A 119,851-nucleotide genomic window follows, 5' to 3' on the forward strand; every position below is an offset into this window, starting at 1 on the left:
CACAATAAGTAATTGTGTTTTCGGTTGAACAAATCGTAGCTTTATTTTAGCACGTGAACATTTTGACGTTTTTCGCATTGTGATTAATGACACTGGCAGTCATAGAAACAGACGTATATTTTGCAAATCACCAATGTTTTGATTTAAATTTTGTTCTACTTGTTTAAATTGGAGAAATTACTTTCCTAATCAACCTACCAGTTGTCGGTAAAGCCATATTTATTTTATTCCAAACGACGCCCAACATTTGTTCTACGTATAGGAATGAAGTTAACGCAATTAGTTTATTGTAGGCTTGGCGACAGGAAACGTAAATCCCAAGGAGTAAGACTGGTATAGGTCACCACCACGCTTACCAAGTAAGAAACAAATCAACGACTAGTCGTAACCACGCAATACTATATTACTAAAGCTTTTTTTTACATTATATAAACACAAACTTACCAGTTAAATAGCGACACATCAATTTGACATGAGTAGCTTACCCCGTATTCGGATAACTGGTACTGCAATATAGCGTTAACCAATATCTGTGCTTTTTCCTTTTCTAAAATTAAAAATATCTATATCGTCGTAACAACGAAATATACCTTTCAAGAAAAACAACACGTCAACATGATATTTAATATAAAAAAGAATCAGGTTTCATACGAACAATGTGAGAACGCGTCCGATCTCCTATTAAAGCTATCGCTTTGTTTCAAGCACTTCTTATTTAGGATTGTATTGGCAGGATTACGCTGTTCAGGTTTTTCTGTTGGCGGTTTCAACGAATGTTTAAACATAACGTTTTAGCACTTCTCAAAACTTTAACAAACTAACTGCCAGGTGATTATGGCTTCGACACGTGTTACTGGCGCTAAAACGTAAGTAAACCATCGAAGCTATGATCTTTTTTAGTAGAGGTTAGCAATTTACAAGGTGGAAAATTATTGGTTTATTTAGTCATTTGTAAACCAAAAAAAGCGTACTGTTCTGTTTACTTCCGGCGCCGCCTGAATCTGTGGTTTCAACATAAGCCTGATTCAACTGTAAAATTGTTTTTCCAGCAATTTTTTTTTTTTAAAGCACCAACGTTTCGACGACCTATTCGGGCAATCTTTTTCAGAGCAATATAATTTGCATACCTTGTGATGAATGTTCAGCTATATATAATGGTGAAACAGGGCGCTTATTCAATACGAGAAGAAAAGAACACAAGTGGTATGTCCGTCTAAGACATGTTTCAAAATCAGCGTTACCCAGTCATGCGACCAGTCAAAGTCATAACATCGACTTGGAATGTTCGTGTATTGTGACTTGAGAGGTAGACCACCATCGCCGGGTCTTTCTAGAGTCTTCTAGAATCATGGGCGTTACATTAGCATGCCAACACAATGAACACAAGCTAGACACTTTTCTTGCACCTCTGTTGCACTTTCTGTGCCGTAGCGAGCTTTAGATAGCTGCAGCCTCGTTTTTGTGATTTTTCTCGTCTTTTGGTGTTGAACGAGGCCCAGTGTGTTTTTCCTTTATTGTTTATCTAGTTACTCTAGTACAGTGTTTCTTAAAGTGGTGAATGGTTCACCCCAGGGTGAATAAAAAGTTTGCAGGGGTGAACCAACCAAAAGGGGTAAATAATGGTGAACGAAAGTTCAGGAGCACTAGTAAACAACTTTTTAAGTAAATCGACTACTGAACTGTTGTTTTCTGATGTTTTTTTGCTTATTGTAATAGTTAAGTTGGTTTATACTGAGTGTATAAAGTTAGGCCTACCATATGTCCTCTTTTAGGAGGATTTGTCTCCTTTTCTTAAGAAAACTGAATGTCCTCCGAGGACGCTCAAAAATGTCTAAATTTCCTCTTATTTCCCATTTCGAGTTAGTTGCTTCTACTTTTAACAAGACTTTTAGGCGAGAGGTTGTATTTATTTCCAAAAAAATACTTGCCATGAAAGAATGCTGAATTGCTGGTTTAAAAAGGGTTTCTAGGGGGGGCTCCAAGCAATTCGTAGGTGGGGGGGAAGCGAGCTCTAAGTTAATATTTAAATTTTTTGCAATGATTTTAATGGTATCGTTTTCGTTTTGGTTGTACACCACTCCTACAGTGCTGTACAAACTCTGGTTTTGCAAACTTTAACATTAAAACTGCCAAAAAAATTTGCGAATATTCTGTTATCTAATTTTGTTTACTTTGTTGAGCACAAAGTCTCTTTTAGTGCCATTTCATATTTTCATATCATCGAAGGTACAACGGCCCTATTTAATTACAATTAGATAAACGAAAAAAGTCATCCACCGTTTGAACTATTTTTTATACACATTTTATATAATTGGATAACAGGCTAGCAACAGGGGAACGAAATGTTTTGCGAAAAGCCTCCTGATTTTACAGTTTAGCGTCAATTCAACCAATTAAATCCTTTTTTTTTTCGCGCTTCGCGCGACCGACAATAAACTTTACTATTTTCATGTTGTCTTAGTGATATTTAATTAAAATTCCGAATTGCTTTTCGTAGGGGTGCCAGTCATAGGAAAATTACAAAGGGTGCCGCTGTTGAAAAAAGGTGTGGATATGGCACGTATTTCTTAAACGTAACAATTCATACTATCGTTTTACTTGCAGGCAAAAAAATGTCCCCTTTTTGGGTATTAAAAATATGGTAGCCCTAGTATAAGTACAACAATTTGGTGACTTTGTTTGGTGCTTTTGTTGCTTTATATTTCTGGGCTCGTGAAATTGTAGATTTGCAATGGTAAAACTTAGCTTGAGTTGATCTTAACAAAAATCGAAACCACCTAAGTCATTTTGTGCTGTTATATATAAACGAGATAGTTTTATGATATCATTAGAGAAGGGTGAATGGAATCTGGAGATAGATGCTAGGGGTGAACGAAACCAAAAAAGTTTAAGAAGCACTGCTCTAGTATATATATATATATATATGTATATTCGCCCATAGTTACAATTATATTTCCCTAGAGAAGATTGGTGGAATAGGTGGTGGAAACGCTGTACTTAAATAAAACAATTTACAATTGAAACAATGCATTGCAGCAGGAGTTGGCTATATTCACAAGACTGATCGCGTCTCTTTCTCTAACGTGGTTGCAACCATCAAAACGTTAATCAAAATAGCACACCCCTTTCCACTAATTACAGAATAAGGTTGACTCACTGACCAACTGGTGTACAAATAAATCGACCACGAACTATATAATTTGGGTTTTTGGTAAAAATTATTTATCGAACTTATTATTTACAATTTTATTTAGTTTTTAAAAAGAACTTTCTTTACAGAATTATCTAATTTTAGTTACGAGCTGGCTATTTCACACGTAATTTATGCTATATTTTCACACGTAATTTTATGCTTTAGTTGGCAGGGCAAAATAAGATTGAACAACAGACACAATAGTTGGAAAAGGCAAAATTTTTTCTGAGAAGACAAAGAAATTTTTGGAAGACTTTGTTACTAACGGAGTAGCCTAGATTACAAAAAAAACGTTGATATTTTTTTTGTGTGCAGATCTACAAAATGGGGAAAATATGAAGCAGTTTCTATGAATCACAGTAAGACTGACCATTGGACCAAAATGAAACATCAAGCCACAAACTTTACGTTAAAGATGCCTGAAGCTATAGCCGTAACAAAGCGTGAGTGTCAGAACGTACTTTTAAAACTATAATTTTCTATTGAAATCCTTTCTATTGAACACAAGTATTTTGTCAATTGTAATTTATCATTGAGCTGATTTAAACAATTAGCATTTTTTATTTAATTGTACATGTAATTAAAACAGATTTATTAATCGCTTGGTCGCACCAGTGTGTGAATAGTATTCAGCGAGATACGGTTAACAGACAACAAACTCCTGGCAAATACTGTAACACTTTCTTGCGATTTTTTTGTTCTTTGACAAACTCTTTCAAAATCAACGTGTGAAAGTTACGTTCGATTTTGCTTTAGCCTATATTGAGCATACTAGCAACTTTGAAATATTTTTGCGATCGGTTATGAATATTAATATCGTTTTTTCCTGGATTAAACAATCAGAGAGTCGAACTGATTGCGAACTTAATGAACAGTTTTGGGCCAATTTTTCCCGAACCGTAACCGCACCTGAACCGTTTTTTTTTGCAAGATTTCAAGGATCCGAACCGGAATTGAACCGAATAACTTGAAAGATTCTGATCTTTAACCAAACCAAAAAAATGATCATTATTTATTAAAAAAACGTTCATTTTAATTTTTCAGATATTTCAATATTGAGCTGCTTGTTTTTAATACGTCACGAAACTAAGATTAAATACGAGTTACAGTTCAATAATTATATTCTCCAAATTTATTGACACCCATATTTTTAGAATTAACGCAACTCATATTGTATTTTGAACGGAATTTATAAACCATTTTTGAAAACAAATTTTTTAAACCGGGGCTGAACCGGAACTTTTTAATTACTCCAAACCGAAACTAAACTGGATTCCGAACAAATCCTTGAACCTGAACCGAACCTAAAACAAAAAGCTAAACAGTTCGACATCCTGAATTAAACCCATACTCCCAAATTAATTAATACCAAGTGAGGCATCGTTGGAAGGTTGAGATTGATGTCTATGTAATGTTTTTGGTGTGATCCTGGAATGAAAATTATTTGTGCCCATTTTGGTAGAATGTTTTTGGGATGAAAAATCGTTTGACAAACTGCACATTTCAAAATCAGCGTGTAAAAGTTGCGTTCGATTCTGATTTATATTGAGAATAGCAGAGACTTTAAAATATTATCGTGATCGGTTATGAATATTAATATGTATTTTTGCCGAATTAAACCCATAGTCCCAATCAATTTCAAAATTGTATAGGCAAATCATGGACGCCTGGTATAACGTATACGTATGATTTGCGATGTTAAGTTTTATGAATTTTTTGGTCATAATATTTTGTGACAGCCAAATTGAAGCAGCTGATATTAACCCAAAGTCTTGTTTTTAGTTAAGGGGTTCCCCGTCGATAGATATCGTCAATACAATTTTTCAAAGATTAAGAAAAAGTTTAATTTTGTGGGAAAATCGTCTTCAAAATCCCGCCAAAATTGTTAAAGCCTTTTCAGTGACTCTCTAGATAGAGATTGACGTAACTCGCAATTTTATGACATTTGTGTTAGTTTGAAGTCCTAATTCAGGCCAAAAGGTGTAGTTTCATCGATGTCCGTGGTATGTAAATTAGTTTTCATACATTGTTGTATTTTTTGTGATGCAAAAAGTCATCACTTCTTCTATTTTAAACAAAACAGTTAAGTTTACTTCAAGACAAAGTTTCAAACTTGTCTGTGACTGTCTCACGTTTTTATTTTGCGACTTATGAATTATTTGAAACCAAACAGGCCTTTAATGCGAAATTATACCTATGTTATTGGTTCAGTTCAGTTTTGTACAATAGCTGCATGCGATAGGGAACCAAAAAATGGACGCTTGCTTTTATTATAATTATAACTGACCAAAGTAGAAATGATAATGACACTGACAAAACATTGTGTCGGAAACGTCGCAATTTATGGGTACATCCAAAATAAGTGCTTTCAAGTTTTTTACACAGGACATCCTTTGCGATAAGCGAAAGCAAAACTGAAAGCACATTGACAATTGTGCAACTTCTTTCTGTTATTACAATGTGTATGTCCGTTTTTACAAAACCCAGAAGCTATACCTATATGCAGGGGCGTATCCAGATAATCAAAAAGGGGGGTTCCTGAATTTCCAACTTGAGGAATTCCACTATTTTGCTTCTGACGGTAATAAATAATGACGTCATAAGATAGTGGCTGGTATTACGTCATAAAATAGTGATTGTAATGACGTCATAAAAAACGTATCAGAAACAGTCAATTAGCGCAAAAGCGCACCTTTAGACCAGTGGCCAGCAAGCTTTTTTGTAGCGGCCCAAAGTACTCCTTTTAGAGCTATTGAAGGCCCACTGCGTAAAACCACTACGAAAACAGTGGTGGATTCAGGATATTTGTTTTAAGTTGGATTAGCGCGACTTCACAAAAGAGGCAATTAGCGCGACTTCACAAAGTTACGCTATAAAACAATTGTCTTTAGAAACACTTGTTGTTCTCGAACGAACTCGTGCGCTAATATGAATCTAAAATCCAGTTTATATGCGTGCATAAAACATGGGCTTATTGGTTTTAAATTGGCAAAACTTTGACTAAAGGAAATGTGACGCATACGGCACACAAATGGATTCAAATATTGCTCGAAATAACGGCATTTATAGTATAATTTAACAGAAATTAGGCTGTGTTATGAGTCACACGACGCAAGAAATCATAAAATATCGGTATCGCTTTTGGGCGAGTATATAGAAATTTTAGAATTACATAAAAATAACATCGTCGTTCAAGTAGTTCAAAAAACGTGTTGTTCTCGAACCAACCAGTGTAATATTATGCAACTAAAGCAAGTTTATCGCGCGAAACGTAAAAAAATGCGTCTATTAGGTTTTAGTTAGCGAATCGTTTACCTTTGACGTGTGCTTAATGCATAAAAGATTAACACTATATCATCTACATAGCTGAATGGCGGCACCAGCAATCAAGTAAAAAGTTTGAACAAAACACATTAAAGGAATAGGCTACATTACGTTAATCTTTTTTTAAAATTTGGATAAATGTTACTAACGATACAATAGCCATATTAAAAAGTTGAATAGAAAATTACATTTACTAGATATATTTCAGTAGAAATTGCATTTTGCAGGGAGTCTAAGTTTACATACTGTAGGTTAGACTTTTGACACTAAGAAAAAGTTAAATATATTACACGTCGCCTTGATGCCGAAAACACTATCATGACATTATGTAAAACATAGTATAAAACAAAGAGTTTTGCGTTTACATATAGTTAAAGTTGGCAAAAAATATTGTTTGACAAACTCAGGGACACATATGGCACGCGACCTGAACCACGCTGATACAATATAAAAATTCTTAGCCAAGTCAAACCAACTTTTAAAATACAGTGCAATGAATGTACTTGTACGGCTATCACGCGGCCCATAACTGCGTGATAAAACTAAGCTATTTAAAAGTAACTCGTGGCCCACTAAAAATGGCTCTGCGGCCCACAGTCTGCTGACCACTGCTTTAGACGCAAAGCAAAAACGTGCGTCGTTAGCACTCCTGCCAGGCGCCAGCTGCGAAACCGCGTAGTGTGCAAAACTGTGATTGATTTTGGTAGAATCATAGAATCTGGTGGTAGAACCGGTGGTAGAACGACTACCACCGGGGCAGTTTCCTAAGTTCCATGTAAATTGTAAGGGACTAGCGCTAAAATACAAGCACGGCTTTCGCCATCTGCAATACTAAACGAAGATCGTTTTTCCCGGGTGTTGTTATGTCACGATTAGCGCAACATCTGCGCCGAGCTTTGTGCCAAGTCAGCTAAAATACAAGCTGCAGTTAAGGGAAAATAAGTTGAGTCAATTGCACACTAAACGCGCCTAACTCGACGTTTTTAGCGACAAAAAAAGGTTTGACCTTGTCAATTGTCGAATATTTCACATTTGCTGTTAACCTTTTCTATTAACTTTATTTATTTTGTAACTATAGTATGAAGTTCATGAATGCAAAAATCTAGTGTCATATTGATCCTATTATTATAAGCACTAATTAATAATAAATTTTTGAAAACAAGATTAAACTTTTTGTTAAATCTAATTAAAATAATTGCAAAAATCGTTTTAATTAATCCTTTGGTCTTTCTCGCAAACAATGTTGAAAATACAGCGATCTTTTTTTCGCGATTTGGATCTTCAGTAATTAAATTTGGTACATTATTAACTCTGGATATAAAACTTCATCTTTCTACGGGTCCAGCAGATTTTTCCGTTTTCAAACATACTAAAGCTTGTGTATAAATAAACTCTTCATATTGTCATGAGCCACTCTGTTATGCATTGCGAAATAAAGCTTTTTGCATTGCAACCCCACACTGATATTAGCCTATCGTAAGACCTGCAACAGGAGGCTGATGCCTGTCTGGCCTATAACATAAAATCCTGCATACAATTAGACCAGTTTCAGGAGTCAAATTTTCGCTTGAAGTTTAAACAATGTTTGTACCAATGTATAGCCGCCAACACATGTGTTTTCTTGAACATCACGGTCGAAAAGGTTGTTTTTTAAACGGCCGCAGGCTGTGCACCGTGTAGGTCTACATGTGCAGCTGAACAAGCGCAAGTGGTATAGTGATACCAAAGCCTGGTATTTAAGTAAAAAAAATATACAAGTGTTTCTTGTCACAGTTTTAAAGACATAGTGAATGTTTTTATTTAATCTGAAAATATTTCCTTCCATACATAGTTATCCTTTTTAAATGTTTTTACAAGAACTTCCACCTGAAGCCAATCAATACAAGTTAAACTCCGACGGTACCATTATCCCCCTTAAAGGTGAAATCTTCGACGAGTCTGTAAAACAAGGATTTGGAAATAATAAACCTGGAAGGTATGTAGGATCCAATAATATCAACAAAAAAATTGAGTGTAATTATTAACATGTCTTGAATTTCAAAAAAAAATAAAGTGTGTTTTTAGTGTGGCCTAGTAGCAAATCCTGGTTTCAAAAATAAGTTTAAATTAAAGAAACAAACCTTTAAGTTCTAGTTGGGCTTCGAAACGTTTCAGAATGTTTTGTGTCGATATTTTGTACAAAAGATTAATTATAATCATATAAACTGGACAAAAAAACGTTGTGGTATCGTTGCATGTAAAAGTTATGACCTAGCTATCTGCAACCTAGCTATCTGCAACCAAGATCTTTTTTTGTTTTCGCTTTCTTTTAGTCCACGAAGTCATTTTTAAGTCCGCTGCAAATCATCTAGCGACATAACAAATCCAATCCTTGCTGCTTTCCAGCCATTCATTTCAATAAGGTTTAGGCATAACATCTGTCTTACCTTTGGCGTCATGAGGATTGTGGAAATTCACCCAAATGTTAAATTCTATAAAAGTTGTTGCCAGACGCAAAACAAATGTCCCTATTTTTAGAGCATTGCGCTCGGATTCGTTTGATAGTTTGTGTGACAACCCTGCGCACGGATTTTCCAGGGTGAAGCGCGCTATAGACACCCAAGTGTGAATTTTTTCTCAATTTTTTTCACCCTTAAACGGTCAATTTAATTTTTAAACGGTCACCGGCCAGCCAATGTAATTCATCAGGCCCGCCGCCTCTTTGACAAACTAGACACGAGTTTGACTATTAGAAATAAGAAACTGCGGAAAATGAACGTATTCAAAATTATTGAACGTACATTTTTTAACATTTTTTTATTTTTTATTTTCGGCAATGTAGTAAAAACTTGAAAGAAATGCCAAATAACCCCCCCCCCCCAAAAATCGCGATAGCTTTCCTCGCCAGGTGCGCCCGTAATTATAAAGGTTAACAAGCACTATACTATAGGTTAACTATTAAGGTTATCGCGTTTTCTCAAAGTAGTTTTGTTACACTTTCCATTAGTATAGCATGGATGACGACATGTGGTATCAAATTTTAAACCACCCAATCGCCTTTTTTCGCCCTTTGCGCCAGCACTTTACTGCCCCCCTATGCAGTTAAACACTTTTGTGCAAAAAATTTTCCGAGGCCCAGCTGATTCACAGTTGTTCTAACATTTTAATAACACAATTCTTAGTTAACATTTTGTGCGGCTTACAGAGACCTTTTTGAGTTTGTTTTTTTGACCCGCGACTAGAAAAAGGTTGCCGACCCCTGGCTTAATGGTTGTCTTACAGTATATGTAATCACGCAAAATTTAGGCGGAGTTTGCAAAATGTCGCATTTTTTGCATTTTACACCGTTATAACAAAACAGTAAGTTTAAAAAGTTTTACCCTTGCAAAAGTCGAAGAAGTTTAAAGCCGTTACGCGAGGTATAGGATGTTACTCTTATTGTTTGCGGCAAACGGCATAGGGACGACCAGCGCCTTTGCCGCGAAAAGGAAAAAAACACATCACATGTTATAAAATTTCTATTTACCGAACATGTAGCCCTTAGATGTGCAACTTTAGGGCAAAAGTAAAAATGTCATGTTTTCAAAATATATTTTCATATCATTGATCCCCCTGATGGGGATAACATCAGTAGTCCTTTATTAGTTATAATTAAACTGGTAAATAATCTTTATAGTTTGTACATAGGTCAAGTAAAATCATTTGGGAACTTTTGTCTGTTCGTATAGCTCGAATAATACTCTATCGGGCACTTTTTGTCCATACGTAGCTTAAATAAAAATCGTTTGGGCCTTTTTTGGTCGAATGTAATTAGAATAAAAGTAATTTGGAGTTTTGGTCCGTTCAGAGCAACGAATAAAAGTGATTTGTGCCCTTTTTGTCTGTACGTAGCCCAAATAGAACTTTTTTGAAACTTAGGTGAAGTAAACATGGTGAACTAATGTTTAATAATTCTTGCAAAGTGGTGATCGTGTGGTACCAGGGGATGACTGGAGATTAAATTAAAAAAATTAAAATTACATATTTTTGCTTGTGCCTTCTCTGAAAAAAGTGCACAGTGCTAGAAATTGTACTTAGCAGAAAATTGTTTTGTACATTGATTTTATAGCGGAAAAATGTAAATCTGCATCTGGACTTCCGTTTTGATTCTCCATATAAATGCGCTACAGCATCAGCGCTTTTATTAGAATGTAGGTCAGTGGTGCACTGTATTGCATGGAATATGGGTTCACGATTTGCGACTTTAAAGCTACTTATTTTGTTTAGTTTTGCGCAGTTTTCTACTTTTGGTAATCGCATCTTGTAATTGTGTGCACAAAGCCATTTTCAAGTACCTAATTTTGAGTAATTAACAAAACCGGATTTGTTTAATTTGGTTTCACACTTATCTGAGAAGGGTAAAGACAGGGCACATTTACCAATAAAAAGGTTAAAAACACTGATCTATATCAAATATTTATTTTTGCTAGAACTCGCAAGAACTTTATGTGTTATTTTGCAGTTATCAAAGGACACGTCAAAAGCAGTTGGTCTCTATTCCTCAGATGAAAAAGTACAGAAATCCATTTAACGACAGAGCACGTGAAGGATTTAATTACTGGCCCCTATCACGACCAAAGCCTACGTTGTGTAAGTAAAAGGAAATAAGCATTTAAATGTTTAATTTACGTCATATAATTTACCATTATTGGGAGTTACAATTCGGTATCTGCAATAGAGCTAAATCAATCTAGTCGTCTAACCGCTTTTAATCAAGCAAAACGTAAGGTACAGAAAAAAAATTACTAAGAAAATATTGTTGTTGCCTTCCACGCAATCCAATAAATTATTCCAACCTTTTAAATTTAAATGTCATCTAAGACTATATTTAAGGTTTCTTCGGTGACTTTTTAAACTACATTTGTTAGTCTTTCCTTTGACATATTGTACAGTACAATAAGCGCATAATTCGCAAAAACTTAAACACTCGTAGAATACTTCTGAACACAATAAAGTCAATAACGAACAGTTGTCAATATATTTTTGCTTTAGATATTTGAGTAAAACAATGATAAATAGTGCACATGTCATTAGGAACCAGCGTGCATGACTTAAGTTCAATCTCTGTTTTCAAATTAGTTGACTTGACATAATGATTTTTAAGATATTTTTTAAATGGCTTGTTTATTTCACTGGAAAACATCTGCTTTAATCCGATTTCATAATCAAATAAACGCTATATACCGTGCAACGTATTGCCCGTGGGTAAGAGTCTGCCCCACGACACATATTATTGTGGTCTTAACCGTCTTCATCAAGTAGTCCATTTAACCATTATATCGTATATTTTTTTCTAAGCAGATTTTTACTGCAATTAAATTTATACTACCCCAATTGTTGCGTCATTAGGCCTACTTGTATTTAGCTCTTTGTTATAATTGGAGTTATGATTTGGTACGTTAAAATTAATAGCTGACCGCAGGGTAAAAAAATAAAACGTTATGATGAGTGTTTTTTCTGCTTGTGCTGATGACATTGTTAAAAAACGTATTGTGCAGGTGCTCGAAAGGTTTTTCATACGTTAGAATCGCCTTGCCTAGGTATTCATCATTTACTGTTTTGTTGGCAAGCTTTTATTTGGTCTATAGTTTAGAATAATGTTTTTTAAAATACGTTTTGCCACACTGAAACCAAATAGACCATTTTTTGCGCGAATAACTTACACCGGTTCGTTAGAGAACAGTACTTTTCTTGAATTACTAGAACTATATGCTGCCATAGTGCGGCAATATATTTTTTTACAATAGTATTTTTTATTGCAGCGTTTTGCAATTGCGTCAATTGCAGTGACGTGCGGTGAGGTTCCTAGATTGTGAGGCACTAATTTTGGGGGGGACAGTTTGAACTTTTTCGTTTAGCTTTTGCCATGGTATGAACTGCGTATCAAACACAAATAAATATGTTAGCAACCCGTTTCGAGCAGCAAAACTGACTGAGTTTTAGCGCAATACTCTATAAACATTCAGAGAGCAAAAACAAAATGACTAAAGACTAATAAAAGTATAAAACTACATTAAAAAGTATAACAAACTACATCGTTTATGACGTAACAATGCATGACAATTAAAGGTGTGGCATGCCTGTGATCGACTGTTGCTGCTCATAAATGAACAAATTACTATTAAGAGTAAAACATTTATATATTTGTGGGGGGGGGGGCATGGTCCCTGGCTACGCTTATGACAGCCAAACATCCACTCCTTTTTTACCAACTCTTTGAAAGTTGTGTGTTATTTTTTTTGTCCAGTTGTCTGATGCGAACCTTCTAAATTTGGAACAGGTCTGCCTTTATTTATGAGTTTAGCTTTAGATTGAAAGTTTATTTAAAAAAAAAATCTTAGATTAGGTCAGGGATGTCCAACCTGCGGCCCGCCTGATATTTACGTGCGGCCCACCACTTATTGTCACTTTCAGTTGGCTTTATTAGAAACAATTGTTTCGACTATCGTCAAAACGTGTAGAACGCGCGGTATTTGATGTAGACCTAATCTTATGTATTTTCTGAGACTATAATCAAGTCTAATGTCGCATTTCAACATCCATCGAACACTTTGTGCACACACCATTGCTAAGCAAGATGTGTGTTTTTTTAAATGTGTATGTATCAGCCCAAATATGGAAAAACTCAAACTTTCGCGCTTCGCCATAATAAAAATAATAAGTAAGGTCGAGATTACTTGCATATTGGCGCATAAGTTTACTCTCGATGAGCGGGTGTTTATAAGTTAAGTTGTTTTATGACGTCACGATATGACGTAACTTATGATGTCACCCCTTTAATTTGAGAGATTTGGCGGCCCATCGAAATGTTTAAAGTGGTAATGCGGCCCATTCTGCTAAAAGGTTGGACATCCCTGGCTTAGGTACTAAACTTTCCTCCATTTTATTAAATTTTTTATAAAAAAACAATCCTTTGCACTGCAAAATATCAATGTACACCTACTATGAGGGCATTCAAGCTGGACGAAGAAAGGTTTCATAGCTGGCACGTCACTGCCTCTCTTCGCGTATTTCAACGATTTTGACCGTGTGAACTGTAAACGCTTGATGAGTAACGCAACAGACACAAAATAAATAAACCGCGCTTTAGGTATACATACGTAAAAAAATGTTCATTGACGTTCCCATCAGGTGCAACCCGCCTGGGCGGTCCCAAGACACATCGTTAAGCATTGGGCAAAGTAACAGGCGTTCTCGGCTTTGTGTTTATATACTTGGTATTTTGTTTAGTTCTATAGATTGTAGAGTGATTTTTTGGGGGGTATTTTGTTCTGATTTATAGATTGTAAGTGATTGTCAATATGTGAGCCAATTGCTTCTTAACAAATAATGTGGACTAGGTCAACGCTTTTGTTTGAATTTTGGCCCTTTAAAAAGATAAAAGTACTTACTTTACAATACGATCAGAATAATTGGCGTGGCGCAGCAATTCAATAAAACACAGACCAGTAAAAGACAAGCGACTTCTGCGCGGTTATCAATTGGGAGATAAAGTGGCATTAACAAAAATTCAACACGTAAAACAAGTTAAACAAATACACACCAAATATGAGTTTTCTAAGCCGGGAACACGTGGTTGTTTATATACAATTGGCCGCTGGTTAGAAACACTTTCAAATTTAATTTAAAAAATAAAAAATTAGCAGACACGTCCGAGCCCGCGCGTCTCAATAAATAACCTGAGAGCCAAAAAAAGAGAGATGGTAGTGCGAGCTTCCGAACTTGGATTTTTCAAAATGAAATTTTTCTCTAGTTAAAGGAATTTTGGCTGGCCTAACACTATATTTTTGCAGCGAACTTTATAGATTTTAGATGTTGTTTTACCTAGTTCAAGGGAACGTTTTAGCCTAAATACGCCGTATAATATTTTCTATGTGTCTAACGCTGTATGTACTTTCAACTCTTTATGAACTGTATTGCTGCCAAATGATCCACTTAATGCAATGCTATTTGCGCAAATCTATACCCTCTTTGCAATATCGCCATTGTATCGTGAGTTAAACCTACCCAACTTGTCAAAACGAGATAAACGAAATGCGATTCTTACGAACTTTTTTTACGTAACTACGGTGTTCACAATTCAGATGTGGATTATCTTTCATCTGCCCAGTGCGTCAATTTTTTTCTGAAGTAGAGGTTTTGCCGAACGAAATCAATAAACGCAAGTTTTGTCGCCCCTGTGCGATGAACTTAAGTTTTATAGTTGCATATTTGCAAATTGTATCGTTCAATAACAGCCTGTTTTTATAGACTACTTAACTATAACGGCAGGTTATGATGTAACTTGTGACATAGTAAAGTTAAACCACAAGTATGTAATTTCGACACGCTCACTGTTTGGAAATTGTTTTGGTTCTACTTTTTTTTAATTAAAGTTCATGGCGAAGAAAATAGTTATGAAACAATGTTTTTAATTATTTTTTTTTTAGCAATAGCTTATATAATGTTTTTTAATTATTCGAAAAGCTCATAATGTTTATTTGAATTAATTTTTTTCAGTTGAACCGCATGGCTTGGTGTTTTTATGGTTAATTAAAACTAATGTTATATATTCGGGAACCCCACGGCTGTTTACACTTTTTCAATGTTGTTTAATTTTCACCACCCTTTGTTCACTGTGGTTTAAAAATTATTATTTTTTTGAAATCGTCAAAGAACGCGAAGTTTATGGTTATGGATTTCAAACCAAAATGTTTTTGTTTTTTTTAGACCGGCAACATGTTTCTAGGGGTTATGATCAACGCAGTTTCACAACTGTGCATTTCTGATCTACGAAAACAACTAAAAAGTCGTACCACTTTAAGGGCGGATACAAGAGGCACAAAGTCACGCCTTTTTCCCAAAACTTTTTTTGTCCATATCAATGACATAAATTCAAACACGCTTTGTGCGAATCTAAATTATGTTTATTGTGTGTCCTTTCCATAAAGTCGTTACGTCCAAGGGCTCAGCGCTAAGTGCTTCTGATTGCATCCTCTAAAAGTCTACTGAAATGACATTCCTGGCAACTTAAACGATATAAAGCGATTTGGAATTTCCATCTTACAAAAATTTGAAAATAACGGGCATTTTTAAATTTCACTTCTTTCCACTTTACTAGTAATAATAATAAAAAAAAATTATGGCGCTTTTCATAAGTAATATTCTCCACATTGTCACCATAGGCATGTGTAGCGTTCCCACCCAGTCACCCACATACAGGGGCGTATCCAGAAATCCAAAAAGGGGGTCCCGAATTTTCAACTTAGGGAATTCCCCGTTTTTTTTGTCTGACGTTAATGACGTCACAAAATGGTAACAGATATGACGTCATAAAATAGCGATTGTAATGACGTCATAAGTAATATCAGAAACAGCAAATTAACGTCCAGCAAAAGCAAACTTTTAGACGCAAAGCGAACACGTGCGTCTTCCTGCCAGGCGCCAGCTGCGAAACCGCTTATTGTGCAATCGTTAACTTCAGGAGAAAAACGAAAACAAGACTGTGAAATATATGTGATTGATTTTGGTAGATCCATGTACGGGACTACGCTAAATTACAACCAAGTCTTTCGCCACATGCAATACTAAACAAAGATCGTTTTTCCCCGATGTTATTTGATTAGTGCAACATCAAAAACGCCACTTCATTAGTTAATCTAGTTGAGTGTTTTTAACCTTATGAACTGAGTGCACACGTGGCTAGCGAAGCGAGCGTGATTTTTTTGGGGGGAATAACGGCATTTCTTTTAAATTTCTTGCAAGTTTTTACTACATTGCCGAAATTAAAAATAAAAAAAATGTTAAAAAATATATATCCAATAGTTTTATTACGTTTTCCGTTTGTCCGCGACGCACTTGGTAGCTTTCCACGGCGCAACGGTAAAGAAGCGCTGATCTAGATCAAACGACAGCAACAAAACGTGAAAAAACGGACGTAGAATAACATTCGCGCAAAGCGCGAACATTTTTCGCACTTACGTAGTTAAAATACTCAAAAAGTATTTAAAATGGACTCGATAGTTTGTTGAAGAGGCAGCGGGCCTGATGAAATTACAGAGACCGCTTGATTGATTGTTATTAATTCTCGAACACACACTTGCTGATCAGCCAACCCGAACGAATCACAAAAGGCGAAAGAGAAAAACTATCTTGCGTTTACGGTCGACCAAACAAGATACGAAAAAGGCGTTTTGCGTTTGATTTTGGTTTCGCATTAGCAAGACGCGTGACCCAATTACACTAAAAAAAACACGCAGCTTCGAACGGTGAGTTAAACCCTGACAAAAACGAACAAAAAACGATAATGTCACTTACGAAAATACGGGGGTCCGAACCCCCAACAAAACTATTTAATAAGCTACCAATGAACGACATGACCACATCAAGCCATAAAATATGTTTTACCAACAGAGCAATAGCCAAGATTTTAACTCGGCTTAAAACCATCCAAAATAGACGGATCGGGTTTTCTTTAATATAGTTTATTGTCTCTTGTTTCAGATGGAAAGTACGGATTGGGCAGCTACAAATCAGTTCTTGGCATTGGCGACGCTGTTCGAACATAATTGCTTGACCAGCTTTTGCTCAAACAAACAATAATTAATCCTTGTACACATGCAAAGTCTTTTGAATTATCGACATAATAAAAGATAAAGTTTATGAGATGTGTGTAAGATGTGTGTATGTGTGTGGCAAGATGTTCGCCCAGTCGGTGATGATTATAATATGAAATTCGAGCAGCATTGACGTTGCGCCGCTTTAGCTCAGTGGTAGAAAAAACCTCACTGGTGGAAAACTGTTGTAATGCTCACTTTCAATTTACAATATATTTGTTGTTGCATTACAATGGAAATGTTACGTCACACTCAATGCAATTTTCAACATGGTACAATGTTACTAAGATTGTGTTAAGCATGTATCCCAGGCCCCAGCGTTAGTTAATTTAATATAGGTATATTTAGAAGTTTTTGTGTTAGGCAGAGTTGAAGTAAAAGATAGTCCAAGTTTAACGTATCCGCGCAAAACTTTTTTTCAAGCGCAATTACCTGCCGGGAAATAAAAAAATAAAAGTAAGTATATTTCCTTTGTAAAGTAAAATTTTAAAGTTTCCAACTAAAACTATTATGTTAGGAACTTATTGATGCCTGTTTACGCGTAAAATTTAGGTAGAGTTCGCAAATTTACGAAGAATTGAATTTTTATTTTTAAGCCGTTTGTTAGCGATAGTGATTGAGGCCAAAGCCTAATGACTTCTTACAATGTGTTTACCCACGCAATACTTAGCAGAGTTCGCGAAATATTGCGTTTATTGCAGCAGTTAACGCTAAGCATTTGTGTTTTCAATGAGGATGTTTCTCACGTTTGACGCAGTTTAGCACCGGGATTACGTATTTGCTTAAACATGACGCTATCAGGCAAGTCTAAGCAATTGCTGCTGCAACCTAAAGTTTTACGATTGGGAGTTATTCTCAATTGACAAATGTCACGGGTTTTCGTTACTTAAAAGATGTATATGCGCTATAGTTAACGACTTCACATCACATGATTTTAAATTTCTATTTAATGACACTCAGTTCAAACGTTTAGGCATAAGCAAATTTGTTATGACATTTAAAAAAATATGTTTGCATTATTTATGTCTTTTACGAAGATTTTACGAATAACCGGTAAATATTATATTTAACCTGGGCAACGCCGGGCATTTCGTCTAGCTATTAATACATTTGTAGTGATTATATTTGGTAATATTCGCTTTGATGGCTTGCAATAATTTTAGAACAGTTGCCAGTGTATACTGTTTTTTTCAACAGCAACATCCAATTTTGTTCTAATTTTAGATAGGAACAGCATGTATTTTTTTGCGGTGGATTTGATAATAGAGTTAGCTTGACCGCTTTCTCTAGAAAAATCCATCATAAAGAGATAAAAATAATTTATTTTAAGCATCTAAGTTAGGCAAAACATAGTTTGAGGGTCATGTCTGAATCAGCGGGGTAGCAAAACGTTATGCTTGCGCCTACGCGTTTTCTAACTTTCATAGTGAACAAGTTTCGTTAAAAAATGCTACGAAAGCCTGCTGAGTCCATTTTGAGCTTTTGAGAAAAAAAGTTTGGGAAAAAATTTTCGAGAAAAAAAGTTTGGGAATCACTGGTTTAAGTTGTTTGTGACGTCAGAATACCTACTTAAAGGGATAAGATTTTACACTTTACATACAAGTGTATTCAAAAAGTTAAAAAGGATTTTCAATAAAACATCTTAATAGAATTCCTTGACAGCGGATAAATCAAACATATAGAACTTTAGAAAATAATGAATTAAAAAAATATATATATATGATTAATAAAAACAAAACGTGTAAATCTAAAAAAAATGATAATTTTATGAATTAAAATTTTATATAAAAAATTAATTTAATTTGCTGCACAAACGAAGCTGGGGGGGGAAATAAAAAGATCTGCAAACAAGTTAAGAAATATTTACGTTCTTTCCCATCACTTTTAAGGGGAACACACAATAAAACCTAAAAAGCAACAATACCTAAAGCAGAAAAATCTATAAACCCGTAGTATTAATACCAATGGCATAATAAAACCAAATACGCAGATTACTGCCCACTACAGAATAAGATCAAAATCGTCTGAAAAAGACTTAAATCTGTCAAAATACGTCCCAAACTCGTCGTAATATTGCCTAAATGGTCAAAATAACGCCTGAAACTGTAGGGAGAGGTATGGGTCGATTGGGCGCAAAACGAGGTTAGTGTGAACCAATCTAATACGTATGCTAGCTGTAACCTGTAAGGCAAGGAAATGTAATTTTAAATATAGGCTACATTGTATTAGGCCAGATGTGGGACCAGTGACTCGAAAGCTTTTTTCCTCTTTTCATGTAAAATAGATATTTGAAGATTTGAGGCAAAAAAGTAAAATTATGACATCGAATAGAAAGTGTATTTTGTTCTAAAATCGAGAACAGGGTTTCTTAATCGTGGCCCTCGGCCCCCTTGGGGGCCACAGAGAGGTCATTGGGGGGCCACGGGTATAACTTCCTAACTAGGTCGTTTGCAAAACCCAAATACACAAGTGTCTTTATTTATAAAATTTGCTTGTTAACTTAAATTTGTGATTTTAATTATGACCTTTCTTGTAACGTATTGTAACTTATTTTCCTGACACGTTCTTTGATTTAATCACAAGTAGGGATGTTCAAAGTAGAATATTGTATCCTTTTATTACGTTTTATCGCGAAGTTTTACGCCTAATTGTACGTTTGAGAGTGGCAAGATTGTATAAAGGCCTGTCGCTATGGTGAAGCAATTACTGTGCTGTTTTATATATGTAGCCATGTGGTGCGTCGTCAGCGTTTTTTTGGGCAGCCAATTACTTGACGATAACCTTCGTCTAATCTTTAAGTTTCCGTCAAATGCTATTGGGCAAGCAACTAACTTGTAATGCCAAGTGCAGAGATTTCCCAATTTCCCTAAAGAGTTTGCAAAAGAACATTCCATCATGAAACGCGCAAGGCATGCTACGAATTACTTAAGGTCAAATTTTAGGCCAATATTCAGCTAGGTTATGCACAGCGCATTTGGCAAATAATAGTAAAACGCATTAATAAAATATAAATCTAGGAATCATCTCGGGGAATGTAGTGACAGAACAGATTCGAATACCAAAAATACCGCAGCGGAGTCCAAAAACAAGCTTTGGAATGACTAACTAAGTTAGTTTAATTTAAAATGACTGATGCGTTAAATATTATTAGAAGTAGGTGCAAAAATTCATCTTTTATCTTCTTACATTTTGAGTTAAATGCTGTGGTATGTTGGAGGGTAGATTAAACTTCACGTTACGACATTTAAATCCTATTTTACGACGCAAATAAAACCGGCAGATGCAAAAACGTCAAGCCGTCGAATCAGAAAGGTTGTCGCAATCAGGGCCGCGCCTCACATGCACTACCAAAACATGCGAGTACAACTCTTTACTCCTACCAATGGACCACCGAGGCACTCTCGCGCTCGCCGCCTGCCTCTTGACTAACTCGCTCTTGCTACAAAGATGTTTTATAGTATGCTTCAAATGGGCATAATCGACGTTCTTCTAGTCCAGGGGTCAGCAAACGTCGGGCCGCAGCCTAAATGTTGGCCTTTTAGCCCTTTTTAGTGGGTTGCGAGCTATTGTTGGTAGTTGGTTTTATCTTGTAGTTGTGGGCCGCGTGAAAGCTGTAGATTTGTTATACTGTATAATGTTGGTTTGACAGTAAAACTTTTTATATTGGCTCATTGATGCATGACAGGGCTTCCAGGTCATGGCCTCCCTAAATCGGAATGCAATTTTTCGCAAATACGGCATCGGTTGCATCAGCAAAGCTATTTTTTAAGGAACTGTGTCGAATCATTGGTCAGGGGCGGAATGCGTAAATCTAAGAATGTTTGTCGTTTTTAAAAGAAGCCTTTCGCAGTCATACAGGCATAACTATGTTATTGTGTTGTGGCAAGTCACGTATAAGTTTTCAACTAGTTTTACGCAACACACATTCAGGGGTTGGATGTTACGTTTACCATTTGGCGTAGCTTTTTAGGTTAGCGTTAACGCAAGACGACAGACGTGAAGCGTATGACGTAAGATGCGACTATAGTTGCCACTGGGCAGACACCTTAGTAGAATTTTTGTCTTATTTTGAACATTGTTCTGCCGATGATGTTATTCCACTTCGAACTTATGGCTGTAGTCAATATTGAGCACACAAAAACGACCTGCACATTTATTAGAATAACGACATTTATTAAGATAAGTTTGACAAAACAGTAAATTGTTCTGCCAAATAGCGTGAATGGCTGCACACAAAACAATATAAATTTGAGTAAAACACAAAAATTAATACAGCTTGTATTACCCCTTCATTATGAAGTTGCTTGTACTAACAGATCGAGCAAGCTTGGCGTATGGTTGTTTCTCGACTCGTTGCCTTCTGAGCCTGCATAGCTCAGTTGGTAGAGCGACGGTCCCGGCTTGACCGGAGGTCGTGAGTTCGAACCTCACTGCAGGCTAGTTGTTTTTCTGGTCTGCTCTGCTTGCATCATTGATCGACAGATTTGGTGAGTCTGCAATGGCTTTTCGGTGAGCTTGTATATCTTGTTTATTTATATGTGCCGAAAATTTATTTTCGGGGCATATATTTTTTTGCCATTAAATGTTTTAGACCGATTTTGTCCGATCTTCGTAGAAAAAGTATAGATCGTAGAATTATCAAATTTTGAGACAAGTGGTATGTAGGTGTGCATAAGAGGTTAATGATTCTGCACCCCTAGGGGCCTTCGATTGGCGACCTAATCGCTTTAGTCTCTGTAGCTATCGACTACCATCTAGCGGTGGTAAAACTTTAAAACAGAATTCAGTCATATTCGCTTGCTTTGTTCAGCTTGCGAAGCGACTAGACGCCTGCTGCGCTTTATTGGCCCGCGGTGCGACTTCCATTGTGCACGTAGATCGTCTTAGAAATTCATTGGCAAAAGTACCATCTTACGAGAATGATTAAATTGCTTTGTTAGCTAGCCAAAATGTAATAATAAAACTGTACGCATTATCTACGTAAATTCTATTTATCAAATATATGTTTCGATCATTCCCCAAATACCTCGCCGTATTTAAACCCCTTTCGCATCTAAGCCATAAGTTAAGTGGGGAAATTTTTTACCCAAATCTGGTACAGCTTGCAGAAACAGGTTAAGGAAACTGTAGATGTAGAACAGGGGTCGGCAACCTTTTTGTAGTCGCGGACCAAAACCAAACTCAGAAAGGTCTCTGCGGGCCGCACAAAATGTTAACTAAGAATTATGTTATTAAAATGTTAAAACTCCCGTGAATCAGGTGGACCTCGGCTCTTTTTTGCGCCTAAAAACGTGTTTAATTACATTTAAGGAGGCAGTAATAAAGTATTGGCACAAAGCGCGAATAAAATGCGTTTGTTTGGTTTAAAATCCGAGTCCACACATCATCATCCATACAACTACTGAAAAGTGTAATAAAACTACTTTAAGGAAACGCAATAACAATAGTTAATCTAGTTGAGTGTTTGTCAACCTTTCAAAGTCCGGGCACAGCTGGCGAGCAAAGCGAGCGCGATTTTATTTTGGTATAACGCCATGTTTTGATTAGCCTACATTGCCGACAATAAAAAATAAAAAAAAATACTAAAAAATATATGTCCAATATTTGTGAATACGTTTTCCGTTTGTCCGCGACGCACTTGGCAGTCTTCCACGGCACAACACTAAAGAAGCGCTAATCTTGATTTCAAAAGACAGCGTCAAAACGTAAACAAACCGAATGGAGAAGGATCATTCGCGCGAAGCGCGAAACTTTTTCGCACTTACGTAGTTAAAATAGTTAAAAAGTATTTGAAATGGAATCGTGCCTAGTTTGTCAAAGAGGCGGCGGGCCGGATGAATTTCATCGGATCCGGCCCGCGAGCCGTAGATTGTCGACCCCTGATGTAGAACATGCAACGAATGTATTAAACCACTAACAATAGTGAAATAAATAATATTTGAAAGTTCAACTGGAACGGCCCACTAACACAAATTTTTATTTAAAAAAATCAAATAAAAAAAATATACCCCCGACAAAAAACTCGGGTTTTCCTAAAAATATGGTAGATGATATCATCCAGAAGGAGTACCTGGAAAGAACGTTTCGGTCCACCGAAAAAAGAAGAAAGAAAAGCAAAGGATACAACAGTTTGGCCCTCCCAGTTTCCCAAAATACTAAGGCTGTCGGTTAAAGAAAGGAAATTAATACCTCCAACAACTATAATGTATAAAAACCCACAAACACTCGGGAGTAATTTTCACAAATTATCGCCGTTTGGCTTTTAACAGCCAAAATATTGAGGATGAAAAGTCGGGTCCATGTGGAAAACGTGCTTTGTGTGGCAATTATGGAAAATATAAAATTTCAATGGTTAACACTTCCAAAAAGCTGTACACCCCACAAGGATTTATCAGACTCAAACGCAATCTAACGTGCGCTAACTACGGTATTTATGTCGCGACATGTGAATTATGTAAAAACCAGTATGTCGGCCAAACAAAAAATAAATTTTCGACCAGATGGACTGCACATAGAAACCACTGGAAAAAGTTTGACATTTCAGGTAATAACGACCAAGCTGCCCTCCTGCGACATTACGCCAAACATCACAGCAATGTACTGGAAAAAAAACCTCCAATACACGAATGTTACAATGTAACATTTGTTGCACAACCCGAAATGGCACAGCTGGACTTTCACGAAGATATTTGGTTAAATAAAATAGGAGTTACTATAAATATTCAGCATATTATAACACCTACTATTAAATAATCCTTAACCTCCCGTTTTTATCTCTTTTCATTGACCTACTTTTTGCGCGACCTCATAATTTCTTTGCGATTTCTTGGCGGTGTTTTGCTTCAGGCATTGCGATTCCCTTTTATTATAGCTGTTTTTCCTTTTTCTTTTGCAATTTTAACTTCACTATTGGTTTACACCTGGACTGTACTGTATTGTAATTCTGTTATTGGTATTTTAAACTTGCTAATAGTTTATATTCATATATAACTTCGGTGTTTTCGTTGTGTTTACAGTTATTAGCAGAACTGATGATGCGTTCTTGCGTAACTATATAGTATTCTGCTTTTGTTGAATAAAGTTGTTTTAGATCTCTTTTACAACCTTTGTGGTTTTGTTTGGATCAATTTTTGTATTGCTATTATATATACATAGGCGTAGCCAGGGGGGCCTGAGGGGCCATGGTCCCCCAAAAAAATTATAAATATTTTACTCTTAATACTTTGTTTTTTAGCATTTGTGAGCAGTACCACAACAGTTGATCACAGGCATGCCACATTGCCACACCTTCAAATGTCATGCACTGTTACGTTACAAACGATGTAGTTAATATTACATTTGCTATAAATTCATGTGGTTTTACTACTTAAAAGCCATTTTTTGCTGTTTGAATGGTTTTCTTGGAAATGGAGTATTGCGTTAACACTCAGTCAGTTGCTGCTAGAAACGGTTTGCTAACATTGTTATTGTGTTCGTTACGGCGGTTAATACAATGACAAAAGCTAAACAAAAAGTTCAATTTTTTGGCCCCCAAAAAATTTTTCGGCTGGCTACGCCACTGTATATATATAATATTTTTTGAGGTATTAATAAATAAACAGATTTTTACTTAACCACAACAAATTAAAAAAGCTTTATTGTACCTTTCCAAATGCAAACCGCTTGCAAACACTTCTACAACATCCATATTATTCAACACAAAACCAGATAACAAGTAGTCACCCAACGGCAAGTGAGGCAACAAAAAGAAAATATTATCTCTTAAATCCTGACAAGTTATCCACAACTTGGTTCTCGCAGAAACTTAACTAGCATCGAAAGCTTGACGTTTTGACGCATTTAACGAATAAGTAAAAATAAAAATCAACTTGTCAATAAACCATTGTTTAAGTTGTTTGTGACATCACAATTTCTCCTTAAACGGATAACATTTGACATTTGACATACTGGAAGTATCAAACACTAGACGAAATACCCGGCGTTGCCCGGGTTAAATAGAATATTTACCGGTTATTCGTAAGATCTTCGTAAAAGACATAAATAATGCAAACATATTTTTTTAAAGTCATAACAAATTTGCTTATGCCTGAACGTTTGAACTGAGTGTCACTAAATAGAAATTTCAAATCATGTGATGTGTTTCAAAGCATTTCATATCGCGTGGTTAAAGTCGGTTATCCTAATGCTCTGATTGTACAATATATTCAATAAGTATTGCAATATGAAGCGGGTCTGTGCGCCACTTTGAATTAAAAATGCAATCTAAAGCTGGGTATCTTCTGCTGAAAGTACAATTTCCCACGCCTTTCTCTGTGTTGTACTCCAGTTGACCTCTACATTGTTTGTAAAGTGTTTCTTTTTGACCGTAATGGAATCTAAACAAAAAAAAGTAGCTTTGCCACCAGTGAGGTTTGAACTCACGACCCTTGGTTCACGAGACCATACACATCGAAATACCCGGCATTTTGTCAATTGAGAAATACCATTTGTCAATCATCACAATTTCTCCTTATCTTGCCACACAAACACACACACATCTCACAAACTTTCTCTTTTATTATGTAGACAAGATATACAAGCTCACCGCTATTTGGCAGAACAATTTACTGTTTTGTCAAACTTATCTTAATAAATGTCGTTATTATGTGCGAGTCGTTTTTGTGTGCTCAATATTGACTACAGCCATGAGTCCGAAGTGGAATAATATCATCGGCAGAACAATGTTCAAAATAAGACAAAAAATCTACTAAGGTGTCTGCCCAGTGGCAACTAGTCGCATCTTACGTCATACGCTTCACGTCTATATTCTTGCGTTAACGCTAACCTAAAAAGCTACGCCAAATGGTAAACGTAACATCCAACCCCTGAATGTGTGTTGCGTAAAACTAGTTGAAAACTTATACGTGACTTGCCACAACTCAATAACATAGTTATGCCTGTATGACTGCAAAAGGCCTCTTTTAAAAACGACAAACATTCTTAGATTTACGCATTCCGCCCCTAACCAATGATTCGACACAGTTCCTTACAAAAATAGCTTTACTAATGCAACCGATGTCGTTTTTGCGAAAAATTGCATTCCGATTTCGGGAGGCCATGACCTGGAAGACCTGTCATGCATCAATGAGCCAATATAAAAAGTTTTACAGTCAAACCAGCATTATATAGTATAACAAATCTACAGCTTTCACGCGGCCCACAACTACAAGATAAAACCAAATACCAACAATAGCTCACAACCCACTAAAAAAGGCTAAAGGGCCAACACTTAGGCTGCGGCCCGACGTTTGCTGACCCCTGGACTAGAAAAGTTTGCTGACCCCTGGACTAGAAGAACGTCGATTATGCCCATTTGAAGCATACTATGAAACATCTTTGTAGCAACAGCGAGTTAGTCAAGAGGCAGGCGGCGAGCGCGAGAGTGCCTCGGTGGTCCATTGGTAAGAGTAAAGAATTGTACTCGCATGTGAGGCGCGGCCCTGATTGCGGCAACCTTCTGATTCGACGGATGGTATTACAGCGTTCATTAGGCGTTGGCGCTTAAGATCCACAAGCAGAGCGTGTGCCTTTAGAAAATTGCAGCCAAGCAATGGTCGAGCAACGTCGGCCAAAACGAATTTCCCGAAAGCAAAAAACAGCGATATCGAACGGGGCAAAACGCTAATCTCAGCGCCCTTATCGTTGAGCGATCCCACACAAAAAAGCCGTAGCAGCTAAACAAGGTCGGCCTGCCCGTTTTCCTGGGAGAATGAACAATTGGGAAATGCCGATGAGCCTTCTCTTTAAACCGTCGATGATTAAAACAAATTGTGCCTGGTATGTCTTGCTCGGGATGTTTGACTTTGCAGTTTAGAAATTGTAAGTTGCAAGGTGTCCCTCGAGCTGCAGAAATAAGGCATCGGCCTGCTGCGCCCTATTACAATTAAAATATATTTCATATAAAAAATAATTTAATTTGCTGCACAAACGAAGCTCCTGACGACGATAAGTGGGGCAATAAAGAGAACAAACATAGAACCTGTAAACCACAAATGTTTTAACTTATGTTTTTAACGCTTCGCGCGTATATTCTTCATTTTATAGCAGGGGTGGGCAATTAATTATTTTTGACCGCGGGCCGCACAAGAAACTTAACATGTAGTGGCAGAATAAGTCAACAATAGGATCTCAAATACACGCAATATAACGTCATATACTCTGACGGTATAAATAAATAAGCTAACGAACTTGAATTACGTTTATAGAGTTGTTTGAAAATGTAAAGTTAAAGTCAAATTTAAAGAAGCATCAAGACGCGAAAAATTGCGACTACATTTGTTTCAAAATGTAAACTTTAGTTTAAATTTAAAGGGGGGTGTGACGCATCGTGTGTGTACATTATTATGTACATTGCTTGATATATTAGCGATTATCAAGTTGTGGGGGGCATAGACCCAAAAGTTTTGATTAAAATACGTAAAAATTTCGCACAAAAAACTTTTTGAGGCTTAAGTTACCCAAGTGTTACTTGCGGTACAACGGCCATATTGCAAAGACGATATAAATCAGGGGAAACACACAAAATGTTTTCTCATAGAAAACATTTTTTCCATTCACATTCAGAACATAATCACACTGTCCTCGTTTCTCCACAACTGTGAATGGGCCATTCCACTGGAGAAGCAACTTGTTCAGCAGCAGTAGAGCTATCGCCTACTTCCATTCGTCGTGGTTTGGCCTTTTTGTTATAATACCTCTTGTATCTCTCTCTTGAGCTCTTCTTTGGCCAGTGACAGAGTCGTCCCAATGTTTTTTCTTAGATTAATAACATACTGGTAGCTTGACCTCCCTTTCGTATCCGTGTCTGGTTAGTCCACATTTCCTTTAGTACCGCGAACCGTCCTCCCGTAAATAGTTAAATTGGTCAAAATCCCGTGGATTCTTGAGGAACTTCGCGATATGCAAACAACAAAGCACCTATAAATCTGTTCCATTGTTTTGGCTGGTCACAACACAGCCTTTTGAGCATTTTCTTTAGAGTCCCGTTAAATTTTTCTACAACCCATTACGCATAGGCTGATAGGGACCTGTCGTCAGATGCTTAATCATTAGAAGACGGTTCACTTCTTGCATACACTCCAAAACAAATTGAGTCCCTAAGTCGCTCAACACTTCGTCAGGAATTCTCAATCGACTATACATGTCGACCAGTGCCTCTGCCACGGTTTCAGCCGTTTATATTTCTCAGCGTTTTCGCCTCCGAGTATCACGTCGCGTAATCCACCAACGTAAGTATGTATCTCTGTCCTATTCACTGGGAGGATGCATAGGGCCAATGAGATCCACAGCAACTCGCCGGATGCAGAGAGACCCTTATCACATTGCCTTTTTCCGCCGTCCTCTGATAAATGTAGCACGATCGACAAAATCGCTTTACGTCTTCACGCATGCCAGACGAAAAGAAGTTCCTTCAAATACTATCGAGTGATTTTTTAATACCCATATGCCCGGTCATAATGGAATCATGGGCAACCTTAATAACGCTTTCTTTTAGATCAAGGGTCTCAAACTCAAAATGCTCTGAGGGCCAAATGGGCACGTGTAAAATACCCAAGGGCCGCAATTCACGATGAAATGTCACAATAAAACGATAACACAAATATAAACACAATAAAAGATAAACACAAGTAGGTTGATGAATTAGGCTAGTTGTTTTTTGTTCTGGCTACTTAACTGGCAGCGTTTTTCATGAACAAGGAACTCGATATTGGGCTTCAACTTGTCAGCAGAAACCAATCGCAGAGTTGCTTGCAGGTGCTCATCAGTGATACGTGACCTTAGCACAGTCTTGTTGATCTTCATCGATGAAAAAAATTGCTCACATACGTATGTGCTTCCAAACATTGCAATAATTCTTGCTGCAGCAGAGACTAACTTCGGAAACCTTTCTCGTGAAAGAAATCTATAAAATTCGTAAATTTCTACCTCTGCATACTTTTGCTTCAGGATAGTATCACATTGAAGTTCCACCAACTCCATTTGCAACTCCTCGGCTACATTGTCAATTTCTATAGCAAATGGCGTTGAAAAAAGTCGAAACTGCGGCTCTAATACTTCAAATTCTGCAAAGCGCACGTCAAATTGCTGAATTAAATTAGACAACAAATCTGTATATTCTCTCATGCATTCAGCCTCAACTTTTCCTAAAGACTTCAGAGTTGAGAAATGAGCCAAATTCTCCTCACCCAACTGCTTCAACCATAAACGTAGTTTGACTTTGAACGATTTCACATGGTCATACATCTGTGTAATAATTTGTTTTTTACCTTGAAGCTTCAAGTTTAATTCATTCAAATGATGTGTAATATCTGTTAGGAAAGCAAGATTGCATTGAAAAGTAGCATCAGCCAACAAAGGAACTGCCATGTTTTTCATTTTCATAAATGAAGCGATTTCATTTCTGAGTGCAAAGAAACGCTTCAAAACATTTCCACGACTCAGCCACCTGACCTCAGTATAATAAAGTAGTTCACCGTACTCAGAGTCCATATCTGCAAGAAATGATTTAAACTGCCTGTGGTTCAACCCCCGAGATCGTATAAAGTTGACTGTTTTAACAACAACATCCATGACCTCCTTCATTTGTAGGCTTTTACTACAAAGGGCTTCTTGGTGTAAAATGCAGTGTACACTAGCGAAGCTGATTCTTTCGGTTTCAAGACTGTTTAGTTTGTTTTTCACAAATCCAACTACACCCACATTGCTAGAACGCATTGCCGGTGCACCGTCTGTGGCCAAACATACAAGCCTATCCCATGGCAAGCCATGTTTCTCGAAGCACTTTTCCAAGGCTTGAAATATATCTCGTCCAGTTGTAGTACCCTTCAATGGTATTAATTCCAGAAACTCTTCCGTCAGATTTAGAATGCAGTCTACACCCCTGATAAACACAGCACATTGTGCGGTGTCTGACACATCTGTGCTCTCATCAAGGGCAATCGAAAATGCTTCGAAGTCCTTTGCGGTCGCAACTAATTGTTTCTCCACATTTGCAGCTAAATCTGTGACCCTACTTGCAACTGTATTTGGGGATAAGCTTATACCTTCAAACAGTTTTTTTTTACCTGGACATAAAATGTCACTTGCTTTCACAAGGCATTCTTTTATGAACAAACCCTCCGTAAAGGGCCGTGATGACTTTGCTATCATTTCACTGATAACAAAACTCGCTTTTACAGAATCTTCTTTGGACTGATTAATATTTGCAAAGAAACTTCTTTGTTTGCAAAATGCTGACTTCAGATGTTTAACTTTTTCTTCTCTTACTTTTCCCTCGTAAGCATCATATTTATCGCGGTGCATTGTATCGAAGTGCCGGCGCATATTATACTCCTTCATAACAGCTATCTTTTGCTGGCAAATAAGGCAATGACAAATATCTCTGACCGCGGTGACAAAATATAACTCCTCCCACTTATCTTGAAAAACTCTTCTTTCGTCTGTGATTTTTCTCTTTTTCGAAGCAGAAGACATGTCTAATTTGGCTTTTGAAACTATAGCAATTTATTCTGACAAGGCTAGCCTACACCTCGACAATCAAATTGAACGATGACCAATTCCACTAACACCTGACTGGTGCAATTTACAATGGTATTGTGACAACTGTTCAGATGTGAATAGGCAATGTGACGTAATAGTAGATATTTTACCGCATAAATGGTAGCGTTTAAAGGAGATGTGATAGTGAAGTTTAATGAGTTGTTTCAGGTTTTTAGAGCAATTTTAGAGTGAATTCTAACTTCTCAAATTTAAAAAAAAAGATATGTGACACTTAAATATTGTGAAGAACTTGGAAATCCAAAATTTCAACGCGGGCCGCACAAAATGTTCTAGCGGGCCGCATGCGGCCCGCGGGCCGCGTGTTTGAGACCCTTGTTTTAGATTATACTTGGCACAACAAGTTGTTTCATCCATTCTCCTCTGCTGTGTTTCGGGTATTGAAATATTCTTATAGCAGTCCGTCTTCTTCTATAAATTCGGTTGCTTCTTCCCTCTTAACCACTACGTCCGCTGCCTCCTTTAGTTTAACAATTGACATGTCTTCTCTCTGAGCTCTTTCGAATTCGGCCTCGTCCGTCACAGGCCATTCATTGTCAGTATTATACCTTTGACAATTTTCACGCTGACACACGTCCTGGGCCAACTCACGGTTGTGTGCAGTCTGGAACTGCTTAGCAACCCTGGGTATAACTACAGAGACTCCAAGGACTTCGGTGGCTGTTCCTTTCGGTAAGTCGATAACTCTTTAGGACACGACTTTAGAAATTGCTATTTGACGAATAGCTCACTCACATCGACCCAGTTCAAAGTTGCGCCCGATAGCTTTACCTACTTCTGCAGGTAATTCTGAGACGCACCGCAAACTGGGAAGGACCTTTTCGGGTTTTGAACTGGGAAACTTACTACGGTTACTTCTTCGTTTAAATCGTAAAAGTTCAGTAAGGCTTGCTTGACCACAGCGTTTCCTTTGCTTTTCTTTCATGAACTTCGCGAAATCGGCTCCAGTCAAACACAGTTGCTTGCCAACTTCAGCAATATTTTCCATCTCGTTTTCTTGCTTCACCACCATATAAAACTAGGTCAACAGCCAACACAGTTCAATGGAATAGATCACGGACGAGCCTTCAATTGTAACAAACTTTTAGGTCAGATATCCTAAAGTTGCTTTTCTGTGATGACAAACCTAAAACTGGTACAGCAAAAACTGCAGATATTTTCCATAGCCTAGTTTATGTAGAATCCTACGCCACGATTTGCCACAAATTCACGTCAAAACAACAGGTTGCTACAGATCAGCTGGTCGGCCATAACATATCAAAATAGGAATATCACGTCACAATGGTCAATGACAAATGGCAGAGTAACGCAATGTTTGGGATTGTAAAGTAGTTTTACAGGTATTACGCAATTTATGACAATTACTATGCGGTTATTGATAACTTCAGATAAACTTATGTATTATATGTATAATACTAGATAGTGATCGGAATGTACCTGATATTTATCTGACTGTTTCTTGTGTTTGATTCCTATATTTAACGCTATCAAAAATAAACATAGCGCCCTCTATCGGCATTTATGAGAAGGTACATGTGCTACATTTGACCCGGTCCTAAATGTATTTTGCATCAAAACCTCAACTTAAGACTTACCATTCCCCTGTTACAGTAGGATATAAAGTTTATTTTCACCCAGTTTCATTAATGTACTCAAAATGATATTTAAACGTGACACCGTGACCCCATAAAGAGTGGTCTTAAATGGGTTTTGCACCATTTCCCACACTTACGATCGGCCATTTATTGACCACTGATATGTGGCGCAACATATAGATAGGTTTGATCGATGTACTCGACATGATATTTAAACCGAAATTTAGCTTATTTATTTATACCGTCAGAGTATGACGTTATATTGCGTGTATTTGAGATCCTATTGTTGACTTAGTCTGCCACTACATGTTAAGTTTCTTGTGCGGCCCGCGGTCAAAAATAATTAATTGCCCACCCCTACTACAAAATGAAGAATATACGCGCGAGGCGCGTAAGTTAAAACATTTATGATTTACAGGTTCTATGTTTGTTCTCTTTATTGCCCCACTTATCGTCTTCAAGAGCTTCGTTTGTGCAGCAAATTAAATTATTTTTTATATGAAATATATTTTAATGTATAAAATTGTCATTTTTGTTTTGGATTTACACGTTTTGTTTTTATAAAACCTATATCTATTCTAAACATTTGTATTTTAGGAATTCATAGTTTTCTAAAGTTCGATATCTCTGTTTTATTTTTGCGCTGCCAAGGAAATCTATTAGCATGTTCTATTAAACTTCCCTTTTAACTTTTTTATTAGGCTACACTTCCAGTATGTGAAATGTAAAATCTTTATTCGTTTAGGTAGGTATTCTGACGTCACAAACAACAATAGTTTATTGACAAGTTGATTTTTTTGACATTTACCCAAAGTCTCTATAAAAATCACAAGTTGCGCAGCAACATAAAATTTGTCTCAAAATGTAGCAATTTTGAAACCTGAATTTATGGACGACATATCTCTAAAGGCTAATCGCACAGTGTCTTCTGTTTCTAGTCAACCTTTGCATTATATTTTTCTGTCTAACAAGACTTATATAGATATAGTTATTGGCATAAGTTTGCTTCAAAGACTAAACAGAGTGGAACTTGCACAGCACAACACTGCTGTGCAAAGAGTGTGTCCAAAGCAAGCATCAAGTAGCCTAATGGAACAAATAGACCTTATCACTAGAAAACAATTTATCAACTGAGGTCTGATTTATCAACTGAGGTCAATGTTAAGGCAATGTTCCCTACACCAAGCTGAAGTTTCTATTTTTGTGGGTTTACCTTGCCAGCTATGTTTGTTGTAAACAACGTCTATTGCAACTGACTTTAACCCACACCACTTCTGTAGTCATTTGGTTTCCCCTTTTCAGTATGTTCGTGTTGCATTTTGTTTTTGTTATTTGTGAAATAAATGGAATTTATAATAAAATAAAATAATAAAAAATTTTCTTTTTAAGCACTTTTTTCTTTCCAAGCACATAATTACAATTCTTAACAGTCTTCGGTAAGTGATTTTATATTGGCAAATTTCAATCTTCAACTAAAATAAACAAATTATTGTAAATAACTACAAAATCACAATAATTGCAAACATTTGTTATAATTTTACAAAAACACATAATTTTATTGAAAATGGCTCATTTTCAAGAATGTAAATCAACACCAAAAATCAAACTAAAATAAATGAAGTTTATTCTTCAAGTTTACAGTTAGCTTAGAAACAATGTTAAACAATTTTTTGGTTAAGTTATAATTTCCTTTAAAAAATCCATTTGATGTAGTGAAGATATCTTGCAAATCTTAAGGTTGGTTCACACTAGACGCGTTAACGTCTATCGTCGTCCAGTTCACACATAACGCGTTGCCAGCGTTAACGGCACATTTCCTCACTTCCAACCGAAAGCGTCAAAGTTGAAATATTTCAACTTTTTCGCAACCGAAAGCGTTTTTTAAAAACGCGTTACGTAAACGCTAGACGCGTCTAGTGTGAACCAGACTTAATAGCAGGGAGTCCGGTAACAGCAGGGTTTGAAATATTTTTCTTATTCTGTTAAAAACAGGGGTATTCAGATATTTTGTTATCGATTCATAGGAAAACTACAAAAATAATTGGCCATTTTAATTTTCCGACGATTGCATTAATTTCATGATCTAACTCAAAAGTTACTTTTTTAACCAGGTAAATAACCAAAAAAGTACCTATTGGTTATTTTACTAGCACACTGGAGTACGCATACACCAGTGCTTTTCAACCCGTGGGATGGTACGCACTTGTGCGGATGAAAAAAATTGTAATGCGGATGACTAACGTCGTGCGGATAAAAATGGTGCATGTTATTATTTTTTATTATGTGTAATACAGCAATCAAATAAGCTGGTGCGCCCACTTAAGCGTTACAGGTACAGTAAATATAGTCTCGTATAGTGGTTAATTGCAGCTTAAGCTATCTATTTTTTTATCGGTCGAGGCTTAGACCACGGTATTAATACACAAACCCTTTTATTGTTATTTCACAAATAAAACTAAAGGTTGCAAATTTACTGGGCCTGTTTGGTGCGGATGGAAATATTCCGAAATAAAAAAGTGCGGATGGAAATTTTAAAGGTTGAAAAGCACTGGCATACACTATTTTGTAATTATACATTGATTTACCTACTTAGTGATCCGGTAAACTGCCTCTTACCTAATTAAAATACCGAAACCTATAATTTGTTGACACTTTAATTTAGTTTTAATTGTTGAAACGTATATTAGTTTATTCAACAGGAGGGCTTCTGATTGACGTTTTAGTTCTGACTTCAAGCTCAAGTTGCGTATCGAACTCGCGTGGCAGCCACTTTCTGGTGATTAGAATTGTATTAGATGATGAATAGTTGCTACTTTTTCGTTCGAACGCACATTTTTAAACTTAAGAAAAAAATGACAAATAATAAAATGATGCTAAATTTAATACAGTACAAAAACGTCGCTTAAAATGTTAACTGTGAGCTATACATCTTATTGCAACAAACGTGTTGTTGCCTTGTTGCAAAAGATGTAATTTATTCTGCTGCCACTAAAAACGAAGTATATTTTTATCAACAAGGCCGAAAAACAAGTTATTGTGCCTAATAGTACAAAGCATACTAACACGTCATTAAATCCTTTTGAATTTGGCAATATTTTGATAAAATGTTGCAATAAAAAATGTTCGGCTGCTGTTTACTGTGTTGATAAACACGTAACATCATTCGGTGTTTACTGTGTTGATAAACACGTAACAGCTGCCTCCTCCATAAGCGTAATGCAATTTTTGCACACTTTCTATTGGCTGTAAAAATTGCTCACGCGTGCCGCTAGTGGCGCCGTCTAGGTTTTATAGAGATCACTGCCGGTGGCTGACGAGTCCCCTCGCGGATGCATTTCCCGAGTAAACAGGAAATGTTTATGTTGTTGTTTACTAGCGTTCGCAATAAGGACCAGACGACGTAGCGATGGCTTTGGAATTAGCCTGTTTTTTTCAATCGCTATGGTTGTTTATTTTATTAAATGCTTTGTTATTTAGGCCATTTAAATCTTTTTTTCGGTCGGTTGTCATTGAGAACTTATTCCAACAGGTTTAAGTCTTATTTCGTCGTAGACAGACATTACTGCGTTCGTTTTGTTCTTGTTTTTCCTAATACCACTTTGATTTTGTAGATAATATTGTTTCATTATAGGTCTTATTGTGTGTTCCCCTTCTATCTTTATAATCCTATTAAAGTATCCAGAAATTGTAAATATATATACCCACCCGTGAGATCGGTGATTCTTAACTTTTGTCAGCATGCGGCACACTAGAACAATAGAAAAAAAACATTTATTATTATAACACCATAATATTCGAGCTTGGTTTTCACCCTTAATTCACGGCAAGGTAGTTCGTTAACACTCGCAGTATAACGTAAAAAGTAACATCAAACCGTAGCCTAATATAACTTGTGAGCCTCTCAGGACACAAAGCGGTTTAGCGAAAACAGGTTAGTACCGCTTACCTCCCATTACTGGAATAAATTAATTTAACCTGTAAAATAAATATTACGTAGCACTGTATTTTGGGTAAAGTAAAAGAGTTAAGGTGCCTCACATACCAACAGAGCCTTGCACTGGCGCCCCTCTTCCGATTGGTAGCTTTAACATGTTTACGCGCTGTTTGCTTGTGACGTTCAGACGAAGTTGTACAACCTATTCCAAATGTTCTAGTGAAGCCGCGATGGTTAAATTGCCAGGCCTACTTGTTTATCACTTTCGGCCAGGGACGGATACAACATTATACTTAAGGAGGGGTAGCCGACCAACTGCTTTAGTTGGTCGTATTTAATTCAATAGCGAGCCCCACCCCCCTGCTTTCGTTTGATTTTCAGTATACATTGAAATCTTTCCGGCCATTCACGCCAGTCTTCACCAGTTGTATTGCGTTGATCCTTTCCAACAGGTGTACTAAAATATCTAACTTATAGCAGTTACCTTAGCGTTAATCAATTTTAGGTTTTTTTAAGTAACACATGATTAAATAATAATAGGTTTGTATAGCAAGAAGTAGCAACATACTGTAACTTATTTGCCGATTAGTGTTTAGCGTGTCACAAACTGTAACACATGACAAAATCGAAATAACTTGAACGTTGCCTAAAACTTCTGAGGAGGCAAAGGCAGAATTTGTTTTACTTTATCACTAGCACCAACATGTTTTCTTTCTTTAGGCGAAAAACTTTAAATACGACGTTTTGTTTGAAAGAATTGAGAGGACAGCGTTCTATACATCATTTATTTGAAATGAGGTTAGCTTTGTTTACACACATTTTTTATGTTTTGATTTTTTTTACTTAACTAATACCCCTGTCTCATGTGTTGCCAATTAAATGTTTTTTGCTACTAATATTGGAAACTCCATGAAGTTTCATAAAGTCTATACACGTTTAGGCGATATTACCCCATTTGGACGAAAGAGAAACAATGGGGGAGAAATCCTTGGAAAGGGCGATAGCGCATACTTTAAATCTAAATTTAAGAGACATCATTATTTGTGGCTCGCGGAAGATTTACGTGATTGCCGACCTTTCTCGTTTCGTATACCATTGAATAGACAATAGACAAAGATATAAAAAAGAGATTAGGTTAGCAAATGGTTTCAAACTATTGCTAACATTTTATTTTATTTTTTCGAGTGTAGCACTCATATAGCAAGGATATGATCAAGGGCAAATAGGGTCATTGGTGGGGCTCTATAATGTGGCCTTTGTCAAGAATTATTCTACTGCGTTGCCCAGCTTGACGTCACAATACACCTGACCAGTGTCCACTGACGTGTGACCAACACTTAAACCGAGCGTTATCGGCGTTTCGCGATGGATTTTACTATATACGGCTTTTATACTTGAATGGCTTGAATCACCGTGTTATGTTATCGTGTGTACTGGGATTTGTGGATATACTCAATGAGCAAATAGCAACTGAGTTTAATGACTCTATCCAGAGTTCAAAAAGTTAAGGACAGGTATTTTAGGCGACCTGTTCCTTGGAGGCAGGTGTAACCAGAAACGTGTAAGATACTTAGGTCGCCGTCAGCTCTCGCCCTACGGGCCAGCGCCTTACTTACCCGTAGCAACATACCCTAAACGCTATACCCACAAATCCTACACACCCTAAACGCTATACCAATTTAATCTTCGCAAATGCAAAAAAAATCGCACTTCGAGCAAATCTTTTTTAATGTGTTTTAAACTATATTTGGAGGAATTTAGTCCAAAGACGCCGTGCGCAGCATGGCATTCTAATAAATTACCCCAGAGGTTCTCAATTTGTGCGTTTTATTTTTCCAAGGGCGTTGCACAACAATTGTGTATCGACAATCAATGTCGGCCATTGAACTCATTATTGGGAAATTGCATCATTTGACTAGTTTTTTCAAAATAATGATTTTTTATTTGCATGGTTTATATTTATCGTGATAAATGCGAGGAAATCCTAGTGAGTTATTTGCAGCGAGGTCTAGGCTATTAACAGCGTGATGCCTCATAAGCGTAGACGTCAATAAGGATTATTTTGTGTCCCGAAAAAAAATATTTTTTTTGGCCACTTGTTGTTTTTGTCCGCATTATGTGGCCCGAAAAAAAACATTTATGTTGTTTTTTTTTTGTCAAAATGCACAACACTTTGGGATATTTTAATGATATATTTACAATACAAGAATATGACATAAAAATCTGAAAATTTCACAAATGTTAGAAAACCATTGAAAGCTGATTTTTGTGTTTGGAGGTGTCTAATAAAAAAAATTGTTAAATATTTTTCATTTATAAACACAAATTATAGGTTTGTTTCAACTCAAAATAATTAACCCATGGGAAAAAATAATAAAAAAATGTTCAAATTAAAGTGATTTTATTGATAGAATAAAAATTGCAAATAGAGAGGTCACTGCCTCCGAATTTCGCATTTAAATTTTCGGCGGTAAAAAATTGTTTTGTATGAGCAATAAGTTATTTTACTAAGAGAAGCCTACTTCTAAAAAGCATGTTGCACGCGCCCAGTTTAACTAAAACGAGCCACTTCGCACAATGAACGTTGCACGCGCGGGACATTACAGTGCAGCAGGATGTCAGCCGCTTCGTCGCTTCGGGAGCTAAATAAAGCAAGCGAAATGAACGAATTCTGTATTGAAGTTTTTCTGCCGCTAGATATGAGTGATAGTTGTCATCGTTTAAGTAAAACGATGACGTCACACTATTGGTTTTGTCCCCTAATTAGAGGCGAATAGGGGTGCAAACAAAATTGTTAAATTTTAATTATAAAGATAAAATATAGGTTTGCTTTTTAACTCAAAACCTATGGGGGCAAAAACATAGAAATTTGTGTGTTTTTATTGATGGAATAAAAATCCTCTTATAAATCCTTTGCAACATGCACAACAGGACATTAATAAAAATGATTGCAATGCACAACTGGACAGTAATAAATTTCATAAGCAACAGTTATCCTATGGTCACCACCCGCAGTTATTTAATATAATTTAACACTCATAAAACAATCAGTTAACATTCGTTATATCCTTAAGTTAAACCTTCAGACACTATTAACATTATAATGAACTTATTTGACAAATACCAGTGGCAACCTTTCTTGTAAAAGTGCTCCATGCCCAACGAATAACACGAAACTTCGGGCCACACCCGCTTTTGCCTGCTAAAGCACCGAAACGAAAAACAACATTGGGGGTATATGGACACTGACAAATAAGACCCGTTGAAAGTGAATAGAATAAATACAGAATTAACCTCCTGGTAAAATATAGCGAAACAGTGCTATACCCCTCTGGTATAATATAGTAGAATCGCGCTATAACCCCTGGCAAGATATACAAAACCGCACATCCTGTCTAGCTACATTTGCTTTTTGTAAATAATCCGAGTGTTTTTGTTTAAAAGTTTAACGCTCTGCCTACACAACACACTCCTGTGCAAGACCACATGTCACACCTATGATATCAGAAGTTCTTGCGCCATTTTGTACATGCAGTTACATTTTGTGAATTTTCTACACACAAATATGTTAATAAAAAATATTAAAATTCACATCGCTTGGTGCGTCGTAAAATCAGCGAAGGGCGTTGCGAGAAAAAAGATTTAAGAAAAGGTGATAACTCGGGCGATTATGGCTTGACTTATAAAAAATTCAAACTTTTGTCAAAATTTACACGGTAGGTCAAAATTTGTCAAAATTCTTAAGTTAAATCCATAAAAATCGTTTAAATAGTTTAAAAAGCTTAGTCAGAGTTTTTAAATTGTTGTTTAGTTTTTAAATTTTTTTTTAAATTGCATTTGGCAATATTTTAGCTGTGTTATGTTATTAAAGCAATATACAGTATGAGCTAACCGGCAGAATTAACCACACAGGTCTAGCTTATCGCATTAGCTTCAGCTCCAACTTCGTTTTGTTTCAGATAGTTTAAAGAAATATATTGAACAGCATATTCCTCTTTTTTTCGCTTGAGATTTTTATTATCCGATTTCCTATTTTGATAATATGGTCTTTGCTAATTTTCTGCATTTATTGTTACAATTTGTATTTCTATAACCAGCGTCCTGTTTATCTTTGGCCCTTGAATGGTTGTTTGTTTGTATTGATATGCCAAAAAATCAACTAAGCATTTTTAAGAGTGTTGCATAAACCCCCGAAAATAACTGCTTTTTACAGCAAAAACGATGGTTGACAACGCCAAGACACTAATAGGATACTTTTTACAACAATATGTTGTTTAAATCAATGTTTTTCAGATGAACCATTTTATATTTTACTTCCCCCCCCCCCCCCCCCAAACTAAATCCTTAATCCCCAGGATTTGAATAACCTGTCCAATGTTGGCATTAACTCTGCATAGAGTTTTGCTCTTTTTAGCAACCTTATTTGGCAAAAAACAACTACAGTAACTTAAAAATTGAGAGAAGTGTCATGAAAGAACCACAGCTGACCGCAGCAGACAACGCTATGGTTTTATTGCGACGTGGCCTCGGCGCTTTTTCGGTGGCATGTGCGGTTGCTCTCGCCTTTTCGGGAAAAAGCAAGATGTGTAGACAATAGACATGGTAGCGTCTTTCAGCGATATTCTTCATACCGGGTAAAACTAGGAAACCGGCCCACTGTAGAGGCTAACCTTATTACTTTTTCGTGCTTTCAAAAGGTCTGTTTTTCGCGTTATTTTGCAGGAGTTACTTTATTCGGCCAGCTGATGTTATTTTTACCTGAATTATGACGTCACACAATGGTATAATTTTGTGACGTCATATCTGAAAAAACTGTGACGTCATATCTGAAAAAAATTCATGGCCCTCCCCAAAGTGAAATCCTAGATCCGCGCCTGACTGAGATTACAACAATTTTTACCAGTTATTTTGTATAATTAACTTGTAATTAATTTACGTCGGCGGTAGAACGCTATTCGTCCTTTACCAGTTAGAACTAAACTGGTAAATACTCCACTTAAACTATAGGCAACGCAGGGTATTCCGTCTAGTCTTAACTAATAATAACCAAAAACAGCTCCTCTGGTAATTGTTAGTGTTAATCAAGGTTTCGGAAACCTACTTAAATCGCCTTCTTCAGGGTGAATGACACCGAACGCTCGGATGTTAGACCTAATTAACTGCTTTTTTTTATTTGTAACGAAATTGGTTTATGACAATAGATTGAGTTTAAACGAGTCGATAGAAACGTTGGGTGGTTGCAAACCCAGAACTACTTTGGTTAATTGGCGCTTTCACGAAAAATTTTACGTTGGAAAGCTGTCCGGTATCATAGATCAGGGTTTCCCAAACTTTTTTGTACCACGGACCACTATTTGTGAATCTGTGTTTTCGCGGACCGCAATACAATTAAAGTTAAGTTACTAAAGTTAACAACTAATTTAATGGCAGTATAATTACACAATTAAATTATTCTATAACCGCACTTCGTTTCTCATATCTGCCTCACAACAACCTTACTCACTAATCTTCGCGCAACAACTAAGAATAACTGCGGCCATTATTAAAATGGTACGTAGCCTATACTGTACAACGTATATGTGTGACTTTTTAATTTCTTGTCATATCGCCGCGGACCACCAATGGTCCGCGGACCACAGTTTGGGAAACCCTGTCCTAGATAATAGATATTGACCGACATTTTGCTGACTTGGTGCATTGTACATGCTAGATGTTTTTTTCTAGATTTCTTGCGACTATTGTACTAGTTTTGGTGGTTTCGGCAGTCCGTGTGAGTTCCGTAATCTATCTTAATGAACGCAACGGGTTTGTCGAGAGTCCGGGATATCCACATCCTTACAATAATAACGAAAATCAAACCTGGATTATAACCGTTGCCCCTGGATATCAAGTTATGTTGGAATTTACTGTATTTGACCTAGAAGATTCCTATGATGCTGAACTTGGTGGATACTGTGCATACGATTACGTTCAAGTAAGGTGATTGTGAATAAATCTATTTCCACTGTATATATTTATTATTTTAATTAGTAATAACAACTATTGGTATATAGGAACTTACAAATTATGTTGCAAAACGTTTTTAGGGTTTATGGAATGAACTGTTGGATATCATATTATTTAAACAAAATTTGCTGAACGAACTAAAATTTATATACCGAAAATTTATAAGAAAAAAATACATTTTTAATTTCGGAGAAAAATACAAATAAATTGTCTAACTTTAAATTATACAGTGAAAAACAATTTCACTGTATACTTATTCCAATAACATTAATTGTTGAATTGGATTAGATTGAAGGTGCTGGGAATATTCAGCGTTTATGTGGAAAGGGGAATATTTCGCCACATTTTATACCTCAAAACGGGCATAGATTCCTATCTGAAGGAAATACAATGTCAATCAAGTTCGTTTCGGATTATTCCAATGAAGATCCTAGACCCGTCGGGTTTTGGGCTCGCTATTATGCTAATGGTAAGTAGCTTTAGATAGATAGCTACTACTTTCCTACATACCAAATTTTTTTTACCAAAAATGCAACAAAGAAATTATATTTCACGACACTTTTTTAGGTTACACGTATTATAGTACGCCACGGTAAGCGACCTGTCGAAATATAAGTTTTGAATTCTCCTTTGCTTTAGAGCAGTGGTTTTCAACCTAGTTCGATCGGATCTCTGAGGTCCAACGTAGCAGTTTTAGGGCGTAGACGAGTATTTTCTGATTGCTGCTATGAAAGCGACCGTGTTTGTTTTCAAATGTGCGTCTCAGTTTCCCTGCTCGTAATATACGCAACATAGAAAACAATTCTGCTTTGTTATATTCTCGAATCAGTTTATCCCCGCCAAAATTAACATTAGCCAAAAATGTACTTTAAAGTAGTTTAGGGAGGGGCATGGCTGTTAAACAAAACAACCCAATCCAATATACTGTGGGCTCTTTACCATTTTTACATATAAGGTTGTACGTTACCATGTCCGTGAAAATTTGCTAGCCCCCTGTTATAACCGATGATTATAAGACATAAATATGGCAACTAAATTGTAACCAAATAGTAATGCTCCAGATACCTTGTGATCAGGGACGTGCAGTCAGGGGAGGCACTGCCTCACCTGTCAACATCTGGCAAAGCAAAAGATATATCAAGCAAAAGTTATATCAGTTATATCTCTACCGCAAATTTCACGTTTCTATACCTATAGCGCCCTTTATTTTTCTCCTTCTGTTGTGTTATTCATATCAAGCGTTTACGCAAAGCGAGGCAGCGCCAAGCCGTGCCTCTCTTCAGATCACAGAAGTGCTATGCACTGCATTATGCGTGCCTTTTTCTTTCGCTAATTCTCTCGGAAAATATGATGAACGAATTAGCTATGATTTGAGGCATGCCTCAATTGTGACGTCCACGCTATTAAACCTTTCTTTGTCCAGCTTAAATGCCGATAGTACGTGTACATTGACTTCTTGTAGTGTAAAGCTCTAAAGTTGAAGTCATAAATAATGGCAGACCTGTTGCAAATTTTAAACTTTTGCATCAGCCGACTGGACAAAAAAAAATAACGCGCAACTTTCAAAGAGATTGGTTAAAAAGGAGTAGATGTGTAGCTGTCAGCCAGGGGGGTCATGGCCCACCAAAAAATTATAAATATTTTACTCTTAATAACAATTTGTTTTGTAGCATTTAATAGCAGTAACCTACCACAACAGTCGATCACAGGCATGCCACGCCTTCAATTGTCATGCACTGTTACGTCATAAACAATGTAGTCATTAATACGTTTGCTATATTAATGTAGTTTTACTACTTTTTAGTCGTTTTGTTTTTGCTCTCTGAATGGTTTTTGAGTTTATTTATTTTTTATTAGTACTATGCCGTTTTTGTGGTTGTTGAAGAAAAACGTTGACTCGAAAAAATTTGTGCCTCACCATCTAGGAACCTCACCGCACGTCACTGCTTGTGATATATACCTCTGTTGATTTTAACACGATAAGAATAGTGGAGCAGATCGTCTAAACTTGCATCCTGTGTGCACAATAACTTCACTGCTTCTTCGCATTCTCTTCTCAGTGCTGAACTCCGGTTTTGAAATGTTTTTTCGTAGATATTTGTTAACAAACTGTTTTTTCTTTGATATTTGTTAACAAATTAAGTTAACGAACTTGTAGTTAACGTAGTCAATGACAATAATTTTGCCGTCTTTGTCTGCCCGACAGATAAAAATCTTTCAACAAGAGGTAAATTATTATTATTTAAGGCGTTTGTGGCTGTTAGGAGGTAGGTTGTTTTACCCTCTGGTTTCTTTCCACAATGACGCAGAAACGTTCCTCAGTTTTGTTTTAGCCAATCTAATGAAAACCGTTTCCGGATCTATAATATGTCTATCTTAGGTCTAGCGACTCAGGAATTTTTAATTTGTCAGGAGGTGGTTCCTGAGGTCCTTTATCTTTAAATACATTTTCCCTCTCAATGCGTCGTATGTGTGATTGAAATTTTATCCATTCTTTATCTCTTATTTCGTTATTCCATTAGGGCGTGGGTGCAAAGTTTAACCCTTTGAGTAGTAATACTTTGTCCTTTAGATCCAACTTCTGACTCTACTTGTTTACAAACATTTTGCTAGCATTTTTATGTTCCATCCTTGTCTGAATGTCGGCTTTGCGTGCTCGATACCGTTGTCGGCTTTGTCAACACCGCATTTGTCTCCAGGGTCAAAAAATCTTCTTATAGATCTTTGTTTTTGTAATAGACAGTGGAACTTGTTTTCAATCCTTGTTCGAAACAATACACTTTTCTGCTAAAAGCGGATGTTTGGTTTGTTTGACAATAATTGCCACGAAGGTTGGTCTACGTGAGCAGCGGGTAGCTTGGAAATTTGCTAACTTTTATACCTTGACTGAAGAAGTAAATTAAAGTCCACATTTTTTTGTTTTTGGAAGGCAAAACTACTTGCATTTTAACACATTTTCGTAAAAATGCAACTGTCGGTCCGGTAGCAATGCTCTAATGTGTGTATTCACTTTGTTTGCTGCCGTCATCCATGGTGATTCCAATCTGTTTAATTCTATAAAAGGGTGCAACTTTGTGGAATCCAAAACCATTGGCAGACGGTTGCTGTTTGTCGATCACTATGTTGCTGACGCATATATAAGCAGTAAAACTTAAAGTTTGAAGACTATGGCTTTGGCTGCAAGATGAACTTAATGTGAAGCAACCCCGCGCGAACATGGTAACCCGACATAAGAAAACATTACCACTTCTCGTATTACTGTTCTGCTTGAACATCTCCTACACCCGATTGGTGTAAAATATTGTCAAACGGGTATCGACGAGTGTTGTACCGAAAGTAAACACAGGCCTACGTTGCGGAGCTGAAAAAAATGAAGAAGCAACGTCATCTTGAATAAAGGTAAAATGGGAAAGAGAATCTATACCAGCCGCAGATGTGGCGGCACTCTACCAAACTTTAAACGAACCGTGTCAGGAAAGCAGCCTTACTATACAGCAATGCCATTTTTGTAAAGAAGCGAAAGCTTAGCTTTTGAACCTCACACTTCTAACACTGCACAACGTAATGACAAAATATGGACAAAGTTTTTACCAACAGAATGATGGAATAATTTGCGAAATATTACGACCACTTGCGAATACTATACGATGCATTATATGATTACGATAAAAAAAATTAATACGATAAAAAAACACAAGTTTCTAAAAGATTTATTGACGATATTATTGATTGTCTCAGGCGCGGCTCCAAAAAAGGCACGTTAAAACGACTTTTGAAAAAAGCATGGGCTTCGTCTTTCATGGCGATCGTTTTGTACTAAGGATTCATTCGGTGAACTCTAGTATCTTGATGTGCTGCACGTACTTTGTACGAAATCACCGTTCAATTTGAAACTTAGCCTACATATTTTCAGAAAGCAACAGCAAAATCAACAGTTCTTGCATGACTCCTCTCGCAATCTTATACCGTTTCTAAATATATATTCCATGAGTTGAAGCGACGCGACTTATAGTTGTCTTAATAAGACAATGGAAAATTAGAAAGGTAGCCTCCATGACTTCAGCACAAAATGCGCACGATCACATTTTTTTTGTGTTGTAACTCAGCATACTACCATGCCCACCTTTACCACAAATAATCTTGTGTTGATTTTGTATGCTGGTGGTTTGAATTTAGCAAATATTTTGCTTTATTATCGAATCAGCTATAAAATGAATTTCTTGTTCATTTACTTTCAAAATCATGTTCGCCGTCTTATAAGTAGGCTAATGCTTTTTACCGTGAACATTGATACACATTGTGATTCTTCATTACTGTACTGAAGAGGTGTAAACAAGTCATTTTAAAATGAAGTCAAGTCTTTTGTGAAATAACCTAAATTCAAGTTCAAGTCAAGTCTTTTTGAATAAATAACAAGTTAAGTTCCAGTCAAGTCATTTAGAGCAAGCCAATTCCAAGTCAAGTCCATGTCATAAAAACTAAACGTTAAACCAGGGGTTCCCAACCTTTTTTGCTGCTCGTACCCCTTTGTCAGGCCAGAGCATTGTTCGTACCCCCAAAAAATGCTAATGCAACTTTTCAGATATATATTGCTAAATTACATTTCTTTTATATCTCAATTAAAGGTTAAACCGGTATTTCGCACAAAAATCGCAAAAATAAATTGAACGTCAATTATTTTGTTGGCCATATCTCAGTGAGATATTTGTTGCTGCTTGATAAAATTCGCTCAAACGATGGTTCGATTTTACTGAAGAAAAATTAAGATAGCATATTTGAGAGGTTTTTCATGTCAATACTTCGTAAAAACTTTGTGCTTTGTTGTTGATTGCTGGCAGCAAGTAAATTCATACTCAGTTCTCAAATCTCAATCTCTGAAAGTAGCACAACGCAGTTAAGAAAACGCATTGTTATGAGCCAATGATGTTTCTTATTAAACAACAACAATTATTTGCAGATAATTATATGTTTTTTCAAAGCAAAGGTAATGTCATAATATCACCCTGCGTTAAAACTATTACCCCCTGCGTTAAACTATTAACTCTCCTGCGTTAAACTATTAAAATTGATAAAGTCGTTCGATTATAAGCAACAACCAATCTAAAAAAACAAGAAAAGCGCAAAATGTAGTAAGCAAATTATTTAATGTGCAAAAGAAAACAAATGCTTAATTTAAAAACAAGACTTAAGTCGAGTCAAGTCATTTTGCCCCAAAGACTTAGTCAAGTCAAATAATTTAAAATCACTTTAAATCAGTCACTTAAGTCAAACTGTACTGTAAACCAGAGGTGTTTTCTGTATTTCTTACATGGTTTTTTTGATCTTTAGACAGCATTAAAAAAGATAATTAAACTTTCCACCAGGGCTGCGGAGTCGTTTAAAAACAACCCGAGTCCGACTCCGGTCAAAAAACTACACCCGAGTCCGACTTCCGAGTCCCGAGTCCGACTCCGGCCAAAAGTAAGATTTTTTCAAGTCCCGATTCCAACTGTGACTCTACACCCTGTATTTTTTACCCATTTACGCAACTAAATTAAGCTGGATTTTCTGCAATCCAATCATATTGGTGTCATTATTGATCCACCCGCATTACATGCTTTAAAATATTTCACCATTTACTATTACACTTTTAGTAGCCTACTTAATTTTTCCGCCTTAACAGTTTGATACTGCGCATGCGCACGTCGGACTCGGGTTTTAAGCGGTCTTAGTCGAGTCCCGAGTCCGACTCCGGCAAAACAAACCGACTCCGTCGAGTCCCGAGTCCCGACTCCGACTCCACAGCCCTGCTTTCCACACACCAAACAATTTTTTTACGTCAATGTTCATGAGAATATAATCCTGCACAAAAGTAGCACTTCTTGTATCTTGGGTCTTCTATCTTGGTTGTTTTCTCTCTTTTGGATGTCTTTTCTGCTTGACTTGGGAAACCTTTATTGGTGGCTCCAACGTTACTCGGTTAACTATGGTTGATGCCTCAGCTTATGATAACTCCATAGCACATGCTATATCAAGCAGTTGTGATTGACATTCTTTTTCTCAAGTACCAGTAGTCGTATTCTTAACTTATTGTTTTTTGCACTTGCTGATGATCTGAATTTTGATTTTTTTTTAACGATCTGAAAACCACACTAGCAACAGACAGTTGTCGAAGACGTGAATAAAAATTGATTCATGTTTCATCATCTTCCTGTTGAATATCTCAATCTACGTGTTTCTTTGATATGTCAAATACTTCTGCTCCTGTATAATGTAGCAAACAAGCTTGTTTCTTTCTTTTTTTTGCTTAGTATTTACCGAAATACCATCACTGAAGATATATTTCAATTTTCCATTGTTACGTTATATAAGCATAACACCCATTTTCTTCTTTTGGAAAAAATCGTTGTGGCGTAAATAAACTTGAACAATAACTTTAGTTAGGGATGCTTATAGCGTAAAACTAAACATTCTTAAAAAAAAAAAATAAAAAAATAAAAATAAAAAAATAAACATGTTGACAAATTTTATGTTATTTGGTTCTGGTTTATTATACACCAACATTGCAAGACCCTGCAGATTTTTTAAAACTGGAAGGTGGGTCGCGACAACAAAAAGGTTGGGAACCACTACTTTGGGTCCGGCATGTCATTGTAAACAATCCGGTTCGCCACATCTATTGTAAACTGGGCACGAGACCTTTCCTCTTACTTTGGGCTATTTCAACTACATAAATGTGCAAATATTGTTCATGCAACCAGTGCAACCTGTACAACTCAAAATGATACAAGGACCCCAACAAGCAAAAAAAATCCGGACGCATATTTAAGTTATGAAATCCATTCTAACGGCATATAATGTACTCAAGCGGACTCCTACTCAAAATATGCAACTGAAATCGATCTAATCGCGCGAGCCGTGAAAAAAATGCTTTGATTTAAATTATCAAAACTTTCAATTTAAATAGATACATGACGCACAATCACAGTCAAACTGTGCTACATGACATAGTCATAGTATAGCCAGAGCCGGATTAAGGGTACTGTAGGCCTAAAGTTGTTTGAGGGTACTGTACTCCTAAGGCTGCTGCGGTTGGACCATCGTTATTTCAAAACCGGTTCATAAAGTTCCGGTTCGGATACAATATAAGTTGCGTTAAATCTAAAAATGTGGGTCAATAAATGTAGAAAATAATCGTTTTAAGTCAATTGTAAGTCATTTAATCTAAGTTACGTGACGTATAAAAAAACATAAAAGCAGTCAAAATGTCACAATGCCCACTTGGATCAGCAGTAACTTTTATCGCAAATTGTCCATTTTTTATTGGTTGTTACAAAACACTTCCTCTCCATAAACGTGGTCTTTTCGAAGATCAGCAGTTTGAATTTTAGGAATAGCCTACTGACATTCTGTAATACAAAAATGCCTAAGCATGCTAAATCTATCGCCAAAAAAAAACGATGCACTTTTTAAAATCCATAAAACACCTTGACTTTGCGACAAAATATCACGTTTGGGTCTGAAATCGACAAAATATTATGTTTGGGTAACTGGCATCATTTCAACGAAGAACTGTGGCCTCTACAAACAAGCAATTTCGTTAGGTTAAAATTAAGTTAAAATTTGATAAAAATAAAGTTAAAAAAATTATTTTAGGTTAAAATCAAAAAGTGCCCTAATAATCAGATACCACAATATTAAATAGCAAAAAACTGAGGGCCGATTTTTGTCAGGGCCTAAGGCTACAGCCTTTAGCCTAGTGGTTAATCCGGCCCTGTCTATAGCGCTTTGGGGCAGAATCAAAACAACGAAAAAAATGTATTAAATGGATAAAAGTTGAAAAAAATATTTTTACATAGTAGTTGGTAAAAAATATAGTTTTATACTTGCTCCAGGACTTGCACGTACTTCGACGCTGCAAAAATCCTATATATTTTTTTGCCAGTTAATATAGCAATTATATTTGATGGCGCAATTATAAACAGTATTATACTACATCGTGGGCCGCACGCGGGCCGTATGTTGTGCAGGCCTGATCTAGTAGGATTTGAAGAAAATCACTTCGGCCTATAAAGGCGTCATGCAAACCCGGATGTGAACGATGAACGATCGAAGTTACTGTGGCCTCTACAAACAAGCAATTTCGTTAGGTTAAAATTAAGTTAAAATTTGATAAAAATAAAGTTAAAAAAATTATTTTAGGTTAAAATCAAAAAGTGCCCTAATAATCAGATACCACAATATTAAATAGCAAAAAACTGAGGGCCGATTTTTGTCAGGGCCTAAGGCTACAGCCTTTAGCCTAGTGGTTAATCCGGCCCTGTCTATAGCGCTTTGGGGCAGAATCAAAACAACGAAAAAAATGTATTAAATGGATAAAAGTTGAAAAAAATATTTTTACATAGTAGTTGGTAAAAAATATAGTTTTATACTTGCTCCAGGACTTGCACGTACTTCGACGCTGCAAAAATCCTATATATTTTTTTGCCAGTTAATATAGCAATTATATTTGATGGCGCAATTATAAACAGTATTATACTACATCGTGGGCCGCACGCGGGCCGTATGTTGTGCAGGCCTGATCTAGTAGGATTTGAAGAAAATCACTTCGGCCTATAAAGGCGTCATGCAAACCCGGATGTGAACGATGAACGATCGAAGTTTCGCCAACTCAATATATCTGAATGCAAATTATTGCGCTTCACACGCATCCTTTTATAACATTGATTCTGAGATGTGAACGGCTCCATTAAAATTACACTAAAACTAAACTACCGATGACAATTACCCTGTATGTTCATTACACCTTATATTGTGATCATGAATAACGCCGAGTAGGCTATACTCAGATTTTAAACCAAATCAACGCAATTCTTAGTTAGACCAATTTTCAATTGCAAAAAAAATATAGTTCTATCTCTGATTAACAGTTGTTAAATTGCCTAATAAGTAATAGCAACACATTGTAACAACATAATTGTAAGTTGAAATTTAGCGGCCCGCAAAGACCTTTGTGAGTTTGGTTTTCCCACCCTGGATTGATACAACATACATGTATAAATGGGTATTTTGTAAATTGGATTTTAGATAGAGATGAATGCAAAGAACTTGACATTTTGGTTCAAAGTAGAACTGAAGATTGGGATCAAGTTATATTTTGCAATCATTTTTGCGTCAATGTTCCGGGCACATATTATTGTTCATGTCGCATAGGATTTGAACTTAATGCTAATCTTCATACCTGTTCAGGTAAGCATTAAACCATTGTGTAAACTGCAATTGCAATTGCTAACTGCCTAAAGGTATTGTTTGTGTTCAGCTGTGTGTAGTAATCAACATCTTTCAGAAGAATCTGGTATAATCACTAGTCCCGATTACCCGGCGTCGTATTCAAAGCTGACTGAATGCGATTGGACTATAGAGGTATAGAAAAATAAAATTTCGTTATTTTTTATCATAGACAACGAAACAGCATTTGCTCTCCATTTAACCCTTAACAGGCAGCAGCATTGATTTTCCCTCTAGGAACATTTTTATTCAAGTAAATACTCAAAAATGAACGCTGCGATTGCAGAAAATTGGATAATATTCATTAGTAGCCTGTACTGTTGTTCTGCTTTTAAAACAAAAACAATAAGTTGACTCAATTCAAACAACATAGTTAACTACTTTATTTTTGCCCGAAATGGAACAGGATTTTCTAGCAATATATAGAGATCCTAAACATTTTTTAACAATAAATCTTTTGTATAGGTGCGTAACGGACACAGCTTGAATTTTTACTTTAGCAACCCATTTGACATAGAGGACCACTTTAACTACACCGGTTGCCCCTACGACTGGTTAAAGGTAACTTAACTTTGTTTATTTGTCCACCAGGTTATAAATGGTATCTAGTTAGAAATTCTTCACACCGATTTTGTGACATAAATCGCTAGCACGAGTGTGCCGTACGAAGGTGTAATAAATTGCATGATAATTTCCACTAACTCTGGCCGTTAATTAGGCTTTACATACGTCTTGTTTTAGTCGGGATAATCCCAATTTTTAGGGCTTTGTCCCAGCGTCCCGATTAGTCAACTAAAATATCCCTTTTATAATTCACCATTTTTCTTATATTGCTTTGTTGTGAACTGTGTTTTACTATTTTTTTATTTCGTGTGGTGAATGTAATTGTTACGGCACTATTGCGTACAATTGATCTAATGGTGGGTTTATTAGCTATCAGGGTTGTGCAACCTTTTATACTGCCGGGCCAAATATGTGTACTTGGATTAGACCACAGCCACTTTTTGCAAATCAACGAAAAATATGGTACCAATCACTTTAATGTGAGCTTAAAGCTGACTTGCTTTCCCAACCACACTATCCAGGTTTATTTGAATTAAAGTTTTGGCAACCCAAAGCATTCTCCAGGTATACATTAGTCAGTTCTGGGCGATGAGGGGATTTCATGAACCCCAGTTTAGAAAAAAATTGTTCACACACGTACGTTGAACCGAATAATGTAATCTTTGAAGTAACAAATTTTCTCAGCTGTGGAAACTTATTTAGATCGAGATGATTGCGAAAAAAAACTACTTTTTAGCTGCGCAGAGAGAATTTGTTTCCTGTTTTTTTTGTTTCTTGCTTTTTTTACAACTCACGTGAACAATTCATTAACAATTAAACTTCAAATAGGCGAAAAACATCAAACGACCTTTTTTATTATGCTTTTGTTACATGGACCGTAGCTAAAAATAAAAAAATTGCAACAGTACAATCCGCCTCGTCAACTTTTACACAACTTGTACACTTTCCGCAACAGCACTTTGTAGTTTTATTTTGTTAACAGGTCACATTACTTTGGAATTACGTTCGCTTCCTCTTCCGTCAACCATCGAATTTTGATTTTTGACTCAAAATTATGAATAACCTAGTAGGCTAACCAGCTACTGCAGCGATTGTTCCTTGGTTGTTTTAAATTAAAACAATGGCACAACCAAAGGATATCGTTTGAGGCGATTTTAATCGTGGAGGAATTAGAATTAGCTTTACGGTCAAAATGACTGTTGGCGGTAATTTAAGGTCAATCGCTTCCCACCTCATACTGTGCTTATTCTAATAAACCTTACATTTTCATGCTGTAAAGTGACCCAAACTTAGGAACAGTAAGGAAGTTTCAATATTTTAACAGTGACCTGAATGTTTTGTGGTGCGGGCCAAAAACCAAAGAACACCGCGGGCCAAATATTTTGGGACGCAGGTTGCACGCCCCTGAGCTAATTCACTAATAGTAGTCTAGTAGAATGGGAACACAATAAGACCTACAAGGCAACACAATCTAAAACAGAATATGCTATAATGCCATAGCATTAAGACCCAACGACATAATAAAGCCAAATACATTGTAATATCCACCACAGATTAACATTTAAAAATAGGGTCGCCAGATTAAATTTTATAATTTTACTTCGAATTTTAATTATTTTTCACAATTAATTAAGTTAATTTATTCTCTTAAGAATTTGTACGGCAAATATTTCTGAGCTAATTTTCATACTTTTAGCATACCTTATTTTTCAGACTGGTAAAATCACCTACAAGTCTATCAGGCCCAAACAATTAATTTCAATTATTTGTTCAACTGAATGACTTATATGCTGTTGCACAAAATAGCACTTTTGGTAAAATCCGAATTATATTAGAACAATAATTAGCGGTCTAATTAATTAAATTGGAAAACTAGAATTATTTATTTGTCTAAGTGTGCTGAAATTGTCATATGTTTTTGCCGTCCATAAACTGTTTTCAATTGGACACTATTTAGATACTCATCTTCAAAGAAATTAAATTTAATCATTTTATACCTAACATATACAATCTGCTTCAAGATTTCGTATGGTGATCAACAGCAAACCTTATGCGGAAATCAAGTTCCAAATAACGAACAAGTTATCCAGACCAACAAGCGCTCAGCACGAATTGTTTTCCACACAGACTATGCAATTGAAAAGGCTGGATTTAAAATCACATACAACACCACAAGTAGACTTTTCTGCAATTCCATAGTATAAATATTCGAATTGTATTGATATTATTTAAGTGAAGACCTTTTCTATACGTTTAATTTGGCCTTAATTTTTTTGAAACAACATTTATTTTAGTTACAAAAGCAAGTGATTTTGTTACAGGAGTCAGATGTCCTGTGCCTCGCCAAGTACCGGATAATGGACTTATTGTTAATTCTACCCTTACAACTAATTACAGTGACCATTATGAGTTTGAAGACAACATTCAATTCGCTTGTAATCTTGGTTATTTTTTGTTGGGATCTGATATTATCCATTGTCAAGCCAATGGTACTTGGAGTTCAGCTTTACCTAAATGCCAAAGTAAATCCATTGCAAAACCTTTTACTATTTTTTACCAAATTTTAATTGAAACTCTTTTCTTTCCAGTAAAGTCATGTGGAAATCCCGTGGAGCTGCACAGTATACCACATGCAACATTAAGTGACGGCTTGGCATATACCTATGGTAGTACAGTTAATGTTTCATGTAACAGTTGGTGAGTGGTTTAAGCTATTTTACCATTTTGTACTCAGCTTAAGAATTTTTTTGTTATGGTCCAGAAAAATTGCAATAGCACACGCTCGTATTCAACCGCAGTTTACAGTATACTTTACAGTATACAAAACAAACAATCATTCTTGTTTTACAGGAGCGTGAGTAAATATATCTTTAGACAAAACATCTAAGCAAATTCTCGATTTTCTTCATTTGTAGCACCGTTTTAACAACATGGAAACAAACCCAAAATGTTACACAAAAAATGTACAAAGGCCACTTTAGAGCCCATTGGGTACTTCAGGTTGAGGTTTACCGATTCAAAACTTTTCTACTAACACGATATCTATTAAACTTCTTTTTTTTTAGTTAATACGCTTTAAAGCAAGGTTGGGCAATTATTTTTAATTGCGGGCTGCATGTTAAACTTAAAAAAATGTTGTGGCGGGCCGGGTAAAAAATAGGTTCTCAACTATGCGCAATATAACGTCATGCTACGACGCTATGAAATAAATAAGCTAACGAACCTGTTGTTACGTTAGGAGTGAGGTTGAATTTAAAAGAAAAAAAATTATACGCTATTTGTTTAACAATGCAAACTTTAATTTAGACATACAGTACAGATAAAGAAAATGTGCATTGCCTGATATACTGACGTTTATAAAGTTGTGGGGCGCGTTGACCCAAAAATCAAGGTGAAAATACGTAAAAATTTTCCACAAAAAACCTACAATTTTTTATTTTGCATTTGAGGCTTTAAGTTACCGATGTGTTACTTGCAGTATGATGGCTATATTGCAAAGACGGTATAAATCAGTAGAAACATGACATTAACTAAAATTTGGTTGACCCAATGTCAATCGGTATGCTTCAGAGTTTAGAAAGCAGCTTGTATATTTTGTTCATATTTTAAATACGGAATAAATTCGACCTAAGCGCAAAAATATAAATATTAGGCTAAGTTTGTTAAAGTTTTCTTGGAAAGAGTGCCACAGTGCAGAGGACGCCTTTTGTCTGTAAAGATATCAAAACAATCGCATGGAACTTACGGGATAGACAGAAGAGATTCACATAAAGCTATACAAGAGAGAAAACAATTTACATTTTAGTATTTAAAACAAGCTAAAAATAGAGTTTGACATGGTCATGGCAAGATCCATCCTTGGGAAGAATATTTATGAAACAACCAAACATTTAATAACTCGCCGTTGCTTTCGCTAAGCCTATGTATTTAAGCCACGCCGAATTAAATCGCATGGCGGGCCGTATGTTGCCCAGGTACGCTTGGGGCCGTATGTTGCCTATGTCTGCTTCAAAGTCTTGAACTATCAAAACGAGAAAATGTGTATGCAAGACACCTAAACCGCGAGCTACATCCAGTTTAGAACCACACTAAAAGTGCGTATCATTTTTTATAGGTATAGTACCATTTCATTGTTGCACAGGCCCGTGTTTGCCAACGTGTGGGTCGCGACCCAATGTTTGATCGTCTAATAGTTTTTCTGAGTCGCTTGTTTAGCCTGCCCAGTGCAATAAAATCAAAATAAAAAAAGCACTTAAAATTTCAAAAAAGGGATTTTTAGCGCTTGGTGCGAATTTATTTGACTATAATAACGTAAACAGCTAAAAACTGCAATTTAAATGTTTAAAAGAAACGCAGTATTTCTTTTTTTTGCGCGAACGCCTTGCCTCCTTGACATTTATACTCTAATTTTGCCATTCGCGCACAAGTTTGACCGAAAACAACAAGTGGTTGATGTTGTATGACGTCACTGATTGACGTCATCTCAAATCGTTGCACGACATGATGTAACTTTGTGGCATTATTTCTGAAAAGTTTTATTCCCCTCTCTCTTTACAACCAACCTAAATCCGCTCCTTGTCATCACTGAGTGGCTTGATAATGTTTTTGGCTTGGCAGATGTTAACCCTGAGTAAAGGACTAAAAACTATTACTGCACTGTTGACGCGCTATTCACCCTAAGCTAAACATATTTCAAAACTAAAACTTTGGTCTATTGAATATAACATAAGTTGATAAAAGTAAAAAAGTGTTTGTATAAGTTATTTTTTACCGAAAAATTAAATCACAATGTTGTGTTAGTAATTTCATAATTACATTCTAGAAAACACCAACCACGTTAAGTTCATAAACTACAGTGGTAACTGTTAAGGAGGAAATGCCCCCCCCCCTTTTTCGTAAGTGATATTGCCGTTTTTTGTTCTTTTCAAAAGGGTTTAACACATTGTCCGAAGCGGTAATGTTTTTAGTGTAATTGGGTCACGCGTCGTAAGCTAACACGTCGTAAGCTAACGCGAAGCCAAAATCAAACGCAACACCGTTTTTCGCCTTTGTTTGGTCGACGGTAAACGCAAGATATTTAAGTTGGTGACTAGCAAGTGTGTATTCGACAAATGACAACATTAAGTCAAGCCTTATTCTTTTTTTATTTTGCTAAAAACGTCGAGTTAGGCTTATGTTTTTCGCTGTTCGCTGTATCCGTTAAGTACCCGATGTGTTGGTGTAACAACGGCATTTTTTTAACTGAAGCAGATTCTCTTTGACTTAACAAATCTGCATAAGAAGATTAAGGTTAATAATACTTGATCCACCCAAACCCAAACGCTGACCAGCACCCTAACTCAAATAGTGTGCGTTGATTTAATAATTACATAAACGCTTTAGTTCCCGACACATAGATGTGTGACGTAACAATCGTTTATACACCGGACGAGAAATGATCTTATTTCGACCCGAGTTCGGGCTTTTTCCCAGCGTTCAAATAATTATTAAATTAACGCATATTATTTGGGTTAAGATTCGGGTTAGCGCTTTGCTTCTGGTGGGTCAAGTTGACTCAAGTATTATTGATTCTATCTCACATTTTTTTATCCTTTGTGAATTTTTCGCGAATAATTTATGTACCGGATGAGTTTACGTAAAGGTCCAATTAGTGCATTGCCACGACCTCAAGGTCTAAACGTTAGACTTTTCTGTCCTGGGATGCCCTAATTGTCGTAGCCCTTTTTGCTTAGAACTGCACTAAACGGATCGGGTGCTCTAAGCATATCCTAAGACCACGTGTTTAGTGTGCAATTGACAAACTTATTTTCTCTCTACCGCAGCTTGTATTTCAGCTGGCTTGGCACACTGCTCGGCGCAGATGTTGCGTTAATCTTGGCATAATAAGAGCAGGGAAAACGATCTTCGTTCAGTTTGCAGGTGGCGAGAGACATGCTTGCAATTTAGCGTGGTTCCGTACATTGAACTTAGGAAACTGCGCTGCTGATAGTCGAAACACAATTCTACCATTAATCAATCACACATATTTAACGGTCTTGGTTTACTTATTCGCCTGAAGTTAACGATTGCACTAAACGTTTTTTTTTTTCACTTTTGCTGGATTTTAACTGGCTGTGTCTTATTAGTTTTTATGACATTATTACAATCGCTATTTTATGACGTCATACCCGTCACTATTTTGTAACGTCATTATTCATAACCGTCTGACGGAAAATTGGGGAATTTCCTAAGTTGAAATTCTGGACCCCCTTTTTTAATTTTCTGGATATGCCCTTGATGTTAAAAGTAAACATTACGGCCGCATAATAATATAATATTATTAGTTTGTTTTTTTACTGATATTGTCGTATGTCGCAGTGTTTTTTCACATTTTTTTTACCCCTGAGCGCACTTGTAAACCTTTGAAAACGTGGGGGCGCACCTGGCGAGCGAAACGATCGCAAACTTTGTTGAGATATCTTGTTATATTTCTTCGATTGTTGGCAAGTTTTAACTGCGTAGGCCTTCTTATTTTATTTTTTTTAAGTACAGTATGCTCTATGAGACTATGTCTATATGAGATAAGCACAAAGAGAGATAAAAAATATAATAGGCTTTAATATTTTCTTTAATATTTCTAAATTATTAAAACACACAGTGTGTTAGTTAAAGTTTTAAGTTTTAAGTTTCAAGTTTTATTTTTCTCCCCATCCACGCTTAATACAATGCACATGCAAACAGAAAAGTAAATAACGTTACCGGATTTGAGGAAGGATTAGCACCAACCCTTTCAAATTTAGCAATATGTAGGCCTAAGTTTGAATTGGCAAAGAAAAAAAAGTTGTGAGGAAATATTCATAGCAACACAATTACGACTTTTGCAAAAAAACAAGTAAATTAAACACAGCTACGCACATAGCAATAAATAAAACATACATGTCATAAACTTAAAATATATTATTAAAAAAAACAAAAAAAACATCAGTTTAAACGAGGCGTTGTGAAATTACCGAAATAACCATGCGTTGAGGTTGAATATCGCCCGACGGCAAGATCTGGATGGAAACACACAATAAGACCTACGAAGCAAAACATCTAAATCAGAATAATGTATATTACCATAGCATTAGGACCAACGACATATTAAAGCAAAATACGCGGTAATAACTAAGACAGAATAAGATCTAAAATCATCTGAATAAGACATAAATGGACAAAATAACGCCAAAAACTGTAGGGACAGGGTATGGGATGGATTGGGGATGCCTTTTTGACATCGGCCGTTTTGGTGTAGACGTTTGGGGAACCTTAGTTTAAAAGACGACACTGTTTTAACATTGGGTTGTTGTTTGGAACTGTTTGCGGTTAGACGCGGCCGCGGGTAATGCTAGAACCCTTCGGGCTACGAACTTATTATAGGGGAGTTAGTGATCAAGTTAGAGGTGGGGTTCGGGGTTAAGTAAGAGGTTGTAAAGGCCTTATTCTCGCCATATTGTCTTATTTCGACGAATTTAGGTCACATTTTAATTTTAACGTTATGACGACTATTAGGTTAGGTATTAGTCCTATTTTGGTACTCCGAAACGTGTTGCCGAAGTTGATGTTGTTCTAATTTCGGAGTCCCGCTAGATATGTTGGCTAGTTCCTCTTTCTCCGTTAGCGAAGAGCCAACATTAGCCATTAGAACTTCAATGAAAGGGCTACGAATCCAGTCTTATAGTTCAGCGTTTATCGATAGAAAATAGGGAATCAAGTTTATTTCCAGACGTGATCCAATACAATTTTGAGTGGTCATTTTTGATTGAAGAATCAAATAGTCTAATTCAACTTTCCTTTTCCAAGTTTCTATTTTTAGAAAAGCTTTAATTTTATATGTGGATGAAAAAAAGTTTTCATTTTTATTCTGCATTGACAATTCTTAACTATTAAAGTGTTGGATTATATCATTTAATATTAGCCTACAATTTTAAATTACACAATCCAAATTCAAAAACTTACTTATATTAATTCATACCATATTGGTATAAGATCTAAGTGGCCGAAATAACATCCAAATCTACAGGGAATGGGTATGGGACAATTAGTTCTTGTGTCGACGTATATGCTATATGTTTTCAACGTCGGCGTTTGGGGACGCTGTTTTGACAACAGGCTGTTCGCCCTTGATAGGGGTTTGAGTAGGTAGTGGGTATGTATAGAATTTCGGTTCAGAGTGGATTTTGGAGAAGATTAAATTAGGGGCGCTGGAATTATGTAAAACGTTGTTTAAGCCTTATTTTGATTTTTTAGGTCTTATTTTGACTTTTACCTATTGTTCCTATTTTTATGTTATTCCGAACTGTGTTTTACTCCGACGTTGATTCTATTTTACTAATTTTGGTCTTATTGCTTAAATCCACTTTCAGTCGCTAATTCTCAAAATTTGACTGAATTTTTGTTAATTTTTTATTTTATTTCCTCGCGGCACACCTGGCCACCTTCCACGACGCACCGGTTATAAAACGCCGGTCTATCCTAAATTATTAAACAATAATGCTTGCTTTTGACCACATGCAATGGTGTGCAGCAAACCATGCTTTGTGCACGTACATTTTACAGATGTGCACGTCGTCGTTCATTTAGGTCAAATGTAATGTTTTTTTTATAGCATAAAACAAACAACATTATTTCTTGCAAGTCACTAAGGTCACGGTAAATTGTGTACGCTTGACCCTACACTTTAACTTCAATTTATTAATTAAAAGCTCTATACATTCTGCTATTTTTAAATCTCACAATAATTAGTTTATTTTACAAAAGTAGCATTTTTAGGCCTTTTTTAACTGCGTTAAAAACACGAATGTTGATTTCTTGTTTTTTTACGTTGCCTGTGTAAAATCAGTGTTCAAATGTATAAATATTTGAGCTGCTCATCATAAAAAGAATTTAATTTTAAAACAACTTAGGTTACATTAAACGAAAACGAAAAAAAGGCTGCCTTAATAAAAGTAATAATTTGTATTCTTATTTACGAAATCAGTTTTGCATATTTCTTAATATTTTACCCACGCCGCTAGAGAAAAAATGGGGAACGTTTTCATCGTTCACATGTTAATTTTTTAAAAATATGTTTCACTACTAAAGTTTTGACTCAGTGAGACATACCTTGCACCTACCTTGAAAACGAGAATTGATTTTATTTACCTGGATGCATGAAAATATATTTGCAAGAAAAGTTATGTCGTGTATATCTCAATTTGCATTATTAGATATATTTGTTAGTTTTAGCCACGATTGTTGCTACAGGCGCTGACCCTGAAGTCTAAGACCGACGCCTGTCTTTTACAAGTTCCTTGGGTTTTTTACAAGTTCCTTGTAGGCTACATATCTGACTCCAACGGAGCAGGCCGCAAAGAATTCAGTCAACCTTCCTAATTATTGACCGAGTCAATTCTCTCAGTTAATATTGCTGGTTAAGTATAATCACAGTTAAATCTCAGTACCGACGATAAGTAACGCGGTGATTTTAGCCGCTAATTTAAAGCTGACTAGTATAGATCAGCATCAGGTCGAATGGCATATGAAGTAGAATCCATCGAGAAACACCGATGCCGCTCCCTTTTGGTGTTGGTCACGTCAATGGACATCGATCGCGTACATTATGACGTTATACTTTGCAACGCAGTGGGGTAATATTAGGAAAAATTACTTTTTACAGCCACATTAGTAGCAAAGAGTTTCTTCATAATATGTTTCTATGCTATACGTAATTTTTTATTAATAAATAAAACGTATTGTTCCGAGTTTTGAAGCAAGGCTACTTTTATTGAAGCTAACTCTTTAACGTGACTCGCAAGGTTTTGCGCATTTTATGACATCCAAAAATTGAATCGGCAAGAATGCTAAAAATTATCATGATGTTGTTATTCTAATTTCAGTCTTATTGCTGAAAAACATGCTGCTTAAGAACTTGTGTATGCTTTTACATAAAAAAATGATGATTAAAAAGGTGAACAAGAAAAATATTTGCCGCTATTCAACTAGCATAAATCAACTTAAAAGTTGACAGTGCCGCCTCTCAGGCTGTTTCCAAAGTTTCTGAGCTACCTGCTGGTGAAACTGTAGAGCAGTGGTTCTCAACCTTTCGTGCCTCGTGGCCCCCTTCGAAAGGCTTTTAATCCTCGTGGCCCCCCTCGATTATAAAAAAATCTAAAATTGTGTCTAACGTGTTTTCACTTAATTTGTTTCACCGCGTTAATAAAAACACTTCGATTGAACGAAAGCCAATGAAAAAATACACTTCAAATGCCAAATGAGGTAACGTCGCTTCCTGGTCGAATCGCATTCTTTTGGCAGAAATAACATTGGTATCGTCAGTCTTTTTTCGGAGTTGCTTTTTTAGTTTTGAGGGTTGTAATGAGCAGTTGACATCACAGCCGAGCAGCGCAGATACTTCGCACAATTATGGCCGTCTCGTCTAACTTTTGTGAAGCCAAAAGATACGTAACTCTCGAACCATTTGCGAGTTTTCGACATTTGATAGGGGGGGGCGAGGGCCACGGTTGAGAAACCCTGCTGTAAAGCGTTCTTAATGAAGTAATGTTTAAACACTATGCGACTATATTCAACATAAGACTCTTACATAATATTGTTGAATATGGCGTACTAAAGTTGTCATTTTGTGCATTTGACATTCGTTCGTTATGTTTAGTATTGTTATTGTAAAAAAATCGCGTGATTTAATAACAACTGAAGTAGAAATCAAAACATGCGGAAATGCGTTCTTAGGAAATAGAAAAATACTTCTCGATCGTCAGATTTTTAACCTCTATCTATATCAGGGGTTGGCAAATGTATTCAATGGAAGGGCCATTTGAAGAAAATACAAGCACCTCAGAGCCTCAAAATTATTTCAATACAAAAACAGTAAATAATGCAAGGCCAGCCCCAATAATAACAGAATTGTAATATAACAAAACGGTAATAATCAACTCAATAATAACGGTTATAGCCAGGGATTAACCAATAGGCTAATAAGGCTATAGCCTTGGGCCCTGCAAAAATTTGGCCCTCAATTTTTTAAGTTTAAGTTTTTGTAAGGCTAATAGTGATACAGATCTACTGACAGTACAGTACAATTTTTGCTTAAAAACGAATGATTGAGTCGAGTCAATATGTGCCTTGTGTGTGAGTAGATAAATAAATAGTTTCATTGCAACAATACCTAAAGCAGAAAAATCTATAAACCCATAGTATTAAGACCAATGACATAATAAAGCCAAATACGCAGATTACTACCCAGTACAAAATAAGATCAAAATCGTCTGAATAAGACCTAAATCTGTCAAAATACGTCCAAATTCATCGTAATATTGTCTAAATGGCCAAAATAACGCCTAAAACGGTAGGGAGAGGGTATGGGTCGGGCGCTGTGTGTTAGGTCTGGCATGGGCCACCGATTTGGTGACTACGTTTGGACGCCCTATAGTTTGTCCAACGTCATTGGGGCACCGCTGTTTTCGCATTGCATTTTTGGCCCTGTTTGGGGTTATTGGTTGGTAATGGGTTGGTTTAGAAAATTGGTAGGGGTTAAAATTGTTAGGGGAGTTAGTGATGTAGGCTACTTAGGGATGAGGTTTGAGGTTAGGTAAAGTGTTGTTTAGGCCTGATTCTGGCCATTTAGGTCTTATTCTGACGGGTTTTGGACTTGTTTCAATTTTGACGGTACTACGACTTTTAAAAATTGGTCTTATTTTGGTCTTATTCAGAAGTATATTTTATTGCGACGTTGAAGTTGTTCTTATTTCGAGCTTATGGACCCTTTTAAGCATAGATAGTGATGTTGTTAGAGGTTTGAATGTCGATGACATCATTCATAAGGTTGGTTCACACTAGACGCGTCTGGCGTTAACGTAAAGCAAGGTATGCTACGGGGTTACTCAAGGTCAACTTTTAGGCCAATATTCAGCTAGGTTAAGCACAGCGTATTTGGAAAATAATAGAAATGCATTATTAAAATAAAAATCTAGGAATCACCTCGGCGAATGTAGTGACAAAACAGAGTCGAATACAAAAAATACCTTAGCGGAGTCCAAAAACATCTTTACAATAACTAACTAAGTTAGAAAACTTTTTTCTTCTTACATTTTGAGTTAAATGCTGTGGTATGTTGAATGATAGATTAAACTTCACGTTACGACCTCTAAATCATATTTTACGACGCAAATAAAACCTGCAGATGCAGTAACGTCAAAAGTGACCCACTGGTCCCACATATCCCCTACACTATGAGTCTATAACACCTAATTACGTTCATTACATGTTTTTGTATTATGTTGTTGTTATTTTGCAGTAAATAATTTAAATTTTTTACGGATGTATTTTTACTACTTTTTTTTGTACACAAAGTCAATCGAACAACCACAAAATCAGAATAAACATATAAAGACTATTCGCCATACATAATTATATTAAAATGTTTTATAGTAACTGTGTAAAAAAATTCAAAAAATAACTTAAGCAAGATTTACGAAAAATTTATGACATCGCGTTACAACGGGAATACATATAATAAGGCCTATAAAGCAACAGTATCTAAAGCAAAATTATCTATAATACCAGGTATTAATTGCAATTTAAAAGAAAACATGCTGTAATATATACCAAGTAACAAACAATCAAAATGTTAAAAAACACAATAGAGTTGGGGGGGGGGGTTAAAATATATATGTTAACCGAGACCCTAGCACTCCTGGTGAAACAACAGTTGCGCAATGGCGAAAAAAGTAACACGCTTTAAAATACCTGTAGTAATATTACAAAATAAACTATATTTTTTTTTTTTTCAAAAAAACGTATTTAATAATTTTGTAAAATCTGAAGAAAGTTTACTTAATAAAAAGCGAATTTCCGAATATTCTTGGTAAATACAGACGATTCAATTTTGCAGATTAGGCGTTGAACTGTATAAGAAAGTTTAACCGAGCTCCGACATTAATATTTACATTTATTTGCATGAACAAACAACATTTTATTCGAATTATAGCAATTTGCACAGATTCAAATAGAATTACTCAAACAAGATATTTTTGATACATTAAAGGTTTTTTTTAATATTTTCGTTTTTTTGTGCTGATGATATAGCCTTAAACATTTTATTTTTATTTTTGAAACTTTTTTTGCAAGTTTTTAAATTTAACAAAATTTTGAATTGATAAGTTTTTTTCCAGGTACGAAATGGTAAGTGGTGCAACAAATTGGATCTGTAATGAAAGAAAGCAGTGGGTGCCTACCGGGAAAATAACAGGAATACCGCAATGCCAACCTGGTAAGTAAAATATGCTACTTCAGAGGGAGTCCCGTAGTTAAACCAAATATATTTTTCACGTATACATTGCCCCAATACAGCTGAAACTTGTTGTGTTGAGTAGGGATCGTAAAGTAGTTTCAGGGGCCTATAAAAAAACTTAGTTTAATAAAAAATAAACCTTATATGAAATACAAAAGTAAGGAATTACACAACTCGTTTCAGTTGCTATATAATTATTATTTGTATTGCGATTTTATTATTTTAATATATCTTTTATTTCACATTTATGTAATTTGGGCGGGCCGTATGGATCATTAAAGTGTGAGAAAATGTTTACAATATACAAAAAAGGAGTTAAGTTTTAAAGCGTAATTATGTCATGCGTTTTAACTAGACCAGGGGTGTCCAACCTTTTAGCTCTTGACGGCCGCATTGACAGTCCTATTTTCCTTACGGCCGCAAGTTAAATTTTTTTAGGGATGACTCAAAAAGTTGTCAAATCGTGACGCCATAACATAATTTATCTTAAAAAGACGTTTTGTTGTCTAACGAACTCGTGGTAAAGTATGGCACCTAAATGCGGATTAATCACGCGAAGCGTGAAAAAAATGCGTTTTTTAAGTTTAGATTTGGCAAAACTTTTAATTCAATCAAAATGAGCTTAGGCCGTAAAATAATCGCATATTTATAAACACAAAGCATTTATGTAAGAATTGGATTTTATTTGTAATGCAGCGCATGATGCCATGATATAAATAGCACTTTTGATATTAACGGATTTACTTCAAAAGGACTAAAATACAATAAAGAAAGATAAAAGAAGTTCGCGCAAAGCGCGAAAAAAATAGCGTTTGCATTGAAATTTGTCAAAAATAATATTTTTAGGGGGCATGGTCAGGTTCCCTCTCTGGATCAACCCCTGCTCTAATGCCCTTAGCTCACTGATTTAACTGTAATCCCTAAAGTCGTAGAAAAATTTAATCTGCATTTAGCATATCAACCACTAACGCATGCCAGCACGGTCACGGCCGCCAACACATGCTTATTAAAAAACGTGTTAACGGCCGCACAATTATTCATCGACGGCCGAGGGTTGGACACCGTTGAACTAGACCAGTGGTTCCCAGCGCCCCCTTGGGGGCGTTGGCGTCTCTTAAGGGGGCGCTGGCAACTAAATGGGCGATTGGGGGCGCTCATATTAAATTGGGCAGTAAGAGAACAGTGCCAAAGTAAACATTCGCACTGTTTGTATAATAGTTTTATGCTTCGATTTACTTATTTTACTATCCTGTTTTCGGTTGCATATTCTAATAAATTTCGGTTAATCCCAAAATTAAATACATTTGTTTGTCTTACTATTCTTGTGGTTACGTCAATAGACTAATTAGAACACTATTGTGTCAAAATATTCCTTTTCAAGGGCATTTAAGCCTCGAGGAAGTTACTGTGATTGTTAATAGCAATATTCTCAGATTTTAGTTAGTGAGCCGGTACCTAGGTATAGTTATTTTATTCAGTCATTAGAGTGCTAAATAACGAGTTCAGCCAAATGAAAATACAGGCAATACAATTCAAGTTATCTCCAGTATGGATTTATTCTGGCCTCCAATTCCGAATCACAGCCGATGTGTTTGCTGTGCTCTATAGGTGTTTTCTAATGAAGCGATGAAGCCGTCCAGACTTTCCGAGCATTTAACAAAATTCACCCAGATAAAGTAGGCAAAAGTGCAACATTTTTTTCAAATGTTCTGGGACAATTTCAAAAACCAGAAAACTGTTGGCATGCTATTTTAACCTTTCCCATACAAGTAATGATGGATTATGAGCGTCTTACAATTTGTCTTTGATAATTGCCAGATAAATCGCATATGATCGGCGAAGAATTGATCTTGTCATCGGTGGAGGAAGTTTTGGACACCGTTTTGCACCGCAAGGCCTCTTTTACAGTTATTAAATCTGTTCCTCTGAGTAACAATACTGTACAGAGACGGGTAGACGAGATGGCTACCGATATAGAAGATAGTATATGTAGCATCATTAGGAATACAGAATTCAGTTCACAACAGGTACCAATGTCATAGCGTGTGCAACTGACGGTGCCCCATCTATGATGGGCCTTTACCGTGGCTTAATGGCATTCCTAAAAGTAGCAAATCTAAACGTGCTTCCAATTCATTATGTGGTTCATTGGCAGCATTTGGTGCCCAAGAATATCAGTGGTCGTCTTAACCTCTTATTAAAGACTATCATCAAGGCAGTAAACAAAATTAAAGCTTATGCACACACGCTTGTTTAAGCAAATGCTTAAAGAGAACGACGAGGCCTTTGAGCGCTTACTTCTACACACGGATAGAAGTAAGATGGCTTTCCAAGGGAAATTGCCTTGCACGATTTTACACACTGATAGATACTGCTGTGGATTTCTTTTTTAAGTTGTGACCCTAGCCTGCCAAATAAATTATTGCTAAAAAAAATGATATCGTACTTGTCAGATATATTTTCCTACTTAACGAATTAAACCTGTCTCTTGAGGGCAACGAGGTAAATCTAATCAAGGTAAAATCAGCAGTGTGTGGATTTAAAAATAAGCTTGTGATGTATGGGCAAAATTTAGTTAGACGCGAATTCTTCCAGTTTTCCATCTTGCAACAACTCGCTATCAGCGACAAAGGTATTTCCACTGTTCATGTTGAGACATACAGCAAGCATATTCAGGAATTGAATATTGAACATGGAAGTTCGGTTTCAGGAATGTATTACAATTGGAGATTCCTGGCTGGACCACCGACGCATTCATTAATATTTTCGAGCTAGGAATTCTTGCAGGAGAACTTAGAACATTGCAAAATGATTTTGAACTCAAACCAAAATTTCCTGTGCGTTCGCTGTGCCGTCACAATGCTTCTGGATTACAAAAGAAACCGCCTTGAGATAGTAAGACGGGGATATATACCACTGTATCTAACTAAAATGAACTCGGATATAAAGAAGCTTATCCAATTGCACCAAGCTCATCCTTCACACTAGACTATCAAGGGGGCGTTCAATAGTTAGTAAGTTATTTAGGGGGCGTTATGGGAGAAAAGTTTGGGAAACACTGAACTAGACAAACAAAAACTCAGATCCACTCTACAAGGAAGTTATCTGAAAGCAAATAGACATTAACTTTCCAAATGTTTCAAGCTCACGGTTAAGCAAACCATTTAGTTGTGGATGCAAAATAAAAAATAGAAGTATCTTTAACAGTTTTGAAAAAGCTGAAATAACTAGACGGGTTGCTGTTTTTGTATATTTAGCAAGGCGTGTTGCCATAACCTTCAATAGGGTCGAAAGTTAGTGGAGGGAAATAGCGGAGATTTGTTATATTCTTACATACTTGATTTTAATGTTTAGCTCCCAAAAGCACTGAAAAAAATTCCAATTGAATTTACTTTTTGAGCACTTTAGAAATTTCGCGTAGTTAGAGAATAAAACTGTTTATCTTAGTATTACGTTAAAAATGTTTTCCAACATTTATAAATGTGTATGCCAGGGGCGTGCAACTGTTTATCGCAACGGGCTATACTGTATAGTTATGATGGTGCTGCGGGCCAGACAATCGAACGACATTTACAGTTTTTATTGAAAAACCGTGAAATCTACATAATAAAAGAGAAAGTTTGTGAGATGTAAGTGTGTGGCAAGATGTTCGCCGCTTTAAGATGTAAGTGTGTGAGATGTAAGTGTGTGGCAAGATGTTTGAGGTTGCGCCGCTTTAGCTCAGTGGTAGAAAACTGGTCTCGTGAACCAGGGATCGTGTGTTCAAACCTCACTGGTGGAAAACTGTTGTAATGCTGACTTTCAATTTACAATGGTTTGCATCACAATGGAAATGTTACGTCACACTCAATGCGATTTACAACATGGTACAATGTTACAAAGATTGTGTTTAAGCATGTATCCCAAGCTCCAGCGTTAGATAATTTAATATAGGTATATTTATAGGTTTTCGTGGACCCCCGGTTGAGAAACACTATTATAAACTATGCCAACAAACGTGTACAACGTTCCAAGTAAAGACTTAAGTTTAACAAGTAAAATTTTAATGTTTCCAACTAAGACTATTATGTTTAGGAACTTATTGATGCCTGTTTACGCGTAAAATTTAGGTACAGTTCGCAAATTTACGAAGAATTTTATTTTTATTTTTAAGCCATTTGTTAGCGATAGTGATTGAGGCCAAAGCCTAATGACTTCTTATAATGTGTTTACCCACGCAATTTGTGTTTAAGCATGTATCCCAAGCCCCAGCGTTACTTAATTTAATATAGGTATATTTATAGGTTTTTGTGGACCTCCGGTTGAGAAACACTATTATAAACTATGCCAACAAACGTGTGCAACGTTCCAAGTAAAGACTTAAGTTTAACAATGCCAAATTTTGGCAGAGTTTGCAAAATATCGTGTTTGTTGTAGCAGTAAGTAAAAGATAGTCCAAGTTTAATTTAGCTGCCGGGAAATAAAAAATAAAACTAAGTACATTTCCTTAACGTATCCGCGCAAAACTTTTTTTCAAGCGCAATTACCTGCCGGGAAATAAAAAAATAAAAGTAAGTATATTTCCTTAGTAAAGTAAAATTTTAATGTTTCGAACTAAGACTATCATGTTTAGGAACTTATTGATGCCTGTTTACGCGTAAAATTTAGGTAGAGTTCGCAAATTTACGAAGAATTTTATTTTTATTTTTAAGCCATTTGTTAGCGATAGTGATTGAGGCCAAAGCCTAATGACTTCTTATAATGTGTTTACCCACGCAATTTGTGTTTAAGCATGTATCCCAAGCCCCAGCGTTACTTAATTTAATATAGGTATATTTATAGGTTTTTGTGGACCTCCGGTTGAGAAACACTATTATAAACTATGCCAACAAACGTGTGCAACGTTCCAAGTAAAGACTTAAGTTTAACAATGCCAAATTTTGGCAGAGTTTGCAAAATATCGTGTTTGTTGTCGCAGTAAGTAAAAGATAGTCCAAGTTTAATTTAGCTGCCGGGAAATAAAAAATAAAACTAAGTACATTTCCTTAACGTATCCGCGCAAAACTTTTTTTCAAGCGCAATTACCTGCCGGGAAATAAAAAAATACGCGTAAAATTTAGGTAGAGTTCGCAAATTTACGAAAAATTGAATTTTTATTTTTCCGTTTGTTAGCAATAGTGATTGAGGCCAAATCTTAATGACTTCTTACCAGGGACGTGCGGTCACAAAAGCATGCCGCTAATTTTTTTATCTTTATTAGTACGATACCGTTTTTGTGATTATTAAAGAAAAGCGTGGCTTGAAAAAAATTAGTGCCTCACCATACTTAGCAGAGTTCGCGAAATATTGCGTTTATTGCAGTAGTTAACAATAAGCATTTTTTTTTTCAATGAGGATTTTTCTCACGTTTGACGCAGTTTAGCACCGGGATTACGTATTTGCTTAAATATGACGCTATCAAGCAAGTCTAAGCAATTGCTGCTGCATCCTAAAGTTTTACGTTTGGGAGTTATTCTCAATAGACAAACGTCACAGGTTCTCGTTACTTAAAAGATGCATTGCATGCTTAGCCAAATGTTGTGCGCTATAGTTAACCGACTTCACATCACATGATTTGAAATTTCTATTTAGTGACACTTAGTTCAAACGTTTAGGCATTAGCAAATTTGTTATGACATTTAAAAAAATATGTTTGAATTTATTTATGTTATTTGCGAAGATCTTACGAATAATCGGTAAATATTCTATTTAACCTGGGCAACGCCGGGTATTTCGTCTAGTATTAATATATATTCAAAATACTGCACCCATAAAGTAAGATCATGTCACTGAATCATTACCAGCAGAGCAAGGCAGTTTTACTACAATACACACTATGACGCAATAATCGAGGTTCCGTCAGTGTGACGTAATACAAATTGAAAAATACCAACGATTTCGTTACAAAAATAACTTATTAAAAAAAGAAAAGTATTACAAATGAATGGGCTACTTGACGGATTCTGTGCGGGCCACGTAAAAATGTAGCGCGGACCGTGCTGTGGCTCGCGGGCCGTATGTTGCACGCCTCTGGTGTATGCCAATTATACAATTTTAATTCCCCAATATTTATCAATTTTACGCTGTTTAATTTAGTCAGGGATTTTTAAATCTGGGTACAATTTCGGGGATTCATAAGCAAGTTCGTTTTACTGGCATTATATTCCGCAAAAGTGAAAATAGAATGGTTGCTAACGTTTTTGTGAGATTTTTGTGTACTGATTAGTTACGTTACAGGCCGCATCTGCAGTAGCTGTAGCGAATACAGTTTATCCACTGCCATGCTGAGTGTAAGACAACACTATGTAAGAAAATTCAGCACTCATGCGCTAATGGGCCGAAATTTATTTGGGCAGATATTAAACCAAATTATTGCTTTAACCCTAAAAACCATCCTTGTTTTTCAATACGGCGACGCCATTCATGCATCTACGTTGAAAGGGTATTTAGCTAAAATATTTTAAGAACCTCTGCAAACTTTGACGCAGGACGTGTTAAAAACGTAGCGGGGCACAGCATAAATAACTTTATTACATTTCAGTTTGTGGCCTTAAAGGCAGAATTCAAAGTTTAGAAAAACAAATTTCATTGGGAAAAGATGCAAGACGTGGCGAATGGCCTTGGATGGCATTCATTGATTTAAGTGAGTGCAAACATTTTTAACGTGATATGTGATAAAAGCATTTCATTTAAATTATTTGTTTGCAGCTGGTCGTGGCTTAAACAGTCCAAGATTTTGCGGAGGTTCACTTGTAAACGAAAAATATGTCATTACTGCCGCTCACTGCCTCAAACAGTAAGGGACTTATCGTATTTTAGCGCAAGATGTTGCGAAGAAAGCATTATTAGTGAAATAGTATTTAGAATTTCATGTAAAATTTTGTTTATCGTTATCGAGGTGAGGTATCACGTATCAAACTGAGAAAAGTAAATTGTATCTAAATTACTCAAAATAAGTACGACAACTCCTGGCATCTTGTTTGGCCAACTCTTCCAAACCTGAAGCGCTTTTAAGGCTATTATTTTATATTATCGTGTTTTTGAATAGTTTTGTGTCTTCTTTGTTTAGTTTGACGTCATGGTAAACATTAATTAAACCAGTGGTGTCTCAAGGCAATTGTTGTTGTTTTGTTTTTTGTTTTTCTTTGATATAAAAACGTTTATCGGCAAATTTTAACAATTTTAAAAAAGTTTATTATTTTTCGTGTTTTTAATACAATATATAAGGGGCTATTCAAACTACACCTTTTGACACTTGAAATCAAACAAACGTTCAAAGTTTTCGTATTAAAAAAATACCTTTCTCTTATTTTAATGTCACCTGAGCCTCACACCGTTACTCTTTCCCTTACTTACAGTTCATATGCTGACGATGTGTTCGTATACTTAGGAGTTCATGATAGAAGCAAACGATACGACACTCATATTCAGGTAATATGTTGTACATTGAACAGTGCTTCTTAAACAAAGTTTAGTTAACCCTTCCACATAAAACTGGATTTCATGCACCCAATGCAAAACCAACTTTACCGTAAAAACGTTGTTGGTTTTTTGTAGGATTAGCATCGTTGTTGCCAGACAAAGATCATTGCATTTAGCTTGTTGTTCACGATCAATCGTGTTTACAAGATGGTCTTTAGAAGGTCTAAGTTTACTTCACTGAAACGGCCTTATTCACTGGTTCTTACCCTTTATCTGCACTAAAAAATCGTAAATTTTAACTGGAAATTAATAGATACATATTTATCTATCGTTGTTGATAGCTAAGCGGTATAGGTTTAGTAAATGGTCTGTTTTTTGAGTGAAGTGAAACTTCTAGTGACTGTTTAGGTTTAGCTGAAATGTCATATTATATCCAGACCATGACAGAATCATCTAGTGGAGTGGTTCTCAACCCTTTTTCTTTCGTGGCCAATTTACGTTGGAAAAAAATTCTGTGGCCCAATAGAATTTTTAAAAAAGAAAAAACTTTAAAATATGTTTACAACAAAACACAGCAGAACATATTTCAACACAGATTATTTATTCAACCGTGCATTAGTGAGATACTTGCGGCTGAACAATAAATTTACATTCCCTTGTAATTCCTCCCCAAGCCATTATTCCTGTAAAATTAAATATAAGGGCACAAATGAAACTAAATCTAGCTTATTAAATTGGTCTGTGGCCCACCTTAATGTTCTTATGGCCCACCAGTGAGTTATGGCCCACTGGTTGAGAACCGCTGATCTAGTAACACAAAAAATATAATGTGAGTATTTAATTGCACAAGTTCTAGTGTGTTTTTACTATAATAATATCCTCTTAAAACCGTGTCTGTTTCTTTGTTTACTCAACATATACAGAAAACTCTTAAGCTTAGTAAGTTTTCCAACTACAGAATCTTGCCCTCCCACAGGACACGTTATGCCGACGATAAAAGTTCTAAATTTTTTAATAAAAGCAACCGCTTCAAACAAAAATTACCCAGCAATGTCTTAAAACTTATAGTATTAAATATGCATTTCGTAAAGTAAATTGTAGCATCAGTTTTTTTATACAAATGAATTGTAAAAAATATTTAGAATATTAAATTCGTATGATAAACAAACAAATTACATCCAAAACTAACTTTACCATTTTTTTCACTGAATTAACCGTTTTAGTAGAGCCATACATCTAGTGGTCAATGATAAACTTTCAACATTTGGAACAGTGGGTATGCACTATGCACATTGGTGCAATGCTGTCGGCAAAACCTACTTTAAAAAACAGACCCGGTTAATATCGTACGCGAAGCAAAGTAATTATCTCGTTTTACTTCAGCTATATAGACAGATATTAGAATACCATCGTCGGAATAAAACACATGTCGGATCAAGATGAAAAGGCCAAATATAGACTAAGCAATCATTTGTAATAAAACCCAACCGTAAAACATCTGCTGAAAATGAATAAAGAGTTATTCGAAACGTCCAAAATGATACCTACTTCTGTATGGGCTTTGATATTCTTATTACGTCTTACTACAACCTCCAACCATTATGCTCCAAAATTTCGCATTTGGTTTTATTATGTCGTTGCTCTTAATACCATGGCGTTATAGATATTAAAATTACCCTAAATAATTTAGATGCAATAATTACCAAATTCAAACACTAGTAAAACCGCTTAAACAAAATACAACATTCTAATTATTCAACCATTTATGGTGGTGGTTGCATGTCAAATTGTCACAATATTTTTTAAACCATCGGCTGTAACATGCGACTTCAAGAAACTTTTATACCACGCCAGTCCAGAAAGCATGTAGCTAAACCTTTTCAGACACAACGAGCGGTCAACAGCAAAGATACGATAATCGCCTTTTCTGTTTTACAATGTAGGTTAGAGCAAAAAAAACACCACATGTTGTGAAATTATATTTACCGAACGTGTTGCGCCACGTGATGCAACGTTTAGAAATAAGTAAAACTGTTCTGCCATTCGAATAGGCTATATGTTTTTAAATTATTTAGCCCTATCCGTAATATCACTAGACGAATCCGTAACATCACTTTTTCGCTGCATGTGAATTGCACACTTCATGTTTTATAGTCATGGTCTATCCATGAGGAAAACAAATTACTAGCAAACTATATGAAGCAATTTTCATATTTAAATGGGATTATTTTTTACTTTGGGTGCAGCTTGGTAGCACATAACATTGCTTTTTGATACAAACATTTTTGCATTGTACAAGAAACTGTGTAAAAATGAGTACAATAATTTAATCTCACACGATAAAGAATTGAATTTGATTGTTACAATCACAGATCTTATCCTTCTAAGTCAGGGATTCCCAACCTTTTTACGATCTCGTACCACTTGGACGCTCTGTAGTGTCACGCGTACCACTTCTTGTAGAACAACTAATTTAATCGAATCGTATGTTCTTTTTTTAGCTTACAACTTGCATTATTTAATGCTATTTGTAGAATAAGCTATAAAACAGTAGATTATATCTATCAAGAGCAATCATTAAGAATAATTAACGCCGACTGTCCCACAGCGTTGTACGCTTTACAAAGCAACTGTGCTCCTTGTCCACAATTGACATGGCCTCTATTTTGAAGATCGCATTGTTTCTGAACAACAGGAATAGTTACGTAACAATACGAATGGACGTCGGGGATTTTTTTATGTAAACAAAACCAGAAGAACAAAATATAAAGTTTTGAATCCAGGATTTTGTGAAAAAAAACGGAAGCTGCTCGCGTACCACCTAAAAAACCTTCGCGTACCACTAGTGGTACGCGTTCCACAGGTTGGGAACCCCTGTTCTAAGTCAAGGTGACAGTCTTATTGCGGGAAATCACTAGGTAATTGCGGAAAAATACACAATCAGCGGCAAACAGTCAAGGGAGGGACGATCAGCGCCTTTGCTGTTTTACAATAGGCTACACAAAGTTTTGGCTGAATTCGCAATATATCACGTTTATTGTCGCAGTTTGAACAGTAAGCAAGTCATATTTCCAACGGGTTGCGAGTTCGTCTGACGTAGGACGCAGCTTTTTCGTAACCGTAAAAATCAAATTAAAGTCGTCACTTTTGCGAAGTTAAGACTGTTATGCTCAGTGTTTTTAAAACAATATCAAATTTATAAAGCGTTATCAGTAAATTTGCGAACTAGTTCGAAAAAAATAGTCTCTTTTTATGAGTGAAAGATTGATCAACGAGCACGAGTCGTCGCAAAACTCTTGAACATAGTCATAGCAATTTTCACTTTTTAACGGTCTCGGGTAAAAGCTTATTTATTCCTTAAAGTATGTTAAATGACTTATGCAAAATCACTCTGGTTTTATGTTAAACTTCCCGAACGGGTATCGCCAGGTAGAGCAAGAAGTGCGATGCATGTTGGTGGTCGTATTCGTTACCGCTTCTTAATTAAATGCAATAGTAAAGAGCCCACGACATAATGAATTGTTTCGTCTGGTTTAACCACGCAAATTTCAGGTAAATTATGCAAATTATCGCGCTTTAATTTACATAGCGCGTACAACTACAGTAGTCCTCTATCAGTTAGAATTAAACTGGTATATATTCTATTTAACCTGGGCAACGCCTGGTATTTTATCTATTTTTTATGATATTTGGTTTGGTCGGTCGAGTGCTACCACGTATGTGGCTGCTGTGGTTTAGATTCACTTTCCCATTTTACGTTTATTCGTGATGACGTTGCTTCTTCATTTTTCCAGCTCCGCAACGTAGGTGCAATACTCATGTATACCCCTTTGACAATATTTTACTGCAATCAGGTGTGGGAAATTTTCAGACAGAGTAGTTATGCGATAAGTCAGTGGTCTCCAAGCTTTTTTAAGAGCTTTAAATACCTTTTCATGTATTTTTTAAACCAAAAAAGGCAAAGTAGTAAAGCAAAAGTAATTAAATATAAAGAACAAACAACAGACATGTTTTAACTTTCCATGAAAGGCTTAACATACCCAATTTCGTTATATTAACTTTAACTTGTTGATGTTAATTACAATTTTTAGATAAACACAAATTAAACTGGACGGGGGTTCGGTTGTTGTATATTTTGTCAGGGGGTATACTTTTAAGGTTTAGTGTTATTTTTTATACTCTTTATTTTTCAATATTTTGTATTTTGTGTTGTGTCTTTTACATTATATATATTTTGTTTTTTTATTTTCCTTAACTTGTTTCTGCAAGCAAAAATAGATATGGGCCGAAAATTTCCCCACTTAATTTATGGCTTTGATGCGAAAGGGGTTCAAATATGGCGTAAATTTGGGGGAATGATCGAAAAATATATTTGATAAATATGATGCGTATGGCCATTTTATTACCTTTTGACCAGCATTCGTGTTTAAAAAGCAAATATTATCATTCTCTTAAAGACTTAAAATGGTTTAATGCCTATGGTATGTTGGTAGGAGCAACATGCACAATAGGTGCTAACAGAGAAGCGTACACTGCCACAAGATTTCGCATTTAAATTTTCGGCGGTAAATATACCCTATCGACACTTGATTATTAGGCGAAGCTTATCGCGAAGTAATTGGTCCCCCGAAAAAACGCTGACGCCGCATTTAAAGCAAGCATTATAAATGAGTCGCCGATATTCTGCTACGAACATCCCTACTCGCAATGCTTCCCTGCGTTAATTGTACGGTGGGTGAAACTTTATTGACGGCCTTACCTCTTTTTGTATTACCGCGTCAATAAGAAAAAAATACGATTTGGAAAATATTTGAAAAAATCGTATTTGGAGAATATTTGCTATTTATATGGGCCGAAAATTTATTTTTGGGACATATCTTGTTTTTGCCGTCATTATATGGGCCGAAAATTTATTTTTGGGACATATCTTGTTTTTGCCGTTATTATATGGGCCGAAAATTTATTTTCGGGACATATCTTGTTTTTGCCGCTATTCTTTTTTGGGTTTTATGGTTTGTATGGTTTTTATGGTTTGCTTGGTATGTTTCAGACCGATTTTTGTCCAGAGCATTATAGAAAAAGTAAACATCGTAGAACTTTCAAATTTTCAGACATGGCGTAGAGTGGTATGAAGGTGCTATGTAGAGGTTTATGAGGCTGCACCCCTAGGCGCCTTCAATTGGGGGACAAAAAACAAAAGTGTTACGTCATCGTTTTAGTTCATAACAGCTATCTACTACTATCTAGCGGCAGAAAAACTTTAATACAGAAAGCTTTCATATCACTTGCTTTATTCAGCTCGCGTCGCAACGAGGCGGCTGCTGGCATCCCTGCTGTCCTCATTGTCCTGCGCAACGTTTTTGTTCGAAGTGGCTTGCCTAGTAAAACTAGGCGCATGCGACTTGCCTTTCATAAAGAGGCCTCTTTAAGTAAAAAACCTATTGCTCTTACAACACAAAATATTTTACCACCGCAAATTTAAATGCGAATCCTTGAGGCAGTGGACACATCTCTGTTAGCACCTGTTGTAATTGTTGCACCATTCAAACATATCAACACCAGGCCTAAACAAATATAATTATACAAGGGCCGCAACAAGAAAAAGCTTAAGTTTAACCCATTCTTAACGACGACGTTACAAAGCTACGTCATAACATGGCGTTATAAATAAATAAATATTGCGTTTATTGGATTTAAATTGGCAAACCTTCAATATAAAAGGTGGCTTATTAGGCACATAAAACGTGTTTGCATATTGCTGAAAACTACAGATTTAAACTCTGTTTCAACAGTGATTGCTCAGACCAAGGCATGGTAAAAATTTACCCAGTAAAAGTTGGAAAAAGTATAGCAAACCATAGGCGTTAAATCATTTAGAGAGGATGAAAATATTTGCTTTTCAAACATGCTAGCTGACCAAAATGTAATAACATGGCCAAACGCATTATCTACGATTCTACGTAAATTCTATTTATCAAATATATGTTTCGATCATTCCCCAAATTCTACGCCATATTTAAACCCCTTTCGCATCAAAGGCATATTTTAAGTGGGGAAGTTTTCGGCCCATATCTGTTTTTGCTTGCAGAAACAAGTTAAGGAAAATGAAAAACAAAATATATAATATAAAGTACACAATACAAAATATTAAAAAAAAAAATTAAAAAAAAAAAAAAAAAATTAAAATAAAGTAAAAATTGAAAATAAACACTAAGCCCTGAAAATATAGCCCCTGAAAAAATATACAACAACCGCACCCCCGTCTAGTTCTGTATTGAATTTTTCTGCCGCTAGGTAGGAGTAGATAGCTACAAAAGCTAAAACGATGACGTCACGATAATTTAGGTTTTTTTGCCCCCCAGTCAGAGGCCCCTCGGGGTGAAAACTCATAAAAGTCTACAACGCACCTACATACCACTCTATGTTATGTCTGAAAATTCGAAAGTTCTACGACGTATACTTTTTCTATAAAGCTCCGGACAAAAATCGGTCTGAAACATTTTCGGGCAAAAACAAGATATGTCCCGAAAATAAATTTTCGGCCTATATAATAAGAGCAAAAACAAGATATGGCCCGAAAATAAATTTTCGGCCCATATAATACGTGAACTAGGCATTAAAAGTCCTAATATGTTAGGCCAGCGTTTCTCAACCGGTGCGTCTTGGAAGGCTGCCACGTGCGCCGCGAGCAAAAGGAAAAAATAATGTGGGTCATATTATATAAAACATATATTTTTTACTTTCCTATTAAGCTTAGCTCATTGATTCCACGAGCCGTTCAAGTAGAAAGGGCAATAAGACCTACAAAGCAACAATATCTAAATCAGATAAGTAATCTATAATAGGCTACCATAGTAGGCCTATTAGGACCACCTTCATTATAACGCCATATTTGCAGTAATACCCACGGCATAATAAGATCTAAAATAGTCTAGATAACACCTAAACATGTCGAAATAAGTCCAAAATTAATCGGAATAAGACTTAAATGGAAAAAAATAACGTGTTTAGAGGCTGAAGTCCCTTTAAAGATATGCAACTATTAAAACTTTACAATAAAAAAATAACAAAAATTGCAGGCATTTTAAGAGAAATACCGGTACACGTAAAAAATTTCCCGCTCGCTTCAAGGTGCGCCGCCACGTTTTCATACGTCTCTATGTGCGCCCCCAAGTAAAAGAGGTTAAGAAACACTGTGTTAGGCCAGTGTTTCTTCTTAAAGTGGTGAATGGTTCACCCCAGGGTGAATAACATTTTTGCAGGGCTGAACCAACCAAAAGGGGTGAATAAGAGTGAACGAAAGTTCAGGAGCATCCTATAGTCACTAGTAAACAACTTTCTGAAGTAAATCGACTACTGAACTGTTGTTTTTTGGTGTTTTTTTGCTTATTGTAATAGTTAAGTTGGTTTGCACTTAGTGTATAAGTTAGGCCTACCATATGTCCTCTTTTAGGAGGATTTGTCCCTTTTTCTTGAGAAAACTGAATGGTCCTCCGAGGACGCTCAAAAATGTCCAAATGTCCTCTTTTTTCGCATTTCAAATTAGTTTCTTATACTTTTAACAAGACTTTTAGGCGAGAGGTTGTATTTATTTCCAAAATACCAAAAAATACAGCCATGAAAGATGCTGAATTGTTGGTTTATTAAGGGTTTCTAGGGGGCTCCAAGCAATTCGTAGGGGGGGAGGTGAGCTCTAAGTTAATATTTCAATTGTTTGCTATGATTCTAATGGTATCGTTTTCGTTTTGGTTGTACACCACTCCTACAGCGCTGTACAAACTCTGTTTTTTTTGAAAAAAATTTGCGAATCTTCTGTTATCTAATTTTGTTTACTTTGTTGAGCACAAAGTCTCTTTGAGTGCCATTGCATGTTTTCATATCATCGAAGGTATAACGGCCCTATTTAATTATAATTTTTCTAACTTATAGATAAACGATAAAAGTTATCCCCCGTTTCAACTGTTTTTTATCCATATTTTATATAATTGGATAACAGGCTAGCAACAGGGGGACCAAATGTTTTGCGAAAAGCCTCCTGATTTTACAGTTTAGCGCCAATTCAACCAATTAAATCAAAAATTTTTCGCGCTTCGCGCGACCGAAAACAAACTTCACTATTTTCAAGTTGTCTTAGTGATATTTAATTAAAAATTCTTTGTTTTGTGCTTTGTTGCTTTATATTTCTGAACTCAAGAAATTGTAGATTTGCAATGGTAAAACTTAGCTTGAGCTGATCTTCACAAAAATGGAAACAATCTAAGTCATTTGTGCTGTTATATATAGACGAAATAGTTTTATCATATCATGAGGCAAGGGTGAATGAAATCTGGAGATAGATGCTAGGGGTGAACGAAACTAAAAAAGTTTAAGAAGCACTGTGTTAGGCTATAATCGTGAAACAAATAATAACGGTATATACCTGATAGATTATAATTACGTAAAATTCGACGTTGCGCTCCGCCGATTTTTGATCGTTAATACCCGCATCAATGAATGCCATAGGTTTTTTTTTAACAACATAGCTATCGTCGAACATGTAATGTGTGAATCATTACCATAAACAATATGATGCATAATCCACAAACTCGTTCAGGATCACAAGATTTCATTTAAAATATACTATCCTAATCCTTTGAGTTCTTATTTTGCTAAAATAAACAGACAGTTTAGAATCACAGTAAAATGTTGTAGGAACATTCAATTTTGATTCTACCCAAGCTGAATTGAATTAAAGTCAAGAATACCCAAGTTAGCTAATTGTCCTTATTCAACATTCTAACGATATTGTTTTGGAAAGTTGGTAACTTTACCCAATTTAAGTATTTTACAAATCTTGGCTATGTATTTGGGTATAAAATTTTACTACCTTACCCTTTAATTGGGTAGCTTTTTTTGGAAATTATTTTTGGTGAACACGCTAACCATCTACTTGGGTGGTTTTTGAAGGTAACCAAAATAGTTTGCCGTGTTTCTTGGGTGAACTCTGGCGAGTCGGGTACTAACCAAGTATAAGTACCAATTTTTAACCGTGAGGCTAATAATATTCATGACAGAATAAAACCAAATCCAGTGGGGAAATAGTAGTGTTTAGGTTGCGCCAGGTGTGCCGTGCCCTCAGGTGAGCTGGCGTGTGCTGGCGTGATTTCCGGTGTGCTCAGGTGACATCCGGTGAGCAAAAGTAAAATTGAAATTTATTCAAAAGTGTCCTGAGGTGCAAAAAAGTGTCTTTGGGTAAAAAATTGTTTTTTATAAGTTTCCGGAAGTGAGTGTGGAAGTGACAAAAAGTGCGATAAGGTAAGGTTTAGGTAATTCTGTATGATGCAACGTTTCTGTTAGGCACAAAATAATTTTTGTGAAATTTTCAGAAGAGTCAAAAAGCTGCTTTTGCGCGTGGTGTGCGAATGTCAAAAATCATGCTTTGCACGAACTGTGCCAAAAATATCGCCAGCGAGCAGAGAAGAAACAGTGTTTCCCTGTCAAGACTGGTTTCCTAATTATAGCTTATATTGAGTTTCTATTGACGTATAGAGTGTGGAGTTGCTATTTTATTTTTCAGTTAATTAAAACTTAAGTCGTTTGTAAATCTAACTTGAATATGATGGATTTTATTATTGAAACACAAAAAAAAACCCATACATGTTCAATTCACATTGTTTATTTCTAAATATTTGTATTTCAAATATAACATTGACGGTAGTACTTTGCTTGGCGTTCACAGAATGTCGAGTGGAGAGGAAACAATGTTTCCCTATCAAGACTGGTTTCCTAATTATAGCTTATAGTGGGTTACTATATTCACAGCGTTAGTTTGTTGATGTTAGATGATATGATGGGATCCTGTGGCAAACGTGAAGTGGCGAGTCTATAAATGGGTAAAATTTTGAGAAATATAACGTTATAGATTGAGTTATAGCGATTTTTTTTCACATAAACCTAAGTTGTTTGAAAATCTTACTTGAGTTTAATGAACGTAATTCTACATATTTCAAAATTTCTGTTAGGCGGAAAATATTTTCTGTGAATTTTTTTAGAGGTGTCGAAAAGTAGCATTTGCGCGAGGTGTGTTATAATAGTGTCTGACCCGAATTGATAACTTTGCTAGAGTATTCTGCTGTGCCAATGTCAAAAACTGTCCTTTGCGCAAAGCGTGCCAAAAAAATCGCCGATTCGTAAAGTCAAATTTTATATTGGTTCGCATTGTATATTGGGATAGATTAATTGTGCTCATTTTTCACAGAGTGGCGAGCAGAAAGGAAAGAGTGTTTCCCTATCAAGACTGGTTTCCTAATTATAGCTTGTATGGTTTTACTATTGACGAATAGAGTTTGAATTGCTAATTTTACTTTTCAGTTAAATTAAAGCTTAATTGATTTGAAATCTAACTTGAATTTGATGGATTTTATTATTGACTCACAAAAAACAAACACTTTCAATTCACATTGTTTATTTCCAATTAATTTTATTCCAAATAAACCAACACTATTTACACGAGAACAAAAAAAAATTCTGACTCTAAACTTACAATTTACTTACATTGCTGTTACATTAAAATATGCTTATTGACCCTGTATGTCGCAAGGTTTGCCAAAAAAATGTTAAAACTTTTTTAAAAGTAACGAATATAGTCTTTTGCGTATGTGACAATCCGAAAAAAAGCGACATTACCAAGAATTTTTACAATTCAATAATGAACTAACTTGTTTGTTAATTTACCTAGGATTTATTTTAAATCAATTTTATTAATTGTTTCAAATTGTGTTGTATCTTAGGTTTTAAATCATCTAATCAATTGACTTAAAAACAAAACACAGATGTTTCAAACAACATTGTTTATTTACAAGTCAGTTTATTTTAAACTTGTAATCTTTGTTGAAATGCAATTAAGTTTATATAGAATTTATTAACAATTTTTTTCACTGAAATAGATATATATTTCGAAACAATTATTTGCTGACATTCCCCACAAATGGTGTGATTCCAACAAACAAATACAACATGTTAGGCTTTCCAACAATTTTTTCGCTCTTCCCTTTACTTGCGTTGTAGGTGGCCCAGCTGGGGCGTAGGGGAAAAAATTTGCAACTAGCATTAACAATGGATTAATTAAAACGAAGCCACATAATCTAATATGCATAACGACGATCAATTATACTAAATGTACTTATTTTTTTAATTTTCAAAAATACATACTTTAATTGTAAGGTGTGATTGATTGCTCTGTTTAGAATCCGCGAGGAAAATTTGTTGTCTATTTGAATTCCACAACTAATTTTGACTTACGTCGCTGAATATCGTCATTTAAATATTTTTTTTTCACCTTAAAAACGTATTTAGGCAATCACTGTAACACGCTTGGTGGGCAATTATTGTTGACAGACGACCGCATAAGGAACATAAAATGTCTTAGACTCCAATTTTCTAATATAGCCTAGTAATCCAATTAGCTAAATAAAACACACTTGAGAGGTATCCTAATCTATTGGTTTTCTTTTCAGCTTCTCAGAAGATATTAAGACCTTCTTCCTATTGATTTTCCTACCAGCTTCTCAAAATATATTAAGATCGTTTATTTAGAAGAAATAACAACTTTTTTCTATTTAACATCCCGCCCAACCCTCTAAGACACTTTATGTTCCTTATGCGGTCATCATTAATCGACAGATTCGGTGAGTCTGCAATGGCTTTTCGGTGTTTCAAAAAATTTTTAATATTTTTTCGGCTTAACAGAATTCTTGCGACATACGGGGTCAATAAGTATATTTTAATGTAACAGCAATGTAAGTAAATTGTAAGTTTAGAGTCAGAATTTAATTTTGCTCTCGTGTAAATAGTGTTGCTTTATTTGGAATAAAATTAATTTGAAATAAACAATGTGAATTAACGTTTATTTTGTATGTCAATAATAAAATCCATCAAATTCAAGTTAGATTTCAAATCAACTAAGGTTTTAATTTAACTGAAAAGTAAAATTAGCAATTCAAAGCTCTATTCGTCTATAGTAAAACAATACAAGCTATAATTAGGAAACCAGCCTTGTCAGGGAAACACTCTTTCCTTTCTTCTCGCCACTCTGTAAAAAACGTGCACAATTAATCTATCCCAATATACAATACGAACCAATATAAAACATGACTTTCCGAATCGGCGATTTTTTTGGGCACGCTTTGCGCAAAGAACAGTTTTTGAAATTGGCACAGCAGAATGCACTAAAATACATAAAATACGAAGTCAAAAAATAACGTTATATCTAACAATATATTTCGCCAAAATTTTAAATACTGTTGTTTCGGTGATCTGACCCTTTTGCAAAAAGACTGGAATCACGTTGGTCACAGGATCCCATCAAATCATTTAACATCAACAAACTAACGCTGTCAATAGTAACCCACTATAAGCTATTATTAGGAAACCAGTCTTGATAGGGAAACATTGTTTCCTCTCCACTCGACATTCTGTGAACGCCAAGCAAAGTACTACCGTCAATGTTATATTTGAAATACAAATATTTAGAAATAAACAATGTGAATTGAGAATATATGGGTTTTTTTGTGTGTCAATAATAAAATCCATCATATTCAAGTTAGATTTACAAACGACTGTTTTAATACACTGAAAAATGAAATACCAACTCCACACTCTATACGTCAATAGAAAAGACAGGGAAACACTGTTTCCTCTCTGCTCGCTGGCGATATTTTTGAAAAAAATCTTTTGGGCCTAACAGAAACGTTGTATCATACAGAATTACCTAGCCTTACCTTATCACACTTTTTGTCACTTCCACACTCACTTTCGGAAACTTATAAAAAAACGTTTTTTCACTCAAGGATACTTCACTTTTGAATAAATTTCAATTTTACTTTTGCTCACCGGATGTCACCTGAGTACACCAGAAATCATGCCAGCACACCCCAGCTCACCTGAGGGCACGGCACACCTGGCGCAACCTAAACACTACTGACCTAATGCCATCGGAATAACGCCTATAGTACCCATCGGACTAATCTCTCGCTTTTAAGGATCATGACGTCATAAAAAAATCATGAGTCAAGCGAACACGTACGTCGACACTCCTGCCAGGCGCCAGCTGCGAAACCGCTTAGTGTGCAGAAAAACTAAACCAAGATGGTGGAATAAGTGTAATTAATTTTGATAGAATCATGTTTAAGACCAGTGGTTGGCAAACTGTGGACCCTTGTGCCGCTTTTGGTGGGTCGCAAAATGATTTTCAATATTTCACCTTTATCATGTAGTTTTGGGCCGCGTAAAGTACATTTATTGTACTGCTGGTTTAAAAATTGCGTGCCTAAGAGTTATTATTAAAGGGTTAGTTTTGCAAACATATCAGGGTTAAATTGAATCTATTCGTCCCAAATTACAATGCTTAATATGACATGTTGCGCCATGTGACCTGTAAACGCTACTATGTCCAGCTGCATGTTCGCGATTTCGCCCTAGAACAACAGTTTTTTTAGGATCAATTGTTTTATTTTTTTAAGACGTAATTTTGTGACCTCTTACTAAACGTTTTAATGCGCTCGCCCCCCAAATCCTGTACCCCCACCCCTATTGTCGTAGAATTTTTAGTTAGAGTGCCTTCAATAGCTCTTGAAAGAAAATTGTGGACCGCGACAAATTTTCCTAAGTTCCATGTACGCCAATACGCTAAATTACAAGCACGCCTTCGCCACATACAGTACTAAACGAAGATCGTTTTTTCCCGGGTGTTATTATGCCACGATTAGCTCAACAGCGCTAAGCAGTGTGCCAAGTCATCTAAAAAACAAGCTGCCGTTGAGAGAAAAAATGTGTGTCAATTGCACACTAAACACGTGGTCACAGTTATACCATCTTTTAATAGAATCTAACTCAACGATTTTGGCGAGAAAAAAATAAGAAGGCTTAGCCTAGCGTTCAAATCAATTTTCTAAACAGTTTTTTGACCAACTCCCTAGAAATATTAACATGCAACAATTAATTTCGTTTTACAACAAATAGGAAAGGGAAATTACCCGCACGCTAGTAAATTACCAGCATGCCCTGAATTTTAGGGGTAAGCAGTGTTGTAAACAAGACATTTTTTTTAAATTAACGACCCAGTCTAATAATTAATGAGCTTTACCTTAACTGAAAAACTACCAAAAACATAACATATAGCAATCGAATTGTTTTACGTGCAAAAACTGAGATAAGTCTAAATTTGTCTAAAACGCTAAAGTTTATAGTCAAGTTTAAAAAAAAATTAACTTAAAGTCATAACAAAAGTGAAGGTATGTGTAAGTAGTTGTTTAAATCTTATTTTAGCGGTTTCGCTAACCAAGAGCTAGCCAACCTACAAAATCTCGCCCTATCTCATCCTACAATTTCAAAGGCAAAATAAACATATTTATTCAGCACCTAGAAAAAAAATATTTTACAACCACACTAATACAGGTCTATATTTTAGGAATATCAAAAAAAAACTTTAAAATTTAAAAAAATATTAATATTGAATATTAATATTCGCCGAATATTAAAATATAACAACATTTGCCAACCGTTTAACCAACAAATTGGGGTAGACCTTTAACACACCTTTCCAACGATACTACACATGATGCCACTGATATGGGGGATAAGGGTTTAAATCGACGATAACCAATATTTATATTCATAAATAACCATGCGATATGATCGCCATTTTTGCTCCCAGTAGCATCCCCTCAAAATGAAGAGAAATTTTCACTTGCCAACCGTTTAACCAACAAATTGGGGTAGACCTTGATCACACCTTTCCAACGATGCTACACACGATGCCACTGATATGGGGGATAAGGGTTTAAATCGACAATAACCGATATTTATATTCATAAATAACCATGCGATATAATCGCCATTTTTGCTCCCAGTAGCATTCCCTTAAAATGAAGTGAAATTTTCACTTGCCAACCGTTTAACCAACAAATTGGGGTAGACCTTGATCACACCTTTCCATCGATGCTACACACGATGCCACTGATATGGGGGATAAGGGTTTAAATCGACGATAACCGATATTCGTATTCATAACCGATCGCGATAATCGTAAAACGCCTGAAGCTCACACAGTTCGCATTGGAACTGGGCGAAATTTCAGCACGGCGTTTAAGTCTAGCGTACCTGACCAATGAAAAAAGAAAATTCGAAAAATTTTAAAGTTTAGAAAATTTCATTTTTATAATTGAATATGAGCAATATCGCGATTTTTGCTCCCAGTAGCATCCCCTTAAAATGAAGTGAAATTTTCACTTGCCAACCGTTTAACCAACAAATTGGGGTAGACCTTGATCACACCTTTCCATCGATGCTACACACGATGCCACTGATATGGGGGATAAGGGTTTAAATCGACGATAACCGATATTCGTATTCATAACCGATCGCGATAATCGTAAAACGCCTGTAGCTCACACAGTTCGCATTGGAACTGGGCGAAATTTCAGCACGGCGTTTAAGTCTAGCGTACCTGACCAATGAAAAAAGAAAATTCGAAAAATTTTAAAGTTTAGAAAATTTCATTTTTACAATTGAATATGAGCAATATTACGATTTTTGCTCCCAGTAGCATCCCCTTAAAATGAAGTGAAATTTTCACTTGCCAGCCGTTTAACCAACAAATTGGGGTAGACCTTGATCACACCTTTCCATCGATGCTACACACGATGCCACTGATATGGGGGATAAGGGTTTAAATCGACGATAACCGATATTCGTATTCATAACCGATCGCGATAATCGTAAAACGCCTGAAGCTCACACAGTTCGCATTGGAACTGGGCGAAATTTCAGCACGGCGTTTAAGTCTAGCGTACCTGACCAATGAAAAAAGAAAATTCGAAAAATTTTAAAGTTTAGAAAATTTCATTTTTATAATTGAATATGAGCAATATCGCGATTTTTGCTCCCAGTAGCATCCCCTTAAAATGAAGTGAAATTTTCACTTGCCAACCGTTTAACCAACAAATTGGGGTAGACCTTGATCACACCTTTCCATCGATGCTACACACGATGCCACTGATATGGGGGATAAGGGTTTAAATCGACGATAACCGATATTCGTATTCATAACCGATCGCGATAATCGTAAAACGCCTGTAGCTCACACAGTTCGCATTGGAACTGGGCGAAATTTCAGCACGGCGTTTAAGTCTAGCGTACCTGACCAATGAAAAAAAAATTCGAAAAATTTTAAAGTTTAGAAAATTTCATTTTTATAATTGAATATGAGCAATATCGCGATTTTTGCTCCCAGTAGCATCCCCTTAAAATGAAGTGAAATTTTCACTTGCCAGCCGTTTAACCAACAAATTGGGGTAGACCTTGATCACACCTTTCCATCGATGCTACACACGATGCCACTGATATGGGGGATAAGGGTTTAAATCGACGATAACCGATATTCGTATTCATAACCGATCGCGATAATCGTAAAACGCCTGTAGCTCACACAGTTCGCATTGGAACTGGGCGAAATTTCAGCACGGCGTTTAAGTCTAGCGTACCTGACCAATGAAAAAAGAAAATTCGAAAAATTTTAAAGTTTAGAAAATTTCATTTTTACAATTGAATATGAGCAATATTACGATTTTTGCTCCCAGTAGCATCCCCTTAAAATGAAGTGAAATTTTCACTTGCCAGCCGTTTAACCAACAAATTGGGGTAGACCTTGATCACACCTTTCCATCGATGCTACACACGATGCCACTGATATGGGGGATAAGGGTTTAAATCGACGATAACCGATATTCGTATTCATAACCGATCGCGATAATCGTAAAACGCCTGAAGCTCACACAGTTCGCATTGGAACTGGGCGAAATTTCAGCACGGCGTTTAAGTCTAGCGTACCTGACCAATGAAAAAAGAAAATTCGAAAAATTTTAAAGTTTAGAAAATTTCATTTTTATAATTGAATATGAGCAATATCGCGATTTTTGCTCCCAGTAGCATCCCCTTAAAATGAAGTGAAATTTTCACTTGCCAACCGTTTAACCAACAAATTGGGGTAGACCTTGATCACACCTTTCCATCGATGCTACACACGATGCCACTGATATGGGGGATAAGGGTTTAAATCGACGATAACCGATATTCGTATTCATAACCGATCGCGATAATCGTAAAACGCCTGTAGCTCACACAGTTCGCATTGGAACTGGGCGAAATTTCAGCACGGCGTTTAAGTCTAGCGTACCTGACCAATGAAAAAAGAAAATTCGAAAAATTTTAAAGTTTAGAAAATTTCATTTTTACAATTGAATATGAGCAATATTACGATTTTTGCTCCCAGTAGCATCCCCTTAAAATGAAGTGAAATTTTCACTTGCCAGCCGTTTAACCAACAAATTGGGGTAGACCTTGATCACACCTTTCCATCGATGCTACACACGATGCCACTGATATGGGGGATAAGGGTTTAAATCGACGATAACCGATATTCGTATTCATAACCGATCGCGATAATCGTAAAACGCCTGAAGCTCACACAGTTCGCATTGGAACTGGGCGAAATTTCAGCACGGCGTTTAAGTCTAGCGTACCTGACCAATGAAAAAAGAAAATTCGAAAAATTTTAAAGTTTAGAAAATTTCATTTTTATAATTGAATATGAGCAATATCGCGATTTTTGCTCCCAGTAGCATCCCCTTAAAATGAAGTGAAATTTTCACTTGCCAACCGTTTAACCAACAAATTGGGGTAGACCTTGATCACACCTTTCCATCGATGCTACACACGATGCCACTGATATGGGGGATAAGGGTTTAAATCGACGATAACCGATATTCGTATTCATAACCGATCGCGATAATCGTAAAACGCCTGTAGCTCACACAGTTCGCATTGGAACTGGGCGAAATTTCAGCACGGCGTTTAAGTCTAGCGTACCTGACCAATGAAAAAAGAAAATTCGAAAAATTTTAAAGTTTAGAAAATTTCATTTTTACAATTGAATATGAGCAATATTACGATTTTTGCTCCCAGTAGCATCCCCTTAAAATGAAGTGAAATTTTCACTTGCCAGCCGTTTAACCAACAAATTGGGGTAGACCTTGATCACACCTTTCCATCGATGCTACACACGATGCCACTGATATGGGGGATAAGGGTTTAAATCGACGATAACCGATATTCGTATTCATAACCGATCGCGATAATCGTAAAACGCCTGAAGCTCACACAGTTCGCATTGGAACTGGGCGAAATTTCAGCACGGCGTTTAAGTCTAGCGTACCTGACCAATGAAAAAAGAAAATTCGAAAAATTTTAAAGTTTAGAAAATTTCATTTTTATAATTGAATATGAGCAATATCGCGATTTTTGCTCCCAGTAGCATCCCCTTAAAATGAAGTGAAATTTTCACTTGCGAACCGTTTAACCAACAAATTGGGGTAGACCTTGATCACACCTTTCCATCGATGCTACACACGATGCCACTGATATGGGGGATAAGGGTTTAAATCGACGATAACCGATATTCGTATTCATAACCGATCGCGATAATCGTAAAACGCCTGTAGCTCACACAGTTCGCATTGGAACTGGGCGAAATTTCAGCACGGCGTTTAAGTCTAGCGTACCTGACCAATGAAAAAAAAATTCGAAAAATTTTAAAGTTTAGAAAATTTCATTTTTATAATTGAATATGAGCAATATCGCGATTTTTGCTCCCAGTAGCATCCCCTTAAAATGAAGTGAAATTTTCACTTGCCAGCCGTTTAACCAACAAATTGGGGTAGACCTTGATCACACCTTTCCATCGATGCTACACACGATGCCACTGATATGGGGGATAAGGGTTTAAATCGACGATAACCGATATTCGTATTCATAACCGATCGCGATAATCGTAAAACGCCTGTAGCTCACACAGTTCGCATTGGAACTGGGCGAAATTTCAGCACGGCGTTTAAGTCTAGCGTACCTGACCAATGAAAAAAGAAAATTCGAAAAATTTTAAAGTTTAGAAAATTTCATTTTTACAATTGAATATGAGCAATATTACGATTTTTGCTCCCAGTAGCATCCCCTTAAAATGAAGTGAAATTTTCACTTGCCAGCCGTTTAACCAACAAATTGGGGTAGACCTTGATCACACCTTTCCATCGATGCTACACACGATGCCACTGATATGGGGGATAAGGGTTTAAATCGACGATAACCGATATTCGTATTCATAACCGATCGCGATAATCGTAAAACGCCTGAAGCTCACACAGTTCGCATTGGAACTGGGCGAAATTTCAGCACGGCGTTTAAGTCTAGCGTACCTGACCAATGAAAAAAGAAAATTCGAAAAATTTTAAAGTTTAGAAAATTTCATTTTTATAATTGAATATGAGCAATATCGCGATTTTTGCTCCCAGTAGCATCCCCTTAAAATGAAGTGAAATTTTCACTTGCCAACCGTTTAACCAACAAATTGGGGTAGACCTTGATCACACCTTTCCATCGATGCTACACACGATGCCACTGATATGGGGGATAAGGGTTTAAATCGACGATAACCGATATTCGTATTCATAACCGATCGCGATAATCGTAAAACGCCTGTAGCTCACACAGTTCGCATTGGAACTGGGCGAAATTTCAGCACGGCGTTTAAGTCTAGCGTACCTGACCAATGAAAAAAGAAAATTCGAAAAATTTTAAAGTTTAGAAAATTTCATTTTTACAATTGAATATGAGCAATATTACGATTTTTGCTCCCAGTAGCATCCCCTTAAAATGAAGTGAAATTTTCACTTGCCAGCCGTTTAACCAACAAATTGGGGTAGACCTTGATCACACCTTTCCATCGATGCTACACACGATGCCACTGATATGGGGGATAAGGGTTTAAATCGACGATAACCGATATTCGTATTCATAACCGATCGCGATAATCGTAAAACGCCTGAAGCTCACACAGTTCGCTTTGGAACTGGGCGAAATTTCAGCACGGCGTTTAAGTCTAGCGTACCTGACCAATGAAAAAAGAAAATTCGAAAAATTTTAAAGTTTAGAAAATTTCATTTTTATAATTGAATATGAGCAATATCGCGATTTTTGCTCCCAGTAGCATCCCCTTAAAATGAAGTGAAATTTTCACTTGCCAACCGTTTAACCAACAAATTGGGGTAGACCTTGATCACACCTTTCCATCGATGCTACACACGATGCCACTGATATGGGGGATAAGGGTTTAAATCGACGATAACCGATATTCGTATTCATAACCGATCGCGATAATCGTAAAACGCCTGTAGCTCACACAGTTCGCATTGGAACTGGGCGAAATTTCAGCACGGCGTTTAAGTCTAGCGTACCTGACCAATGAAAAAAAAATTCGAAAAATTTTAAAGTTTAGAAAATTTCATTTTTATAATTGAATATGAGCAATATCGCGATTTTTGCTCCCAGTAGCATCCCCTTAAAATGAAGTGAAATTTTCACTTGCCAGCCGTTTAACCAACAAATTGGGGTAGACCTTGATCACACCTTTCCATCGATGCTACACACGATGCCACTGATATGGGGGATAAGGGTTTAAATCGACGATAACCGATATTCGTATTCATAACCGATCGCGATAATCGTAAAACGCCTGTAGCTCACACAGTTCGCATTGGAACTGGGCGAAATTTCAGCACGGCGTTTAAGTCTAGCGTACCTGACCAATGAAAAAAGAAAATTCGAAAAATTTTAAAGTTTAGAAAATTTCATTTTTACAATTGAATATGAGCAATATTACGATTTTTGCTCCCAGTAGCATCCCCTTAAAATGAAGTGAAATTTTCACTTGCCAGCCGTTTAACCAACAAATTGGGGTAGACCTTGATCACACCTTTCCATCGATGCTACACACGATGCCACTGATATGGGGGATAAGGGTTTAAATCGACGATAACCGATATTCGTATTCATAACCGATCGCGATAATCGTAAAACGCCTGAAGCTCACACAGTTCGCATTGGAACTGGGCGAAATTTCAGCACGGCGTTTAAGTCTAGCGTACCTGACCAATGAAAAAAGAAAATTCGAAAAATTTTAAAGTTTAGAAAATTTCATTTTTATAATTGAATATGAGCAATATCGCGATTTTTGCTCCCAGTAGCATCCCCTTAAAATGAAGTGAAATTTTCACTTGCCAACCGTTTAACCAACAAATTGGGGTAGACCTTGATCACACCTTTCCATCGATGCTACACACGATGCCACTGATATGGGGGATAAGGGTTTAAATCGACGATAACCGATATTCGTATTCATAACCGATCGCGATAATCGTAAAACGCCTGTAGCTCACACAGTTCGCATTGGAACTGGGCGAAATTTCAGCACGGCGTTTAAGTCTAGCGTACCTGACCAATGAAAAAAGAAAATTCGAAAAATTTTAAAGTTTAGAAAATTTCATTTTTACAATTGAATATGAGCAATATTACGATTTTTGCTCCCAGTAGCATCCCCTTAAAATGAAGTGAAATTTTCACTTGCCAGCCGTTTAACCAACAAATTGGGGTAGACCTTGATCACACCTTTCCATCGATGCTACACACGATGCCACTGATATGGGGGATAAGGGTTTAAATCGACGATAACCGATATTCGTATTCATAACCGATCGCGATAATCGTAAAACGCCTGAAGCTCACACAGTTCGCATTGGAACTGGGCGAAATTTCAGCACGGCGTTTAAGTCTAGCGTACCTGACCAATGAAAAAAGAAAATTCGAAAAATTTTAAAGTTTAGAAAATTTCATTTTTATAATTGAATATGAGCAATATCGCGATTTTTGCTCCCAGTAGCATCCCCTTAAAATGAAGTGAAATTTTCACTTGCCAACCGTTTAACCAACAAATTGGGGTAGACCTTGATCACACCTTTCCATCGATGCTACACACGATGCCACTGATATGGGGGATAAGGGTTTAAATCGACGATAACCGATATTCGTATTCATAACCGATCGCGATAATCGTAAAACGCCTGTAGCTCACACAGTTCGCATTGGAACTGGGCGAAATTTCAGCACGGCGTTTAAGTCTAGCGTACCTGACCAATGAAAAAAAAATTCGAAAAATTTTAAAGTTTAGAAAATTTCATTTTTATAATTGAATATGAGCAATATCGCGATTTTTGCTCCCAGTAGCATCCCCTTAAAATGAAGTGAAATTTTCACTTGCCAGCCGTTTAACCAACAAATTGGGGTAGACCTTGATCACACCTTTCCATCGATGCTACACACGATGCCACTGATATGGGGGATAAGGGTTTAAATCGACGATAACCGATATTCGTATTCATAACCGATCGCGATAATCGTAAAACGCCTGTAGCTCACACAGTTCGCATTGGAACTGGGCGAAATTTCAGCACGGCGTTTAAGTCTAGCGTACCTGACCAATGAAAAAAGAAAATTCGAAAAATTTTAAAGTTTAGAAAATTTCATTTTTACAATTGAATATGAGCAATATTACGATTTTTGCTCCCAGTAGCATCCCCTTAAAATGAAGTGAAATTTTCACTTGCCAGCCGTTTAACCAACAAATTGGGGTAGACCTTGATCACACCTTTCCATCGATGCTACACACGATGCCACTGATATGGGGGATAAGGGTTTAAATCGACGATAACCGATATTCGTATTCATAACCGATCGCGATAATCGTAAAACGCCTGAAGCTCACACAGTTCGCATTGGAACTGGGCGAAATTTCAGCACGGCGTTTAAGTCTAGCGTACCTGACCAATGAAAAAAGAAAATTCGAAAAATTTTAAAGTTTAGAAAATTTCATTTTTATAATTGAATATGAGCAATATCGCGATTTTTGCTCCCAGTAGCATCCCCTTAAAATGAAGTGAAATTTTCACTTGCCAGCCGTTTAACCAACAAATTGGGGTAGACCTTGATCACACCTTTCCATCGATGCTACACACGATGCCACTGATATGGGGGATAAGGGTTTAAATCGACGATAACCGATATTCGTATTCATAACCGATCGCGATAATCGTAAAACTCCTGTAACTCGCACAGTTCTAAATGACTTCTCACATATAGTATCAAAGAAAAAATGGCTTTGTTCTAACCACGTTCTCACATTCATTGTCTTTCTTTAAGCATTTAGAAGTCTCTGTGCCAGACTATTGTTTTCGTGCCATAGTATTTGTTATCTTTTCGCACCATCTGCTCGTGCCGAACGTGTAAAGCGAAAAAAATTCCTATCTTTTAGCAACACCTTTTCGATCCAATAAGGCGCTGCGAAGAAGGTTCTTAAGGACGATGCTATCATAAAACTATTTTTTTCTGTTCATGCATTTCAGTAGGGAGACTATAAAGAAAATTTATTTTATAAAACAAGATCGCAGTTAGCAGGAATCCTATTTGAATAAGAGTGTTTTTATAGTTTGTTAAACTCAGGAAGAATCTAGTTTCACTACGAGCATTCAAGAATTGCTTTAACTGGATTTTCCTACTGAAGATAGTTTCCACAAATGTAAAAGGTACATTAAGCTTATTTCCGGATTATAACAGTAATAAGCTAATATACTTTTAAATTTGGGTTATTTTTTTGGTTAGGTCAAAACCATTTTTTAAATGAATTTGCATAAAATAATTTCAGCGAAGTGTTGTACCTCAAGAATATATTTTTCTTTAACATTGATTACAAAACCATAATTCATCATTATTTTCAACCGCAATTGGAATTGCCCTTCTGCTTGCACACCCTGGGAAATTCAAACTCGATGTTTTTGTGTTGTTTGAAGTAGACAAGTTTTGACAACTTAAACAAATCGTCCGAACTGTATTGACTATAACAACTGTCGTAAATCTGTATTAAATTTACCTTTGTTGAAAAAATGTTTGAGGCTGTAACCCAATGATTTGAATGAACATTTAATATTTGCTTGAACTTTCCGGATGGTGAGTGAATTGCTGGTGAGTTGAACGGAGTTTCAAAAGCATGAACGCTTTGCAAACCACCAATTTGGGGAAATTCTGTTGCGATAATATTCATTACTGTATCAATATGTTTGTCACTAAGCCAGGTGTCTTTTGACAATAATTCCGTATAATCATTTTGGTCCATGTTAAAACTGGGTTGATATTTCACACCACAACAACGGCGTCCCCAGGAACTAACAGGCAAATTGGAATTACAATCGTGGTCCTTAGTTTTGTTGCTCGGCACTTTTCCGCGCTTTTTCGGACTAGAGTTTCTCAAGTCCTTTGAAGGAGCTTGAAGATATTTTCCAACCGTCCTATCTGGCCTGTGGTTCTGGGTTTTTTTGCCCAGCTTTCCTCCTCCTGTGGCTGGACGACTGCCCTCTTACGCCTAGATTTTTGCGCCAACCGAATGTTATCTCTAAATTCACGAACTAATGCATTATTCTGGTCGTCGTACACTTTTGCGAACTCAGCGACATTACAAAACCGCTTTCCAAAACACCGCGTTCGCTTTAATTCCTGCTGACTCTTTTCCATAACGCCTTGCGTCCTGTTATCTTTCGTTAAATTTTGCTCCTCACTTTTAGTTAACTTATCGAAAAATTCCGACGCGCGTATGTACGACTCGTTCTTTCCGTGCCGACCCAAATCGCCTAGCAACAGCCCTGTCCACAGCGCAATTTTCGGCAAACAATTGCTCGTAAATTTTACAAAAAATTCAGGACAATAAAATTAATTTTGTCCGCATGCCTTTTGCATCTGGACAGCCTGTCTTGCTCTACTAATAGCGTTATCAAAGTACTTAACAAATGGGTTGGTTGACGCGATAGCAATTTTGTCAAGTTCATGTTCGCTCTCTCCCGAATCACTTTCAGAAAGAACAAATTGTTTTGAAATACGCTGATTTCGCTCAATTTGTGCTTTCAACCATTTCCAGCTTATTTTTACTTGAGTGTCACTTTTCGAAGTAAATATGATAACCATATGATATAAAATGTTGTTAATTTCTTCGAGAGATCCCGCACACATTAACAAACCCATTACATACATTGCCTCTTGCCTTCTTTTAGGAAGAAGTCCACAAAGGCATTTCATATTCTTCATAGTGTGGCTGCCACATAAATGAAGAAACGGTTTGCTGAAAGTTCTTTGAGTTGCTTTTCCTGTTACTAAACTAAAACATCGATCTAAATAGGCTTCCAAATCCTCGCTCATGTACACTGACAATAGCGACCGAATAATTGCCATGCTTCCATCGCAAATAATTTGGCGCACAACGGTTTTTCCGACTAATTTATTTTCGTCCGAATAAAACATTTTTAAAAAGTTGGAAATTGAAACGATGTTATGACTGTTGGTCACATAAGTCGCAACAGCCAAAGGGGCTTTTCCCTTGGTCGGGTGACGCACTGATATTTCATACGCGTAATACTGCGCCTTATTCTCTGAAGCTTTAATTACTCCCCCTGTGGCGTCTATGTACATAATATCCGTTTTAGTTCTTTCGTGAAAAATGCGTAAAGTATCCAACGACCAAAGCATAAGGCTACTTGGAATGCTAGAATGAAACCGAATAGTCCCTGGTAACGCGGACTTGCTTCCTGTGCATGTCTCTGCCTGCGCAACTTGCATTGCCCTAATCGCATCGTTTTCGTTACTCGAAGGAAGTTTTATTTTATTAACCTCCGCCCTTGCTTGTCTTAAAACATTATAAATAGGCGCGTTATCGCGATTGCCTGACTCTTCCACTTGGTCGTCCAACTTGTCTAAGTTTTTTAGGTTTAAGCGACGGGGCAAAACATTAGCCAACTTTTCCTGCACTGCTTTTCTTCTATCACCCTTTAATCTGAAGCAACGATATCGCCTTTCCTGTGCTTTACATCGCCTGTGTAATTCACCTGAAATGTTTTGCCGGTATTGTTTACCAAGTCGATACTTAATTTACAAGTGCAAAATTCAAATGTACAATAACCTATACAATTAAAAGAACGGGTTTTATCGTTTTTTTTATTCCCAAAATTTTCTAAACTTTACAATTTTTCGAATTTTCTTTTTTCATTGTTCAGGTACGCTAGACGTAAACGCCGTGCTGAAATTTCGCCCAGTTCCAATGCGAACTGTGCGAGTTACAGGAGTTTAACGATTATTGCGATCGGTTATGAATACGAATATCGGTTATCGTCGATTTAAACCCTTATCCCCCATATCAGTGGCATCGTGTCTAGCATCGTTGGAAAGGTGTGATCAAGGTCTACCCCAAATTGTTGGTTAAACGGTTGGCAAGTGAAAATTTCACTTCATTTTAAGGGGATGCTACTGGGAGCAAAAATCGCGATATTGCTCATATTCAATTATAAAAATGAAATTTTCTAAACTTTAAAATTTTTCGAATTTTCTTTTTTCATTGGTCAGGTACGCTAGACTTAAACGCCGTGCTGAAATTTCGCCCAGTTCCAATGCGAACTGTGTGAGCTTCAGGCGTTTTACGATTATCGCGATCGGTTATGAATACGAATATCGGTTATCGTCGATTTAAACCCTTATCCCCCATATCAGTGGCATCGTGTCTAGCATCGTTGGAAAGGTGTGATCAAGGTCTACCCCAAATTGTTGGTTAAACGTTTGGCAAGTGAAAATTTCACTTCATTTTAAGGGGATGCTACTGGGAGCAAAAATCGTAATATTGCTCATATTCAATTGTAAAAAAAAATTTTCTAAACTTTAAAATTTTTCGAATTTTCTTTTTTCATTGGTCAGGTACGCTAGACGTAAACGCCGTGCTGAAATTTCGCCCAGTTCCAATGCGAACTGTGTGAGCTACAGGCGTTTTACGATTATCGCGATCGGTTATGAATACGAATATCGGTTATCGTCGATTTAAACCCTTATCCCCCATATCAGTGGCATCGTGTGTAGCATCGATGGAAAGGTGTGATCAAGGTCTACCCCAATTTGTTGGTTAAACGGCTGGCAAGTGAAAATTTCACTTCATTTTAAGGGGATGCTACTGGGAGCAAAAATCGTAATATTGCTCATATTCAATTGTAAAAATGAAATTTTCTAAACTTTAAAATTTTTCGAATTTTCTTTTTTCATTGGTCAGGTACGCTAGACTTAAACGCCGTGCTGAAATTTCGCCCAGTTCCAATGCGAACTGTGTGAGCTTCAGGCGTTTTACGATTATCGCGATCGGTTATGAATACGAATATCGGTTATCGTCGATTTAAACCCTTATCCCCCATATCAGTGGCATCGTGTGTAGCATCGATGGAAAGGTGTGATCAAGGTCTACCCCAATTTGTTGGTTAAACGGTTGGCAAGTGAAAATTTCACTTCATTTTAAGGGGATGCTACTGGGAGCAAAAATCGCGATATTGCTCATATTCAATTATAAAAATGAAATTTTCTAAACTTTAAAATTTTTCGAATTTTCTTTTTTCATTGGTCAGGTACGCTAGACTTAAACGCCGTGCTGAAATTTCGCCCAGTTCCAATGCGAACTGTGTGAGCTACAGGCGTTTTACGATTATCGCGATCGGTTATGAATACGAATATCGGTTATCGTCGATTTAAACCCTTATCCCCCATATCAGTGGCATCGTGTGTAGCATCGATGGAAAGGTGTGATCAAGGTCTACCCCAATTTGTTGGTTAAACGGTTGGCAAGTGAAAATTTCACTTCATTTTAAGGGGATGCTACTGGGAGCAAAAATCGCGATATTGCTCATATTCAATTATAAAAATGAAATTTTCTAAACTTTAAAATTTTTCGAATTTTCTTTTTTCATTGGTCAGGTACGCTAGACTTAAACGCCGTGCTGAAATTTCGCCCAGTTCCAATGCGAACTGTGTGAGCTTCAGGCGTTTTACGATTATCGCGATCGGTTATGAATACGAATATCGGTTATCGTCGATTTAAACCCTTATCCCCCATATCAGTGGCATCGTGTGTAGCATCGATGGAAAGGTGTGATCAAGGTCTACCCCAATTTGTTGGTTAAACGGTTGGCAAGTGAAAATTTCACTTAATTTTAAGGGAATGCTACTGGGAGCAAAAATGGCGATTATATCGCATGGTTATTTATGAATATAAATATCGGTTATTGTCGATTTAAACCCTTATCCCCCATATCAGTGGCATCGTGTGTAGCATCGTTGGAAAGGTGTGATCAAGGTCTACCCCAATTTGTTGGTTAAACGGTTGGCAAGTGAAAATTTCACTTCATTTTAAGGGAATGCTACTGGGAGCAAAAATGGCGATTATATCGCATGGTTATTTATGAATATAAATATCGGTTATTGTCGATTTAAACCCTTATCCCCCATATCAGTGGCATCGTGTGTAGCATCGTTGGAAAGGTGTGATCAAGGTCTACCCCAATTTGTTGGTTAAACGGTGGGCAAGTGAAAATTTCTCTTCATTTTGAGGGGATGCTACTGGGAGCAAAAATGGCGATCATATCGCATGGTTATTTATGAATATAAATATTGGTTATTGTCGATTTAAACCCTTATCCCCCATATCAGTGGCATCATGTGTAGTATCGTTGGAAAGGTGTGTTAAAGGTCTACCCCAATTTGTTGGTTAAACGGTTGGCAAATGTTTTTATATTTTAATATTCGGCGAATATTAATATTCAATATTAATATTTTTTTTAATTTTAAAGTTTTTTTTTGATATTCCTAAAATATAGACCTGTATTAGTGTGGTTGTAAAATATTTTTTTTCTAGGTGCTGAATAAATATGTTTATTTTGCCTTTGAAATTGTAGGATGAGATAGGGCGAGATTTTGTAGGTTGGCTAGCTCTTGGTGTTTCGCTATTATTGTGACGGGTTTAGGTTGAATTCCCATATAGGTCGCGGTTCAATGTCGGTATTTGCGTTAACAATCAATCAACTATACGCGAGACTTATGACCTGCTAGAATAACAGAATGTTTTATTTTAATTTAACACGATTAAACAAGAACGCGCATAAATAATATCTATCTAGTATAAAATGTTCGTTCGACAAGATTTATATCTAGCGATTTGGATAAACAGATAAATCATTGGGTTCTAGTATCCATGTAGTGTATGGTAACGTTTACAGAAAAAAAAACGGGTCATGCCTGACTGGGACGTCGGGTCAAACCCATAAAAAAACGGGACTGTCTCTCTAAACAGGATGTATGGCAAGATATTATGCGTATTTAGTTTTATTATGTCATTGAGTTCCTTATCACGTAGCTCTAATTAGTGCTTGTTGTTTTGGTTATACTGTTATCTATTTGTAGATTAATCTGTTGAACTTTTAGAAATTTGCTGTAGTGAATTTTATGACTCCGGACCAATATGAACCACAGAGTTTTGAACATGATATTGCGGTTATCCAACTCAATGGAACGACTACAATAAACCAATGGGTAAAATATACTTATGTGTGTTCAGAATCGATCGATAGTATATGTTTATAGCCTAAGTAAGTAGCCTGATTAAGCGACAGTCCCGCGATGGCGGAGGTTACGGAATCGAATCTCACAGCATGTCACTTTTTGATTTTTTTTAGTTCTGCTAGAGCTAACTTCCTTGAACAGTTATGCTTGTTATGCAAACATTCTTTTTTTGGAAAACCAAAACCCGTATCTCTCAAATAAGTTTGTTTCAAGGTCCGGCCAATATGTTTGCCAAGAACAAATTCGCAGAGGTTTTTGCCAGAAAGAGCTCTGACAGATAACCCAAATTTTCAAAGACGCGCTGTCATATCAGGATGGGGAAGAACAGGTGCGACTTATGAAGGTCTTATCTATATTTATCCTTTACCTTACATGCTATACCTCTAAGGAGATTTTATGGATGTTCAAATTTAGTAATATTTATTGCATCATAAATGGTTGGTTTAAACTATATATATATATATATATATGTTGAAATGCAGGTTATTTAAATAACTTTACAAAGACGGAGAGGCAAACACAAAAAAAACAAACGCGTGATAATATGTTTAACGGAATAGGATCCAAACTTGTTGACCTAAGCCTGTCGAAACAAGGCAGGTTAGGTCTTATATCAAATCTAGATCTTATCACAAATTAGTGGTAAGTCTAATTCCAATTCGAGTGCAATGAGAGAAGCTGTAAAAATCGAAAACAGGTGACAATTAGCCCGTTTATATGCACCTTTCGCGGGCAGATTAGATTAAGGTTCAATCCGGATTGAAAAGTAATCCGTTCCAGCGTCGTAATTACATGGCGCGAAATTCAAGCCAGCTTAAGTGTACAAACTGCACTGATATGCATTATTACGTAATATTCCAGTAAACCTCTGACGCGCAACCGATTTTTCGGCTTAGGTTACTCCTTGCGGTAGCAACCTATTGCTGCTTATTCGTTTTTATTAACCTAAAATTGAAAAAAACAAGAATTACTTGAGTTAATGTTGCCGATTAATTACGTTTTTGACTGTATAGTGCTTTAGTTTACCTGGCACACAGAATGTAAGTGCAAAAAAGTTAAGTTTATGTGTGCTGGTCAACGCTATATGCCGATATACAACGCAGAGTAAACAAAAGAAGGTGATAAGGTGTACCAAACATAACTAATGAAAACTTTATATGGCGCTGGCCTAGAATCCTACCACAGCGTTGAGACAATTATTAAAGCTGTACAATATTTGGGTGAGGGTGGGCCAAGTATTACTATTTAAACCTACCCAAACCCGCATCCTAACTCAAATAATGTTCGATTTTGTGGATTCTAGACCAGCGCCTCTGTCACAAATTGGTATCTAACGAGTGTATGTAATATTCTTTCCTTATGCTCTAAACCTGTTGTTTTGTTTACGACTAGCCGTTCGTGTTACGTCATAATGTACCAAAAGTGGCGTGATGTTTACTGCGTTAAAGCAGGTCATTCTACATTAAACAATTTCGGCCGTCCGCGAAACGAAAAGATTAAGCGGCAAACGGATTGAAAACCACTCCCTTTGACCGATTAAGAAACGAGAGAACTTAATTCATTCCATCGCCAAAACGAGAGAGAATGAATTAACGAAATAGATTCGAATCCGGCTTAAACGTGCATATAAACAGGCTTACTGTGAGGCTGAATAATTTTCCTTTTTGCTGTTTGCGCTTGCATCATAATATCGTTATTTCCATTGTTTTACTTTTACTTTGATCCGATGAAGAACATAACGAAGCAATGTTTCAGCAGCCAGAGACTCGAGAGCCACTTTTCTTACTTGGTTAACCACAAAGAGACACAAGAACAGAAATGAATACCACTCTCTTTCTTTCTTACGTACAAACATACCTTTACTTAGCTATATTTATTATAAATGTTGCAGAGCTACTGCTCATTTATTTACACTAAAGCACATCTCAAACAAATGCCATCCCTCTGACAAAGTTTCTAAAATGTTTTACTTGACTCTACAAAAATGAATACGATCTGAGTAGGGTGTAGGATCCCATAAATTATGTTTTAGGAGGCAAGGTAAAAACGAAAAGCAACGGAAATCAAACATACATTAGACGACCAAAGCCTTCGCAAGGGTATCCAAACCGCGGCTCTTCAACCAGTTGTATACGGCTCTTACGTAAAACAGGATTTCAAATACACAAAATATAACGTTATAATGTGACGCTATAAAACAAGTTAGTAAGAAACCTGTTATTACGTTGGGGGGATATGCAAGGAGGACAAGGTGTCTCGCGAAGCGGATGTTCTAAAAATTAAAACTTTTGTTCACATTTAAAGGTGAACGTGGCGCATTGAGCACAGAGAAATATATACGCATTGCTCGATATATTAGCATTTATCAAGTTGTTGAGGTCGTTAACTCACAACAGCTAAATGGTTGCACAAAAAGCACGTAAAAAGTTCGGTCAAAGCACAAATAAATCTAAAATGTGATTAAGTTATTGAGGTTTAAGTTGCAAACGTGTGACTTACGGTACAATCGATGTATTGTAAAGATGGTATAAATTGGCGAAAGGCGAAAATGGCATTAAGTAAATTAGGTTAAAAAATGTAAACCAGGATGTTACAAGAGATAAAAAAATGGCCGTTAAACTAATTTTCGTTAATATTGCAAGACGGATAACATTTGATCGTAGCGCTAAAAATACATTTATAAATATTAGGTTTGTTAAAACTTTTGTTTAAAAGAGTGTCACAGTACAGAGGCACCATTTGTCTGAAAATATGCTAGAAATGAGTAAAGCATGCGAAAAAGACACTTATGATTCGCCTGAAGCTCGGAAACAATTTCAAAATGAAAAAAAATAAAAAATAGATCATGACGGAATTCGTACCTGGTATTTAGAGTGGCGTATATACATATACGTTACAACTAACTAATACAAAGTCTCGCTTGTGTTTAGTTATGTGCCTTAAGAACCTATAGTAGTAAACATTTTCTTAACAAGTAAACAAGTGAACATGTTATTTGCAGAAATGTTGTCAAAATTAGCGCATATAAAACGAAAAAGGTGTTATAAAGAAAATAAGCCGCGGCCGAATAAAATTGCTTGGTGGGCGTAGATTGAAACTAAGTAGACGTAGTTTTTGTCAACTTGGCTTTAGTTGCGTAATAATACACCAGTTCGCTCAAGAACAGAACGTTTCGTAAGATTACTTGAATTATGACGGCATGGTATGACGTAAGTTGCACTTTATGACGTACCTGCTAAGTTCACGCAGTTTATGAAATTCTTATTTGGAGGAACTATTTTTGTTAACATTTTTTTGGCTAAGAATCTCCTGCTAGAACACTAATATGTTTTATGGTTTAGTGACTTAAGAGCGTATCTTTGCGTATTTATACAACGTCAAGAAGCCGAATATCCCACGATTTAATAATGTTTAGCATTGATGTATAAGCTAGAAATAAGGCATGATATTTTCAATTGAATTGTAACGCAATGCTACCAAATTATGGCCCGCGAACATTTTTTGATGCAAGTTCGGCCCTTTGCTCCGAAGGTTGAACGCTTATGTACTAAAAACATAATTGAAATCCGCACGAAGCGCAAAATTGAATATAGGGGCGTATGACCAAGTGGCGTACTCCCTTAAATTCGTCCTTTGGGGCTCACGTGTTAGAATATTTCCGCGGCTCAAAAAACTGCGCTTCTGTTATTAACAATGTTTCTTAACAACAATTTATTTTTAATTGCAACTATATCGTCAAAAAGCAATGATCAGGATTACTAAAAATAATGCTTTAGTATACGCATAATCATATAACTTGCATATGTACAAAAAGTGTTTCAAACGGACTCCTAGGAGGTTAGGACGAAATCACGAAAAAGCTGTCCAAAAAGTTTGTACGACATACATGTATATTTTTTATTCATTATAAGGACACAACAAACGAGTGCGAAAGAAAAACAAGAGGCGAGGTAAAACACATGTCAGAAAGAGACGATTTAGCAGGGAGGCATTAAAATACAACTGGGGATTCGGGCTTACTTGTCCTTGTCCACTTGCAGAGCAAGTCACTGATTTAATTATTTTTAGGGGCGATAAGATGTTCCGATTTCTGGACCGATTTAACCATACTAAGGAACATATATATATTCGGCACTGATTCGGCGTACTTGCAACGGTAAATAATAAAACGCGCACACAACAACGAACAAATCAACAAGGTTTCAAAATAATCCGCCACCATACCAAACAAGATATGAACAGGATTACGGACTACATTTATCACAAGTTTTGCCGAGATCTGGACAGTTACCTCTTCCCAGAAAGTAACTACTTTACTACAAAATAAAACACTTACGTGACAGTGTTTAATGCATCGCAGCAGAAAACACATTTATCCGAGTCTTTAATTCAAAATGATCACAGGGCGTCGTGGCTATAAGGGGGGGTTCCCAACCTGTGGTACGCGAGTAGCTTCCGTTTTTTTTTTCACTAACCCTGGATTCCCAAGTTCATATTTTGTTTATCTGATTTTGTTTACATAAAACAATTTCCCGGAAGTCCATTCTTATTGTTACGTACTATTCTTGTCGTTTCGAAACAATGCGATCTTTGAAATACAGGCCATGTCAATTGTCGACAAGGAGCACATCAGTTGCTTTGTAAAGCGTACAACGCTGTGGGACAGCGGGCGTTAATTATGTCAACCGATTGCTCTTGATAGATATAGGCCTAATGTACTGTTTTATAGCTTAAGTTACAAATAGGTTTAAATAACTTATATATGCGCTCTTTTGTAGAGCATCATTTTGCGATTGCGTGCTGTGGCCCTGTTTTCTTATCTAAGTTTTCATTTAGGATGACTTTAAAATCGCCGCCTATTGGGTCATGGTTTCTTGTTGTCATTAAATAGGGAAATACGCTGTCAAAAAATGTTGGACAGTCAGCATTGGGCCATAAATGTTAGTAAGTGTAATCTACCCCCGACTATCAACGAGGCTGTTAAATACCTTGGGTCAGCGATCAACTCAATTACGGAATATGTTAGGCGCTTGAAAAACAGAATAGCCACACCTTTATTACGTTTCGTTCCGTATGCCCATACGATTTCAAACCGTTAGTTTACCAAGCGTATTAAATAGAATAATCGCGAAAGACAGCTAGCACTCGGATCGGCGCTAGCTCACGCGTCAGCAGACAGCGGACGCGTGCATAGTGACGTCAAATTGGGCAAATGTAGAAGCAAAACATAGGAAAATAACTTCCAAACGCTATAAGGCATCATTAAATTACAATAAAAGTCATACATCTAACAAAAAGTTTATACACGCTCTATCATCCCTAAGTCAATATCTGTGCTGTATTTTGTCTACAGCTACAGTAAATATGTTTTAACTTACATTACACAGATGATTAGTACATTCCTTGCTTGTAGTAAGCTTTGGAACCGGATTAAGGATTTTGCATAAACAAGCAACAGAGTACCTTTCACACTGGATGCATGCAAAAACGTTTCCGCTTGAAATTACAGCAATATTTCCTGGCAACATGATATTCACCGCGTGCTTGAATGACATTATGGGCAGCGGAATTCCTTTTGCTTTGGCGGGACCAAGTACATAGAATCTTCGCAACATGCCTTTACCCTATTGAAATCACTCTTGCACTTGTAGCAGTGAAAGTGCTTCGAATGCGGATCCATTGCATTTATCGTTTTATCGGGCAAAGCTGCAGGGCTCGTGCGGATATGTTTCTTGAAGTAGGCCTACATTGAAAGATAAGTTGTCTTGCTGGATACAGATTCGTTGCTTGAGTCTGGTTGGGTGTCGTCTTTTCCTGCGCCAGCAATTTCAGGTGTAGATTGCTTTTCTATTAAACTCTAGTTTGCTGTGAGCTTCAAGTTAACGGCGATTTTCGTTGGCCGTCTGTAGTCAGGTATAAAAGCGTCCAGCTTTCCAACAATATTTACATGTAAACTGCTGCTCGTGGTAATTCTAACCCATCCACGTAAATATAACTCGAAATAGGATTCTCTTGTATATCTACTTGTTCAAAGTTGCGATTCTCATACCTGACAGCAATCCCTGTTTATCTTTTTAATGAGTCATTTTTTCACCTCGCCATAATGCGAGCTCAGGTTTTTTTCCAATGCGCTTACTTAAAAGCAGTGCCGGTTTAAGGCTACTGTAGGCCTAAAGCTATTTACCAGGAAAGGGCCTAATTTTGCAAACGAATTTACAAAAAGTAGTAAAAATACATAAATGAAAAATTGAAATTATTAACTGCAAAAAACACAAACATAATATAAAAACATTTATAAAATGTAATAAAGTGTCATAGACTCATAGTGTAGGGGAGATGTGGGACCAGTGGATCATATGGACCAGGGTACGAAGAGGTCATTGGGGGGGGGGGGGGCACGGGCATAACTCTCTAGCTGGGTCGTAGAAGGGATATTCAAGAAGAATATTGCATCCTTTTATTACGTTTTATCGCGAAGTGCCCTATTACAATGTAGGCCTACCCTATATTTAAATTTACTTTTTCCTTGCCTTACATCTAGCATACGTATAGGTTGGTTCACACTAAATGCGTTTTGCTTCTAGCATTAGCATCCGGCGCAAAACGCTAGCGTCGTCCAGTTCACACTTAAGGGGTTTCCAACGGAAAATTTGCTCGCTCCTAATCGAAAGCGTCAAAGTTGAACTGTTTCAACTTCCACAACCGAAATTTTAAAAACGTTAAACGTTAACACCAGACGCGTCTAGTGTGAACCAACCTTATCAATGATGTCATCGACATTCAAACCTCTAACAACATCACTATCTATGCTTAAAAAGGACTTCAGCCATAAGACCGAAATAATAAAAACATCCAAGGCGCAATAAAACACACTTCTGAATAAGACCGAAATAGGACCAATACCGTCTAAATTGAAATAAGTCCAAAACTCGTCAGAATAAGACCCATATGGCCAGAATCAGGCCTAACTAACACTTTACCTTACCTCAAACCTCACCCCAAGTACACCACTAACTCCCATAATAATTTTAACCCCACCCATTAGCCACCAATAACCTCAAACAGGGCCAAATGACAATGCAAAAACAGCTCCGCCCTAATGGCGCCGGTCAAACTAGGGCGTCCAAACGTCGACCTCGAAACGACCCATGCCAGATTTAACACAGCGCTCAATCGACCCATACCTCTCCCTACAGTTTCAGGGGTTATTTTGACCATTTAGGCAATATTACGATGAGTTTGGGACGTATTTTGACAGATTTAAGTCTTTTTCAGACGATTTTGATCTTATTCTGTACTGGGCAGTAATCTGCGTATTTGGCTTTATTATGTCATTGGTCCTAATACTATGGGTTTATAGATTTTTCTGCTTTAGGTTTTTTTGCGTTTTAGGTTTTATTGTGTGTACCCCTTAAAAGTGATAGCACAGAACGTAGATAGATCTTAACTCGTTTGCAGCATAATTGAAACGATTTTGTATCTACTCACACGCAAGGCACATATTGACTCGACTCAGTCATTCGTTTTTAAGCAAAAGCTGTACTGTACCGAAAAGCAAAATAATCTAGCAAAGCTAGCAATTCAGGTCAGACACATTAACCAGATCTTAAAAAGATATATATATATTTCGCCAACTAAGGCATCGTCAGTATATCTGAATAAAAACAAACGCAACAGTATAAGAATGAGTCAGAAAACATTACAGTTTAAATAAAACAAAGTAAAATAACTAAAATATAAAAGCTGTTAAATAGTAATGGCATCCAAGTTGTACAACCCCTGTACAATTGTACATTATTTTACTTTGTTTTATTTAAACTTTAATGTTTTCTGACTCATTGTTATACTGTTGCGTTTGTTTTTATTCAGATATACTGACGATGCCTTAGTTGGCGAAATATATATATATCTTTTTAAGATCTGGTTAATGTGTCTGACCTGAATTGCTAGCTTTGCTAGATTATTTTGCTGTTACTGATCAGGAATTAAGGTCGACATTTATCTTGCAAGGGTCAAGGTGATTTCTATTATTCACATATTCAGTGCAACATTGTACCGAAAAGGACGTAAAAAGACGTATATTTCGTACGTACGAGAATTTGGCAAGCTTGTTCTGGATCTCTATAAAAATTTTCTTGGCTTGTAGCTTTCACATTACTTCAATTTGTGTTCCCTTCATTTCCGCAATTCCCAACACCTCGCTTAATGGAAAATTGGTGTCCTTCATTAACTTCCCAAATCTTGTCTTTACAAGAGCGTATCAGCTCGAAACGACAAAAAATTTGAACGCTTCATCGCACTCCTCGAACGTCAAAAGCGAATCTGACATACATGTATATTCTAAATTAGTGGTTCTCAAAATAGGCGAGAAACAATTGAGGACGAAACCTTAGCGGGGGCGATAGAGGGTCGATAAAATCAGGGTGGTCTAAACTTAAGAGGCATCATTATCTGTGGCTGGCGTAATAAAGTAATTCCAAACCTTCTCGTTTGGCATACTGCTAAAAAAATTATATGAAAGCTATAATAAATAAAAATTTATTGTGTTTAAATTATAGCGGGTGATTCAAAACATTTCTTTAAATAAACTGGTGGCGTAGCAGTCGTATAACGTGCTGTCGGGGGCTGATGTGTTTTACAATATTTTTAGAAGAATTTTGCCTAAAAAATATCATTCTCTAATAACTTAACCTTTTGCCAGTCGAGCGAGGTCTCGGCGAGCCTTACATAAAAAAATACTTAGAATTCACAGTATTCACTGATAAGAACCTACGCCATATTTTTAAGCAGATGACATATTAACATTCAACCACAGACATATTCAGCATATAATAACATTCAAGAAAACGAAGGTAAGGCCAAATGGTAAAGCACAAAAACAGTACGCTTATCAGTAAAATTGTTGGTTTGACTTTTTAACAAAGATTAATGTTTACAAAAATATTGATCTACCCCGGGCCCTGCTTACTCAGCGTTAAAATATTCATGCTCAACTAAAAAATTCTAACACTGTATATAAGAATGTGTTCTCAAAAAAGCAACTAAAATTTGTTTGATCAAAGTTGATCACTTTCGAGTATTCAAACCGTAATTAAAGCAATAAACAGCTAATATAGAAAGTAATGTATATTTTATGTAGAACAAAACGATCAGCCAGCACGGATTTTACAAATGACAAGACTACCAATGGTTAATCGCCATGAATGCAAACTATATTACGCTCAACACAACTATGAAATAACTGGAAACATGTTTTGTGCTGGCTTTACGTAAGTTTATTAATATAAATCGGGTTTGTTAAAGTTAAAAAGTAGTTTGTTTTTAAAATGAATTTCGAAAATTGATAATATTTTGAATTTATAAAGTAAACATGAAAAATGTATAGTTTGGTGAAATGGCCTGATGCAATCTAGCCTGACAACATTGTACAGTGTGTATAGGTTTTAATGAATACTAGAAAAGAAAAAATACGAAATTTATATCGTAGAAGAGAGTATATTAAGTCAGGGTTCGGATGACGCCGTATGACTCTTGATTTAGAAATGTGGCTCTCAAGTAACCTTAGCTTTCATTTCTGGCATGATTTGATTAAAACGGCGATGACCCCTTTCCAAACTGTATTTTTGTTAAACAATATTATATTGCTCTCATGCAAATACAACCAAAAATATCCGGCTTTATGGCTCTCTTACACAAAAAGGTTCACGATCACCTGGACTTGAGGCGAATGTTATAAAATAGTTTAAGCGATTTTGATTAAAAAAAAATTAGAAAGTGTTTTCTCGGATAGTCTCTGCCCTGTAGGTTCTGGTCGAAAATTTTACAATTTGCTAAAGACTGTTCACAACCTCTATCATAAATTAAATAAGTCAAAGTGACTCTTTATATATAGACTTATATATAGAACTTTAAGTAAGAAATTGCCTCTTTCTGTATAGAAGAATTTGGACAATATTTGTGCCTTTTACATTTTATGTGTGTATACATTTTTTAAATGCACTACACAGTTTTTCATAACTTTTTTGATTGTAGAGAAACAAAAGCCGGAAAATCTGCACGACGTGATGCTTGCGTAGGAGATTCTGGGGGCCCTTTGTCCTTTAACTTAGCGGGCAAATGGTATTTGAATGGAATTGTCTCATTTGGTTTAAACTCTGAAACAGAATGTGGAGGAACATATGGAGTATATACTAATGTCGAAAAATATTTGGCTTGGATTACCACATATATACATTTACCTTGAGAAAAATGAAGTTGAAAACGAAGTTTGAACTCCTAAAGGCAACTTATTTTCTTTATTATTTCTTTTATTGCCAGTTAAAATGTTGTTGTAATCAACAACAATAAATAAAAATTGCAGGCAAAATTTAAAAGTGTTTTACAATTCAATTTAGACACTTAAAAAGAGGCAGTTTCGTTGGATGTTTTTCAAACACATACGTAATTTGCCATGTATAACAGTGGTTCTTAATTTTTGGTAAAACTTTTAAATTAGAAGTAGTCGTGACACAGTTTGCACACAAAACGAGTTTCGCATACTACATGATATAATGAAATTTATAGATTATTTTGTCAAAATGAATATTTTTACAAGTGATTTTACATATCGCAAGTCCGCCATAGTTGACACGACGCCTTCGGGCAGAAATGATTTTCGTTCAACTGAAAAAAGCATGTCGATTTTCGCGTTTATTTTTTTTTAGCTCAAAAATCAAAGCAGCGCGTTTATATAACTAGATAAAAATACCCGACGTTTCCCAGGTTAAATATGTTTTCTAACTCAGTGGTTCCAAACCTTTTTTGTGCTGTGCACCTTTTTAGTCGATATTCAAATCTAATCGGATATGACGTCATAAGTAATAACAAAATCATCATAAACATCGAATTAAGGTCCAGCAAAAGCAAACCTTTAGACGCAAAGCGAACCTGTGCATCGTCCACACTCCTGTCAGGCGCCAGCTGCGAAACCGCTTAGTGTACAATCGTAAATTTCAGGAGAAAAAGAAAACTAGACCGTGGAATACGTGTGATTGATTTTGGTAGAACCATGTACAGTACAGGACTACGCTAAATTACAAGCACGTCTTTCGCCACCTGCAATATTAAACAGAGACCGTTTTTCCCGGGTGTTATTCGATTAGCGCGACATCTGCGCCGAGCTGTGTGCCAAGTCAGCTAAAATACAAGCACGTCTTACAGCTACACCAAGGGTCGGCAACCTTTTTCTAGTCGAGGGCCACAACAAAACGCGCGATATTTTTTGGTATAACGGCATTTCGTTTCAATTTCTTGCAAGTTTTTTATTACATTGCCGAAAATAAAAAATAAAAAAAATGTTAAACAATATATGTCCAATATTTTTGAATACATTTTCTGTTTGTCCGTGACGCACTTCGCAGCCTTCTACGGCGCAAAGGTAAAGAAGCGCTGATCTAATTGAAAAGATAGCATTGAAAGGTATACAAAGCGGAAGCAGAAAGATGATTCGCGCGAAGCGCGAAAAATTTTTTGCACTTACGCATTTAAATGGCCAAAGAGTATTTGAAATGGACTCGAGTATAGTTTGTCAAAGAGGCGGCGGGCCGATCCGCCGTTGCCGACCCCTGTCTTACACCGACATCTGATAATAAAGCGGACAGCAAACAGCGAGAAACACCAGCACCGCCTAACTCGACGTTATCAGCGAGAAAAAGGCGGAGACCGCTTGATTTATTGTTATTGATTGTCGAACACACACGCTGATCAGCCAACCCGAACGAATAACGAAATGCGAAAGACAAAAAACATCCTGCGTTTACGGTCGACCAAACAAGAAACGAAAAACGGCGTTTTGCGTTTGATTTTGGTTTCGCATTATAGCTTAAGACGCGTGACCCAATTACATTAAAAAAACACGCAGCTTCGGACGGGGAGTTAAACAGTGACAAAAAACGAACAAAAAACGATAATATCATTTACAAAAAGGGGGGGTCCGAACCCCCAAGCCTTTCTGATGTTTTGAATAAAACGCAATAGGCGCACCAAACACCTAAAAACTCAGGCTCTTTGCCTACAGCAGGGGTTCCCAACCTGTGGGCCATGGCCCCATAGGGGGCCACGAGCCTTTTTCAAGGGGGCCATGAAAAAATTTAAAAATTAATATGTTGTTTTAGTTTATTATTTCTAAGTCTGCTCCACTATAACAAAAGAAATTGAAGCCGTAAGAAGAGACGGCAACCCGATTGAGCTTTGAGAAAGATAGTTTGACCACATTTTGGGCAAAACTTAGCAATTCGCACCTTAATGAAATTGTCATGTCATGCTGGTTGCCTTTCCCATCAATATATAGTTGTGAATGTTGGTTTTAACAATGGTACTTTTGAAGACAACGCAGCGCAGTGTCTTGGGATATTCAATATGACAGGGGTCGGCAACCTTTCGTATGCAGTGTGCCAGTTTATGAATAATTTCAAAATATTAACAACTCGCGTGCCAGGGGTTGCCGACCCCTGCAATATGACATGCGGCTGCTCTTTCCACCACTCTCCTACAATTAAGACATTATCAGAGCAAAAACAAGCTCAACCATCACATTAACTGAATATGTAATAACTAATTAATGTACTATCATGTTTATTGCGTGTTGTATTTATATCATTTAATCATTCTAATTACCGGTTACTGTATAAACCAGGGGTCGGCAACCTTTTTCTAGTCGCGGGTCAAAACCAAATTCAGATAAGTCTCTGCGGGCCGCACAAAATACTAACTAAGAATTGTGTTATTAAAATGTTAGAACAACTTTTAATCAGGCGGGATCTTTTTTTGCACTCAAAACCGTGTTTAATTACATTTAAGGAGGCAATAAAGTGTTGGCGCAAAGCGCGAAAAAAAATGTTTGTTTGGTTTAAAATTCAAGTTCACACGTCGTCATCCACACTACTAATAAAAAATGTAAAAAAACTACTTTGAGGAAACGCCACAACCTCAATAGTTAATCTAGTCCAGCTTTTATTACCCTTTTGGTGACATGGCGCATCTGGCGAGCGAAGCGAGCGCGTTTTTCTTGGTATACCTGCATTTCTTTTAAATAAGTTTTTATTACATTGCCAAAAATATAAAAGAATAAAAGAAAAAAATGCTAAAAAATTTCTTCCCTATATTTTTTAATACGTTTTTCGTTTGTCCGCGACGTACTTGGCAGTTTTCCACGGCGCAACGGTAAAGAAGTGCTGATCTAGTTCATAAGACAGCCCCAAAACGTAAACAAACCGGACGTAGAAAAATCATTTGCGCTAAATTTTTCGCACTTACGCAGTTAAAATAATCAAAAAGAATTTGAAATGGACTCGTGTCTAGTTTGTCAAAGAAGTGGCATGCCGGACAAATTACATTGGTGGGCCCGATCTGGCCAGCGGGCCGTAGGTTGCCGACCCCTGGTATAAACTAATATTTCAATTTAAATGTCGTTCCTTAAAAAGGTTGAAAAAAATGGGGGGCAATAGATTCTCAAAATTTTCGAAGGGGGCCACGGTGTAAAAAAGGTTGGGAACCCCTGGCCTACAGCAAGCCAAGAGAAGGTCTTTAAATGATATTCGCTTATGTAACGCCTTGTTGTTGGAGATTTACTTGTGTCGCTTGGCGTTTGGGCCTTTATTTTCAGAAAACGGAAAATCGTGTTTTTTTCTGGGAACCATCTTTCCAATATAAACATTTTCTTTTCTTCGTAAGTAAAATTTTCCCCACTCTTTATTTTTCACCGCCTTGCCAATGTCATTTTTAACAAATTGCGACTGAGATGTTGATACAATTTCATGTTTGTCTGATTCAGCTTCAGTTATCTGCGGTTCACCCGATGACGTAGCCTTAAGAGTTTTATAAAAGAATGTATCCAATTTTCGTTGCTTTTTGGGGCTTTTGGACATTTTCAATTTTGCACTTAAAAATAGACTTTCAGATGCATTTATTGCAGATCAGGCCTACACAACTAGCAAAAAAAAATGTTTAAGTCATTATGATGTTGGTTTTGAATATCTCATTAAAAAAACAGTACTGCTTTTTATAGCCCAATATTAACCTGATTTTTACCCACTATCAACAGAACAATGTTTGACTATTACAATCGTTTTGAAGAGCAAAGTTTGTTAAAACTCGACATTAGCCATAATTTGTGACTTTTTACCATGTTTTTAAAAACTCTCTGTGCTGTGGCCCACATCAGACTAATCCAACGTATTCTAGCCTGGCAAAAATTCTACCTAACCCTGGACTAGTCTATTACTAAAATATCATAAGTTACAGTTACTTCAATTATCTTGCGATTGACTAAAACAGCGTGGTCCAACTTTTTTTCATCGCGGGCCAAAAACAATTTTTTTTTTATCTTGCGGGCCAATGTTTTTAAATAGCGATTCTTAGGCCTATTGCTGGCAAATTATACATAGCCTATGGCAGTGTTTTTTAACCTTTTTTCAGCCGCACCTTCTTTGGTAATTTTCCAATGCCTTTCGCCCCCTACAAAAATTAATTCGGAATTTTCAATTAAATATCACTTAGACAATTTGAAAATAGTAAAGCGTGTTATTGGTCGCGCGAAGCGCGAAAAAAAGATTTAGTTTAATTGGTTGAATTGGCGCTAAACTGTGAATTCAGGAGGCTTTTCGCATTGGCCACACAACAAATGGCTCGTGCTCGACACATTGATTTAAACAGTACGTTATCTTGTTTCAAAAGATGACCAGGTTACGAACCGCTGGCCTATGGCATATATACTAACTTTATGAAATGTACACCTTTGTTCAGCTACGGTAGTTATGAAATCACAAAGGATCATTTACGAAGTTTTTTTGTTAATTACAATAACAAAAATTGAAGTGATATTGCTAGATAGAAGCAAAGCTGACTATTAGTTTGCGTGCCAAAAATGCGGAACTCGCGGGCCAACTTTGGCCTGCGGGCCTGCAGTTGGACCACACTGGACTAAAATATTTCCATTGTTTTTTTTTTTCGACAATTGTTCCGGCCATTGTGTGTCAATTATTACAGCAATTAGCTCAAAATGGCCGTAAATGTAAGGATTTAAATCATCTATCCCAGTGGTCGGCAAACCCTGGCACGCGTGCCAAAAGTGCATGGCACGCGAGATGTTTTTTAAGGGCACGCCAAATGATTCGGCAGTGTTCGTGTCACAAATTAGTGTCTTAACTGTTGTATTTAACATTATTTTTTGTTGGCCTTAAACTTGTTGTTTACGACTAACCGTTCGTATTACGTTATAATGCCCTAAAATTGGCGGGATGTTTACTGTGTCAAAGCAGGACATTCTACATTAAAAGTAAGCACGTGTGTTTTTGTGCGACTGGGAAACCAAGCAAGTATATTCCAAAATAGCGGGCACAGTTTTGTGTTCGTGACAGTTGTTTTTTAGTAGGTTTACAGAATTTAACTTATGAAATTAGGTTTGACGTCTCTCCCTAGATGCGTAAATTAGACGTCAGAGTCACAGCAGGGCTGCGGAGTCCAATCGGGACTCGAGTAAGACTAGGTAAAAAGAATCCGACGTGTGCGCATGCGCAGTATTAAATTTCGAAACGGATAAGGAAGCAAACTGTAAATTAGGGTGGAATAGCATATGGTGGCATATTTTCCATGACCCCTATGAGTGGATTGCTGAATACCCATCTTATTTTAGTTACGTAAATGGGTGAAATACAGGCTGTAGATTCTGAGCCGGACTCGGGACTCGATAAAATTGCACATTTGGCCGATGAAATTACACATTTGGCCGAGTCAGACTCGGGTTGTTTTTCACCTAATCCGTAGCCGTGGCTGGCAGTGCAAAACAAAACATAGAAAATGTTCGGCACGCGAGTTGTTGATATTTTAAAATTATTCATAAACTGGCACACTGTATACGAAAGGTTGCCGAATGCCGACCCCTGACCTATCCAATGTCAGGATTAACTCTGCCTAGAGTTTTGCTCATTTCAGCAACCTCATTTGGCAGAAACCAATGAAAGTAACTTGAAAATTGTGTCATGAGAGAAACACAGCCGACCACTGCAGACATCGCTGTGGTTTTATTGCGACGTGGCTTCGGCGCTTTTTCGGGGGGCATGTGAGGTGGCTCTCGCCTTTTTGGGAAAAAGCAAGATGTGTGGACAATAGATATGGTAGCGTCTTTCAGCAATATTCTTCATATCGGAGCACACTAGGAAACTGGCCAACTGTACAGGTTAACCTTATTACTTTTTCGTGCTTTGAAATGGTCTGTTTTTCGCGCTACGCGGAATGATTTGTTTAACAACCCGAATAATGTTATTCTGCACGACGTTTGTTCGGACAGCTGATGTTGTTTTTAGCTAAATTATGACGTCACGCAATGACATACTTTTGTGACGTCATATCTAAAAACATGTATGGCCCTCCCCAAACTAAAATCCTAGATTCGCGCATGGTTGTGACATCACAAATACTATTGGTTCGGCATGTAATTTCAATCTCTGAGTTTTGGTGAATGTCATACACAACCAACAAAAATGTTTAAAAAAAATTACAACTTACAACTAAATACTTATAGGCCAGTAAATCTAGGTGAAAAAAGGCTCAAACCTAGGACTAATTGCAACAGAAGGTTTGTTTGCTGATTCATATCGGGAAAAATCCCCGGAACTCCCCCCCAAAAATCCCCGAAAAAATATGGTCTCTAACACGTCATACTGACGTCAAAACCATAAGCATGTAATAGGCTAAAATTTCATAATAGTCCTAATACCTTGAGATTAGTCTCATATGAAAGGTGAAGTTTAAAGAAACAAAAAACTAATTTAAATAAAACGATTAGACCACCATATGACGTCATAATAACATCACAACTTTAAATTTTAAGGCAACTGTCGCATTACCACGGGACTATTTGAAATTTAATAATATATTTCGAAACATTATATTGCTTAAATGCTTTGGTAAATAGTCTCTCATTGTATACCCGAAACATTTAATTCAGTTTAAAAAGCCAGATAGGTGCCAAATCATGTGCTATTATGACGTCATATTAACTCACGTAAATAAAGATATATGTAACATTCTTGCGCAAAAAACAGACAAGTCGTAGTTCATTTGCTGTTGTAGGCGTAGACAGTCTAATTACCGATTATATAATAGTTTATTTAGTAGTTGTTGCTTTTACATGGGTAAAAAATGTGTAAAGTGGACTATTGCGGACCAACGAGTATAGTAGCAGAATGTACAGTTGTTGTGGAACCGCCAAGTACTGAGGCAACTCCCTAACACCCTTTCCGACATTTAAACGAATTTTAAAATGATTTCCACGTTGTCAGAGCTCAGACGAAGTGGTAAAGTTTGGGCTGCACTTTCGACCGATCTTGGTATAGTACAAGTTCTTATGAGAAGCGTAAAATTAACTGGTGGCTTGACCAGGGGCCATGGAATGACGGAGCAACAAAGAATTACAAGGATTTTATCAATGCTAAAATGTGCAAAATTTACTAATACTCTTTATTATTAACTCGTATCAAATACGTAAGAAACGAAGATCATAAGGATTTTTTTATCAAACGTACGTCAAAACTGCAATACGTTCGATACAAACAAATTGATTTCTTTTTTCAAAGACCGTAATCCTTTTGT

The 119,851-nt window shown here is 36.4% G+C and overlaps 2 protein-coding genes and 1 non-coding gene across 3 annotated transcripts; all 3 read left to right on the top strand.

Annotated features, from left to right (window-relative positions):
- Positions 1-726: 726 nt before the first annotated feature.
- On the top strand, positions 727-17,156 carry LOC146148638 (uncharacterized). Its single transcript, XM_083387670.1, has 5 exons — positions 727-866; positions 3,509-3,636; positions 8,375-8,492; positions 10,998-11,125; positions 17,018-17,156. The coding sequence occupies exons 1-5, from the start codon at positions 835-837 to the stop codon at positions 17,080-17,082; spliced, it is 471 nt and encodes a 156-aa protein (XP_083243796.1). The 5' UTR covers positions 727-834; the 3' UTR covers positions 17,083-17,156.
- A 4,338-nt stretch (positions 17,157-21,494) lies between these two features.
- On the top strand, positions 21,495-21,569 carry Trnaa-ggc (transfer RNA alanine (anticodon GGC)). The gene has a single exon. It is a non-coding gene; the product is annotated as a tRNA-Ala (tRNA).
- Positions 21,570-36,979: 15,410 nt separating this feature from the next.
- On the top strand, positions 36,980-112,584 carry LOC146148640 (mannan-binding lectin serine protease 1-like). Its single transcript, XM_083387099.1, has 17 exons — positions 36,980-37,053; positions 41,980-42,229; positions 42,550-42,730; positions 51,328-51,489; positions 51,560-51,663; positions 51,994-52,089; positions 54,114-54,267; positions 54,414-54,614; positions 54,681-54,789; positions 65,280-65,377; positions 71,958-72,059; positions 72,125-72,212; positions 72,775-72,847; positions 102,086-102,193; positions 102,437-102,551; positions 111,363-111,492; positions 112,256-112,584. Exons 1-17 carry the CDS (start codon positions 37,049-37,051, stop codon positions 112,464-112,466), a joined length of 2,187 nt encoding a protein of 728 aa, XP_083243225.1. The 5' UTR covers positions 36,980-37,048; the 3' UTR covers positions 112,467-112,584.
- Positions 112,585-119,851: the final 7,267 nt, after the last annotated feature.

This window comes from Ascidiella aspersa, chromosome 4 (assembly GCF_963924565.1).
Source record: "Ascidiella aspersa chromosome 4, kaAscAspe10.2, whole genome shotgun sequence".
Classification (NCBI taxonomy): Eukaryota; Metazoa; Chordata; class Ascidiacea; order Phlebobranchia; family Ascidiidae; genus Ascidiella; species Ascidiella aspersa.

What these genes read in the sequence shown, in the direction of transcription:
- LOC146148638 (XM_083387670.1), top strand. Translation starts at nt 835, where the DNA reads ATGGCTTCGACACGTGTTACTGGCGCTAAAAC. An exon ending in AGCTATAGCCGTAACAAAGC is followed by an intron (nt 3,637 to 8,374) that starts GTGAGTGTCAGA and finishes TGTTTTTACAAG; the next exon opens with AACTTCCACCTGAAGCCAAT. An exon ending in GGAAATAATAAACCTGGAAG is followed by an intron (nt 8,493 to 10,997) that starts GTATGTAGGATC and finishes GTTATTTTGCAG; the next exon opens with TTATCAAAGGACACGTCAAA.
- LOC146148640 (XM_083387099.1), top strand. An exon ending in AATGCGATTGGACTATAGAG is followed by an intron (nt 51,664 to 51,993) that starts GTATAGAAAAAT and finishes TCTTTTGTATAG; the next exon opens with GTGCGTAACGGACACAGCTT. An exon ending in AATACCGCAATGCCAACCTG is followed by an intron (nt 65,378 to 71,957) that starts GTAAGTAAAATA and finishes ATTACATTTCAG; the next exon opens with TTTGTGGCCTTAAAGGCAGA.